Raw genomic sequence first — 144179 nt, 5'->3', positions numbered from 1 at the left:
CTTTTAAAGTATGTCAGATTATCTTAAAACACTTATTTGTATGTTATAATGTTTTTCTTACACCATGTGTAATTTTTATAGACACCTTATTCATTGTATCAATGTGTAATTATGTATCTTTTGATAAATAAATAAAATGTTTAATCTTGTATTTGTGTACTTTCTGGTGATTCAATAAAAAATTAGTCACATATCGCTCTGATAAACACAGATGGCTGAAAGAAATGTTTGATGGAACAAAGGAAACAAGTGTCTTGCTGCTAAACTTTTAAGTCACCATGGTTTAAATGAGAAAGTCTGTATGTAAAACATGAAAAACTCCATATCAGTGATATCTACAAAGGTGTACTCATTTCTTTGTAATGGCACTTTACTGTTCCAATGAAACAAAAAGAAAATCTCATTTTTAAAGTACATTTTTCGGCCACCCTGACCTATTTTCAGGGGCAAGAATGTTGATGTTAGACTGTGTTTTAAATCAGGTTGTGATCTTAAACTAACTATCACAGCACTGATTTCAGTTGTAATCTCAATTAGAATCCCAATTTGGCTTTTCTCCAGTCAGTGTTATGGTGAAATTTAACTTGTTCTTTTGTGTAATTGCACATGGCCCAGCAAAGGACCCCTTAGTAAGCTGTACAGCATAAGTTTTCAATTCACTTTTGTCAGAAAACTTCACAGTATGAGAAGTTACAGCACAGTTTCTCCAAACGTGTGGTTCTTTTTCAGCCAGCGTGCTTTTAGAGCATCTACATTAGCTCATGTAGTAAAAGTACAATCAGTAAGTGTACTTTAACATTTGAGATTCCGAGTCACTCTTGCTTAGATCATGTGAACTATATCATGAACCTTTTTTTGTATAATGCATTAAACGTGTTCAAATCAGTTTAGTTAAAATAAATTGAAAATAATCTAGAGACAAGCAACTCCTTTTTAGCTTCTGTTATGTATTTACCTCTCACACCTTAATCTAGATGTTAGTGTTCTCAGAGTTAACATGTCTCATGTTGCCATGTTGTATTTCTAATACCCAGCCTCAGTGTTCGCCCTGTTGACCCTCAAATCCAAACACCAATGATCTAGATATTCACAAAATTCATAAGGAGATTCTTAAGGTCTTAAGTTTTGTTGTTTTTATGTTTTACAAAAAAAAAAAACTTCACATTTTTTATATTTTTAAACGAAAGTGACATGCAAGGATATTTTTCTTTAGTGATGTTGCTTCAGCAATCTCAAATACTAATTATTCTGGGAATTTTTATGGTCAAACTATGTGATTTTCCAAATGTGTGTGTGTGTGGAGTAAAATGACCTTGTTCTTATGATGTTGTCACCGTGAATCATTTAGGATTAACAACACAAATTGTATCGATAGCAGAAACAGTCTTATAACTTATAATTCTCACACGTTACCGCTAGTTTTACAAACGCAGTCTTCTTCAGCTCTGTTTATGTAGCTTTTATGAAACTGATTTTCCATAGTACAAGTAGAATTTAATTTTTCTTTGCTCTCCAGTATAAATGCAATAATTTGCAGGCTTTTTACTGAAACTCTCACAATGCAACACTCAATGCTCAGAGCTTCATATATCAACAGCTCTGAAAATATCTTCTTTTTTAAAGTAATGTAGGACAGGATCTCTCACTCTCTGTGTCTCAAAAAAACCCAACTAAACTGGCAATCACCACTAAACAAATGAAAGTAGTTTATGGCTTTTTTATCAGCTGCATTTCTTTCATTTATGTATTGATCCCATTGTTTATTGGTAATGCTTTTAGGTCACTGTTTTAGCATGTCTGCCTCACACTCCATTTAAACAGTTTAACAGATAGTGGGGTCTGGTAAGGAAGTTGGGGGGAAGCAGACAACTCCACAGGAAGAGTCTTTTTGTCTTTTCTCCACTGTAAAAGATAGCAAGGCAGTGTGAAACTTTCTTTGCGGGAAAGACAAAACTGAGAGCCATGCTAGGCTCAGTGAGAGACTCTGCTCACCCTCTGCCCCAGCGATGGCAGTCCCTCACCAAGCTCGATTTCTGTTCTTTGTCTTGATTAAAGAATGTTAGCTACCGCTCATCGCTTGTCTGCAGGCTTTATTAAATGGAAAACTTCCACAACAACCTCTAAACAGTGGTTTATGGCTTTTTGTCACCTGCAACACCATGTAACACTTGGATGTTAGATTCTTTTACCAGTCAGTGTTGTTAGCCCCAACCCCCAGGCTCCAGCTGTCTGAGCTCTAACCCTGGCTGCCAAATGTCCCCCTGAGGCCTTTGTGCCTTTTACCACCAGACTAAGTTTGTAGTCCTATCTACTAATATTATTTTATTTTTTTATTATAGCACAAGGTTCAGTTAGGTTACTACTTTGACTTCCTCAATTTGAGCACATTTCTGACCCGATACTTTATCAAGCTTTTACTCGAGTGTTTTTGACACTAGCAGCTGTACTTCTACTTAAGTGAAAATTGCCTGCAATTTTGCCACCTCAGTTGCCACTTTTTTCTGGAGTTTGTACACTTTTTATATTGAAACGTTCAACGTTTTACGTGTTATCCTTGATCACAGTTCTAAACAAGTTAACTTTCTTCACTTCAAAGTAACCCAAAAAAGAAACTATATGTCCAGTTCTCTTTACTCCAAACCTGGTTTAAGGCTATGCTGTTGTTGTGATATGGCCATACAAATAATATTAAGTTTAATTAATCTTTTAAAAAAATGGCTGCTTCATGGCTACCTGTTCAGAGAATTTGCAGACTTTTATGGAAACTGTCACAATGTAACACTCTCACTGTCAAAACATGGTTGATCCATGTTTCTATGAACACTGATTAATATATCAACAGCTCTGAAAATCCTTTTTTTTTTTTAAGTAAAGCAGAACAGGATCTCTGTATCTCTAAAAATCCCAACAAAACTGGCAATCACCTCTAAACAAATGGAAGTAGTTTATGGATCTTTATCACCTGCAACACCATGTAACACCTAGATGTTAGACTCTTTTACCATCACATTTGCAAGGGTTTATGTGTTATCCTTGATCACAGTTCTAAATAAGTTAACTTTCTTGACATAAAAGTAGCCCAAAGAAGACAAATATATGTCCAGTTCTTTTTTACTCCAAACCTACTGATCGGAAAACATTATGTGATGCTGGAAGTTTTCATCCTATCCATCTGCAAAACAAGTTTACCTGTAAGCCAACACATTAGACGTAAGCAAATTTGTGAAATTCCTGAACAATGTGCTTTGTGGAGTAGCAGTAGTACTAGAACTAGTACTAGTAGTCCTAGTATTCTGCAGCAACCAGGCTTCAAGAGTGATCACTCTTCTGGCTTTCAAATGGTGAAAACATGTCACAGTCTTAACCGCAAATCAGAAATGTTGGTAAATTTAAAAAGGAATTTAAACGTCAGCTTTGACATAGACACAGACTTTATTAATGCCACACTCAGGAAATTCACATGTTACACATGATTTAGCTCACCTGCTAAATCCCCAGAGCAATAACCACATCAGCATCATTAGCCTGAGTGTTGATCCTCCAGGTGAGTGAGTGGAGTTGAGTGTGTGTGTGTGTGTGTGTGTGTGTGTGTGTGTGTGTGTGTGTGTGTGTGTGTGTGTGTGTGTGTGATCAGAGGTGAAGCTGCTTTCTGCAAAGTCTCATCAACAACCAGGAAGAGTCTAAAAGCACTAAATATGAAACAGACCATTTACCATACCCAACACTGAGCTCCTGCACAGTCAGATGGAGTGAAACATAATGTCCCAGTGGTGTTCTGTTGGATTTAGCAGGTGAGCGTTGTTGCCAGTCAAAACCTTTTTGGAAACTCTTTACAAGAATCAATGTAATTATTTGTTTTACTTGAATCAAATGTATTGGTTTATATACCTGAAATAAAACTTTTTTTTGGAAACCCGTTACATCAAATAAAACTTTCTTGGAAAAGCATTGCAAGAATCAATCGAGTTATTTGTTTTACCCCATTCAAATCTATTGGTTTCATTACATCAAATTAAATAATTTTGGAAACCCGTTACATCAAAAAGTTTTATTTCAGGTATATAAACCAATACATTTGATTCAAGTAAAACAAATAATTACATTGATTCTTGTAAAGAGTTTCCAAAAAGGTTTTGACTGGCAACAACGCTCACCTGCTAAATCCAACAGAACACCACTGGGACATTATGTTTCACTCCATCTGACTGTGCAGGAGCTCAGTGTTGGGTATGGTAAATGGTCTGTTTCATATTTAGTGCTTTTAGACTCTTCCTGGTTGTTGATGAGACTTTGCAGAAAGCAGCTTCACCTCTGATCACACACACACACACACACACACACACACACACACACACACACACACACACACACACACACACTCAACTCCACTCACTCACCTGGAGGATCAACACTCAGGCTAATGATGCTGATGTGGTTATTGCTGTGGGGATTTAGCAGGTGAGCTAAATCATGTGTAACATGTGAATTTCCTGAGTGTGGCATTAATAAAGTCTGTGTCTATGTCAAAGCTGACGTTTAAATTCCTTTTTAAATTTACCAACATTTCTGATTTGCGGTTAAGACTGTGACATGTTTTCACCATTTGAAAGCCAGAAGAGTGATCACTCTTGAAGCCTGGTTGCTGCAGAATACTAGGACTACTAGTACTAGTTCTAGTACTACTGCTACTCCACAAAGCACATTGTTCAGGAATTTCACAAATTTGCTTACGTCTAATGTGTTGGCTTACAGGTAAACTTGTTTTGCAGATGGATAGGATGAAAACTTCCAGCATCACATAATGTTTTCCGATCAGTAGGTTTGGAGTAAAAAAGAACTGGACATATATTTGTCTTCTTTGGGCTACTTTTATGTCAAGAAAGTTAACTTATTTAGAACTGTGATCAAGGATAACACATAAACCCTTGCAAATGTGATGGTAAAAGAGTCTAACATCTAGGTGTTACATGGTGTTGCAGGTGATAAAGATCCATAAACTACTTCCATTTGTTTAGAGGTGATTGCCAGTTTTGTTGGGATTTTTAGAGATACAGAGATCCTGTTCTGCTTTACTTAAAAAAAAAAAAGGATTTTCAGAGCTGTTGATATATTAATCAGTGTTCATAGAAACATGGATCAACCATGTTTTGACAGTGAGAGTGTTACATTGTGACAGTTTCCATAAAAGTCTGCAAATTCTCTGAACAGGTAGCCATGAAGCAGCCATTTTTTAAAAAGATTAATTAAACTTAATATTATTTGTATGGCCATATCACAACAACAGCATAGCCTTAAACCAGGTTTGGAGTAAAGAGAACTGGACATATAGTTTCTTTTTTGGGTTACTTTGAAGTGAAGAAAGTTAACTTGTTTAGAACTGTGATCAAGGATAACACGTAAAACGTTGAACGTTTCAATATAAAAAGTGTACAAACTCCAGAAAAAAGTGGCAACTGAGGTGGCAAAATTGCAGGCAATTTTCACTTAAGTAGAAGTACAGCTGCTAGTGTCAAAAACACTCGAGTAAAAGCTTGATAAAGTATCGGGTCAGAAATGTGCTCAAATTGAGGAAGTCAAAGTAGTAACCTAACTGAACCTTGTGCTATAATAAAAAAATAAAATAATATTAGTAGATAGGACTACAAACTTAGTCTGGTGGTAAAAGGCACAAAGGCCTCAGGGGGACATTTGGCAGCCAGGGTTAGAGCTCAGACAGCTGGAGCCTGGGGGTTGGGGCTAACAACACTGACTGGTAAAAGAATCTAACATCCAAGTGTTACATGGTGTTGCAGGTGACAAAAAGCCATAAACCACTGTTTAGAGGTTGTTGTGGAAGTTTTCCATTTAATAAAGCCTGCAGACAAGCGATGAGCGGTAGCTAACATTCTTTAATCAAGACAAAGAACAGAAATCGAGCTTGGTGAGGGACTGCCATCGCTGGGGCAGAGGGTGAGCAGAGTCTCTCACTGAGCCTAGCATGGCTCTCAGTTTTGTCTTTCCCGCAAAGAAAGTTTCACACTGCCTTGCTATCTTTTACAGTGGAGAAAAGACAAAAAGACTCTTCCTGTGGAGTTGTCTGCTTCCCCCCAACTTCCTTACCAGACCCCACTATCTGTTAAACTGTTTAAATGGAGTGTGAGGCAGACATGCTAAAACAGTGACCTAAAAGCATTACCAATAAACAATGGGATCAATACATAAATGAAAGAAATGCAGCTGATAAAAAAGCCATAAACTACTTTCATTTGTTTAGTGGTGATTGCCAGTTTAGTTGGGTTTTTTTGAGACACAGAGAGTGAGAGATCCTGTCCTACATTACTTTAAAAAAGAAGATATTTTCAGAGCTGTTGATATATGAAGCTCTGAGCATTGAGTGTTGCATTGTGAGAGTTTCAGTAAAAAGCCTGCAAATTATTGCATTTATACTGGAGAGCAAAGAAAAATTAAATTCTACTTGTACTATGGAAAATCAGTTTCATAAAAGCTACATAAACAGAGCTGAAGAAGACTGCGTTTGTAAAACTAGCGGTAACGTGTGAGAATTATAAGTTATAAGACTGTTTCTGCTATCGATACAATTTGTGTTGTTAATCCTAAATGATTCACGGTGACAACATCATAAGAACAAGGTCATTTTACTCCACACACACACACATTTGGAAAATCACATAGTTTGACCATAAAAATTCCCAGAATAATTAGTATTTGAGATTGCTGAAGCAACATCACTAAAGAAAAATATCCTTGCATGTCACTTTCGTTTAAAAATATAAAAAATGTGAAGTTTTTTTTTTTTGTAAAACATAAAAACAACAAAACTTAAGACCTTAAGAATCTCCTTATGAATTTTGTGAATATCTAGATCATTGGTGTTTGGATTTGAGGGTCAACAGGGCGAACACTGAGGCTGGGTATTAGAAATACAACATGGCAACATGAGACATGTTAACTCTGAGAACACTAACATCTAGATTAAGGTGTGAGAGGTAAATACATAACAGAAGCTAAAAAGGAGTTGCTTGTCTCTAGATTATTTTCAATTTATTTTAACTAAACTGATTTGAACACGTTTAATGCATTATACAAAAAAAGGTTCATGATATAGTTCACATGATCTAAGCAAGAGTGACTCGGAATCTCAAATGTTAAAGTACACTTACTGATTGTACTTTTACTACATGAGCTAATGTAGATGCTCTAAAAGCACGCTGGCTGAAAAAGAACCACACGTTTGGAGAAACTGTGCTGTAACTTCTCATACTGTGAAGTTTTCTGACAAAAGTGAATTGAAAACTTATGCTGTACAGCTTACTAAGGGGTCCTTTGCTGGGCCATGTGCAATTACACAAAAGAACAAGTTAAATTTCACCATAACACTGACTGGAGAAAAGCCAAATTGGGATTCTAATTGAGATTACAACTGAAATCAGTGCTGTGATAGTTAGTTTAAGATCACAACCTGATTTAAAACACAGTCTAACATCAACATTCTTGCCCCTGAAAATAGGTCAGGGTGGCCGAAAAATGTACTTTAAAAATGAGATTTTCTTTTTGTTTCATTGGAACAGTAAAGTGCCATTACAAAGAAATGAGTACACCTTTGTAGATATCACTGATATGGAGTTTTTCATGTTTTACATACAGACTTTCTCATTTAAACCATGGTGACTTAAAAGTTTAGCAGCAAGACACTTGTTTCCTTTGTTCCATCAAACATTTCTTTCAGCCATCTGTGTTTATCAGAGCGATATGTGACTAATTTTTTATTGAATCACCAGAAAGTACACAAATACAAGATTAAACATTTTATTTATTTATCAAAAGATACATAATTACACATTGATACAATGAATAAGGTGTCTATAAAAATTACACATGGTGTAAGAAAAACATTATAACATACAAATAAGTGTTTTAAGATAATCTGACATACTTTAAAAGCATAAGAATAAAAGTTTTTTTTTTTAAATCATGTTCTTTGATGATCACATTACATGTATCACATTTTTTAAAGCATAACGTAGGGTGTTCACAAAAACAGTTTTATGATTACTTTTTCCACAGTGCTTGTATGCCTCTTGCAAAACTATGTACTTATCACCATATGACATAATAACTCACGATTATGCAAGACCAGCCATGAAATGTCCGTCGCTTCAATCATTTGTCCCCGCTGCTGCCCTCAGACCCAGTCTGTGGGGTAAAATTGCTTTTTTGGTGGTTCATAAAAAATATCTCAAAAAGCGATGTTAGTGAGGGGACCAGAAACACTGGGTTGCAGAGCAGTTGGTAAGGACTTGTATATTTCTGGAGAGTCTGCAAAAGCTGTCTTGCTCGTGCTCCTGATTGGATATGTGGAGCCCGGCTCTGATATCTCACTGGTGGCAGCTAAAGGTAGGCATGCCTTGGAGGCGGAGTTGGTCTCCGGCGCAATCTTTCAAACGAGCCTCACGGCATTTCAGGCAACCTCAGGCCGGAAACAACATCCGGTCACTCGCGGTCAAAATCCACGCAGAGCTGGTGTTTCGCAGGGATCAGGTTAACACATCTGGGTCTAAAAATATAAAGAAAAACAAAAAGAGTTTTAAAACACGCAAACTAGCAAAATATCAAAGGAGCATAACATAACAATAACAAGATGATATAGCAAATCTTGCCTGTCCCCGGCGGACAGGCGCAAGTTTTTCCCAGAGGGTTGCGGGAGAGAACAAGCTCCGACGGGAATGGAACTGGGGCCAGATGAAGCAGGGCGATCTAGCGTAGAGAGCAAATACTCTCTGTCCCGTGTGGAGAGACGAATATTCTTTCCTGTGGATCGCACAAGCACTGGTGGTGAAGAATTCGGGGAACTCGTACCAATAAAGGTGTCCAAGTCAGAGATATCTAGAAAGTTTGATAAAAATGAAAAAAGAGGGTAAATGTTTTGTTTTTCTTGTACAATTAGCTGTTAAGAAGGGGAACAAGAATGAACCAAACCTACCAATTCGATCGAGAGACTCAAAAAAAGAGGAGTTGAGCAGGTTTATCTCAGAGTCTGAAAAGAAATAACATCGAGTATTTACAAACGGGGAAAAAACAGTAAAAATATAAACATTATATGAACAAGAGTGAGAAAAAATGAGATACCCGATGAGGCCATGATAGGTGATGTAGACATGTAATGTATAAACTTTTACGGGGGTTAAAAGTGGAGCTTATATATATTTTAAAGTGTATTGTACGTGGGATAGGCTCCAGCGCACTGCGCGAGCCTGAGAAAAGGATAAGTGGAGGCGAATGGATGGATGGATGGTGTATTGTACCTGTTACAAACCATTGTGATATTTATTTATTTTTTTAAATGAAAGGATTGACAGAATGGTAAAAAGGAAAATGCAAAAATGTAGTTAGAGAGCAAGATTAACACTTACCGAATGATATGCGGATAAGGAAAGAGACGCAAGTTGCTGTTGAACTCGGCCGCTCCCTATGCGAAGTCGCAAGCAGTCTGAGCGGTTCCAGTTGTTGATATGGCTGAAGGCAGGGGTCTTCTGGGGGTTCGAAGATAGTCTTAACATCAGCGGGAGATCGTAAAATCAGACCTGGAGTGGATTGGCTAACCGGGGTGCGAAGGGAGCGGTGCAAGGGTTATGTGATTGGCAGCGGGGCGCAGTGAGGCGGAGTTGGTCTAAGGGTGGAATTTTCAAACGAGGTAAGCAGCGCATTAGGGAGCAGAGCGGGGAGCGAACAAGTAGGACAAATTGTGCTCTGCAAGAAGTTGTGGATCGGAGATTAAGAGCGAGGTAGAACTTAGAGTGTGGGTTGAATTTTAGAGCTTGCTAGTAAGAGGGAAGTTTTTGAAGGAAAAAAGAATAAGGATTTTCCCTGTTATCGAATATAAGGTTTTTGGGAATAGAGGGGTAGCTAACAAGTTATTCTAGGGGTTTTGGAGAAATCGCGGAGAAATTTTTAAAAGGAGTTTTGGCTTTGTTTGGCTGAGCATGAAGGGAGCCGCGGGGCGCTGAATTTGAGAAAAAAGACTAAGGATTTTTTCAGGATTTTCCCTGTTATCGAATATAAGGTTTTGGGAATAGAGGGGGTACCCTAACAAGTTATTGTAGGGTTTTGGAGAAATCGCGGAGGGTTTTTTAAGGAGTTTTCCCTGCTTATGTATCTAAGGAGGGTTAGGGGATCGCGAATTTTTTCTGAGTATGAGTTTTATTCTAAATCTACAAATGCATATAAATCTAAATAAAGTTTTCCCCCAAGGCATGCAGCATGTGTTTGTGGCCATACTGAACGTTACAAAAGCACAAGTTTAACTAAACAATTTTAATATGGTTTAATACATTTTTAAACACATGAGCACGGAGCCCGAGAGAGCACGGTCCGGAGACACGGGCGCGCCCCCGCGCGCCCAGACACACAGCCTCGGGCGCGCGCGGGCGCGCGCACACACACTGACCCGCCACCAGATGGCGTTTTTTGAGCATAAAAAAATAAATAAATTTTTTAATTGCTTAAAGAAATAAAAGAATGCTAATTTGATATATAAGAAACTTTCTAAATAATCAATTATATTTTTATGAATATCATATTTTTATGAATATCATATTTTTATGAATATCATATTTTTATGAATATCATATTTTTATTATTTAATTACTTCCTACTTCCGGACTTCCGGAGCTAATTTAATTAGGGGATAATTTAATTAGGGGTCATAAATCAATTAAGGGGGTCATAAATCACTGCGTTTGACGAAAGGGGTATAATATCACTCTCTGGAGAGTCTGCACTGTAGATACTGGGTTTTATTAAGAGAATGCAATTGCAACAATAACAAATTGAAAAGATTTTTTCATTCCCTGTAATGTATGGCTGCTGAGTAGCCACACCAGACATGCACACAGGGTGACTAGATCACAATAAGCCGCATGTCGGACTTTTCAACTCTTGCTAGGTAAACACAATAAGAATAAAGGGAAGTTTTCACTCCCCCTTGTTATTTCAGCTGCGGTTCTGTCTGGTAACAGTCTATAGGTTTGAGTAAGGATGTATCCATAGGTCTTTTTGGAGCACTAGCTGACAATTTATGAATCTTTAGCCAAATATCACACAAATATACTGTGTCGCTTCACACCATTTTTTCTCTTATGTGAAACTGAAAAATAACTCTATTTCTCAGTATATCTGTTATCTGCTTTGTGGTATTTTCCACTATATTGCGTAGAATGATATATTTGTTCATGATAAAAGCACCAACTTTATATGTACTGAGGAAAATCCAGTGTTTAGAAAGGTGGATGTCCTGCAGAGCCTGTAAAATGTGGGACATTGGTTCAAGATGTGGGAGAGGGGGGAAAGCATAAAAATGCTGTGCAGTCCCCCTTATAGAGGGACATCTGATCCCCCAACCTGCACATCATGAAGTATGAAGTAACACCAGTAACACAACACCTTATGGAGGTAAACCAATGTGTAGACAGTGATGTGCAAAGCTGTTCATAGGAACATCCTCCATCCATGGTGGTGTAATCTTTATTCTGATGCTGAATTGATTGATTTATGAATTTACTGTAAACATTTCTTACATTTTTCTTATTGCAAGCAGACAAACCTGTCCCGGGATTGTTCCTGCTCCTCCCCTTCATTTTATAAACACTCTAAATCAAACTCATTCCATTTTATATTTTTTTTATTTTAGGATGATGTTTTCATACAATCCTCTACATCTGCATCAAACCAGGCTTGTCATATACAACCTGCTTTTAGTCGTATATATTATATCTTTGAGCAATTGCTCAGCAACAGAGTTGGACGTGCGTGCAGTCTGTGCTCAGACAGGTGACTGCTTGCACCTGTCTGTGGTAACACTGTCATGCACCATCATTAACAGTCTTGCACTATACATGCAGTGCGTATATCATATATTGTGGCTCTATAAAAATCTATTTAGATCACAAACCTGTGTTTTGTTTGTTTGTTTCTTTCTTTCTTTCTTACTACTATTGTACATCAGTAAAGTGCAGGAGCCCATTTTTCCAACTAGATAAAAGTCTTATACAACCCAAGAAAACAGCTTAACCATGAATCACACTTTGTAATATCTGTGTTTGACACTGTCATGTATTTTTAGACTCATATGTTTAATAACAAATATTTTGGCTTGTGTAGTAAGGAAAGTACAGGGGATATAATGTAGTGTCCACAAAGAATTGTGCCAATGACCTAGCATGCATAAAAACAGGACCATCACTAATCCACAATACTTTGACTCTGTTCATGTTACAGCATTGTGTATTAAAACGTGGGTAAAAACTGATGGTTACAAATGTTTATTTGTGTGTTTGTAGTTTCCTGGGGAGATAAACTGGATTGCATTTTTGTTGGGAACTGTTATTTCAACATAACGGAGTCCAGTACAGCACGTCCCCAACAACTGGAACCTCAGTAATAATAGAGCCAACACACGAAACAATAAAATGCAGAAAAATCTGAAAAAACGTCCTATTAACGTTGAATATGAGCTAAATATGATATTGTAGTCCATTCGTAAGAGTGTTTTGAAGTGCTTATTTTACTATTTGAACTCTGTGAGGCAAACATACAAATGCTATCTGTGAGGCTCATATGCAATTTCTTAAATCCAAATCAAATCAAAACAAAGCTTTTATGCAATGAAAAGGTTCATTAAAACAATGTAAATATACATTTCAAAACAATTCTATGGGGCAACTGTTGCCAAGTCATGATGATGTCATAGGCTCCATTCCCCAAATTCCACAGTTAGGTTTGATTTTGTGATCTGAACACTTCAAGACAAACTTCAGACAAAAAACTAAGAAAAACAGTCACAAAACTCAAGATGAGTGAAGAAGTCCAGCCGCCATACAAGTCGAGCTCAGTGTATAATGAACTCCGTTCGGAGGGGCAATTTTGTGATGCAATCATCAAAGTGGAGGATGTTGAATTTCCGGTCCACAGGGTCATCCTGTGTAACCGTACGCCGTACTTCAGGTGAGTTGCTTACCTGATAATGTGAAGGACAGTTGACTGGTTTATACCTGTGAAAAATGTAATTCATGTACTTAGTCTGTGAAACAGTGCCAACAAAAAGGAACGGGTTGAATCATAAAACTTTTGTGATAGAAAGACTTTGTCACGGTCAACTGACAGATACACCCAAAACATAATGCAAACATTTGCAGATTTCATCTTTACCTTCACAGAGCTCCAGATTCCACTTCAGTAAATGTGCCATTTAAAAAGCACTGTGAATCACTTGGTGATTGTGTGAAGTCTAATTGAAGTGTTTTATTAAGTTATATTAATATCTTCCCCACTGTTTGATACAGTAAGACACACCAGACTTCCTGATACTAAAAATGTTGAATTTTGTTATACAGTTATACACTGAGCAAAAGTTTTGAGTTGCCTCTCATTTTTTTATATTTTGCTTTGAAACAGATGGTTTTTTAAAAGTCCACTTGAGCAATAGTTCTCAACGTGTTTTTTTGAAGACTTGTAAAGGTTTCGTTTGGACATTTTTCACCCTTTTTAGTCCAGTGCTTGTACCCGAGGAATGGTTTTGTTTTTGTTCATTTGTTTATTTGTTTGTTAAGCCATTTAACGCTGATATATGAATCATTCAAGCATAAAAAGGACACTAAAACTCAAAGGATGAACCATTATTGTTTCTACACATAACGCATACTTAGGGTGAAGAATCAATTTTAAAGACAAATGGTAAATGGTCTGCATTTGTATAGTGCTTTACTCAGTCCCTAAGGACCCCAAAGCGCTTTACACTACATTCAGTCATTCACCTATTCACACACACATTCACACACTGGCAATGGCAAGCTACGTTGTAGCCACAGCTGCCCGGGGCACACTGACAGAGGCAAAACAAGGAGTAGCACGTATTAAAAAAAAGTAATGTTCTACAGCAAATGAACAGTATCTGAAAGTCATGTCCTTAAGAAAAAAGAAAGAATGCAGCAAATTCATGACACAAGACCATTTAATCCATCTACTTATCATGAAACCTCATCAGAAATGGTTTCATGGTTCATGTAAAACCTGTTAAAACCAATAAATAAATGTTAAGAAAAAAAAAGAAAAGAAATGGTTGTGGAAGGGAAACAGAGACTGTAATTAAGCAACATGCACTGGAACTTCCATAAGGAAAGGAAACAGACTGAGGTATGCCAAATTATGCAATAACTAGACTAAAGATCAGGGCAAACTGGCCTTATGGAGTTGATTTCAATATTTGTCACAGAGGTACAACAGTGAGTGTCTAGAGTTAACTTTAAAACACGGTGGAGGCTCTGTCGTGGTGTGGGACTGCATTGTGTTTGGCAAAAGCTTCATAAACATGGTGCCAATGTAATAAAGACATTGAAAACCCAACAATCAAGCGCACTAAACATGTACAAACTCTGTTTTGGAGTTATATACTCTATGGCAATATGGACTAGACATTACAAGACTATCACAGTAATCACATAGTAACACATGTAATTAGGAAATCATTTCCATTCCTGTCAACAGATTTTATATATTTATCTTACTTGTGCATGACATAGTTTATTATCTTGTTGCCTCCACACCGTTTAATATTCTCTACTCTGTCTCCATCTCTACCCTCAGGGCTCTTTTCATCTGCTGGAGCAACCCAGACAAACAGGTCTTCAACATACCTGGCTTGTCTCCTGAGATGATGGAACTCATCATTAACTTTGCATACACCGGCTCAGTTTCCATAACGGAGGAAAATGTAGTGGAACTTCTCATGGCAGCTGATCAACTCAATGCAATGGACATTGTGAAACTCTGCTCTGACTTCCTCTGGGAGCAACTGTGCCCAGAGAACTGCGTTGGCATTTGGCAGTTCACAAAAGTATGCTTATCACCCGAACTACGCGCCAAGGCCTACCACTACATCATCAATAACTTTAAGCAGGTTGTTCTTGAGGAGGAGTTCCTGCAGCTAACTGTGGAGGAACTTGCTGACATCCTTGATAGAGACGACCTCAATGTGCAGTTGGAGACCACTGTGTATGAAGCGCTTACAAAGTGGATTAGCCATGTACCTGCAGAACGGAAACAACACCTCACCGCTCTGTTGCCCAAGGTCTATAAACTTTCATTACTACATTTAGTTTGGACTTAAATCTTCAGCATTTAAGTCATAGATTGAGTCGTTCCATCTGGGTGTAAGGATGCTTTAATATCTCAAGATGTTGCTCTTTTCAGCTGTAGCCAAACCACATTTAAGAAATTCTCTTCAAGAGCATTAAAACCGTATCAGATCTCTACACACATACTATAGAATAAATTATATTTATTAAGTATAGTTGCTAGGGCTATGACTAAAAACTGTCCCTGCTGACGAAAAGGCTAATGGTGTCTGACTTTGGTCGCTCTCTTGCTATCAATAAGAAAATTAAACAACATTAGGAGCATTATCCTAAAGAAGCTTGAGTTTACTAAAACTGATGTAGTTGAAATTCAGTGTTTTTTCTATTCTCTAAGTCAGGGGTGCTCACACTTTTTCCGCATGTGAGCTACTTATAAAATGACCAAGTCAAAATGATCTACCCACTACAAAAATCCAAAACATATACTTATTTATAAATATATTGAGGATTCTTTATATCTACAATGTATATACATGCATAACCGCAATATCCAATATTTCACAACACAATTAACTATGTAAATCTTTTGTCATTACCTGAGTTTACTCTGATGACTTGCACTGAATTGAATCAGCCTGGGATGCATAGTCCGGACAGTAGCTGCTGACGGCCAGGTTTAAGAGAAAAAACCGAGAGCTAAAAATTGGAGTTAACTCGCTGACTAGCTTGTCAGTTTTACTACACTTCGCGCCACTGTTTGCGCATGCGCAGCGACCTAAGCGTCAGAAAAAATCTGATGTCATCTGACTGGCTTCCCTGTATCAATCAAGTGACGGGATGGATGATAGGCTGGCATCTATTTTTTTAATGCCATGCGATCTACCAATACTACCTTTGCGATCGACTGGTCGATCGCGATCGACGTATTGAGCACCCCTGCTCTAAGTCATATTCTCTTCTGTCATCTCTCTGTAGGTCCGACTGGGATTGATGACGTCAGACTACCTAAAGGACAATGTGCTGTCTAGTGAGCTGGTGGGGGCCAATTCTGAGTGCCTGTCCATGATAAGTAATGCCATCTTAGACATACATGGTCTAGGAAGCAGACCCTTCATGTCTGGCTTGTGTCACCCTCTTGTTCGTCCCCGCCTGCCTCATTCCATCCTGCTGGCCATTGGGGGGTGGAGTGGTGGTAATCCAACTAACGGCATCGAGGCCTACGATTGCAGGGCTAACCGCTGGGTCAACGTAACGAACAACCTCGAGTTTCCTCGTGCTTATCATGGAGCCGCCTTCCTCAACGGGTACGTCTACTTCATTGGTGGCTTCGACAGGGTGGAGCATTTCACCAGCGTCTGTAGGTTTGACCTGACCACTCACTCCTGTAAGGAGGTGGGGCCCATGCACTCCTGCCGCTGCTATGTGAGTGTGACTGTGTTGAATGGGTTCATCTATGCCCTGGGAGGCTTCGACGGGCATGTACAACTCAGCAGTGCAGAGCGCTATCAACCTGAAATCAACCAGTGGAGTCTTATTGCACTGATGCACGAACAGAGGAGCGACGCCAGCTGCACAACACTTAACAACCGGGTGGGTGAAGTAAAAGAGTAGCAGAGAAATAGAGTAGGGTCTCAGGCACACAGGCCTAGAGACCTGTCAGCAACCTTTGGTAACAACCAGTTGCTAGGGAAAAATGTGTACTCCTCAGCTGGTTAGGCAGTGATTGTATGAAAGACTCTACAGATTTCTACAGCAAATAGTTTGTGAGTATTTGCAGACAAGTCAGAGTACTCCATGCAAACCTCAACAGTCTGCTTACGACCAAAGGAAACACAAGGAGGCTTGTGGTGCAACACCTTCCTGGTTACAATTTCACGGTAGTGACAGCCATCAACCTCCAGCAACCACTTGCCAACCAGTCAGGGAATACACATTTTTACAGTGAAGCGAGGCGCAAGATGGGTCACAAACTGGTTTCTGTGTTCATGTTTTCAAATTCAAAAGTATAGTTTAAAAAGTTGAAAAATATACTAATATATATCTATTTTGTTTCTAACTGATCACAAGTGCATCTTTGCATTTATGTACAGTACTTTAGTTGAGTTGACTTGTCAACTAAAATATAACAGATATTACAAAAATAGTAAAACACATCATTATTTTATTATATTAAGATCCCAGATTACAATTATTTATCTGCATTCCTGAACAGAAAAATTAGCCTTATTGATTGAATGTTATGTTTGATTCATTTCTGGCTTTCTGACTGAAAGAAGTCCCACATACTCAGGTAAAAGTTGGGTGCATAAACATGTTTTTATGACAGGTAATTGTAAAACACACACATTTGTTATTACACATTTGTTTTGTTCAGTTGGACACTTGGGTACTGAGTATCGGTCTTACTTCACAAATGATGTGGAAACATTTCACTTACAGGTAACATTGTTTCCAACTGAAATCTAAGAAATGTAAAGATATTTAATGTCCCTTTTTTGTTTTCAGATTTACATTTGTGGTGGATTCAATGGCAACGAGTTTCTGCAGACAGCTGAATATTACAACCCAGAGAGCAACCAGTGGACGATGATCAGTCCCATGAACAGCCGCCGCAGCGGGATAGGTGTCATTGCATATGCGGATCATGTCTTTGCAGTAAGACCACAAAGTAGTGCTGACACTCACGTAACATACAAATCAAATCTGTAATGTTCTTTGATCAGCAAGGCTTAACACAGATTTGGCTGACACAGAATTTTGCTAACTTTGTTTTGTATTTATCAATGATCAGATTCCTATCCTGACCACAGGTTCAGAGAAGGCATTCTTACTCATTCTATGTATTAATTTAACCGATTAATGATGTTTCTGCCTCATTTTTCTTTTCATGTTCCCCATTACCAAAATGTTGTGTCTTTAATGATTTCACTCATGATTTCACATTTCACTCAGTACAACAGAAATACTTGTTCAAAACCAACATTGTCATCCTCATTGTTCCATAGAGGACATATGTTAGAGACAATTTCAAACTCATCCTGCAACACCTTTAGAAAAATGAGGGAATAAGCCAAGTGATTAGAACTCATCCTCTGGGGACGGTAGGCATTTTAGCTGTAAATTTTATCTTGCTATTTGCCTTAAAACCACTTATTTAGTTGTTTTGCAGCTGCACCCTTTGGTAAAAAGCAAAGATTTTAGTCTCACCTTCTGAGACACACTTCTTTCTTTATTTAGCTAGCTACCGTTTAGTATTTATTTTCTATTCAGACTAAGTCTCTATTCAAATAAAGGAAAAGTTATTATCAGCAGAATGCAGTGACCTTACCCTGGTGCTGACCTCAGGGTCTTTGATCAGGCTTTTAGGCCCCAAGGCCTGTCAGGGCTACTTTAATCTGTTATAGGAAGAAAGGACTGGAACTCAATGTTCCTTTTTGGACTAAAGGCAAAAGAGCTGTGAAGACATTTATACTGAAAACACAAATACTTTTTGTCGAGGGCTATTCATCTTTGTTGATAATAGCGTGGTGTGATAGACAACAGTGCTTTAATAGCTGTAGTTGAGGCTTGAGTGAAAAAAGGTCTCATACAGACTTCCACAACAGCTGGCTTCTACTTTATTTTACTTTCTCCTTTTAATTCAGAAGTCATTTTCACACACCACTGCACCCTGATCTTTTCTAGACATTCCCAACAAATGTGGGCCTGTGAGGATGCAAATACTGGGACGTTAATGGGCCTTTTTTAAACAACTTTTATGTGTAAACTCCATATAACAGCATGAGAATATGTCAGGTAGCTGTTCGCTTTATCCAGGTAAAACCCTAAACCAATCAGAGTATTTCCAGTAGTCAGATCACACCTAAGGTAAACAATCTCCTTGTATCTGCTACATATTAACTTTGGACAGTATTGCAACTTAATTCTTCAGTCATTTTCTGGAGTATCTGTGCAAAAACAGCTAAAGACATATAGCAGGTACATTTTCTTACAGGGGTACGGTGAAGCTGGTTACACTTACATTCAATCATTTGACCCACGTATTTACTTTTAGGTTGGTGGCTTCGATGGAAACAACTGTCTGCACACCGCTGAGGCTTACAACCCACATTCCAATACGTGGAACCTCGTGTCCTCTATGCTGACCCCCCGCAGCAACTTTGGCATTGAGGTAATTGACGATCGCCTCTTTGTCGTCGGGGGTTTCAACGGCTTCACCACCACTTCGAACGTTGAGTACTACGACGCTTTAACCAATGAGTGGTATGAGGCGTGCAACATGGAGATTTTCCGCAGCGCCTTGAGCTGCTGTGTGGTGTCCGGACTTTGCAACATGACTGAGTACACCTTTCCTCGTGACGTCCTGCCACTTGCAAATGTGCCAGAAGAAGCAATGGAGTCAGCAGACTCCACGTAACATCTTTAAAGTGCAGTGCTGCCATGTGTTAACATCTGAGACTCCAACATGAAGGACTGAAATAAATCTTTAGAGCATTAAACTGCTGGTGAACTGGACATTTTTTGTAGGTATCTCAAAAACTTTCAGTAGGAGAGTCTGCACTGTAGATACTGGGTTTTATTAAGAGAATGCAATTGCAACAATAACAAATTGAAAAGATTTTTTCATTCCCTGTAATGTATGGCTGCTGAGTAGCCACACCAGACATGCACACAGGGTGACTAGATCACAATAAGCCGCATGTCGGACTTTTCAACTCTTGCTAGGTAAACACAATAAGAATAAAGGGAAGTTTTCACTCCCCCTTGTTATTTCAGCTGCGGTTCTGTCTGGTAACAGTCTATAGGTTTGAGTAAGGATGTATCCATAGGTCTTTTTGGAGCACTAGCTGACAATTTATGAATCTTTAGCCAAATATCACACAAATATACTGTGTCGCTTCACACCATTTTTTCTCTTATGTGAAACTGAAAAATAACTCTATTTCTCAGTATATCTGTTATCTGCTTTGTGGTATTTTCCACTATATTGCGTAGAATGATATATTTGTTCATGATAAAAGCACCAACTTTATATGTACTGAGGAAAATCCAGTGTTTAGAAAGGTGGATGTCCTGCAGAGCCTGTAAAATGTGGGACATTGGTTCAAGATGTGGGAGAGGGGGGAAAGCATAAAAATGCTGTGCAGTCCCCCTTATAGAGGGACATCTGATCCCCCAACCTGCACAACATGAAGTATGAAGCAACACCGGTGTACCACAAGGCTGTGTGATGAGCCCTTTCCTCTACTCCCTCTTCACCCACGACTGCAGACCTGCTGGTGGTTCCAACACCATCATTAAGTTTGCAGATGACACCACGGTGATTGGCCTCATCAGTGACAACGATGAGGCCGCCTACAGGGAGGAGGTGGATCGTCTGGCTGAGTGGTGCGACACAAACAACCTGCTGCTTAACATCGAGAAGACCAAGGAGCTCATCGTGGACTACAGGAGGAATGCTGACCCACATCCACCCATCCACATTAAGGGGACGGCTGTGGAGCGTGTGAGCAGCTTCAAGTTCCTGGGAGTCCACATCTCCGAGGATCTCACCTGGACGACCAACTGCTCCAAGCTGGTCAAGAAGGCTCACCAGCGCCTCTTCTTCTTGAGGACTCTGAGGAAGAACCACCTGTCCTCAGACATCCTGGTGAACTTCTATTGTTGCACCATCGAGAGCATCCTGACCAACTGTATAACAGTCTGGTACGGGAACTGCTCTGCCTCGGACCGGAAGGCGTTACAGAGGGTCGTGAAAACTGCCCAGCGCATCGCCAGAGCACCACTTCCTGCCATAAAAGACATCTACAGGAAGCGGTGTCTGAAAAGGGCTGGGAAAATCATCAGAGACCCCAGTCACCCATCACATGGACTCTTCACCCTCCTGCCCTCTGGGAGGCGCTACAGGAGCCTCCGGACTAAGACCACCAGGTACCGGAACAGCTTCTTCCCCACAGCTGTCAGACTCCTGAACTCTGCCTCCTGACATCTGACCCACGTTAACTCATGGACTGAACACACACACACACACACACACACACACACACACACACACACACACACACACACACACACAATGGACAACTGTACCCTCAAACACACAATAATAACATGGACTGAACCACCACTCACAACCACTAGCACTTTATATAGCCTCTGTAGAAATTATCCACACCCTCACTTATCTTAACTGCACTACTGTATAGCTCTGTGTAAATAATCATTCTGTACATACGATAATTTTTAACCCTACAACTGTTTACAACTTGCATAGTTCCCATTTCTGTTTAGCTGTATATCTCAGATTTCTGTAAAGTTATTTCATATTCTGTATAGTTTTTCATATTTATATCCTGTTCATAGCCTGTACATAGCTTGTACTCACTACAGCCTGTACATACCTATAGTTAGAATATTCACAACATACTTCATACCATGTACATTATAACATACCATAATAGACCCATTTCTGTAATATACTTACATATCTATATTATTGCTAATATATATTGTAATATATCTATATCACTAAAGCACTTCTGGATGGATGCAAACTGCATTTCGTTGCCCTGTACCTGTGCATGTGCAATGACAATAAAGTTGAATTCTAATTCTATTCTAACACCAGTAACACAACACCTTATGGAGGTAAACGTGTAGACAGTGATGTGCAAAGCTGTTCATAGAAACATCTTCCATCCATGGTGGTGTAATCTTTATTCTGATGCTGGATTGTTCCTGCTCCTCCCCTTCATTTTATAAACACTCTAAATCAAACTCATTCCATTATAATTTTTTTCATTTTAGGATGATGTTTTCATACAATCCTCTACATCTGCATCAAACCAGGCTTGTCACATACAACCTGCTATTAGTCCTGTATATTATTTATTTTAGGACTCCCTGTGACCTCTGTGTTGGTCTATGATAACATTACACGTATTGATGCATATACTTGTGATGCTTAGAGGCACTGTAAACTTTAATAAATGGTGCATTAAAGTTTATACCAAAACTGCGATGCTAGCTCACACATTGCTCATTGCAATTCCTGTTTTCATAGCCATTGCTATGAAAAAGTAGAATGGGAGGGAGAGCCTTCAGTTTTCAGGCACCTCTTCTCTGGAACCAGCTTCCAGTTTGGATTCAGGAGACAGACACTATCTCTACTTTTAAGATTAGATTTAAAACTTTCCTTTTTGGTAAAGCACATAGTTAGGGCTGGACCAGGTGACCCTGAATCCTCCCTTAGTTATGCTGCAATAGGCATAGGCTGCTGGGGGACTCCCATGATGCATTAAGTTTTTCCTTTTCAGTCACCTTTTTCACACAGTATGTGTTAATTGGTAGTAGGCTTTCGAGCCTATACAGCTTGGAGTAAGACAACATGCATGAAGAGGATGATGTGGACAAAATACTCATTTGCCTAATAATTCTGAACTCCCTGTATTTGAAGATCCTAGATGACTTCCATCTTGAGTTATGGCATTCACAAGATTTTCAGAAAGCAGTGCATAATAAAAAGGCTGAGACCACAAGTGACCTCTTATCTTCCAATGTGTCATCTCCACCTCTCATCCTGCTGCTGTCATTACACTGTCTTAACACACACCCTGCCACACTCGCTGTGTTATTAACTTACATGACCTTTGAAGTAGAGACCTACCAAATCTTTGAACCATAACCCAACCTTCTATAGTACGCTTGTTTATTCTAATGAAAGCCACTAATACTGGCCACAGTGCTGTTGTTTTGGTCGTCCTTTACACAGATGTGTAGTTAATGTAATGTTTTTGTAAGGTTTTATGGTAAAACTGACATTTTCTAAGGTTTAACAAAAATGAGTAATGAGTACTGGGACGCCACGTTTTAAACACTAAATACATAAATACACACATATTCTGACTCACACACCTTATTACACTTTGGTCACAGGTAACTGGTCCAGTCATCCAGTTTATGATACATTAGCAGACAATCCAGAGGCTTAAAACTCGTTGAGAGGTTTTTTTCTAAAACCACATTATGAGATCACTTGCATAAGCTTTTTAAATTTGTTCTCAATTTTAATCTACTCTTCTAGCATGCCTTATGTGAAGCAACTCGCAAGAACAAACAGAAATTGATCTAAGTGAGGTTCACAAACTGTCCATTTCACTTTCGCTTGTTAACAGATCGAGAAAGGTCGACGTAACGTGGTTACTATAAAAATGTGCCATCCAGTCTTGGAAATTTAATGACTGGGTTAACTGAGCTTGTGCAGTACAAGGATGCTAGTGAACCAGTGTTGGCCACACCCTGTCTACTACTGATATCAAGACCTTTTCACTGCATCTTTCAGCCAGATGCTTCGTGTAACAACTGAGTAGCGTAGACTATTGAACAGCTGTATATCATTTTAAAGTGTTGAGGCTTCTCCCAGATATTGCGAGTGGTTTATCTCATAAAGATTTTACAAGGCTCCACATGGCTGCTGGAAGATAACAGAGTCTTTCCAGATGATCCCAAAATCTAGGAACAAATCTGAAAACTGTGGTGGAGGTTTAAGGGAGTTGGATAAGTTGGGGAAAAAGTCATATATTGCATGCCCTTCTTGCCTTCATAAGGCAGTTTGATAGAGATGACAACAACTGGGCAAAGAGAAAGGTCTCATCAGAAATTTCTGGGATGTCTTTTCTACATTTTTCTTTAATATACAAAGAATGGGATCTGCTAGCATATTCCCAATAGAGCTGCCAGAACATAAAAGCTCAGAAGAAACCAGCACATGAGTACAAATAAAGTGAGCAGTAAAGAATCATACTGGAATTTCCAGTAGAACCAGTCAACAAGTTCACCATCAAGAAAACTACACTCTGTCCCTTGAGAGTTCTTCGTCCTCTCCTCTCCACTTCCTGTTGGTTTGACCTCAGCTGTTTCCCATGACCACATTTCTCTGGGGCACTGTCACAGCATGCATTTTTATTATAGCATATAAATAGACTCCCTTGCTGTATGATCTAAAGAGGCCAGGCTATTTGATAGATACTTACCGAATACCAAAGCAGCTATGGCAAACAACAAATTCAAAGGCCAGAGAAGCCAAGACAGCATTAGAGGACAATTTCCCTTTCCCCCCCAGCCATTGTCTAAAGCCTGTATTGGCTGCCTTTTATACTCCAAGGGCATCCATTTTGCCAATCACATTAGACTGACACAATCCAACCAATTGAATTAAGCTGCAAAAATAACATCAGCATCATCACCAAGGCAATTCCAGCTCCTGTTACTCAGCATCGCAGCAAAGTGTTTGATTATTTTAAATGAAGGGCACTGGGCAGAGAGAAGATGCTTTCCCCTCACATAGAACAAAAGGCCAACATTCCAGGTGGCAGGTAAGGTTTCTTCACGTTTGTCTGCTGAAACGCATCCACCAATTTCAGCTCACTTTGCACATTTTTCAAATGTCATACTCTTTATGCTACTATGCTATTAGCTGGAAAAATGCAAAAACAACTGGGGGAATTTTAGTTTTTTTTAAAAAGGGTGGGGCCACTTATAGAAGCAATACATAGCAAGAGACATAATCATAATAATGAGGTATTAAAACAAACTTTTGCTATTATAAAAAGGAAAAGAAAACCTTATTTTTTATATTGTTTCTATATGGTGTGCTATTTGTAAAACACCTACCCTTAGTTATGGTAATGCGTTACTGGAAGACAAACAGTTGGACCCAGGCAGCTCCCATCTTTCAGTATTTATTGTAAACTCAAACATGCAGTCATTTGCAACTGGAAATTATCACAGATGGCAGATCCAGCCATCTAACAGAACTGATTCCCCCATTTCAAATTACACACCACGCATGCATCTTTTCATTACTGATCTCAGCTGCTTGCCAGCATTGCTTTGCATCACTGCAGCTCAATGCAGGGTACATTTGCAATACTTGGGCTTTGCAGGGCTTACCTGGCATAAATGTCTGCAGCACATCAAAAACCAAGTAGAAAAACCATACATCTATAATGTGAGCACCATAAACACCAATTTACTCGCTTTGAATGTGTTCACTGAAACTTGAACTGTGCACTGAAATGCAGGCAACATTATAGTTAGTCAAAAAACTCCCCGACCTCTTCAGAGGTGTGAAAATAAATATGTGAATGATGTGGAATATCATTTTCTCCCTGTGGTCGGGTGCTCGCCTTAAGAACAAGTCTGAAGCCGCCTTCAAAACATGTTTATCTGTAGGTTACAGTAACTATAGAAGCAGAAGAAATATAACAGATGAGGAGAAGTCAATGAGTTACCATAGTAGGACAAAATCAAAAAAGCTTTCTTGTTGCTTGTTCTCCTCTTAGTCTGCAAAAATACTTTTGAGTCTCTCCCCTTTCACTTTATTTTCTTTTAGAAAAACTTCTTGTTTTCCATCTACTTCCCCTCTCTTCATTTTCTTTCATCATCTGTGTTTTCCTCATCCTCCTCACGTCATGTTTGTGCATCCTTTTCATTTCCAGCTGTCCTCCCTACCATCATCTATGCATTTCTATCCATTTGCTCTACAGTCCCGTCTCAAAGAAACAGAATTAAATCTGCTTGGCAGCTGCCAGGATTTTGTGAACGCGTATATGTGTGCCGACGCTAAACCACTGCCCAAGGGGATATGTGAATTTAACAACGTCATCAAGTTATCACACACACCTGCATATCGAGCAAGGCCAGGCTTGCAGCTAAGTAGCCACACAACAGCAAACATCTTATTTGTACGAAACGCTGAAAGACTTTCACTGTCCTCCTGGTCCAAAGAGAAAAGTTACTATCACACTGCACCACAATACCAGCAACTTTCATTTGGTTTGGATTTTTGCCTCCAAAAGTTACATTTCATTCAAAGTTTTCATTCTCTTCTCCCAAGATGATTTCAGCATTTTATGGGATGCAAATTTACACTGATTTATTAGAGTATTTAAATACAAGCATCTTTACAACCCTCAAGGGAAAGAGGAAAATACTTAGTGTAATTTAAGCCCATAAAAGTACACAATTTCCAGTAAAGGATCACCTACACTGCACTCTTTCCCTCAAAGACAATACTTATAACAGCTTGACTGACAACAATTGATATGTGATTTAAATTAATATCATAAAGAGTTGTTTCACGCTTAAAGGTGTGTGTTGGGTTTAATTTTACACCCCTGGTTGAATCTCTGAAATGCTTTCATGAGCTCTGAGCCAACAGATTTCTAGCCTATAAAACATGACTGCAGATATGTACCCAGGATAATTTACAGCTAGTTATTACTTGTGTGGAATTTAGCAGTTCTGCAGTTTCATCTTTCTTGCTAAATACAGCAAAATGTCCTCAGCATGTTATTAAAAAAACAAAACCATCCAGTGTTTGAGGGATATTTGTGAGGAAGTTTTTATGCCATGTAACTTGAATGTGTCCTGCAATAATTGTAACTTAATAGTTACATTAAAAAGCCAATTTAGAAAAACAGTAAAAGAAGTTAAAGAAGTGAGTGCAAAACAGTTCTGCTTCACTTTCACCTCCAAGCACACAAAGTCTTAACTCCTAGCAGTTCAAACATGCACACTAGTTCAGTGCAGCGATTAGAAGGGATTTAAATGGTTAAGACTCTCCGGAGCTTTACCGTATTTCTCTCGCTTTTTTGCAACAAATAATCCTAAAGGTAAAAGTGCCCATACACCAGTCTTACCTTGAGAGAGTTGCAGAGCGACACAGACGGGCTGCTGCCTGCAGCCTGCACATCTGCTGGGGATGTAATGCAAAGCTGATAGGAGACCCCCACTGCCAGAGTACTGATTACAGCACCCTGGTTTTGGGACGGTGTAGTCTTAGCGGGCAGATGGTATCATCCATTTCAGTTACTACAGTCAGAGAAAAGCCCCGACCCCGGAGTATCTGTCAGGACCGCAGCAGACAACGAAAAATTGAACTACAGTACGCGTCTTCGTTTTATTTCTCTAGTGCCAATTAAAAGGCATGTAAAAGTGGCGCTTCGTTGGCTACCTTACAGTTACCTTCTGATGCTGTGGCAGGACCAGGCGGGGCAAATGCAAATCAAGGTGGTGCTAATTGGCTGGAAAAGCCCTCCGGCAGCACTGTCTTTGGAGGGTGGAGGAGCAGGACTTAAAGGGTGTCCTGCTCTGTCAGAAAAGGAACCCGTGTGCGTGTTATCCGCTGTGAAGGCTAGAGGCGTTTCTGTTTCTCTGCACCGTCATTTCTTTTAAATTATGATCTAAATAAACCCCGATTAAAATATCATCAAACGTTTAGGTTACACGAGACTTTTCGGGGTTTTGAGTGTAAGTTAAATCTAATTATGGCCATTGGGTTGCAGACTTGATTACTGAGTCACTTGCAGGTGGTACAGTTAGCACCATTTGCGATGTATTTATTTTCAAGAGCAAAGGTAAGCAAAATTAAAAGTAAAATATTTAAACGGATACAAAACTTTCGAACGCAGTAGCTAGTTAGCATTCCGGCTTAGACATCCTGATAATTTACATGCTAATCAACCGGGCGCCTTTTCAAATTAAGTTTAAACCAATGACTGTAGAAAACTGTTTTCTATAGTCATTGGTTTAAACCTGGACAAAAAAGGTGAAACAAAATCAACCCACAAATAGTCATTAGCCAACTCTAAAGTTGTATATACCTTGTTCACATTGTAGACTTTATTTTTTTTTTAAGAAAAATAGAATTAATAACTTAATTAAATGTACGTTTCCACCTGGTCTCCCTAACTTTCATGTTTCGTCTGCTACTTTCTGGCGAAATCGTCTTCCTTTCAAAATAAAAGACTTCCGTCTTCAAAATAAAGACTGAACTAAAACCACTTAACTTTATACGTGAGTTTTTGTTCTGCGTTGTTGTTTGTTTGTTGTATTTGTCACCTCACGTTACACTTTTTGATTGAAACTAAATCTGACGGTTTTTAAGTTACAAAATATAGCAAATCAATTCATCAAGAAACGTAAGCGAATCAGCAACAATCCCTCAAGAGGGGCTGATCCCAAAACGCATACGGCTCTTTGCATCACAATATCGAAGTACTGGTATTACTGGGCAACAACTGGGAATAATCGTGTAGTATTTAAGAAGGGACGATGCCATCTTGTGGAGGAAAATGGAAAGCCACAAATTGAAATGGTTCTTTCCAAAGTAGCACTACCTTTACTCCACTAACGTTGAGCTTTGAAAGTCATATATTTAAATGGCTATAGAAACATTATTGGTATACAGTCCTAATCTGCACTGTATGTTATGTATTTCATCTGGAAAACTGCTTTTCCAAATATGTGGAAATTATTTTGTTCTGAGTCTTTTGAACTGATGAAATTTGAATAAATAGTTAATAGTGTACCACGAGTAGTTCTCAAGAGTAGGCAGAGAGGAAATAGAAAAATGTATGTATTATCAGGTAAAATGGTGCCAAAAGACTTCTGAAATATTTTCAGCTGTCCCTTTAGAGATACAGTCACTATTTCACAGAGGTAATCAATCACTGATTCACTATATCTGGTGCCCCTTTGTAGGTTATCTACAGATACAGAGGTTAGAGGGCAGATATGATGGTAGCCCCCCTTTGGATATCTGCTGTCATGTTCAAATCTGTTAAATGTTTTCTTTTATTTAATTTTCATCCTTTGGAAGTTGATTATTGATTCTATAAAATATAACATCACCTTATTCTTTCCATTCACCTAAAACGGCAACATAAAACTGATCTGATCTGACAAGTTACAAAATAAATACATAATAAAATAATTCTGTCACCAATGTAAAAATAAATCCTTGATAATTACAAAGTGTGTCATTTGTAATGTTCTTTCAACCAGTGGTCTGAGTTACAATTTCACATAAATCAGCCCCAGTGTTGCTTCACATTTGACTGATGGGTGAATTGGTGCTGATGTGACATTCACAGTATAATTAGACTCTCTTTAGACAGCGACATTCCAGCTTTGGTGAAGGTGCTGTATTTGATACGTTAAAATAGTAGGGATCACTTGTGAAGACTAATCTGCAGTGTTAAAGTTTAATTTTAATTTTTAATTTGTTATTTTACTTTAATAGTTTAGTTGTTACTTTTATTGAAGTAAGATGTCTCTCTCAGCAGGGCAGCCTCCAGATTTTTTTTAATGGGGTGGCCATATGGGGGGTCACTAAAAATATTGGGTTGGCACACCAAAAACAGAAGAGTGCAGGGGTGCAGCAGAGGGGAGGGGGTGACGCCTGGAAATTGTGAGGAACATGCAAAGTGACACAATCCGAATGACAAAAATTGTATAATCAGGAATAAATAACAAGTTAATGTTTCAACTCATTGCAGGGTGCCTTCCTCTCTCTTGTGCTCACGTTTATTAAAATTATTACCAACATAAGACAATCTTACCGGGGCGACCCTCAAATTTTGAGGGGTGGCCAGTGGCCCCCCCTGGCCCTCCTTAGTGGTGCCCTGTCTCTCAGGACTCATACTGTAAGCTGGATGGAGGAGGCAAACTGCTCTGCGATACTATGATATATCATACTATCTGCAAAATGGTAATGGGTTACAAGAAGTCACGAAAGTATATGAAAAATGTCAACAAATATTTAAGACAAAAGACAAAACAGAACCAGCCCTTTACTTTATGACAGCTCGATAACCAATAAAAAAATTGAACGCAATACAAGCAGGCTCGTAAGCCAATCAAAACCAGAAAAGGGCGGGCGCTGGATTGTTGTGGTTGACGTTTTACTTCCTCTTTCTTTGCGGCGTGAAATCAATAAACTGCAGCAGCGAAGCTCAAGTCGGAAGAGAGGAGAATCCGCGAGAAAAGCGACTTCACGAAGGAAAACGTCTGTCGCATGTTTTATGTAGAAAGTCAAAAAAGTAAGAAGAACGAAAATAGTCGGTCGAAGAGCTCATGTGATGTGAAGTGAGATAATCGGGGGCTGCTGCTGCTCACAAGACTGCTGCATGTGATATCGATTACAGAAATAAGACACAGGGATGACCACAGCCCTGCTTCGGGCCCACATGGACGGCTAGAAATTCAGGCTTGAATGCAGAGGTTTGTAGTGTGTTTTTTCTTTTTACCTTTATTACAACCGTGTTGTTCCCGCAGTTCTCTGAGATTTAATTGCGATAGTTTCGCCTTCCCCCCCCTGACTGATGTTAAAGTTTGAGAGAAAGTCTGCAGAAAGAGTTTTTAGCCTAATTCACTGGTCAAAAGTAAGTTGAATTGTGACGCAGACCTGCAGATCAGTAAAAAAACAACAACTTTTCCTAGTAAACGCCAAAAAATATCTACCAAAGAAATGGAGGAAGTACACTTTCGTGTGAAATTCATGTGTGTGTGATATGATGTTTATGTGTAAAAAGTAAAAAAAAAAAAAAAACTGCACGAGAATTATATGTGCAAGTATGCAAATTAGCCCAATGTGTCAAATAAAGGAAAACTTTCCAGATGGCATCAGTCCTCATCGATAAACAATCCAGCGCCTGAGACTAAGTGCATCCCTTTTCTTGTAGTAGTCCTGTTTACCCTGATGGATGAAGCCTCTGAGAAACACAGATAAAGTAAGAATGAAGCACCTTAACTAATGTTTTGGGTTTTTTTTTTTTCTTGTTTTAAATTTCCACCTTGTACAGAGTCCTCTTGCCAGAAGAAGACCAAACATGGTGCACGTCTACAACTGCCATCCTTTCTCCGCTCAGCAGATTGTGCAGGTAAAGTGAAACCTGACTGACGCTGATCCCGTGTCAGCTGTGTTTTATTACCTACGCTCTCGTCTTCACTGCTTTCCCACTCTGTGGCTCAGGTGGAGAAGGAACCCGGACTGGTCTGCTGTGGAGGTGGAGCTATTTTTGTGGTGGCGACTGGAGGATGCAAGGTTGCTTTAATGTGCTTATGTTTACAGTTTGTGACCTTTTTAAAAATGTATTTATTTTAGTAATGACTTTGGTGGTAGCGAGGCAAAATAAGATAAAATAGTCAGCTTTGTGTTAAGCCTCTCCCACCAGATGTGCAAAGGTATTTGAGGGCATATCAGTCCCGTTAACTCCACTGGGACGAGTTAATTTCGCTCCAGACCACTTGAATTACATCATGCTCAAAGGTTATTATTGATGTTTTGTCTTCCTCATCTTACTTAAGCATTTAGTAACTAACCCTTTGTAGTAGCCTGACACTGTTGTGCTGAACTGAATCCAGGTGGAGGCGTACAATGTGGAGGTGGAGGGCTGCCCCCTCATCTGCCGCTTTTCCACCATGGGCGCTGTGAGGAGCATCCAGCATAGCAAGATAGGTAAAGACATTTCCTGTCTTCCTCTACCCTCTGTACTGACATTCACTTTTTTGCTGTCTGTCTCCCATATGTGAGCAAAATGGCTTCAAACATGTGCATAGTTATGGATAAATTATGCTGGGAGCAAGAAGAAATAAGCAAATTATATTCCACCAAAGGCAGTCTGCAGCTGTCATGTATATTGCTGTTTTCTAATTACACACTGGGAAATATGTTAATGCCTTATTTGCCCTCTGTTCAGGCAGAGGAGAAAGCCCGCGTTGGGGTTCGTTTGTTGGGCCACTTGCTGGGTGGAGCATCTGTGTGGGGTGGAGTGCAGATGGAGATTATTGAGATCCCTCTGTCAGAGCGGCCCATTGCCGTGTCTTGCTGCCCGGTTAGAGGAGACCTGCTGGTTGGCTCTGAGAACACTCTGGTTCTCTTTACGTTGAGACAACACAACCAGCAGAACCTGGTAAGAACTCAATTCTTAATCAAAGTTTACCTGCTTTATTGACATTATGGGGTTTATCTGCATTTAAATTTACAATTCAATAATGTCTTTAATTTGTTAAAGACTGTTTATTTAAGTTTTTGTTACTTTTTTGCGCAAACCGGTGTAGCTTCTCTCTGATAAGGGTCGATTTCAAGGTGCTTCAACCTTTGTCTGCTGCTCCACAATACCTCCCACATTAATTTCAGTGCTTCTTAAGCATCTCCGTTGGGCTTTGGTCTTCCTCTCATGCTGGACTCAGGACAGAATGGATGCTGCATTTATTCAATACACCATTTTGTGGTACTGATTTGTGATATGGTGCTTTGTGTGCCAGATGGGAGTCTTTAATGGGCCAATTCAGGCCCCCACGCCTTATGTTTAACATCCCTGCTTTAAATAATATCTCTTCAATATAATATGATGTCTTGGAAATAAAGATTTTTTTCCCGCACATACTGTTGGTAACTTGCACTCTTTTTTAGAAGATTTTAAAGTATTTTCCAAATATGATGAGTACCTTTACAAGGTTTTGTTAAGGTGGCAGCTTAACACCATTTATTTTAATAGCTGGCTGTAAAAAGATCAAATGTTGTGGTAACGTCTCTCATCGAAAATGAGCAGACTCACTGATAACCTACACACTATGTTACACTGGAATAATGTTTGTTTCTTTGGGAGGAAAATCAGGAGAATCGGAGTCTTCAGAGCAGCTGGCCAAACACTCGGCAGCGCTGCGGTCAGAGTCAAGGTAACTAAAAAAACACACATTTATTAATTTATTAAGATATTTTCAGTCAAACACTCATTTTGTATCACAACTATCTATAAATCATCATCTGATCATTGATCAGAGAAGGATGTCTTACAATGAGCCGTGTGTATTTTATTTCATATGGCAAAGAGTTTACATTAGATGTGAATTAGGACTAAAAAGCTTCTGTTCAATAGGCCTGTTTTCTACCAACAGCTCAGTCTTCAAGTTCCAGCCAGAATCTTTCCGTCCTGGATTTTGAACGCTCCGTCATCCTGCACCTTCCAAAAATCACACCTAAGCAGGTGCTTTTCTTCACTTATTTTTATCTGTGACTGTGTCAAACTGTTATATCAACCATGTTCACTGCACCTATTTATATTTAAAAATGTAAGCCTTTTCTGAGTGGATAGCTTGCATTTACATAATGAGAGAAAGAGAACAATTTCTGTCGTACTGGGAAATTTCTAACTTAAGCATTTTTCCTCGTTTGTGTTTTTTTTCCTAAATATTTTGACCGCTAGGTGGCACTGTGCGACACATATGTGGCTGTGCAAGGAGAGCTGGAAGTCTTGATATTAAAACTGGATGAAACCTCTGAACCCCAAACCCTGGAGGAACCACTGGACACAAATAACGGTAACGGCACACATGTAAATGCTCTATAATGTGTTTTAAGTCGTGGCTTTAGGGTGATTTTTTTTTCTTTTTAACTAGAAAGGGATGAGTACAGAGACCTTTATGAATATGAATTACATTACTAAAGCTGACAATTAGACATTTTTACAGAGTTCTCAAACATTCTTTTTGGTTTTATTCTACAGATTTAATACTAAGAAAACAACATAAAAAATGCATTCAAGCTCATACTTTTACATTGTCCACATGAAGCAGAGCATGAGACATTTTATCAAATGTAGGAGTGACCTGTGATATGCAATCTGTGATCTTTCTGCATGCACAGCAGAATATCTGGAAGACCAGGCTGACTTTCTGGTTGTTCCGAGACACCAGGAGTTACTTGGCGATCGAGCTAAAGACTGCGACATCCCAGTTAGCATTGAAAAAACCGGGCTGGAAGAAGGAAGGCAGTATGCACTTTCTTACGTTCTTTTCAGGTGTGTCTGCACTTCTGAGTTTGTTCCTTAAGAATACTTCTCCCAGCTGTGGTTTGACTGAACTCCCTCCGGTCCTGCAGGCACTTTTCTCCAGAGTTCTTCCAAGGATGCAGCATGGATGAGATGCAGCTTCACTTTGTTCTGAGTCAGCGAGGGCTGAAACCTAACTGTGTGGTTAAGGTGTTTTAATGCAGCGGCCCCCAACCGCCGGGCCACGGACCGTCGTTTGGTCGAGAGATGAGGCTGGGGTGTGAAATGTATGGTTTTCAGAGTTTTTATCGTTTTTTTATCGTTATTTTGTTATCGTTTTTATCGTTAACTCTGTTTTCCTGGGTCTTTCACGTGTGTTATGAATAAATCTTCTTTTTTTCCGGTACCGGTACTAGTTTTATTTTGTTGTATTTATCTGTGACACCTTAAAGGCCGGTCCGTGAAAATATTGTCGGGCATAAACCGGTCCGTGGCGCAAAAAAGGTTGGGGACCGCTGTTTTAATGTATATAGAAGAGACTGAAGTTTATATGTTATGGAATTATTTATAGGACTTGTTCCAAATCTTCATATGTCTATGATGTGTTGGTTATATTGTAGTGGTTTTCTTATGGGGAGGGTTTTGTTTTCCTTTGGTTTGCTGACCCCCAGACTTGGTCTATTCCAGATGCTCACCTGAATCAGGTAGAGTATAACAGGAAGCCATTTGCTTTTCAGAAGGGTTGGATTCTTTGCTGTATCACCATGTGTTCTCATTAATAAAGTACATTTTACTCCAGTCTCGTGCTATTTTAGTGGAAGTGACCCATGACCGTCGGCCAAAACTGACAATATGACTATTAAAAGTCTGAGTAATACTGTAATTTTCTGCTGCTCATTCCTGTGCAACATCCCATTTGGCCTCCCGTCATATTTCTTTTCAAGATTTTCTTATTTAATCACTAGTGTACATATATTTATATTTATAGATACATATATATTTAGTCATCTTTTCTCTTTTACCACGTCTCTCTAATATTTTGCTCTTTACTATTTTTCTATTTTTTATTTTATTATATTTTATTATATTTCTACTGTACCATGCTGCTGAGTGACTGCTGCTCGTCAAACACATTTCATTGCAATGTTGACCCTGTGCTAACTTGCATATGACAAATAAAACTGAAAACAGTAAAGGCAAAGGGAACACATCAAGTAAGGATTTCACACTCCCACTCACAACGGCACTTTCAAAGCATAAAGCCAAATATTTGAAAATTTCATTTTGAGGCATTTTAAAAATGAATGTGTTTGAGTTTCATTGCTCCAAAGCAATGTTTTCATATAAGCAAGACAACAACCAGTTTGCAACCATGTAAGTACAGTCCTCTATTGTAAACAGACGTGTTGGGAATCTGTCTGCGTTTATAAATTAGACAACAGTTATTTGCAGATCTTCATCAATCTGCCTGAGAGTGATTGCAGTCGGTCTGAGTTGGACTGCAACTGTTTTGAGTCAGGTTGCCTCCAAGGAGGCCGTTTATTATTTTCCTTTCCTAGTTGGAGAGATGGCTGTTGTTTTGTTTTTACTGTAGTGTGCTGGGCCATTAATGGCTCAGGGGCTGCAGCGTATCCGCGCCAACACCTAAGGCCAACGTGGAATCACCGGTCAGACTAACATAAAGAAAAAATCTGTTAAATTACACATTTGTATTCATTAAGTCACAGACAATGAAAACAAGCAGAAATCAAGATGTAATATTTTTATAATTTTATTGATGTTAAATTAAAGTCCCAGCTTAGTTATGTTGTCAGTGCAAGTCACTTCAATCTGTATAGCACCAAAGGAAACAATGGTGTTTTCAAGGTGCTTCACACTGTAAGGTAACAACTTACAGTATTAAAAAGAAAACCCCAAAAGAACAAACCCCTCTGAGCAAGCACGAGGCGACAGTGGGAAGGAAAAACTCCCTTTTAAGAGGAAGAAACCTTCGACAGAACCAGGCTCAGGGCGGGGTGGCCATCTGCCGCGACCATTCCTGGGGATTTCAAAAATGACTTGATCTGATCTAAATGTAAAACTAGCTAATTTAAAGTGTCCAGTGAGTTTTAGAAAATATCTTGCTGTTGATATCACGATGTCACTATAAAGGGGAAACTTTGTTTCCTCCCTTAAACCTCCCAAAAAATGCCCGCACCGATGAGAAGCACTTAGATATGCGACTTGGTTCTGGGAATATCTTTCTTTTGAAAGTTTTAACAATATCTTCATCAAGATCTTGGACGTTTAATTGCCAGAATGTCACAATAACCGCTGCATGCTTCCATCTTTTACAGAGGGATTTGAAAACCCTCTCGCTGAGTTTCTTGAACTTCTCTGGGGGGATTTTGTCGTATTCTGCCCTGATTTCAGTCCAGATTTTCATGGTAAGCCGTTTGGAGATAGCTTCAGCATTTTCAATGCTGAAGACTGTGTCTGATTTTTTTGCAGCCTGGGAAATCAGTCCTTCCACAAAGATTTCCACTGAAAGTCTGCATCTTTCTTTCTTTTCATATGATTCCAGTCTATCAGTAACTGTTACTGCCAACAGGTGTTCTTGGAATACTGAAGTAGTTATGAAATTAAATATTGGTTGTCCCATTAAATTCATTGAATCCTCCTCCCCACTCCTCCCCATTTTCACTGATATTTGTGACCAATTATATAATTGGTCACAAATATCAGTGAAAATGGCATTAGCAATGCAGTCAAAATAATTCTGCACTTTTTGGTCTAAATGCAAATCCATCCACTTGAATTTGTCCAAGAGTAGATCCAACAAACGTTTTTGGTGAGAATGAGGGCACTTTAAAAGTTTACCAAGCTTTGAAAGCACAGCCTGAATTAATGTCTCTAACCATCTTTCAAAGTCTAAGGTGTTTTCAGGTGGCTCACAGTCTACAGAAGATCTGTGATTCTGTATCTTTTTATATGACTCCGTTTGACTTACCGGTATGTTTGTTAACGGTAGGATGCTGGCTTCATGTTCAACACAGGATTTCTGCTGCTGGGGATCTGGAATTGGATTGTTTTCTGCTTTTGCAGCACTGTGTTGGTCAGCATTTTGACAGCGTTCTTCTGTGTTAGCTGTTTCTTGGCTGTTAGCATCTATATTCTGTGCTGTATCAAACTCCTGCTCAGCAGAATCGTCCAAAAATTTCACAGGTGACAAAAACGTTTTGCCAGTGGTGGTGTGGACAGAACAGTTTTGATGTACAGGGGAGTTCTGGGAAGACCTCAGTGGTGATACTGCTCCTGACTGTTCACACAGGTCCATTACGTCCTCTACAAAACCTGCAAGCCGCTTAGCGGTGAAGCAATCCGGATAGCCTGAGGTAAGCTCTTCCCACTGCTTGTTCGAAAAACTACTGACCAAGTTATTCAAGAGGGATACCAAAGCATGTACTGTAGAATTATCCCGATTGGTCTGAACTGTTTCATCATTTGTCATTGTGTTGTTTGAGCTTGCCATTTCACTTTTTTGTTTTTTATGTCTAAAATGTTGTTTTGTGTTAAACTCCGTGTTTGAACGTTTAAAGCGCTGCTGTCCCGCTGTGTGAATGCGTTTCAACTGAACAGCCAGGTCTATATATAAGGTCGGTTTCATTGTAACGTCACCAGTCAAAGGACTGGCCCGGCTCGTCATAACGAAAGGGGCGGGATAAATCTGTTGCTTAGCAACTGAAAAAAAGGCACACCGCGCTGAATGCTACATCCGTCCTGCGACGGTACACCGCCTCCGCACCACCGTTTAAACATGAAGTGTGGATGTTAGAAGATCCCAAATATGGTGAGCTACTGGAAAATTACTCACGTTTTTGTTCTTGAGAGTGAGCGATAATAAGCGACATTTTATTGAGAAATTACAGTAGTCTGTCTGTTTCTCTTCATAGCTCTTTTCAAAACACGGTTACCTTTGGTTTGTTTGGCTCCCAGCTTAAAACGTAGTTTCAGTGTTTTTGCCTTCTGTGATTAATTCTGGTTTGCCTGCTTTATGGAGCTCAAACCAAGGCAAAATTGAAGTATCAGTATTTAAATGTAAATAGACTCAAACTAGGAGTGGATCAAAGGGGGTCCTTTCAGGTGCCAAATCTCCACTGCTAACATTTTATGCATGTTTAGCTTAATTGTAGAAAAGGTGCTTGTAATAATGTTTGGGTGAATAGGTGAATGAGGCATGTTGTATAAAGCGCTTTTTAATGCACGAGCAAAATACAAAAACCCTATATAAAAAGCAGTCAGCTTACCATTTATGTATTTGTTCCATTGAACGCTTCTGTGAAAATCAATTTGATACTTGTTCAAATAAAAAATTTGAATCGATTAGTTGTTTTCTCAACATTTATTAATCGACTATATGCAGAAAACTGTGACACTGTGGAACCCTTATTGCCGTTGTTGCCCTGAGGCAACAGACCAATTTCAATAGCATCAAATAAGGGTTAAAATAATTTAAGGAAAAATGAATTCAAATGATTTTCTGTAACTACAAAAATGACCTAAATAAGACAGAAATACACATTCATTTTTATCGTTTTGTCAACAACAGGGCGCATGAGGTTTGTTCAATATTTGTTGTGTCTACAAGGCTCAGGCGCCCCCAAGTGTCTTATTTGTATAGTTGAAAGCATTATAAAGGAACGCAAAACTAAATTACATATAATTATAATTCTTGGCACTTTCTGGTGTGTGTGAGTTAGTGTTTCTCTTTTATGATTTGTGGGTCCAGCATCAAATTCAGAATCCTTCCCATCACACATGAGGTCTTGAATAATCATCTTATTTTAAAGACCTCGTAGTTTGATAGTTTGCTCCCTGACCGTGGTTCTGCCAGAGGGTGCTTCCTGTTAAAAGTGAGTTGTTCCTTCCCACTGTATTGAGGTTTTTTCTTTTTAATTGTAGACTTTCTACCTTACAATCTATACCACCTCGAGGAGAATGTTGTTGTGATTCAGCTCTGCATAAATACAATTAAATCGAATTAAGTGGGTTCAGCTAATTTGTGAAATAAATGTGAGTGACACGGTAAGTAATAGCCTGCATGTAACTCATTGTAAGAAGAGCAATATCGCCCCCTCCTGGTTCAACTTTTTTTTCTTTGCAGTAATCTTTCCAATAATAATACATATGCACTAACCTCATGCTTGCTGTTAACAATAGCCTAAAGACATAAAATCAAGTTTAGTTTTTTCTTTAAGTTTATGTTTTTTATATGGTTGGCATTTATTTTGTTTCTTTTTAATAATTATATTGATTCTATTGATTGTTTGCCAAGCACTGAGGTCTCTGCTTAGACTGTGCTACTGGGATCACTGATTTAAAAATGAGGCAAAAGCACCAAAGTTGTGCTCCAAAACAGTACAGTGAGCTACAACCTGTTTCTGTAGTAATTCAAACACACTTATTGTTTTTAAATACATACATGTTTAGTTTTTTTAAACCTAATTATATAATTTTTTTTGCAAAAGTGTCACCTAAACACCCAAATATACGTAATTCAAAACTTACTTTAATTATTACCCATTTGGCTGGTAACATGGACCCAGTCTGATGGATAGTTACTGAACAGATAGTCTTTTCTTTAAAGGCTGCAGTCAAAGCAAATCATTGTAAAAACAAGACAAGTCAATAAAAAACAAGTAATAACTATCATACTAAACTACAATAGAGAGAAAATCCAGTAAATATAATTATATTATGTAAAAAAATATACAAATATTTACCTCTAATTTAAAAAGACATTACAAGGGTACTAGTTTCATTTTAATCTAAACATAATCTAAATTGACACTAAATCAGTTTAAATATTACAGCTGAAGGTGATTTTAATAAATGTACTGCTGCTTGACTTTGTTTTACTACTGCAGTATAATTTATCATGTACAAAAGCTCCAAATGTTGTTTCTCTGACTTAATGTTCTGATGACGTTTGTGTTATTTTGCAGGAAATAGTCAGGACCCAGATGAACCTGTGCTGGAATTCAGTGCGGGTGAGTAATATGAGCATTTATGAAGGCTGTCCATGACCCGTAATTAAATTTAGCGTCATTAGTCTTATTTTGTCTCTCAGTGCAGGTATGTAATGTGACAAAACCGCTAATGATCTGATATGTTTGGGATGGATGGGCTGTGAATTATATAGTGAATTGTCTTATTTTGTCGCTCTGTGCAGGCTAGGGCCTATTATATGCTGTAGCCTGAAGGCAGCTGAGTTGCAGAGGATGGAGTGATCACTGGCTTTCTACTTACAGGGTGGTGGGTCTCAGAGGACAATTGCTACCCCTGTTGAAGTGAACAACGTGTGGAGTGCAACTGGCTTTGTGGCATAGCTGGCTCTGGCCTTGGACTGTGTGTTTTTACTTTGTACCTAAATGGGACACTGGACTTTTAACTATTATTCATTGTGTTTATAAATAAAATTTTAGAATTTTATTGACTGTCATCTTTTTGCCCACGGCGGAGACGGTTGGTCAGACCTAGAATCTCTTTATGTGTGTGTGTGTGTAACATCAGCAGGGTTTCGCATAAAAGAGTGTGAGCAGGTCAAAAGGTCAATTCATTTATTGTAGTTTTATGGCAGCACCTTCTAGTGGCCTTGAAGCAAACAGTCTCCTAACTAAGCCATGGCATCTCCGGTCTCTCCTACTTTTGTGTGCTGTGCTGGAGGAGCAGCATTGGATCTAGTGATACTGAGTAAGCTGATTAGGACCGGCCTGGAGAAATGTGGTTTGCATGAAGTATCAGGAGAAAAACAACCTTGTATTGTAAAATAATAATACACGAATAATAAATACTTTTCATGACATTCAGATTTCTGGACTCACGAGTTCATAGAACATTAATGTTACGAAACATTGAGATAAGTCTTAAAACTACATTGTATACTTATTATTTATTTACTTTAATCAGATTTGACTGGTATTTTTAAACATTAAGTTTTTGTTCCTTCAACTATTGTATTTAAGCTTATGACTCACTCACAGTATGTTTATATAACTGTCTAAAAAACAGTGAGGATGTGGCCGCAGTGGCTGAGAAGCAAGAAGTTTGCTTTTTCTTTTTTTTTTCTTTTTTTTAAATTGGGAAGCATAAATGAACATACCAGAAAACCCTGCACGAAGGAGCCATATTTGTTTTTTGTGTGTGCATAAGATGAAGCTTTAGTATTATTACACATATGATAATGATGTTAGCATGCAACACACAAACTCAAGTGGTGTTGCCAAGATAGTTGCTGACTGGCAAGAAACTTCTAGAAGAAATCTGGTGACAGTCCAAAGCACAAACGAACATGTTTAATACTCGTGCAAGACCCTGTGGGAAGGTGCCAGATTGCTGTATTTTGTGTGAATCAGGAAAAGTGCACGGTGATGACTAAAGCTTATAAAACATCTCTCTCCTTATGTGTGCATATATGAGAAAGAAAATTCTGCCAAAGCAACTTTAGCTTCTTGCAAGCATCAGTACACAAAGGATGCTAACACAAAGCTAGCCAAGAACCAAGAGTGATTTTAAAGTTGAACGTATGCCGACCCCAGCAGCCAAAGGGAGCTCAGGGGAGAGCTTCTTGGGGTCCAGTGATGTGTCCTGAAGAGACGACATGAGCTCTCCCTCCTGTAGGCCCACCCCAGCAGTAGGTGCTGTCTGTCTCATTCCGAGTTAACTGCTACTCCTCTACATCTAAACGAGCCAGTTGAGGAGGTTCAGGCATCTGACAAGGGTGCCTCTTGAGCGCCTCCTGGGTGAGATGTTCCAGGCATGTCCCACCAGGACAGACAGGACACACCCAGGACATGTTGGGGAGATCACAGCACTCAGCAGAGAATGCCTCAGTGTCCCCCAAATAATGGAGGAGCTGGCTCGGGAGAGTAAGGTCTGGGTCTTCTCTGCTTATGCTTCTGCCACCGAAACTAGATACCAGATAAGCTCAGAAAAATGAAAAACCTGTTTAAATAAAGGTTAAAAAAAATGTTTGTCATTAGCTAGTCTGTGTACATGTACTTCTTCTCCAGTGTTGAAAATGTTAAACTCACAACCTGCACATTTTCTGGTTGCATCATCAAATAAATCCCCCCAAAAGTGGTCTGAGTACTTTTACACTGGTTTTATGCTGCGATATTTTCAAAGTCTTTCACTGAACACATTCAGTCACACATTGTTCATAATTTATTGGAAGTTTATTGTTTAATGTCCTGTCTAAATAACTTCAGTCACCATTTGTATTCATTAATGAATAACTGACTTCTAATATTAAAAGAAATAGAAACTGTTGTGCTGTTGTTCACCTAGAAGGGCCTGCTTCTGGATGTGCAGACTTTGTGCGTCAGTGGGAAGGTCAGGGTACAGGGTTCGAACCTCCTCATGAGATGTCGTATCTGCTGGATAAAAGCAAGCTACATCACATCAGGGATTGTCCTAGAGCTGCCCTACAGTAACAATCAACTGACTAATATATGAAATACTTGCAGTAGCACAATAATAAACACAAAGCAAAAAAGTGTTTAGTGAAGATAAAAAAACCCATCAAAGTTTTAGTTTGGATAAAGGGAGACAGAGCACCAATCTAAACAAGTCTAAACCATCTACAAAGTGATTGTAGGAGGAAACAACCTTGACTTCCGTTACATAGCTTAGTACTGAGAATAAAAGAAAAGCATGATTAGAATTATTTGTGCTTCTTCTTCTTTCGGCTGCTCCCTTTAGAGGTCGCTACAGTGGATCATCCGCCTCCATCTCTCTATTTCTAGCATCCTCCTCAGTCACACCAACCCCCTGCATGTCCACCTTCACTACATCCACAAATCCAGCACCACAGTTACTCTCTTCGCACCTTATCATAGCCTTCACTCCTACCCTCTCTATGCCTCCCGTCTCCATCCTCTTCAGAGTTGCCTCACTTCCTTCTCTAATTCAATTTTCATCCAAAGTACTCCTTCTCTCTTCTCAACACACATTCTTCACATTAGCACATTTCCATCTCTATACTTGGTTACTCTCTTCCAGGACAATTTATGTGCCTTGCCATTCATTAAAAATCATTTTCTCCTTAGTGTCCAGCCTCACATACAACTCACTACAAGCCTTTTCCTGTGCCAGTGACACCTCTCTCTTTGCTGTGCACCTAGCCTTTTAGTACTCCTTCCTTCAGCTCCCTGACTATCCCACTCTTTCTTTGCCAGTCTCTTCCTTGAATACATTCCTGAATCTGTTATTATTTGTGCAATGAAAATTAAATCAAGAAAGATTTTGCTTTTACAGTCTCACTGCAGGTTGACACATTATAAGCACGCCTGTGGTTCACATAAGCATTAAAAGCTTGTATTACTCCCTGATGTTTTGCCTGTTAGCATGTGCAGCAGCTGGAGAAGGACTCCTAGCTGAAGACAGGACAGCTTCTCGATGTGCAGATTGGTCGTCTTCTACGCAGAAGCAAAGGAGAAAAACCCCAAATTAAACAGAACAACTACTTCTAATTACAAACAGACGTCTCTCTAAAACCGTGGCAGCAGTTCACCATGTCAAATGCTTTCTTGTCGTGCACAGTGACTATAACAATTAGCCCCACTGGCTGCACTGTCCTGCAGTGACATAAGTTAATTCAGCATTGCTATAAAACAATGAGGCTATTACGTTTGACCTGTACTTGCAGAATACATTCCAAAGCTTTTGTTCCCTAAAGCATTCGTCCTTCTTTGTGAGCAGTTTGTGTCAAAAGAAAAGCCCAGAAACAGGCACCAGTTCAAAGGTGCTGTAAACTTGAATACAAGCACAGATGAATAAATGTCTTGTAAAACATTGTACTGAAAACATTCTTCACTACGAATATCAAATTAAGATCATGCGTTAACAGCCCAGAGTTAGTATCGTAACTGTTGTGAATTTTAGCACTACGGTTAGCATTTACAGGATATTGTTTTTGATGATATTATACAAAGGACCCTGTTTCTGCAATGCCTTTTATTTAAACTTCATTTCCTCTTTCTGTGACCCCACGGGCACTTCCTTTGGCCTGCTGGTTTGGAAAACCCAACAGTTCATCTATATGTAAAGAAGGCACTTAAACTGGAACAGACATGGCTGCGTTGATCCTGCCGTGGTATAATAGGACAAAGTGCATTCCTCAGTGCACCTCAGGCTTACAGCCTGCTAAAGCTCACATACAATTGATTATGTGCCTTTAGGTATATATGGTTAAACATTTCCTAGTGTAAATGACTACATGCAGTATTCTACCATGTGTAAACTTATATCCCTAAAGGATTCTAACTGTCTAGTGTTTAATGGACCTGTCAAAGATATATTGAGATTATAGAAGGCCCCTTTCAGAGCTAGGGGGAACTTCCTTATATGGTTGTAACTTGAAAACACACGAACCCTTCTGCCTATAAAAACCCTGCATAAAAGAATAAACTTTGAGTTGATTTTGGGAAAGCAACCCGTGCAGTCTCTGTGTCGTTTTGTTCTCCCAGCTGCTCCCGACGTCGTAACTAACCCAGCTGAACGGCATACCTGATTGTTACTTTGAATAATTTTGAATCTGATACAAAACTCTGCTTATCGGTGCTCACGCCTCAGGAGGAAACCCGATCCACGGATGATCCGGGATGGAGATTTCTTTCAGTGTCTTTGCCTCACCACATCTGGGGGTTAACTGGGTTAAATTCAACACAGCAGCATCTCTAAATGACTGATTCTAAGCCTGGCACAAAAGATAGAAATCCCTGTTGTTCTGGCATCTTATGCCTGCACACATTACCCTGCTGTTCAGTGGTGCCTGACTGCAATACCTGTTTACCAGATTGTAGTGGGTCTCGTGTGAATCTGTGCAACCCATCTGAACCTCCAGTTGTCACCGCTCTTTCCTCAGACACCAACGTAAGGCTGACAGCACTCTGAACACTTCCTGTTGATCATCTGAAGCACAACAGGGGACTGAAGGCGGGGCAGGGATCGGGAAAATAAAGGTTTATAATTTGCACAAATCTAACCCTGCTGGCTGGGAATTTCATTGGGTGGTGGGTGGTTTGGTGCTGACACTGAGCAATTCTGTGAATGCAATTTTTTTTTATTTATAGAGTTGTCATACAGGGCAAAATGTGAAAAAATTTGCAGTGAGTTACTCAGAGTTCTAGACGAGCGCTGGCTAAAAACAGAGGAGGGCCTAGATGGCGCAAGATTTGCCAGCTTTTTCTGCAAGGTTGGGATGGGCGGAGAGGGCTGCCTCTGCAGGACGACAACTAGATTCTTTCTTTGTCATTCTTTGACAACGACACAGCGGTACCCCGCCTCTCGCCTTATGACAGCTGGGATAGGCTCCAGCACCCCCCGCGACACTGAAAAGGATAAGTGGATGGATATTACTGAGGAGTCAGCATGGGGCGCGCCTCTGTCAGTGCGCCCCAGGGCAGCTGTGGCTACAATGTAGCTTGCTATCGCCAGTGTGTGAATGTGTGTGTGAATGGGTGAATGACTGAATGTAGTGTAAAGCGCTTTGGGGTCCTATGGACTAGAAAAGCGCTATACAAATGCAGGCCATTTACCATTTTTACCATTTTTCTCTTCATTGTTTAGGTGGATCCTGAAGTTTCCTATGTCACCATCAGCAACACCAACCAAGATAAGGTGTTTTGTTTAGTGATATCTGTATGTTTGTTTGTTTGTTATTATTTTATCTATATATCAGACAGCTTTTTTCAGGTTCGTGTTGATGATGAAATGATGCAGTGACTTCTGCTCTACTGTCAATTTTAAAATAACATAGTTCAAGCTGTTGAAAAAAAAAGAATTTGCATTTAATGGAAAGACAATTTTTGAATATTGTTTATGGGTCCAACAGATTTAACCCTTGTGTGGTGTTCATATTTTTGTTACTCAGCCAGTGTTCATGGGTCTGGTGGACCCGCTAGAGTTTTGGCTTTCCAAATTAACACTATCAAACAATTTTATGTTAAATTACTCAACAGATGTTTACTTCATCCCAATTACAAGCCATATGAACAGCAAAGATGGTTAATTTTTTCCCTTTACCTTTGTTAGATCACATTTATGAATTAATGTGCTTCTCGTTTGTTTGTTTGTTTTTATAAAATGTTATTAAAAAATAAATCAGTTATAATCAAGTGGAGTGAGTGGAAAGACACAACACATTTACACGTGAAGCAATATGTTTCACAACTAAATGGGATCAGCTGCTCATCAATGGTGACATTAGGCCCAGGGTTGTAAAACAGGGGGAGGTGGTGCACACACTTATCCCACACTGTCCTGATGGCAGCTAGCTTGTCTCTCTGCCGTCGAGCTGGTCTGTCATCTCGGTTATCAAAACGGATAATCCTGGAAATTTTGTGGAAGTTTTCCAGAGACATTGATGCACGGAAAGGTTCTTGCCGGTTTCTGCATCCCACAGGGATTCTGTGGATTCCCCTTCGGACCTGAAAACTCCTGCAAGGATAAGAACCCCAAAGTAGGCCTTTGGGGTTCTTAGATGAATTTGGTCCATCTCCTTCCACCTCTCTCCAAAAACACACTTTCCTTCTAGATTACTGCAATCCAGAATAATTTTCTGGATGGAATCTGGGATGAAAAGCTCAAATGAAGACTTGATGTCCTGCACATGAGTAAATGTCAGCCGTGTTGGCCCTGGCTTATCACAGTAACAGCTCTGCAGGGTGGCTCATTTCTTGGGCAAGAAGACCATTCAATTTCACCAGTTATTGACATCCATATTTCTTCACTTGCTGTCTGGTGGGCTTGTTCTGGTCCTGAGCTGGCTGCAGATGGAGTACTCGTCTTCGTTTTGTTACTAAATGGTGCTCAACCTCATCCTCTTCTTCAAAGTCACTGTCAGACTCTGAATTTTCAGAAATGTGAAATATTCTGAAACCTCTTTGTCAACATCATCATCCGAAGCCCCTCTCTCTTCCAAAATCAATTGGATGGCCCTCGCAGCAGATAATCTTTTGCCATCTTGATCAGTTGTGATAAGGAACCACACTGGCAACGTCTTATTTATAGTATTATGCCCCTAATTTGCAGGTGGGACAGGGTATGAGAAAATAAAATTTGGATCCCTCAAGAAAGAGGGTAAAATGTGTGGGAATGTAAGAGCAGACGTGTTGATAGTTGAATTTTCAACAATGTTGCAACTTTGTGCGGGAGCAGGAGGGGAAGAAAACACTATCAGCAGCACCAGAAAGGAGGAAGACAGAGTGTGGGAACACAGGACCTACACTTTCAACACTTTTATTAGACCTGGGTCCAGTGGACCCGAACACCTTGTATGTAATGTAAATGTGTGGGGGGAGGTACAGTATGAGGTCATTGAAAATTAGTTTATGTTCTTCACAGAAAATAAGCCAAAGCCAATGAATTTCAGGTTGAAAAAATAAATTGTTTAATTTTTCTTTTCAAAAAAAAAACTGAAAACGGGTCTCACAGACCCGAACACCATACAAGGGTTAAAACCAACTGGAGATTGATTTACTTGAGAAGAGCAGACTTTTTGATAATTTATAGAAAATGGATTGTTTGGTGCAGAAGTACCTGGTGCGGGCAGCTCCAGCTTCGCCCTCCTGAGCTGTGTATTTTCATTTAACCTAGCTAACGCTGTTTCTAAAGCAAGAAATGGGTCTGTAATATCTTGTTCCTGGTTATCCATTTTTTATTATTATTGCTTAACAGGAATATATTAAAAGAACAAAAAACCACAAAAGACAGTTTGTTTGAAAAAACAAAATGAAAAAAAAAACACAAACTTTTTATAAGATGAGCTGAACTAATTCAGCGAACAGAGATACCGCGCGAAGAGCGATTGAAGCGAGCTGCCTTCGTGTGCGTGTTCGCCTTGTCCTCGTTGTCCTTGCGATCCTACCGGTCCTGCTATTCCTCCTTCTGAGATGCCCTGAGAATTTGAGGGTAAGATACAAACAGTTAGTAAAGTTAAATAGAAAAGGGATAGTTTTTATAAAATGAGAAAAAGCGAGACCCTAGAGAGACTGACCGTGATTGGGTCTCAAAGGCAGGCGCGGTGCATTTCGTGTGTCTGATGGCGGAGAAGAAGAAGCGTTTCTGGGGCTCCGATTGGCCGGAGCATCCGGAGTGAGATCGGAGAGCGAGTCTTGCCAGGCCCCGGCGGACAGGCGCAAGTTTTTCCCAGAGGGTCGCGGGAGAGAACAAGCTCCGACGGGGATGGAACTGGGGCCGGATGAAGCGGGGCGATCTAGCATAGAGAGCAGATGCTGTCTGTCGTGTGTGGAGAGACGGATGTTCTTGCCTGTGGATCGCTCAAGCACTGGTGGAGAAGAATTCGGCGAACTCGAAAAAAATAAAGCTGTCCAAGTCTGAGATATCTAGAAAGTTTGATAAAAATGAAAAAGAGGGTAAATGTTTTGTTTTTCTTGTACAATTAGCTGTTAAGAGGGAGAACAAGAATGAACCAAACCAAACCTACCAACTCGATCGAGAGAACCAAAAAGAGAGGAGTTGAGCTCGCTTATCTCAGAGTCTGAAAAGAAATAACAACGAGTATTTACAAACGGGGAAAAACAGTAAAATATAAACATTATATGAACAAGAGTGAGAAAAATGAGGTACCTGATGAGGACATGATCGCTGCTAAAGTTTAGTGTACAAACGCACTTTTTAGCTCTGAGTGTTAGAGGCGAGCTTATTTATATTTTTAAAAAGTGTATTCCAAGTGTTACAGAAGCTATTTTGCATGGCTTTTGAAGATGAAAAAGCTTTTGAGAGAATGGTAAAAAGGAAAATGCGAAAATGTAGTTAGAGGGGGAAGATTAACACTTACCGAGTGATATGCACATAGGGCACGCGAAGGCAGTTGTTGTTGATCCCTGGTTTCGTGGCTGTTGCGAGCTCGCAAGCAGTCTGAGCGGCGCCAGTTGTTGATATGTCTGAAGTCAGAGGTCTTCTGGGAGCTCGACGGCAGTCTTAACCTCAGCGGGAGATCATAAAATCAGACCTGGAGCCGATTGGCTAACCGGGGTGCGAAGGGAGCTGTGCGATTTGTTATGTGATTGGCAGGGGGCGAAGTGAGGGGGAGTTGGTCTCTGGCGGAAAATTTTCAAACGATGTAAGCAGCGCATTTAGGAGCAGAGCGGGGAACGAACAAGGAGGAAAAAATTGTGCTCTGCTCTGGAAGGGTCGGCGATTAAGAGCGAGGTAGAACTTAGACTGTGCGTTGAATTTTAGAGGTTGCTAGTAAGAGGGAAGTTTTTGAAGAAAAAAGACTAAGGAGTTTTCCCCCTGTTTTGGATTATAAGGCTTTTGGGAATAGAGGGTAGCTAACAAGTTATTCTAGGGTTTTTGGGGAAATCGCGGAGGAGTTTTTAAGGAGTTTTCCCTGCTTATGTTTCTAAGGATTAGGTTAAGGGGGCTGCGGGGATCGCGAGAGTTTTTTTCTGAGTATGAGTTTTATTCTAAATCTACAAATGCATATAAATCGAAATAAAGTTTTGCCCCAAGGCATGCAGCCTGTATTTCCGGCCATACTGAACGTTACAAAAGCACAAGTTTAACTAAACAATTTTAATATGGTTTAAGAGATTTTTAAACACATAAGCACGGAGCCCGAGAGAGCACGGTCCGGAGACCTGTGATTCAATCAAAAACCAAAATACTTCACCCGGTATCTTTGTACTAGTTTGTCTGCATAGCTTGTCTCCTGTAGCCTTCGGTGACAAAGGAGGAGAGCCTTCGACCTCCGCTGTTCCTCATGGAGAGGTTAACGTTGAATATGAGCTAAATATGATATTGTAGTCCATTCGTAAGAGTGTTTTGAAGTGCTTATTTTACTATTTGAACTCTGTGAGGCAAACATACAAATGCTATCTGTGAGGCTCATATGCAATTTCTTAAATCCAAATCAAATCAAAACAAAGCTTTTATGCAATGAAAAGGTTCATTAAAACAATGTAAATATACATTTCAAAACAATTCTATGGGGCAACTGTTGCCAAGTCATGATGATGTCATAGGCTCCATTCCCCAAATTCCACAGTTAGGTTTGATTTTGTGATCTGAACACTTCAAGACAAACTTCAGACAAAAAACTAAGAAAAACAGTCACAAAACTCAAGATGAGTGAAGAAGTCCAGCCGCCATACAAGTCGAGCTCAGTGTATAATGAACTCCGTTCGGAGGGGCAATTTTGTGATGCAATCATCAAAGTGGAGGATGTTGAATTTCCGGTCCACAGGGTCATCCTGTGTAACCGTACGCCGTACTTCAGGTGAGTTGCTTACCTGATAATGTGAAGGACAGTTGACTGGTTTATACCTGTGAAAAATGTAATTCATGTACTTAGTCTGTGAAACAGTGCCAACAAAAAGGAACGGGTTGAATCATAAAACTTTTGTGATAGAAAGACTTTGTCACGGTCAACTGACAGATACACCCAAAACATAATGCAAACATTTGCAGATTTCATCTTTACCTTCACAGAGCTCCAGATTCCACTTCAGTAAATGTGCCATTTAAAAAGCACTGTGAATCACTTGGTGATTGTGTGAAGTCTAATTGAAGTGTTTTATTAAGTTATATTAATATCTTCCCCACTGTTTGATACAGTAAGACACACCAGACTTCCTGATACTAAAAATGTTGAATTTTGTTATACAGTTATACACTGAGCAAAAGTTTTGAGTTGCCTCTCATTTTTTTATATTTTGCTTTGAAACAGATGATTTTTTAAAAGTCCACTTGAGCAATAGTTCTCAACGTGTTTTTTTGAAGACTTGTAAAGGTTTCGTTTGGACATTTTTCACCCTTTTTAGTCCAGTGCTTGTACCCGAGGAATGGTTTTGTTTTTGTTCATTTGTTTATTTGTTTGTTAAGCCATTTAACGCTGATATATGAATCATTCAAGCATAAAAAGGACACTAAAACTCAAAGGATGAACCATTATTGTTTCTACACATAACGCATACTTAGGGTGAAGAATCAATTTTAAAGACAAATGGTAAATGGTCTGCATTTGTATAGCGCTTTACTCAGTCCCTAAGGACCCCAAAGCGCTTTACACTACATTCAGTCATTCACCTATTCACACACACATTCACACACTGGCAATGGCAAGCTACGTTGTAGCCACAGCTGCCCGGGGCACACTGACAGAGGCAAAACAAGGAGTAGCACGTATTAAAAAAAAGTAATGTTCTACAGCAAATGAACAGTATCTGAAAGTCATGTCCTTAAGAAAAAAGAAAGAATGCAGCAAATTCATGACACAAGACCATTTAATCCATCTACTTATCATGAAACCTCATCAGAAATGGTTTCATGGTTCATGTAAAACCTGTTAAAACCAATAAATAAATGTTAAGAAAAAAAAAGAAAAGAAATGGTTGTGGAAGGGAAACAGAGACTGTAATTAAGCAACATGCACTGGAACTTCCATAAGGAAAGGAAACAGACTGAGGTATGCCAAATTATGCAATAACTAGACTAAAGATCAGGGCAAACTGGCCTTATGGAGTTGATTTCAATATTTGTCACAGAGGTACAACAGTGAGTGTCTAGAGTTAACTTTAAAACACGGTGGAGGCTCTGTCGTGGTGTGGGACTGCATTGTGTTTGGCAAAAGCTTCATAAACATGGTGCCAATGTAATAAAGACATTGAAAACCCAACAATCAAGCGCACTAAACATGTACAAACTCTGTTTTGGAGTTATATACTCTATGGCAATATGGACTAGACATTACAAGACTATCACAGTAATCACATAGTAACACATGTAATTAGGAAATCATTTCCATTCCTGTCAACAGATTTTATATATTTATCTTACTTGTGCATGACATAGTTTATTATCTTGTTGCCTCCACACCGTTTAATATTCTCTACTCTGTCTCCATCTCTACCCTCAGGGCTCTTTTCATCCGCTGGAGCAACCCAGACAAACAGGTCTTCAACATACCTGGCTTGTCTCCTGAGATGATGGAACTCATCATTAACTTTGCATACACCGGCTCAGTTTCCATAACGGAGGAAAATGTAGTGGAACTTCTCATGGCAGCTGATCAACTCAATGCAATGGACATTGTGAAACTCTGCTCTGACTTCCTCGGGGAGCAACTGTGCCCAGAGAACTGCGTTGGCATTTGGCAGTTCACAAAAGTATGCTTATCACCCGAACTACGCGCCAAGGCCTACCACTACATCATCAATAACTTTAAGCAGGTTGTTCTTGAGGAGGAGTTCCTGCAGCTAACTGTGGAGGAACTTGCTGACATCCTTGATAGAGACGACCTCAATGTGCAGTTGGAGACCACTGTGTATGAAGCGCTTACAAAGTGGATTAGCCATGTACCTGCAGAACGGAAACAACACCTCACCGCTCTGTTGCCCAAGGTCTATAAACTTTCATTACTACATTTAGTTTGGACTTAAATCTTCAGCATTTAAGTCATAGATTGAGTCGTTCCATCTGGGTGTAAGGATGCTTTAATATCTCAAGATGTTGCTCTTTTCAGCTGTAGCCAAACCACATTTAAGAAATTCTCTTCAAGAGCATTAAAACCGTATCAGAGCTCTACACACATACTATAGAATAAATTATATTTATTAAGTATAGTTGCTAGGGCTATGACTAAAAACTGTCCCTGCTGACGAAAAGGCTAATGGTGTCTGACTTTGGTCGCTCTCTTGCTATCAATAAGAAAATTAAACAACATTAGGAGCATTATCCTAAAGAAGCTTGAGTTTACTAAAACTGATGTAGTTGAAATTCAGTGTTTTTTCTATTCTCTAAGTCAGGGGTGCTCACACTTTTTCCGCATGTGAGCTACTTATAAAATGACCAAGTCAAAATGATCTACCCACTACAAAAATCCAAAACATATACTTATTTATAAATATATTGAGGATTCTTTATATCTACAATGTATATACATGCATAACCGCAATATCCAATATTTCACAACACAATTAACTATGTAAATCTTTTGTCATTACCTGAGTTTACTCTGATGACTTGCACTGAATTGAATCAGCCTGGGATGCATAGTCCGGACAGTAGCTGCTGACGGCCAGGTTTAAGAGAAAAAACCGAGAGCTAAAAATTGGAGTTAACTCGCTGACTAGCTTGTCAGTTTTACTACACTTCGCGCCACTGTTTGCGCATGCGCAGCGACCTAAGCGTCAGAAAAAATCTGATGTCATCTGACTGGCTTCCCTGTATCAATCAAGTGACGGGATGGATGATAGGCTGGCATCTATTTTTTTAATGCCATGCGATCTACCAATACTACCTTTGCGATCGACTGGTCGATCGCGATCGACGTATTGAGCACCCCTGCTCTAAGTCATATTCTCTTCTGTCATCTCTCTGTAGGTCCGACTGGGATTGATGACGTCAGACTACCTAAAGGACAATGTGCTGTCTAGTGAGCTGGTGGGGGCCAATTCTGAGTGCCTGTCCATGATAAGTAATGCCATCTTAGACATACATGGTCTAGGAAGCAGACCCTTCATGTCTGGCTTGTGTCACCCTCTTGTTCGTCCCCGCCTGCCTCATTCCATCCTGCTGGCCATTGGGGGGTGGAGTGGTGGTAATCCAACTAACGGCATCGAGGCCTACGATTGCAGGGCTAACCGCTGGGTCAACGTAACGAACAACCTCGAGTTTCCTCGTGCTTATCATGGAGCCGCCTTCCTCAACGGGTACGTCTACTTCATTGGTGGCTTCGACAGGGTGGAGCATTTCACCAGCGTCTGTAGGTTTGACCTGACCACTCGCTCCTGTAAGGAGGTGGGGCCCATGCACTCCTGCCGCTGCTATGTGAGTGTGACTGTGTTGAATGGGTTCATCTATGCCCTGGGAGGCTTCGACGGGCATGTACAACTCAGCAGTGCAGAGCGCTATCAACCTGAAATCAACCAGTGGAGTCTTATTGCACTGATGCACGAACAGAGGAGCGACGCCAGCTGCACAACACTTAACAACCGGGTGGGTGAAGTAAAAGAGTAGCAGAGAAATAGAGTAGGGTCTCAGGCACACAGGCCTAGAGACCTGTCAGCAACCTTTGGTAACAACCAGTTGCTAGGGAAAAATGTGTACTCCTCAGCTGGTTAGGCAGTGATTGTATGAAAGACTCTACAGATTTCTACAGCAAATAGTTTGTGAGTATTTGCAGACAAGTCAGAGTACTCCATGCAAACCTCAACAGTCTGCTTACGACCAAAGGAAACACAAGGAGGCTTGTGGTGCAACACCTTCCTGGTTACAATTTCACGGTAGTGACAGCCATCAACCTCCAGCAACCACTTGCCAACCAGTCAGGGAATACACATTTTTACAGTGAAGCGAGGCGCAAGATAGGTCACAAACTGGTTTCTGTGTTCATGTTTTCAAATTTAAAAGTATAGTTTAAAAAGTTGAAAAATATACTAATATATATCTATTTTGTTTCTAACTGATCACAAGTGCATCTTTGCATTTATGTACAGTACTTTAGTTGAGTTGACTTGTCAACTAAAATATAACAGATATTACAAAAATAGTAAAACACATCATTATTTTATTATATTAAGATCCCAGATTACAATTATTTATCTGCATTCCTGAACAGAAAAATTAGCCTTATTGATTGAATGTTATGTTTGATTCATTTCTGGCTTTCTGACTGAAAGAAGTCCCACATACTCAGGTAAAAGTTGGGTGCATAAACATGTTTTTATGACAGGTAATTGTAAAACACACACATTTGTTATTACACATTTGTTTTGTTCAGTTGGACACTTGGGTACTGAGTATCGGTCTTACTTCACAAATGATGTGGAAACATTTCACTTACAGGTAACATTGTTTCCAACTGAAATCTAAGAAATGTAAAGATATTTAATGTCCCTTTTTTGTTTTCAGATTTACATTTGTGGTGGATTCAATGGCAACGAGTTTCTGCAGACAGCTGAATATTACAACCCAGAGAGCAACCAGTGGACGATGATCAGTCCCATGAACAGCCGCCGCAGCGGGATAGGTGTCATTGCATATGCGGATCATGTCTTTGCAGTAAGACCACAAAGTAGTGCTGACACTCACGTAACATACAAATCAAATCTGTAATGTTCTTTGATCAGCAAGGCTTAACACAGATTTGGCTGACACAGAATTTTGCTAACTTTGTTTTGTATTTATCAATGATCAGATTCCTATCCTGACCACAGGTTCAGAGAAGGCATTCTTACTCATTCTATGTATTAATTTAACCGATTAATGATGTTTCTGCCTCATTTTTCTTTTCATGTTCCCCATTACCAAAATGTTGTGTCTTTAATGATTTCACTCATGATTTCACATTTCACTCAGTACAACAGAAATACTTGTTCAAAACCAACATTGTCATCCTCATCGTTCCATAGAGGACATATGTTAGAGACAATTTCAAACTCATCCTGCAACACCTTTAGAAAAATGAGGGAATAAGCCAAGTGATTAGAACTCATCCTCTGGGGACGGTAGGCATTTTAGCTGTAAATTTTATCTTGCTATTTGCCTTAAAACCACTTATTTAGTTGTTTTGCAGCTGCACCCTTTGGTAAAAAGCAAAGATTTTAGTCTCACCTTCTGAGACACACTTCTTTCTTTATTTAGCTAGCTACCGTTTAGTATTTATTTTCTATTCAGACTAAGTCTCTATTCAAATAAAGGAAAAGTTATTATCAGCAGAATGCAGTGACCTTACCCTGGTGCTGACCTCAGGGTCTTTGATCAGGCTTTTAGGCCCCAAGGCCTGTCAGGGCTACTTTAATCTGTTATAGGAAGAAAGGACTGGAACTCAATGTTCCTTTTTGGACTAAAGGCAAAAGAGCTGTGAAGACATTTATACTGAAAACACAAATACTTTTTGTCGAGGGCTATTCATCTTTGTTGATAATAGCGTGGTGTGATAGACAACAGTGCTTTAATAGCTGTAGTTGAGGCTTGAGTGAAAAAAGGTCTCATACAGACTTCCACAACAGCTGGCTTCTACTTTATTTTACTTTCTCCTTTTAATTCAGAAGTCATTTTCACACACCACTGCACCCTGATCTTTTCTAGACATTCCCAACAAATGTGGGCCTGTGAGGATGCAAATACTGGGACGTTAATGGGCCTTTTTTAAACAACTTTTATGTGTAAACTCCATATAACAGCATGAGAATATGTCAGGTAGCTGTTCGCTTTATCCAGGTAAAACCCTAAACCAATCAGAGTATTTCCAGTAGTCAGATCACACCTAAGGTAAACAATCTCCTTGTATCTGCTACATATTAACTTTGGACAGTATTGCAACTTAATTCTTCAGTCATTTTCTGGAGTATCTGTGCAAAAACAGCTAAAGACATATAGCAGGTACATTTTCTTACAGGGGTACGGTGAAGCTGGTTACACTTACATTCAATCATTTGACCCACGTATTTACTTTTAGGTTGGTGGCTTCGATGGAAACAACTGTCTGCACACCGCTGAGGCTTACAACCCACATTCCAATACGTGGAACCTCGTGTCCTCTATGCTGACCCCCCGCAGCAACTTTGGCATTGAGGTAATTGACGATCGCCTCTTTGTCGTCGGGGGTTTCAACGGCTTCACCACCACTTCGAACATTGAGTACTACGACGCTTTAACCAATGAGTGGTATGAGGCGTGCAACATGGAGATTTTCCGCAGCGCCTTGAGCTGCTGTGTGGTGTCCGGACTTTGCAACATGACTGAGTACACCTTTCCTCGTGACGTCCTGCCACTTGCAAATGTGCCAGAAGAAGCAATGGAGTCAGCAGACTCCACGTAACATCTTTAAAGTGCAGTGCTGCCATGTGTTAACATCTGAGACTCCAACATGAAGGACTGAAATAAATCTTTAGAGCATTAAACTGCTGGTGAACTGGACATTTTTTGTAGGTATCTCAAAAACTTTCAGTAGGAGAGTCTGCACTGTAGATACTGGGTTTTATTAAGAGAATGCAATTGCAACAATAACAAATTGAAAAGATTTTTTCATTCCCTGTAATGTATGGCTGCTGAGTAGCCACACCAGACATGCACACAGGGTGACTAGATCACAATAAGCCGCATGTCGGACTTTTCAACTCTTGCTAGGTAAACACAATAAGAATAAAGGGAAGTTTTCACTCCCCCTTGTTATTTCAGCTGCGGTTCTGTCTGGTAACAGTCTATAGGTTTGAGTAAGGATGTATCCATAGGTCTTTTTGGAGCACTAGCTGACAATTTATGAATCTTTAGCCAAATATCACACAAATATACTGTGTCGCTTCACACCATTTTTTCTCTTATGTGAAACTGAAAAATAACTCTATTTCTCAGTATATCTGTTATCTGCTTTGTGGTATTTTCCACTATATTGCGTAGAATGATATATTTGTTCATGATAAAAGCACCAACTTTATATGTACTGAGGAAAATCCAGTGTTTAGAAAGGTGGATGTCCTGCAGAGCCTGTAAAATGTGGGACATTGGTTCAAGATGTGGGAGAGGGGGGAAAGCATAAAAATGCTGTGCAGTCCCCCTTATAGAGGGACATCTGATCCCCCAACCTGCACAACATGAAGTATGAAGCAACACCAGTGTACCACAAGGCTGTGTGATGAGCCCTTTCCTCTACTCCCTCTTCACCCACGACTGCAGACCTGCTGATGGTTCCAACACCATCATTAAGTTTGCAGATGACACCACGGTGATTGGCCTCATCAGTGACAACGATGAGGCCGCCTACAGGGAGGAGGTGGATCGTCTGGCTGAGTGGTGCGACACAAACAACCTGCTGCTTAACATCGAGAAGACCAAGGAGCTCATCGTGGACTACAGGAGGAATGCTGACCCACATCCACCCATCCACATTAAGGGGACGGCTGTGGAGCGTGTGAGCAGCTTCAAGTTCCTGGGAGTCCACATCTCCGAGGATCTCACCTGGACGACCAACTGCTCCAAGCTGGTCAAGAAGGCTCACCAGCGCCTCTTCTTCTTGAGGACTCTGAGGAAGAACCACCTGTCCTCAGACATCCTGGTGAACTTCTATTGTTGCACCATCGAGAGCATCCTGACCAACTGTATAACAGTCTGGTACGGGAACTGCTCTGCCTCGGACCGGAAGGCGTTACAGAGGGTCGTGAAAACTGCCCAGCGCATCGCCAGAGCACCACTTCCTGCCATAAAAGACATCTACAGGAAGCGGTGTCTGAAAAGGGCTGGGAAAATCATCAGAGACCCCAGTCACCCATCACATGGACTCTTCACCCTCCTGCCCTCTGGGAGGCGCTACAGGAGCCTCCGGACTAAGACCACCAGGTACTGGAACAGCTTCTTCCCCACAGCTGTCAGACTCCTGAACTCTGCCTCCTGACATCTGACCCACGTTAACTCATGGACTGAACACACACACACACACACACACACACACACACACACACACACACACACACACACACACAATGGACAACTGTACCCTCAAACACACAATAATAACATGGACTGAACCACCACTCACAACCACTAGCACTTTATATAGCCTCTGTAGAAATTATCCACACCCTCACTTATCTTAACTGCACTACTGTATAGCTCTGTGTAAATAATCATTCTGTACATACGATAATTTTTAACCCTACAACTGTTTACAACTTGCATAGTTCCCATTTCTGTTTAGCTGTATATCTCAGATTTCTGTAAAGTTATTTCATATTCTGTATAGTTTTTCATATTTATATCCTGTTCATAGCCTGTACATAGCTTGTACTCACTACAGCCTGTACATACCTATAGTTAGAATATTCACAACATACTTCATACCATGTACATTATAACATACCATAATAGACCCATTTCTGTAATATACTTACATATCTATATTATTGCTAATATATATTGTAATATATCTATATCACTAAAGCACTTCTGGATGGATGCAAACTGCATTTCGTTGCCCTGTACCTGTGCATGTGCAATGACAATAAAGTTGAATTCTAATTCTATTCTAACACCAGTAACACAACACCTTATGGAGGTAAACGTGTAGACAGTGATGTGCAAAGCTGTTCATAGAAACATCTTCCATCCATGGTGGTGTAATCTTTATTCTGATGCTGGATTGTTCCTGCTCCTCCCCTTCATTTTATAAACACTCTAAATCAAACTCATTCCATTATAATTTTTTTCATTTTAGGATGATGTTTTCATACAATCCTCTACATCTGCATCAAACCAGGCTTGTCACATACAACCTGCTATTAGTCCTGTATATTATTTATTTTAGGACTCCCTGTGACCTCTGTGTTGGTCTATGATAACATTACACGTATTGATGCATATACTTGTGATGCTTAGAGGCACTGTAAACTTTAATAAATGGTGCATTAAAGTTTATACCAAAACTGCGATGCTAGCTCACACATTGCTCATTGCAATTCCTGTTTTCATAGCCATTGCTATGAAAAAGTAGAATGGGAGGGAGAGCCTTCAGTTTTCAGGCACCTCTTCTCTGGAACCAGCTTCCAGTTTGGATTCAGGAGACAGACACTATCTCTACTTTTAAGATTAGATTTAAAACTTTCCTTTTTGGTAAAGCACATAGTTAGGGCTGGACCAGGTGACCCTGAATCCTCCCTTAGTTATGCTGCAATAGGCATAGGCTGCTGGGGGACTCCCATGATGCATTAAGTTTTTCCTTTTCAGTCACCTTTTTCACACAGTATGTGTTAATTGGTAGTAGGCTTTCGAGCCTATACAGCTTGGAGTAAGACAACATGCATGAAGAGGATGATGTGGACAAAATACTCATTTGCCTAATAATTCTGAACTCCCTGTATTTGAAGATCCTAGATGACTTCCATCTTGAGTTATGGCATTCACAAGATTTTCAGAAAGCAGTGCATAATAAAAAGGCTGAGACCACAAGTGACCTCTTATCTTCCAATGTGTCATCTCCACCTCTCATCCTGCTGCTGTCATTACACTGTCTTAACACACACCCTGCCACACTTCCACACTCGCTGTGTTATTAACTTACATGACCTTTGAAGTAGAGACCTACCAAATCTTTGAACCATAACCCAACCTTCTATAGTACGCTTGTTTATTCTAATGAAAGCCACTAATACTGGCCACAGTGCTGTTGTTTTGGTCGTCCTTTACACAGATGTGTAGTTAATGTAATGTTTTTGTAAGGTTTTATGGTAAAACTGACATTTTCTAAGGTTTAACAAAAATGAGTAATGAGTACTGGGACGCCACGTTTTAAACACTAAATACATAAATACACACATATTCTGACTCACACACCTTATTACACTTTGGTCACAGGTAACTGGTCCAGTCATCCAGTTTATGATACATTAGCAGACAATCCAGAGGCTTAAAACTCGTTGAGAGTTTTTTTTCTAAAACCGCATTATGAGATCACTAGCATAAGCTTTTTAAATTTGTTCTCAATTTTAATCTACTCTTCTAGCATGCCTTATGTGAAGCAACTCGCAAGAACAAACAGAAATTGATCTAAGTGAGGTTCACAAACTGTCCATTTCACTTTCGCTTGTTAACAGATCGAGAAAGGTCGAAGTTACGTGGTTACTATAAAAATGTGCCATCCAGTCTTGGAAATTTAATGACTGGGTTAACTGAGCTTGTGCAGTACAAGGATGCTAGTGAACCAGTGTTGGCCACACCCTGTCTACTACTGATATCAAGACCTTTTCACTGCATCTTTCAGCCAGATGCTTCGTGTAACAACTGAGTAGCGTAGACTATTGAACAGCTGTATATCATTTTAAAGTGTTGAGGCTTCTCCCAGATATTGCGAGTGGTTTATCTCATAAAGATTTTACAAGGCTCCACATGGCTGCTGGAAGATAACAGAGTCTTTCCAGATGATCCCAAAATCTAGGAACAAATCTGAAAACTGTGGTGGAGGTTTAAGGGAGTTGGATAAGTTGGGGAAAAACGTCATATATTGCATGCCCTTCTTGCCTTCATAAGGCAGTTCGATAGAGATGACAACAACTGGGCAAAGAGAAAGGTCTCATCAGAAATTTCTGGGATGTCTTTTCTACATTTTTCTTTAATATACAAAGAATGGGATCTGCTAGCATATTCCCAATAGAGCTGCCAGAACATAAAAGCTCAGAAGAAACCAGCACATGAGTACAAATAAAGTGAGCAGTAAAGAATCATACTGGAATTTCCAGTAGAACCAGTCAACAAGTTCACCATCAAGAAAACTACACTCTGTCCCTTGAGAGTTCTTCTTCCTCTCCTCTCCACTTCCTGTTGGTTTGACCTCAGCTGTTTCCCATGACCACATTTCTCTGGGGCACTGTCACAGCATGCATTTTTATTATAGCATATAAATAGACTCCCTTGCTGTATGATCTAAAGAGGCCAGGCTATTTGATAGATACTTACCGAATACCAAAGCAGCTATGGCAAACAACAAATTCAAAGGCCAGAGAAGCCAAGACAGCATTAGAGGACAATTTCCCTTTCCCCCCCAGCCACTGTCTAAAGCCTGTATTGGCTGCCTTTTATACTCCAAGGGCATCCATTTTGCCAATCACATTAGACTGACACAATGCAACCAATTGAATTAAGCTGCAAAAATAACATCAGCATCACCACCAATGCAATTCCAGCTCCTGTTACTCAGCATCGCAGCAAAGTGTTTGATTATTTTAAATGAAGGGCACTGGGCAGAGAGAAGATGCTTTCCCCTCACATAGAACAAAAGGCCAACATTCCAGGTGGCAGGTAAGGTTTCTTCACGTTTGTCTGCTGAAATGCATCCACCAATTTCAGCTTTGCACATTTTTCAAATGTCATACTCTTTATGCTACTGTGCTATTAGCTGGAAAAATGCAAAAACAACTGGGGGAATTTTAGTTTTTTTTAAAAAGGGTGGGGCCACTTATAGAAGCAATACATAGCAAGAGACATAATCATAATAATGAGGTATTAAAACAAACTTTTGCTATTATAAAAAGGAAAAGAAAACCTTATTTTTTCTATTGTTTCTATATGGTGTGCTATTTGTAAAACACCTACCCTTAGTTATGGTAATGCGTTACTGGAAGACAAACAGTTGGACCCAGGCAGCTCCCAGCTTTCAGCATTTATTGTAAACTCAAACATGCAGTCATTTGCAACTGGAAATTATCACAGATGGCAGATCCAGCCATCTAACAGAACTGATTCCCCCATTTCAAATTACACACCACGCATGCATCTTTTCATTACTGATCTCAGCTGCTTGCCAGCATTGCTTTGCATCACTGCAGCTCAATGCAGGGTACATTTGCAATACTTGGGCTTTGCAGGGCTTACCTGGCATAAATGTCTGCAGCACATCAAAAACAAAGTAGAAAAACCATACATCTATAATGTGAGCACCATAAACACCAATTTACTCGCTTTGAATGTGTTCACTGAAACTTGAACTGTGCACTGAAATGCAGGCAACATTATAGTTAGTCAAAAAACTCCCCGACCTCTTCAGAGGTGTGAAAATAAATATGTGAATGATGTGGAATATCATTTTCTCCCTGTGGTCGGGTGCTCGCCTTAAGAACAAGTCTGAAGCCGCCTTCAAAACATGTTTATCTGTAGGTTACAGTAACTATAGAAGCAGAAGAAATATAACAGATGAGGAGAAGTCAATGAGTTACCATAGTAGGACAAAATCAAAAAAGCTTTCTTGTTGCTTGTTCTCCTCTTAGTCTGCAAAAATACTTTTGAGTCTCTCCCCTTTCACTTTATTTTCTTTTAGAAAAACTTCTTGTTTTCCATCTACTTCCCCTCTCTTCATTTTCTTTCATCATCTGTGTTTTCCTCATCCTCCTCACGTCATGTTTGTGCATCCTTTTCATTTCCAGCTGTCCTCCCTACCATCATCTATGCATTTCTATCCATTTGCTCTACAGTCCCGTCTCAAAGAAACAGAATTAAATCTGCTTGGCAGCTGCCAGGATTTTGTGAACGCGTATATGTGTGCCGACGCTAAACCACTGCCCAAGGGGATATGTGAATTTAACAACGTCATCAAGTTATCACACACACCTGCATATCGAGCAAGGCCAGGCTTGCAGCTAAGTAGCCACACAACAGCAAACATCTTATTTGTACGAAACGCTGAAAGACTTTCACTGTCCTCCTGGTCCAAAGAGAAAAGTTACTATCACACTGCACCACAATACCAGCAACTTTCATTTGGTTTGGATTTTTGCCTCCAAAAGTTACATTTCATTCAAAGTTTTCATTCTCTTCTCCCAAGATGATTTCAGCGTTTTATGGGATGCAAATTTACACTGATTTATTAGAGTATTTAAATACAAGCATCTTTACAACCCTCAAGGGAAAGAGGAAAATACTTAGTGTAATTTAAGCCCATAAAAGTACACAATTTCCAGTAAAGGATCACCTACACTGCACTCTTTCCCTCAAAGACAATACTTATAACAGCTTGACTGACAACAATTGATATGTGATTTAAATTAATATCATAAAGAGTTGTTTCACGCTTAAAGGTGTGTGTTGGGTTTAATTTTACACCCCTGGTTGAATCTCTGAAATGCTTTCATGAGCTCTGAGCCAACAGATTTCTAGCCTATAAAACATGACTGCAGATATGTACCCAGGATAATTTACAGCTAGTTATTACTTGTGTGGAATTTAGCAGTTCTGCAGTTTCATCTTTCTTGCTAAATACAGCAAAATGTCCTCAGCATGTTATTAAAAAAACAAAACCATCCAGTGTTTGAGGGATATTTGTGAGGAAGTTTTTATGCCATGTAACTTGAATGTGTCCTGCAATAATTGTAACTTAATAGTTACATTAAAAAGCCAATTTAGAAAAACAGTAAAAGAAGTTAAAGAAGTGAGTGCAAAACAGTTCTGCTTCACTTTCACCTCCAAGCACACAAAGTCTTAACTCCTAGCAGTTCAAACATGCACACTAGTTCAGTGCAGCGATTAGAAGGGATTTAAATGGTTAAGACTCTCCGGAGCTTTACCGTATTTCTCTCGCTTTTTTGCAACAAATAATCCTAAAGGTAAAAGTGCCCATACACCAGTCTTACCTTGAGAGAGTTGCAGAGCGACACAGACGGGCTGCTGCCTGCAGCCTGCACATCTGCTGGGGATGTAATGCAAAGCTGATAGGAGACCCCCACTGCCAGAGTACTGATTACAGCACCCTGGTTTTGGGACGGTGTAGTCTTAGCGGGCAGATGGTATCATCCATTTCAGTTACTACAGTCAGAGAAAAGCCCCGACCCCGGAGTATCTGTCAGGACCGCAGCAGACAACGAAAAATTGAACTACAGTACGCGTCTTCGTTTTATTTCTCTAGTGCCAATTAAAAGGCATGTAAAAGTGGCGCTTCGTTGGCTACCTTACAGTTACCTTCTGATGCTGTGGCAGGACCAGGCGGGGCAAATGCAAATCAAGGTGGTGCTAATTGGCTGGAAAAGCCCTCCGGCAGCACTGTCTTTGGAGGGTGGAGGAGCAGGACTTAAAGGGTGTCCTGCTCTGTCAGAAAAGGTACCCGTGTGCGTGTTATCCGCTGTGAAGGCTAGAGGCGTTTCTGTTTCTCTGCACCGTCATTTCTTTTAAATTATGATCTAAATAAACCCCCGATTAAAATATCATCAAACGTTTAGGTTACACGAGACTTTTCGGGGTTTTGAGTGTAAGTTAAATCTAATTATGGCCATTGGGTTGCAGACTTGATTACTGAGTCACTTGCAGGTGGTACAGTTAGCACCATTTGCGATGTATTTATTTTCAAGAGCAAAGGTAAGCAAAATTAAAAGTAAAATATTTAAACGGATACAAAACTTTCGAACGCAGTAGCTAGTTAGCATTCCGGCTTAGACATCCTGATAATTTACATGCTAATCAACCGGGCGCCTTTTCAAATTAAGTTTAAACCAATGACTGTAGAAAACTGTTTTCTATAGTCATTGGTTTAAACCTGGACATAAAAGGTGAAACAAAATCAACCCACAAATAGTCATTAGCCAACTCTAAAGTTGTATATACCTTGTTCACATTGTAGACTTTATTTTTTTTTTAAGAAAAATAGAATTAATAACTTAATTAAATGTACGTTTCCACCTGGTCTCCCTAACTTTCATGTTTCGTCTGCTACTTTCTGGCGAAATCGTCTTCCTTTCAAAATAAAAGACTTCCGTCTTCAAAATAAAGACTGAACTAAAACCTAAAACCACTTAACTTTATACGTGAGTTTTTGTTCTGCGTTGTTGTTTGTTTGTTGTATTTGTCACCTCACGTTACACTTTTTGATTGAAACTAAATCTGACGGTTTTTAAGTTACAAAATATAGCAAATCAATTCATCAAGAAACGTAAGCGAATCAGCAACAATCCCTCAAGAGGGGCTGATCCCAAAACGCATACGGCTCTTTGCATCACAATATCTAAGTACTGGTATTACTGGGCAACAACTGGGAATAATCGTGTAGTATTTAAGAAGGGACGATGCCATCTTGTGGAGGAAAATGGAAAGCCACAAATTGAAATGGTTCTTTCCAAAGTAGCACTACCTTTACTCCACTAACGTTGAGCTTTGAAAGTCATATATTTAAATGGCTATAGAAACATTATTGGTATACAGTCCTAATCTGCACTGTATGTTATGTATTTCATCTGGAAAACTGCTTTTCCAAATATGTGGAAATTATTTTGTTCTGAGTCTTTTGAACTGATGAAATTTGAATAAATAGTTAATAGTGTACCACGAGTAGTTCTCAAGAGTAGGCAGAGAGGAAATAGAAAAATGTATGTATTATCAGGTAAAATGGTGCCAAAAGACTTCTGAAATATTTTCAGCTGTCCCTTTAGAGATACAGTCACTATTTCACAGAGGTAATCAATCACTGATTCACTATATCTGGTGCCCCTTTGTAGGTTATCTACAGATACAGAGGTTAGAGGGCAGATATGATGGTAGCCCCCCTTTGGATATCTGCTGTCATGTTCAAATCTGTTAAATGTTTTCTTTTATTTAATTTTCATCCTTTGGAAGTTGATTATTGATTCTATAAAATATAACATCACCTTATTCTTTCCATTCACCTAAAACGGCAACATAAAACTGATCTGATCTGACAAGTTACAAAATAAATACATAATAAAATAATTCTGTCACCAATGTAAAAATAAATCCTTGATAATTACAAAGTGTGTCATTTGTAATGTTCTTTCAACCAGTGGTCTGAGTTACAATTTCACATAAATCAGCCCCAGTGTTGCTTCACATTTGACTGATGGGTGAATTGGTGCTGATGTGACATTCGCAGTATAATTAGACTCTCTTTAGACAGCGACATTCCAGCTTTGGTGAAGGTGCTGTATTTGATACGTTAAAATAGTAGGGATCACTTGTGAAGACTAATCTGCAGTGTTAAAGTTTAATTTTAATTTTTAATTTGTTATTTTACTTTAATCGTTTAGTTGTTACTTTTATTGAAGTAAGATGTCTCTCTCAGCAGGGCAGCCTCCAGATTTTTTTTAATGGGGTGGCCATATGGGGGGTCACTAAAAATATTGGGTTGGCACACCAAAAACAGAAGAGTGCAGGGGTGCAGCAGAGGGGAGGGGGTGACGCCTGGAAATTGTGAGGAACATGCAAAGTGACACAATCCGAATGACAAAAATTGTATAATCAGGAATAAATAACAAGTTAATGTTTCAACTCATTGCAGGGTGCCTTCCTCTCTCTTGTGCTCACGTTTATTAGAATTATTACCAACATAAGACAATCTTACCGGGGCGACCCTCAAATTTTGAGGGGTGGCCAGTGGCCCCCCCTGGCCCTCCTTAGTGGTGCCCTGTCTCTCAGGACTCATACTCTAAGCTGGATGGAGGAGGCAAACTGCTCTGCGATACTATGATATATCATACTATCTGCAAAATGGTAATGGGTTACAAGAAGTCACGAAAGTATATGAAAAATGTCATCAAATATTTAAGACAAAAGACAAAACAGAACCAGCCCTTTACTTTATGACAGCTCGATAACCAATAAAAAAATTGAACCAATACAAGCAGGCTCGTAAGCCAATCAAAACCAGAAAAGGGCGGGCGCTGGATTGTTGTGGTTGACGTTTTACTTCCTCTTTCTTTGCGGCGTGAAATCAATAAACTGCAGCAGCGAAGCTCAAGTAGGAAGAGAGGAGAATCCGCGAGAAAAGCGACTTCACGAAGGAAAACGTCTGTCGCATGTTTTATGTAGAAAGTCAAAAAAGTAAGAAGAACGAAAATAGTCGGTCGAAGAGCTCATGTGATGTGAAGTGAGACAATCGGGGGCTGCTGCTGCTCACAAGACTGCTGCATGTGATATCGATTACAGAAATAAGTCACAGGGATGACCACAGCCCTGCTTCGGGCCCACATGGACGGCTAGAAATTCAGGCTTGAATGCAGAGGTTTGTAGTGTGTTTTTTCTTTTTACCTTTATTACAACCGTGTTGTTCCCGCAGTTCTCTGAGATTTAATTGCGATAGTTTCGCCTTTCCCCCCCTGACTGATGTTAAAGTTTGAGAGAAAGTCTGCAGAAAGAGTTTTTAGCCTAATTCACTGGTCAAAAGTAAGTTGAATTGTGACGCAGACCTGCAGATCAGTAAAAAAAACAACAACTTTTCCTAGTAAACGCCAAAAAATATCTACCAAAGAAATGGAGGAAGTACACTTTCGTGTGAAATTCATGTGTGTGTGATATGATGTTTATGTGTAAAAAGTAAAAAAAAAAAAAAAACTGCACGAGAATTATATGTGCAAGTATGCAAATTAGTCCAATGTGTCAAATAAAGGAAAACTTTCCAGATGGCATCAGTCCTCATCGATAAACAATCCAGCGCCTGAGACTAAGTGCATCCCTTTTCTTGTAGTAGTCCTGTTTACCCTGATGGATGAAGCCTCTGAGAAACACAGATAAAGTAAGAATGAAGCACCTTAACTAATGTTTTGGGGTTTTTTTTTTTCTTGTTTTAAATTTCCACCTTGTACAGAGTCCTTTTGCCAGAAGACCAAACATGGTGCACGTCTACAACTGCCATCCTTTCTCCTCTCAGCAGATTGTGCAGGTAAAGTGAAACCTGACTGACGCTGATCCCATGTCAGCCGTGTTTTATTACCTATGCTCTCGTCTTCACTGCTTTCCCACTCTGTGGCTCAGGTGGAGAAGGAACCCGGACTGGTCTGCTGTGGAGGTGGAGCTATTTTTGTGGTGGCGACTGGAGGATGCAAGGTTGCTTTAATGTGCTTATGTTTACAGTTTGTGACCTTTTTAAAAATGTATTTATTTTAGTAATGACTTTGGTGGTAGCGAGGCAAAATAAGATAAAATAGTCAGCTTTGTGTTAAGCCTCTCCCACCAGATGTGCAAAGGTATTTGAGGGCATATCAGTCCCGTTAACTCCACTGGGACGAGTTAATTTCGCTCCAGACCACTTGAATTACATCATGCTCAAAGGTTATTATTGATGTTTTGTCTTCCTCATCTTACTTAAGCATTTAGTAACTAACCCTTTGTAGTAGCCTGACACTGTTGTGCTGAACTGAATCCAGGTGGAGGCGTACAATGTGGATGTGGAGGGCTGCCCCCTCATCTGCCGCTTTTCCACCATGGGCGCTGTGAGGAGCATCCAGCATAGCAAGATAGGTAAAGACATTTCCTGTCTTCCTCTACTCTCTGTACTGACATTCACTTTTTTGCTGTCTGTCTCCCATATGTGAGCAAAATGGCTTCAAGTGATGACAGTGTAAACTGGAAAGGCATCAAAAATAAAGACTCTAGACACTGAAAAATCTTGGGTTTTATCACTGCCTCCTCTGTGCTCACTCACTTCTAGGAGACTACCTGGTGACCATTGAGGAAAAGAACAATGCCACCTACCTGAGAGCCTACACCAACTGGCGTTACCAGGTACACAAGAACCATCTCGAGTCCAAATCACCCAAGAGTAAAAATAGGACAGAAACCTCCTTGTGGTTAGGGGAAAAAGTGGTTGCGAGGTGATTTTTCATTCGGCGGCAGATTGCAAGTAGTTGCAGTGACCAACTGGTTGGCCAGAGGTTGAATGCACACCACCTTTAACTAGGATTACCTCACTCTGGTGGTATGCAACCTGTCTCCAAGCAGTTGCAGTCCACCTAGAAATGACTGCGGTCAGTCTCACAAAGCGTAGCTCACAAAGGTTTGTAAATAACTAGCATCTAGATTACGAATGCAGATAGATGCTAACACATAATCAGTCAGTCAATCAGTCTGCTCTAATGGATGCAGATCATCTCCAATGTGTTTCATTGGAATGGCAAACTTGACTCGGCTCATTGTGAATTAGTTTAATTATGGTTCTATGCATAAATCTTATGTTGCTTTAATGTGATTAAACTAAGGAATATAATAAGCTTTTGTAAGAAAAAACTATCTCTCAGATTTAAACTGTGAATTTTTTGAAACTGGTAGTCAGATGTTGTTGTCAGATTGTTCTAGCTCTCTAGCTAGCTGTCTTAATTTGAACTGTACATCCTGTTATCTTCATATTGCAGTACACTATACAAAACCTTCAAATTGAGGTCACGAGCACCCTCAATCAGTCTCAATGGTCATATGTCCAAGCTTACCTATGTTAGAGACAGACTGTCAAAGCAAATGGTATAAAGGGCGTTTAAACATGTGCATAGTTATGGATAAATTATGCTGAGAGCAAGAAGAAATAAGCAAATTATATTCCACCAAAGGCAGTCTGCAGCTGTCATGTATATTGCTGTTTTCTAATTACACACTGGGAAATATGTTAATGCCTTATTTGCCCTCTGTTCAGGCAGAGGAGAAAGCCCGCGTTGGGGTTCGTTTGTTGGGCCACTTGCTGGGTGGAGCATCTGTGTGGGGTGGAGTGCAGATGGAGATTATTGAGATCCCTCTGTCAGAGCGGCCCATTGCCGTGTCTTGCTGCCCGGTTAGAGGAGACCTGCTGGTTGGCTCTGAGAACACTCTGGTTCTCTTTACGTTGAGACAACACAACCAGCAGAACCTGGTAAGAACTCAATTCTTAATCAAAGTTTACCTGCTTTATTAACGTTATGGAGTTTATCTGCATTTAAATTTACAATTCAATAATGTCTTTAATTTGTTAAAGACTGTTTATTTAAGTTTTTGTTACTTTTTTGCGCAAACCGGTGTAGCTTCTCTCTGATAAGGGTCGATTTCAAGGTGCTTCAACCTTTGTCTGCTGCTCCACAATACCTCCCACATTAATTTCAGTGCTTCTTAAGCATCTCCGTTGGGCTTTGGTCTTCCTCTCATGCTGGACTCAGGACAGAATGGATGCTGCATTTATTCAATACACCATTTTGTGGTACTGATTTGTGATATGGTGCTTTGTGTGCCAGATGGGAGTCTTTAATGGGCCAATTCAGGCCCCCACGCCTTATGTTTAACATCCCTGCTTTAAATAATATCTCTTCAATATAATATGACGTCTTGGACATAAAGATTTTTTTCCCGCACATACTGTTGGTAACTTGCACTCTTTTTTTAGAAGATTTTAAAGTATTTTCCAAATATGATGAGTACCTTTACAAGGTTTTGTTAAGGTGGCAGCTTAACACCATTTATTTTAATAGCTGGCTGTAAAAAGATCAAATGTTGTGGTAACGTCTCTCATCGAAAATGAGCAGACTCACTGATAACCTACACACTATGTTACACTGGAATAATGTTTGTTTCTTTGGGAGGAAAATCAGGAGAATCGGAGTCTTCAGAGCAGCTGGCCAAACACTCGGCAGCGCTGCGGTCAGAGTCAAGGTAACTAAAAAAACACACATTTATTAATTTTTTAAGATATTTTCAGTCAAACACTCATTTTGTATCGCAACTATCTACAAATCATCATCTGATCATTGATCAGAGAAGGATGTCTTACAATGAGCCGTGTGTATTTTATTTCATATGGCAAAGAGTTTACATTAGATGTGAATTAGGACTAAAAAGCTTCTGTTCAATAGGCCTGTTTTCTACCAACAGCTCAGTCTTCAAGTTCCAGCCAGAATCTTTCCGTCCTGGATTTTGAACGCTCCGTCATCCTGCACCTTCCAAAAATCACACCTAAGCAGGTGCTTTTCTTCACTTATTTTTATCTGTGACTGTGTCAAACTGTTATATCAACCATGTTCACTGCACCTATTTATATTTAAAAATGTAAGCCTTTTCTGAGTGGATAGCTTGCATTTACATAATGAGAGAAAGAGAACAATTTCTGTCGTACTGGGAAATTTCTAACTTAAGCAATTTTCCTTGTTTTTTTTTTTTTTCCTAAATATTTTGACCGCTAGGTGGCACTGTGCGACACATATGTGGCTGTGCAAGGAGAGCTGGAAGTCTTGATATTAAAACTGGATGAAACCTCTGAACCCCAAACCCTGGAGGAACCACTGGACACAAATAACGGTAACGGCACACATGTAAATGCTCTATAATGTGTTTTAAGTCGTGGCTTTGGGGTGATTTTTTTTTTCTATTTAACTAGAAAGGGATGAGTACAGAGACCTTTATGAATATGACTTACATTACTGAAGCTGTCAATTAGACATTTTTACAGAGTTCTCAAACATTCTTTTTGGTTTTATTCTACAGATTTAATACTAAGAAAACAACATAAAAAATGCATTCAAGCTCATACTTTGAAATTGTCCACATGCAGCAGAGCATGAGACATTTTATCAAATGTAGGAGTGACCTGTGATATGCAATCTGTGATCTTTCTGCATGCACAGCAGAATATCTGGAAGACCAGGCTGACTTTCTGGTTGTTCCGAGACACCAGGAGTTACTTGGCGATCGAGCTAAAGACTGCGACATCCCAGTTAGCATTGAAAAAACCGGGCTGGAAGAAGGAAGGCAGTATGCACTTTCTTACGTTCTTTTCAGGTGTGTCTGCACTTCTGAGTTTGTTCCTTAAGAATATTTCTCCCAGCTGAGGTTTGACTGAACTCCCTCCGGTCCTGCAGGCACTTTTCTCCAGAGTTCTTCCAAGGATGCAGCATGGATGAGATGCAGCTTCACTCCCTGCAGCTTTACCCATTGTTCACTGGTGAGTACAACATCAGTGTCGAGTTAACAGTGGAAGATGATCTGTTTTGAAATGAGGAGAAATGGAATTTTTTTTTCTGAGACTTTGTAGTATGTTCAGGAGTTTACATTCAGTCATCACAGGCATGAATCTCATGGTAATTTTGGACTTTTAATGATGTTTTGAACTCTTTGTTTTGCTCTAGTGTGAAATGATTGCACAGCACGCATCCTTAATGACTTTAAAAAAACATTGCATTTCAGTGAAGTGTCATACCATGACATTCATGCCCGTGATGAGTGCATGTAAAGCTTCATTGCTATAGAGATATCTCTGTGGTATTTCTACAGCACCTTCACATTTCGGTGCAGTTTTCTCATGTTGTAAAAAATAATCCTTTTTCTTTTTGTCCTTGTGTGCGTTTTTGCCCAATCATTGTTTTTGAGGGATTGTTACTCTCTCCCCAGGTAACCAGTCAGTGTCTCCCGATGAAGCGACATGTGTGTTCTGCTTCTTCTCCCTCCCCACCACGGGCTACCTGTACAGTCTGAAGGGTGGAGTTGAGCTCCTGTCAGCATATCAGTATCCAGAGAAGGTCCTGGAGGCGGCGCTAACAGACCACCTGTTGCACGTTATAACAAAGTATGTCTGCAGCCTTGAAGGAGCCTGCATTCTGTGTGTATTTACATTTTACACGGGTTTAAAAAAAATAGGGCTCTAAATTCAACAGTTCACCAAACATCAGATAGATTACCTTTTTCATCAAACCCATCAAGCCTTATTTCCATGATATTCCAATTATACCCAAATATAGAAAAGTTGGTGTGTATTTTTTAATCTGTGGTTCTTACTTTCTTTGTGGATTACAAGTACATTTCTCTGTGTGGCTGGTAGGAGTGCATTGCAGTGTTTTACAGTACGATGTGCAGCTCTAGCAGCCAGGATTGAAGACCCCTACATCGATACGACCATGAAGGTATGAGCCTGGCATTTACAATAAGCGAAGCTAATTTAAAAGAAAGTTCAGCCTCAGTGCTCCCCTCACTGCAGAGATCCAGTTGGTGGCGCTAATATCTGTATGGATTGTTATTACATGTCTGTAAATGAGAACACATTTAACATTTGTGTGTGTGTGTGTGTGTGTGTGTGTGTTTGTAAGGCCTGCCCACCCTGCAGCCTGGAGGTCTGTGCGCTCAGGATGCAGCTCTTCATCGGCCTGCGGTCGATGTGCGTGTACGGGCGCCATGTCATCCTGCTCTCTGCCGCCGACGCAGAGACACCGGAGGAGACCGAACGCGGCACACAGCGCAGGGGCCTGTAAGTTGTACGCACAAACACGCCGCCATGTTGATTTGTACACCTTTTGATTTTTAAAGGCTTTTTCAGGTTTGACCTCAGATACTTCCCTGCAGTTACTTGCATGTGCATGCATGTACGCACAAACATTTGAACATTTATGAGCCTGTTTACTGTATGTGTGTACGTGTGTGTTGTTGTTATTATAGCGAGTTGAAAGAACACAACATGCTGACTGGTATTTTCCTGGCGGTGGGAATTGATCCCGCAACCACGCCAGCTCTGGAGAGCCTTCTATCACGCCCCTTACTGTAAGACAAACCCAAAACCCATCCAACCCCCGTCCTTGTTGTCACTTTCAGGCCAAGCTGCAATGACGAGACCCTCAAAACACTCTCGTTCTCAAATGAAATCTTTATAAAGTCCCCTTCTGTAACCCTTGTTAATCTTATGTTACAAGACTAAATGATTCTTCTTTGCTTCTGTGTAGAGGTTAGAGGAACTCCATTAAAAACATTTTAAAAAACTAAAAGGACTCCAAGAACACAAACCTCCACCAAGGGAGGTCACTTTCTAAGCAGTATTTACTCTTTAAGGTAATAGTGTTGTATTTTGGGTACATTTGTATATCTCTGTTCTTTTTAAACGTACTTTAAGGAGTTTGCAGTGCAGCAAAAATAAGCAAAGCGTGAAGGTGTTTGTTATTTGCCCTGCTGAAACCTATTTTTTTATGTTAATATAGGACATGTGTGGGATTCAATTCATTTTTTAGTAAAATTAATTTTTGATCACAAGTTTATTTAAGAAACATAGTTTTTTAAAGCCGTGCAACCTTCAGATCAATCTATTGATTGAAGAGAGGTCAGAGGTCAAATTTTACATATTTTAAATACTTATACGGTACTTTCTTTATGTTGACAATACACACCACACTTGTAAGAATCATAGTTTCTTAGTTATAAGCTTTTTGTCAACCAATAAATCATGGTGTTGATTTTAAGGACCTTGGTGGATGTAAGGCAGAATTTGAACGTATTGTTAACATGACCCGACTCTACTAACTTTTATCAGCATCCATTCAAAACTTGTCCAGCTATCGTGTTGACAGACAGAAAGAAATGCAAATATACCAAAAGCATAACCTAAAATCACAAACAACATATTATTTAATTGATAAGAACTTAGTGATCATGCCGTTTGATATAGAAAATAAAGAAAGGCAAATATAAAATTATATAAAAATTTAAAATCGCTTTTTTTTGGATTCATAAGAAATAAAGAACTAGCAGAAAAGGTCTTAAGCAAGTAAGTTGCATGTTTTGTGAAGAAGTTCAGAAACCCTGTGACAGTATGCAGTCAGTCATTTCTGTTTAAAAAATGGTAAATGGTCTGTATTTGTATAGCGCTTTACTTGGTCCTAAGGACCCCAAAGCGCTTTACACTATACACAATCATCCACCCATTCACACACTGGTGATGGCAAACTACATTGTAGCCACAGCCGCCCTGGGGCGCACTGACAGAGGCGAGGCTGCCGGACACTGACGCCACCGGGCCCTCTGACCACCACCAGTAGGCAACGGGTGAAATGTCTCGCCCAAGGACACAACGACCGAGACTGTCGGAGCTGGGGCTCGAACCGGCAACCTTCCGATTACAAGACAAACGCCCAACTCTTGAGCCACGATCGCCCCAAAAAACCAAATGATTAAAGTGTTTGTGTGAGTTTTGCAGCTTGGTCTAAAAGAGACAGCACTTCCTGTTTTAGTTTCTAAACCTAGCCATGGTAACCTGCCTAACTGCCCTCGGTGTGTGTTTGTCTTTTTTTTCTCACAAACTAATCGTGTTAGAATTGACCTAAAAAGACAATTTTATCACTGAGGTTCCTGGATTCCTGTAACTCTTTCTCTTTGACTGACACGGATGCACACACACAAGCCCCTCACCGTGTAACAAACACCTCAACATACCCTTGGTATGAAGCTCCTGTTACCCTGTTCACTAACTGTTTGTTAAAGCTGGGCAGACACTTAACAAACAGCTGAATTATGCTGTGAAGTGTTAGCCACTGATGTAGCACAGCGCATGTAGAGAGCTAAACGATCATAGTTGTCTATCTGTAGCTTCACGTGATCTAAATGTGCCAAAAAATTAGGTATAATCTGCAGTTTACCAGATGGCAGGGGAGGAAGACAGGACAAAAACATCATTAATAACTAATAATTAAATGGAAAGTGGTGTATCAATCTAGACCTACTGCAGTGTTACTAAGCGAGGAGCCAGGGGCACTTACAGTCTCACAGGCTACCATTGTACTCGTTGGTGTCAAATGATAAACCTGTTTAAAGATGAACAGGCAATAATTGGTTCTAAAAACTGAGAGCAAATGAAGCAGATCTTATAGGCTAGATTATGTCCTCATGATCATTCTGACAGTTGTTTAGTGTGTGCCCAGTTTAATAGTTTGTTTGAATTTGTAAAATTGTGTCTGTACTGTCTTGTTGATGTCCTGTAAAGGCAATTTTTTTTTTAATAGTTAAAATATCTACAACAGATCACAACAAAGGTGGGTATAAGTACAGGATTCTTCCTGTGTATGTTGTGACTCAATGGTCAAAATCTTTGCTAATTTTTCTATATGTTGCTGTGTAATGTTTGATCTCAGGAGCAGGAGGTGGACAGTGTCTTCTACCAAAGAAAGCAGTGCAGCGGGACATGGATGGAACCTCTATGTTGTGGACACCGTCCCCCCCTTTACTCTCTACCAGGAGATGGTAACTCTCATTTGCCCAAATTGTGTGTTGCGCAACTGTTGATGATGAATATGAAAAAGTAAACAAATACAGATCTGCTGTGCAATCACTTGTGATTTGTGTGTTTTTCAGGTTGAGTACAGTCAGCGTTATGCAGAGACCAACCCACAGGCCCAGAGTCTGCGACACCTCCTCAGCGAAGCTCACCTCCTCCTGCGTGCTGCTCTACTACACGCATCAGACGAGCAACAGACGGGCCCAGGTGGCCCAGCAGATCACAGGACAGATCGACAAGTGCTGGAGGAGGCGCTGAGGGAGAACTGTGCCCAGCTGGGAGACAGTTTCAGCAGGTAACACACAACCAACATTCTGTATTGATAATAACATTTTATGGGTTTTTAAATGTGTTCAGTCAATGAGATTTTACTCTGTTGGACACCTTTACCTTCAGTTTTTGTATTTTCTGGCTATTTTATTAAAATTTGTTTCAGCAAAACTTTTAATCTCTTCTTTTCTCTAAGGGGCGGTCAGAGGGAGTGTCACCTTGCTCTGCCGTACTACAGGATGTCTGGTCTGTCACTCACAGAGGTCATGTCCAGGAATCGGCCATTTCCGGGCAGCCCTTCCTCCTATGGCCCTGGCTTCCTGTTTTACCTGAAACATTTCCTGTTAGAAGACTCAGAGCAGACCCTCAGTCAGGTACACAAGATCTAAATGAGCATGATTTAACAAGTTGAGGAGATTACTTTTTCACACAGCTGGTCAGCTTTTTTCCCTTAATAATTTAAATAATGATTTTAAACCATTTTGTAATTACTTAGAATGTCTTTGTCAAATATTAAAATTTGTTTTAAACATGACAAATATGCACAACAAACCTTAAGAAATTAGTAAGGGAACAAAAAAATACAAAATATTGAATCAAAAGACACGGGGAACCTTTTTAATCTTTCTTTCCCTGCAGGAAGCAGCTGATCAGGTCATTGACATTTTCAGCCAATCAGAGCCTGTAATGCTCATAAGCATGTGCACCAGCCCCTGCATGATAAATGTCAGTCCTGCTCGGACGCTGCAAATTTTACAAAATCTGGAGGACTCGGTGGGCGTGTCGGTTTCACTGACAATCACCATGGCTACCATGATGCTGCGTTTGGGTGACCTGCAGCAGTACACACAGCTGATGGAGAGACACGCTGAGGTCAGGATTTCACTTGTTTTCTTTGGTGTACTAACTGCTCAAGGTGCAGTGCAAGGTCAAAGTTTGCTACATGATATTGCTTCTTTTTTTTTTTAAATTGTATGTCCATATTTTTTTTTTTTATATTATATACTTTTCCACACAAAATGGACCAAAATAAAGAAAGTTGGTCCCTTTCCATTCTGTGCGTAGATGCTGCTAGTGTACGGGTTTATCGAGGAGCCGAGGCTGCTGCTCTATGGTGGATGTGCAAACCAGCATAGACGTGTTTATCCCACAGCTTTAACCCGCCAGATGGCCGACTCTCAGCCTGGACTGCTGGTGGCTGCCATGGTGGCTTTACATGAGAACAGCAAAGTTAAGCTGGAAGAGGCTGATCACATATTCAAGGTACTATTGGCACCTGGAAGTGCAGTGCCTGGAGGATAGTATATCAACCCGCTGATTTGTATTACTGCCTTTCTACACTTGGATGTAGAATTAATTTCAGTTTTGCAGAATCTGATGCTTTCTACGCTTTTAGGAGCTGCGTTGTGAAAACAGCCTGCAGGTCGACTTCTGGGAGGCGATGCTCATGGCATCATCAAATGACGCTGTCATTCAGGAGCTTCTGTTTCGGCTGGCTTCTGTCTACATCGACCGTCTAACAAATACAAAGTCAGAAAAGCACACAGCTCCAAAGCGCAAGTCACTGAAAAGTGCTGATGACCTGGTACGGCTACTTGGTGGTCTCTGTTTAGTAACCCCCCCCCCCCCAATTCTTTTAATTTGTTCAATAACCAGATTATAAAGACACGAGTTTCATGCAATCAGCTGCTCCCATGTTTGTGTCTGTTCCAGGTCAACTCGTGCTCTCATTACGGTGCTTTGTATCCATGGCTCATTCTTCTAAGTCCAACAGACATTACCAGTTCCCAACACTTGGAGGCGCTGCACAAACTGCAGGTATTTTCTAAAGTCTGCTTTGACTGCATGGATTCAATACAGTTAAGTCCATAAATTTTTAGACAGAGGCAACTTTTTTTCTAATTTTGCTTCTATGTTACAACAATGTATTTTAAATGAAACAACTCAGATGCAGCTGGAGTGCAGACTCTGTATAAAAATGTGAGGAACTAAAGTGTTTTTTAACACAATCCCTTCATTTCAGGTGCTCAAAGGTTACTGAAAATAAAATGTTAATTTCTAATACTTGGTTGAAAACCTTTTGAAAACCCTTTGCTGTCAATGACAGTCTTGAATTCATGGACTTCACCAGATGCTGGGTTTCCTCCTTTTTAATGCTCTTCCAGGCCTTCCCTGCAGCTGCTGTTTGTTTGTGGGATTTCTGTCCCAAGTTTAGTCTTCAAGAAGTAAAATGCATGATCACTTGGGTTAAGTAACTGACTTATTCAGATACACACTGTCTGCTCCAATCCAAAAAAAAAAAAATACAGCCAAAGCAACCCAGGAGTTCATTAAAGCAAAGAAGTGGAATATTCTTGAATGGAAAAGTCAGTTACTTAACCCAAGTGATCATGCATTTTACTTCTTGAAGACTAAACTTGGGACAGAAATCCCACAAACAAACAGCAGCTGCAGGGAAGGCCTGGAAGAGCATTAAAAAGGAGGAAACCCAGCATCTGGTGAAGTCCATGAATTCAAGACTGTCATTGACAGCAAAGGGTTTTCAAAAGGTTTTCAACCAAGTATTAGAAATTAACATTTTATTTTCAGTAACCTTTGAGCACCTGAAATGAAGGGATTGTGTTAAAAAACACTTTAGTTCCTCACATTTTTATACAATCTTTTTGTTCAACAAAGAGTGCACAAAAAGATTGTATAACTAACTTTTCCATTCAAGAATATTCCACTTCTTTGCTTTAATGAACTCCTGGGTTGCTTTGGCTGTATTTTTTTTTTTTTTGGATTGGAGCAGACAGTGTGTATCTGAATACCTCAGAATTCATTTGGCTGTTTCTGTCCTTTGCCACATCATCAATAAACACCAGTGTCACTGTCCCATTAACACCCATGCATGTCCAAGCCATCACACTACCTTGGATGATGAGCTGTTTCACACCTTCTCCATACATTTTTCTTTCCATCATTTTGGTAGAGGTTAATCTTGGTTTCAGTTTTCCAAACAGTGTTTTTCCTGAACTGGGCTGGCTTTTCTAGATGTTTTTTTTTTTTTTAAATCAAAGTCCAATGTAGCCTTTCTATTTTTGAGGATTATGAGTGGCTTGCACCTCGCAGTGAATCCTCTGTATTTACTTTCATGCAGTCTTCTCTTTACTGTAGACTTGGACATCGATACGCCGACCTCCTGGAGAGTGTTGTTCACTTGGTTGGCTGTTGTGAAAGGGTTTTCTCATCACCATGGAAATGATTCTGTGATCATCCACTACTGTTGTCTCCTGTGGGTGTTCAGGTCTTTTAGCGTTGCTGAGTTCAGCAGTGCTTTCTTTCTCCAAAAGTTGATTCTGTTCATCTGGATGTAGCGTTTTCAGTGGGAGGAACATTTCGTCACTCATCCAAGTGATTTCTTCAGTCTCAGCTGACTGCAGGTTTCCCCAATCTTATAAATAGTACGTTTGCATAATGACTGAAACTAGCACCACTGTAGGAACAATGGGCTGTAAGGTCAGTTCCTTCATCATAATTATGCAAATTCTCATGATCATTGATCAACAACTACTGATCAAGGCCCGCTGATCAAAGACCACCAATGGCCATGAGTACCATTCACCATCTTTCACCATCTTACAATGCTATGATTGCAGCCATTCCCCAACTCTCTGTGAATGGTACTCATGGCCATTGACAGCTCACTCGGCACTGCCGAGTAAAGGGGACGTGTCCAAATGAAGCCCATGTCAAGGCCTGTATGGTTCTTCAGAATATCACGTGACGAATGACCAATGACTCTCTGAAATGATGTGTCCGGTTATGTGATTGGAGCTGCTGAAAAGATGTGAAAATTAGTTTTTTGCATGAACTGGATCTGAGGTGATTCCGAGGATCATCACGAGAGCGCACGGAGATTGTTAGCGAATTATGGAGCAACCGAAAAGGTCGAATAATATTAGCAGTTAGGGGGCATTTTGACATGCTATAGCCCAATAATAAGTCTTAAATCAGTCTTAGAGAGGATGGTTAGTAAGAGGTGTGTGTGTGTGTGTGTGTGTGTGTGTGTGTGTGTGTGTGTGTGTGTGTGTGTGTGTGTGTGTGTGTATATTATACAGGACCTCATATCGGTATTCTCCAATTGATACATCTTTACATTTATATATCGACTGTTATGTCAGCCCCTTGCGTTATCACAGTAGGGCTGCTGTACATGGAATGACCAGCAGATGTCAGCACATCCAAATGAGCTGTTAAACGTTGCTTTGTGTGATCTGCCTTTTGGTGAACCGATTGGCCGGAAAGATTTGACACATTCACGGGGCTTCATCACACCATCACTACTATAGTACCACTTTCTCAGATGGGTTTTTTCTGTTTACGCAGCTTAAGGATGGTTTGTTTCACCTGCACAGAGAGCTCCTTTGACTGCATGTTGTCGGTTTACAGCAAAAAAACAGGTCTATCAACTCCAGGCCTTTGATCTGCTTAATTGATAATGACATAACAAAGAAAATGCCCACACCTGCCCATGAAATGGCATTTGAGTTAACTGTCCGATTACTTTAAAAAGAGGGTGGAACATGTTAACAAGCTAAAACTCCTCAACCCTTCATCCAATCTTAATGTGGATATCCTCAAATGCAATCCATTGATCTCCATTATATAACTATAATTGGAAGATATTTCAGTAAACAGGTAAAATAAGAAAAAACACTTTGTCATTGTCCAAATATAGTTGGACCTTAGTGTATAACAGACTAATGCAGCCACTGAGACATCACTGAATTGCTGCCCAACCTGTGCAGGAAACACAATTTCTTCTACTCGGTTGTGAAGAGACCCCTTTTTTTCCTGTTCACAATAAAACCCTTAAATGCTTTTACAATAAAACCCTCAGTACTCCTACAGCAGTAAATGAAACTCCTGTTGAGAAAGTGCTGATAGTTGTGGTTTATGCCTTTTTATAAAACAAAACAAATATCCCCAGTGCATTCATTATGAAGAGGGAAATCTATTTTGTTTGTTGCTGTAAATGTTTCCTTCTGCTATAAATTTGGGAGCTGTTTTTTGGAGCCATCTTCAACTGGCCATTGAAGTAACTGCGCTTTTCAGCCCCCGGGGACTTTCAGTGTGTGACAGTTTAATGCTTTTCAGCATCTTTATTACTAACACACACAGTTGCTGTTCTGAAACACACACAGCTGCAGCTTTTCAGCCACCAGCCAACTACATACCGACTACAACAAGACAGTCAGGAACTGCTTTTATGCCGGCGAGGCATGATTGCCAATGCCGCGTAGGTGTGTCCATCTCACCTGCAGAGGCACTGCAGACAACACCCCGCCACAGTGACAAATACATTTTGTTTGTGACAAACGTTTGACTTGTCTCAGCTGGCAAAGCACAGGTGTACAATTGATGGCTGCATTCCACGTAGGGTGATGCCCTATTCATGGTCATTACTGGAACTTATAGTAATACGGGGCCATCATGCATTCCATGGCTTGTGAACTTGTTGCAATAAATATGTAGGTCAGTGACATTTGAAGAGAAAACATTTTATCTGTGCTATCAGTAGTGGACTTGGTGACATATAGCAGTTTATTTATGTTTCTTTTTCTTCTCGTGGACTTTAATTTAAAATCTAGCTGCTGTTATTCTGTAATTGTATTTTTAAGTGTTCCTGTTTGTGTGTGCAGTCTCTGCTGTGTGGTCCATCTCTGTCTGTGGGCTCTGTCGTGCCTTTGTTGGAGCGCCTGTCAGACGAAACCTTATGGGGCTTCAGCCTGCACCTCCTTTGCGCTACCAGAAGGGGGCAGTATGATAGGAGCATTGAGAAGTTGCTGGACAGATGTCCTCAAGCGATCATACCCTACGCCAATCACCAGTTACAGGAGAAAAACATGGTCTGTACTGATCACGGGGCTTACATTTGAAGTCTGTAGCTACACTTTTTAGTTTATTTTTAATTTCGCACCTAATTCAACTCCCGTCTCAATCACGTCTAATCTCCGCAGGCACTTTGGTGGCAAAAGCTCCTCCCAGAGCTTTGTGATCGCACAAGAGCAGCCTCAGACAACAGCATCCTCCTGGCTGCTCTCAAAGGTAGAGGTATTTTTCCAAAGAGCTTTCACTTTCGTTTAAAACAATTAGGATTTGCTGTGCTTTCGTCAGTCATGACTCACTAATGACCTTGTATTGTTCAGACTTATAATTTTATTACGCGGCAAAGCCGTCTGGCAGGTTTGAAAATTTTTTTGACATGAAATGAATTCACATTAAATCCCTACTTTAAGTCACATCCTCAGCTATTCAGAACCCTGTAATTAATAATGGATTCCGTGCTCAGGGAACAGATTTGAATCATTTAAACTGTAGAATACAATATTAAAATGACAAGCAATGAAGTCATCTTAGTCCAGATCTTCAAACAGTTTCAACAGTTTAATCAGTTTAATGGTCTAAAACTTAAACTGGTTCTTAAAAAAATAGCTGGATGTAATTTTATTTTACCATTTGGTCTTTGTTTTTGTGTGCCAAGCGACTTCATTCAGTCATTCATCTTGGTTGAAAAAGTGGTTCTCAAGAAAGCCCAAACCCCCTGTCTGTCTGTTCTGTGTAGTCATGTTTTGAACAGACACCGTCAATCGTCCTCTTTTCAAAAGCAAAATTGACTGCCTGCATGAAATGTGTTCAGGGAACATCAGTAAATTGTAACTTCAGCAACTAAATTGCTGTCATTGGGAAAGTGTTGGATATCTGTGCTGGGGAATGAATAGCAATTCATTACAATATGATTAAACAAAGTGAACTCTGAGGGTGTAGCAGGGTTGGGTAGACTGGGCACACCCCAAGCCACTTCTGTAAGTGGATATATTATGATGGGAATTAAAGAAATATCAGGAAATTACTTACTGATACTGGCAAAGAAACTAGAAGTATGAGGAAGTAACATCTCCTGTGTGTGTGTACTTGAGTTTAATGAGACTTGTTTTTTGTCAACAGAGACGCTTGTCGTAGTTGCTATGGAGATGAGCCCCGCAGAATTCCTGGAGCTCATCCCTGATGATGGCACAGCATCATACTTCTTGCCACACCTGTTGACGTGCAGCCAGAGACAAGTGCTGGCCTGAAGTGTGCATACACACACACACTGAATACTGAGAAAACATTTCAGAAGAGTCCTCAGAGTTGTGTTTTTTGGCCAGCCACTGTGGATGACTCAACTTGCAGTATTTAAACTATTTGTTTGATATCAAGCAATCATGTATTATAAGCACTGTGCAACTAAACTCAAAGGCTTTAGAGTACTATGGTGGACATATCTCCTATTTGATGTGATTGAACAAATACAGGAACAGGCCTGCCGGGGGTGTACTATGTGAGATTAATGGCTTAGTGAGGTGTGTTTAGAGTTTAGGTTTAAAACCAGTTCCATTATCATAAATTCTGTTAATGAAAGCACGCACCATGGTTAGATCACTACCCAAGAGAACTTTATATATGCAGACCTGTTGGTTGGTACGTTAGTAACGCCACTTAACCTAAACCATGCAGTTAGGTTACTCATGCTTTCTCTCTCACATTGTCACTGGAATTTACAGGTGTTTGGTTACTGATGCAGCAAATGTTCACATACGGTATTCTTTTATGTTTGGTCACTTACCAGTTGTTTTTTTTAATTGCCGATAATCAGTTATAAATTCACAAGAAAAGAACACTTTTCTGCACTCTGCAAAAGTTGATTCTGTTCATTTTCAGTGGGAGAAACGTTTCGTCAGGCTTCTTCAACAACCACTGATCAAAGGCCATGAGTACAATTCAGATTTGGGGAATGGGTGCAATCACAGCATTTGTAAGATGTACCCTTCCTCGATTCAGAGATGGTCTTTCCCTTTTCACGTAAATGGCCTCCTTGACTCCCCGTTCAAACCAGCATCCCTTCCTCATCAGGATGTGTACATCCTCATCATGGAAAGAGTATCCACTGGCCTGTAGGTATAAAAAGACTGCACAGTCCTGGTATGAGTGGCGAAACGTTTCTCCCACTGAAAATGCTACGTCCAGATGAACAGAATCAACTTTTGGAGATTTACGTACCTGGATGATTGAGCAGGCATTAAGACACTTTCCTGCACGGTTTCTCTTTTGCTGGATTTGTTCCACCTCACTCATTTTGCTTTTTGGCATGATATTTTCTTGTATGTTATTAAAGTTTCTCAACCCTGAAGTGGAAAGCCCAGATTACTAGTGAAGCTGCACTAGGTTTTCTACATCAAGCTCTGTTAGTAACAGAGGTTATCAACAATCTCATATGTCTGAGCGACGCAAAGAAAGCCTTCCTACACTGAAGTTGCTTCATAGTATCCCCTTTAGGTCATGGAGAGCTTTTAGCAATGTCCCTCCTCAGGGCTGAAGCCTGTTTATCTGGTTTTATGGAGTCGGGGTGGGGTTGTTTGCAGAACTGTCGATATGTAGATATCGTTTTGTTTTCCCGTTCATAATCTACTATCACTGGCCACGTTGTTAGGTACACCTTGCTAGTACTGAGTTGGAGCTACTTCTCTCATCAGAGTGTACTTAGCATTGAACAGGTGTACCTAACAAAGTGGCTGTTGAGTCTATGTGTTTATGAAACACTTTAAAATACTGTTAGAACTGCAGAGGAACATTCAATTTATTTATTTTTTTTAAACTAAAGTTCTTAAGTGTGGAGATTTAGAAGTGAGTGACCTTTGAGCACTGATTTGTCCACTGATTTTTTTTTTTTTTAAACAATTGCATGGATGTCTGTTAAGTGATAATGCTGTTCAGATAAACGGTAAATACATACCTCAACACATACCGGCGTCTTCTTCCTGCTGTATTTACTGTGTATCTGGTTGTTCAGTGATGACGCGACGAATCCTACTTCCGGGTCTAAAGTAGTCTGCGTTTAATATGGCTTTTGTGTTGTTAACATGTTTAATGTTATGTATTTTCTTCTATTTAATCTCAAAAAGCTCCTAAAACAGTCAGTGATCACTGTTGACCTCCCTCGGCTTTTATTACCGCTAATCATTTATTTAAGCTCAGTTTTTAAAACCTTAGGATGTAACTACAGCCCAGCCCATGCAGCAGTATATGAATGACTAACCTCGTATTGTGGATGGATTATCTCAGTTGTTCTCCTGGCTGAAGTTTGGTCCTTTTACAGCATCTTGCCATGCGATTACATTTGTTCCTGACCACCGAGAACACTCACGTTAACTTTTATCGAGTGGAAAAAAAGTTAGCTTGTTTATATTATGCTAACATAGCTGTGTCGCTAGCGGTCACGTAGCACATCATTATATACCAGCTAGCCCAACTTCAGTAACCCTACAAACGTCACTGCTGTTTAGTTTTCTGTCTTCATTTATGCTGGAAGTGATAGCAGAGCTGTACGTTTTAATTTGTTTCCAAAACCCCGCAGTCAGGACATGTTATATTGTATTTAGATAGAAGCTAGCGAGCTAACTTCCTGCTAACTTCTAACTCCGTTAAATGTCATAAATTCCGTTTTCATGGATGCCTGGATGTTAAACTCAATTGTTACACCTGGTAGAGCAGAACGCTGATCATTTTATTAAAGATGAAAGACTTTAGACAGTTTTTCAACTCTCAGTAATGCCATAGTGATCGTTTGATATATGGACCTGCAGCGGAGTTTAGACCCAGACAGGCTAGTGACGTCAGACTGAACAATCGGATTGTCACAGAGTGTGAAAGTTTAGTTTTGGCCACAGAAAGTTTAAACCTGTTTGTCACAAACAAGTGTTACATATCATCTGAGTATGCAGCAGATATAGAGATACTGTATCCAAGCAGCTGCCAACCAGTCTACCATTGCAGCAGCTAACTTTCCATGAACAGCTGAAGCGGCCAGAAAGTGTTTGTGAAGTAGTTGGGTTCTGCAAACACTTTAGGATTCAGGTAAACAATAAGCACAGTAGAACAAATATTGGTTTTGTGAACAAAATCATTTATCATAATCAATTACATCTTCTCCATTGAACGCCTTTTAAAACTTATTTGAATATTTCATCGTGTAAATCAACAACTAAGACCCGAACTCCTTCATTGCATGCATTTTTAATTTTTCTTTGCTATTTGGGTTGATTGGGACCTAAAGAATGTAAAAACAAAGAATTACCAGATTTTTTTTTTTTTTTTTTTACACCTAATTTTTGTTTTTGAGAAAAATGAGATCCACATATGAGGACATTTGTATCAAATTTTGATAGAACAGTGGCAGTATAATGTCCTCGTAAGTGAATATCAGGCCCTTGTAGAAATTTTTTTTTTAAAAATTAAGTATTTTGGTCTAGACGTCCCAAAATGTGATGTCCACATATGTGGACACCAGGTCCTAGGAGGTTAAGGAAGAGGAAATGTTGAGCAGAGGAATGCAGTCAAGTGAGGGTTATGAGGAATCTGTCTTCACACAGCTGATTCCTCATAACCCGGGGCGATCGTTATCGGTTACAGTTCGTCTTGTGTCCGGAAGGTTGCCGGTTCGAGCCCCGGCTCGAACAGTCTCGGTCGTTGTGTCCTTGGGCAAGACACTTCACCTACTGGCCTTCACCTGATGGCCAGAGGGGCCGATGGCGCGATATGGCAGCCTCGCTTCTGCCCCAGGGCAGCTGTGGCTACAACTGTAGCTTGCCTCCACCAGTGTGTGAATGTGAGAATGAATGACTAGTGGAATTGTAAATCGCTTTGAGGGCCCCGAAAAGCAATCCATTATTATTATTATCATAACCCTGGTAAGTAAATCCCCCAAAAAGTTGATTCTGTTCATCTGGATGTAGTGTTTTCAGTGGGAGAAACATTTCGTCACTCATCCAAGTGATTTCTTCAGTCTCAGCTGACTGCAGGTTTCCCCAATCTTATAAACAGTACTTTTGCAGAATGGCTGAAACCAGCACCACTGAGGGAACACTGGGATAGGAGGTCTTCGATCCTCAACCCCTCGGTAGGCAGCTCTGAACACTGCATCCAGAACACCCTGGATTTTGTTGAGAAAGTGAGAGATGTCATTATGGAGGCAGATGAAACCGTGGTCTTGTACGATGTTACATCTCTCTTCACTTGCATCCCAGTCACAGAAGCGTTGGAGGTAGTCCTTAAGAGATTACAGGATGACCCCAACCTCAGCAACAAGACCACTCTCAGCATCGACCAAGTGTGTTTGCTTTTGGAACTGTGTCTTCATTCCACCTACTTCACATTCAAGGGTCATTTCTACAGGCAGAAACATGGGTGTGCCATGGGCTCCCCAGTTTCACCCACCGTGTCCAATTTGTACATGGAAGAAGTGGAAAAGAGGGCTTGCTATCCTACCCTGGAACACCACCAAGCCATTGGTTCAGGTATGTGGATGACACCTGTGTGAAAGTCAAATCTCAGGACGTACCACATTTCACGGATCACATTAACTCGGTGGACCAACACATCAAATTCACCAGGGAGGATATGAAAAGTGGCAGGTTAGCCTTCTTAGACTGTGAGATTTCCATCAGTAATGGGGGACATCTAAAAGCTGACGTGTACTGTAAACCTACGCATACAGATCGGACACAACGGTTCGGGAGGCAGAAGAACATCGCATCAAGAAAGTCCTGAGTAAATGTGGTTATCCCATCTGGACATTTGTCAAAGCTGGAAAGGCACCTAAAGAAAGCTCCAGCCGATCCAGGAGAGAAGGACAACCGCTGACTAAGCGAAAACCTGTAGTGATCCTGTATGTATCAGGAGTATCAGAGCAGTTGAGACACATTTTTTCTAAACACCGTGTCTTTGTAGCCTTTAAACCCCAAAACACACTGCACCAAAAATTGGTCCACCCCAAGGATCGGGTCCCCTGACACAAACAGAGTAATATAGTGTACGCTGTTAAGTGCATGGGGATTGCCAGGATTTATACATCAGGGAAACCAAACAACCTCTGGCGAAGCGGATGGCACAACACAGAAGAGCTACCTCGTCAGGCCAGGACTCTGCAGTCTATTTACACCTACAGGCCAGTGGACACTCTTTCCATGATGAGGATGTACACATCCTGGACAGGGAGGAACGCTGGTTTGAATGGGGAGTCAAGGAGGCCATTTATGTGAAAAGGGAAAGACCATCTCTGGCAATCGAGGAGGGGGCCAAAGGGTCCATCTTTTGCCATCTTACAAGGCTGTGATTGCAGCCATTCCCCAACTCTCTGTGAATTGTACTCATGGCCATTGATCAGTAGTTGTTGCTCAATGGTCATGACAATTTGCATCAAGGGAACTGACCTCACAGCCCATTGTTCATTCAGTGGTGCTAGTTTCAGTCATTATGCAAATGTACTGTTTATAAGAAAAACCTGCAGTTAACTGAGACTGAAGAACTTGGAAAAGTTACGAAACGTTTCTCCGACTGAAAATGCTACGTCCAGATGAACAGAATCAATTTTTTGGGACAAACTTGTGACACACATCAGCCTCCAGTCATCTCAGGGAAAACGATGGTGGATGGAGCAGTATGCATTCCATGACAGTGAAAAGGAAATGCACAAGACTTCTTGGAAGTTAGATAATGTGATAAACAAAGGTAACATTAGAAATACCAAGTCGTAGCTCACACCCGGCTTCTCAGAATCTTGTCCAAGACATTTGGAGTGACTGCCGCGAATCACCATTATCAGGAAACACAGGACCACCATCATAATTTCTGTTCCCTTCTCTCCTGATTGCAAGTGGCAGTAAACAAAGTGGATAGCTTGCAGTCATAGTTAAAAGTTTTCTTTTAATATCAGAACATGGTTTTTAAAAATAATCTGGTCTTTAGCAGCTTCTAAAATAATTTAAATATAACCTCAGGTGTAAAATTGCACACAACAGATTCCACTGTTTAATTGTTTATTTAACAAAAATGCAAAATAAAATAAACATTTAACATGTTTAGCTGGTTGAGTCTAATGATGATCTACTCCAGAGAGGACTAGCAAGTCTTTCCACTAATGAATCTCACTACACAAGCATGGACTTTAAATAGTTAGAAAATTAGTCGGTTAACCAAAAGCATTCGAATAGAAGCACCTGGCTGCTGCTTTCCTTTTTAATGGCAGCAGTAAGGTGTTTTTAGCGATTCACTTACACCTTCTGCATTTGGCTTAGCTTTTCTTAAATAATGACAGCGCATTAATTCATATGTTGTTCACCTGAGGTTATATCTACCCAATTGTTTAAAAAAAAAAAAAAAAAAAAAAAAAGACCAGACAATTTTTATTATATTTTTATATGTAAAACCTTAGAATTGAAAGGTGATGATGGGACAAAGCAGTGTCAATAGGAAGAAATGCTAATGGCAGAACACTTGATCACAGCATGGACCCAAAGGCCACATTAAGACAGTAGAACCTAGTGAATATGTAAAATGTTGTCTGGGATGCCACTGCACAGATTTCCCCTGGGGGGCAGGCACACGTGCTGCTTCATACTCTTGTTTTATTGTGTCACCAAGCCAGTGAGAAAGTCACTGTCTGAACAGAGCCTTATCCCTTGTACTTTCAGATGCAATGACTGGAGTGGATATAGCAAATCCAAATCACAGTTTCTGTACTGCAAAGATAATGCAGCCCAGAGCCTCTGACATGGTCTCCTTGTTGGAGAAGAACTTAAATTCTGCATGGTATGATAAACTAAGGGCTTGAGGTCAGTCAAGAATGACAGATTCCCTTCAAGTGCATTTGTAAGGCTGGAAAAAACCTGGAGATGAATGCCATACCAATATTTCTACAGCTAAGGTCCATTCTCCTTTTGAGCTGCCACAGGTCCCTGTTCAAGACCCTGCAGGGAGTAGGGAACCAGACTGTTGATGGACACTTGGGTGCCACCAAGAGGACCCTGAGCTCTGACTGTTTGACCCTGTGAAACATTATTGAAGGAATCAGGGGGAAAGCGTAAAGAAGGTGGTGTTGGTGAAAGCATCCAACACCAGGTCTTTCCATGTAAAAATAAATTTCCTGATTTAAGTTTTAAGAAATACACAAAGATACTAACTCGATTTATCCATGTGACATTTCATCGGATCCATTTGAACCTCATGAAGGATATTAAATGGTAAATTTTCAGTTTTTGATCCTGCTGATTAAAGACTGTTCAGTGTGGGGTTTTATTATTCGCCACAGTCTCAGTGAAATGAATAAACATAATTAGATATGGAATCATTGTTTCCTAGTACCTGCTACCAAAGCTCACGCTTAAGCCTAAGTCATTTCTTTATCATTTTTTAGCTGTTATTTTACACTGTTTCAAATCAAAGGTCCTGAAATGTCTTCCTTGTAAACTTACATGTTGTAACAATTAATTTTTGCAGTACTTTTAACAGGAAAGTTGAAGTGAATGAAAATTAAGCCTGAATAATAATTTTAAAGAAGGAAATAAAAATATGGATTCTGAAATAATGTGTTACAGACTTTCTCCTTGCAGTCCATATTTTAATAAGGTAAATGAATGTTTTTGTTAATAATGGTATGATAGCTTTAAGAGCAGTATTTTAATAATCAGCCTTATGATGAAAGAAATTCTTAGGATAGCATGATTAGTGACCTTTTCTCATGACAGTGTCTATAACTTGAGGACAAGTCTCCTTCAAGCTCTACAGAGACAAAGTTGCATTGATTGGGCCACATGTACTTCTAAAGCTACTTTTGAATCAGGCAGAGCTTTTTTTCATTTCATTTTTTATTTTGTTTCACACGTGGTACAGCAGTAATTCATTTCCTATACACAAACCGTCCTTTCAAAAGTCACACTGTTTTTGAACAGAACTCCCATAAATATCAGCTTCTAGATTATCCACACAACCAATCACAGCCTGAGAACACAACTGTGAGCCAACTACAGCTTTAGACTGATAGGTTGCAGCTTGAGGTAATGAAACTTCACCTGTTTAGATGTTTGGTGGTTCCCTCTCAGCTAAGCAAGAGAACACTTAATTAGCATGAAATCAGCTTTGAGTCACAAGAAGCCTGCAAAAAAGAGGTAATAAGAATAAGGACAAAATAAAGAACAAGCAAAGGTTAGATACCGTAAACGGTGTCATTTTAGGAAGGATGGCGTGTGGGAAGAAACCAGTGTCACTGGTCATTAAAGAAAACATTGAAATGAAAGTGTTTTCTTCCAAGGAGCCCTGTAAGGTCTTGATAACACAGGAAGAAGAGGAGGAATACAGCGTTCACCAGGTGTGTCTTTTTAAATACTTCACTGCAAGACATTATGTGTGATTTATAAATAGTGCTGACCCCATCAGGAAACTTTTTGAAGCTCATATGATGAGCAGAGTGGTGGTATATCATAATCAGATCCAATATCTTTTGACTAACCTCAGAACTAACATATAAATACACCTTAAAGGGTTGACGTCCTACTTCTAGACAGTACAGAGAGGTATTGCTTTAAATACTCACCAAACCTGTTTGGTTTTACTTTGTATGTAGAACTGTAGATGTATAGATATTGTTCTGCGTTTCCATTCAGACTTTACTTTCACTTGCACCTTGCTGGTACTGGGATGGAAACCCTTTTTCAATTTAGAACTGCTTTCATGGCATTTTTCAACAACATAATTGCTGCAGATTTGTCAGCTACACTCTCTTGTTCTACCACATCCCAGTTGGTGGCATTTTCTCAGTTGGTACCAAGTGCACCAAATGTGTTAGAAGATGTCTCCTACATCATACATGCATACATTTTTCCAATCTTCTGTTCCTGAATCTTTCTGGGACCATGGAAATTGTGGCCTCAGTTTCCTGGTCTTAGCTGATAAGAGTGGCACCTGGTGTGGACTTTTGCTCCTGTAGCCCATGTGCTTTCTCACCTCTAGCATCAACAAGACATCTTCATCTTCAATTTTATTTATACAGTGCAAAATCACTCTTAACAAACTGAAGACTTTCATTGAACTGCCAAATAAACAAATTGGTACTGTCTTTCTGGCCAGACACATGGCAGCACTTCTGCTATAACTTTGTTTGAATCTATCAAAATAATAATGCAAACATTAGTTATTGACTGCAAGTGAAAATTGTTTTCTTTGCGAATAACTCTCACTGAACTAACACAGACAATCACTCGACGCGTTTGCCATCATTAAATAATTTCTTTGCTTTTTAAAGAACTTATTTTAATGTTGCATTCAACAACAAAGAAATCCTCTTGAACAAAAAAAACAAAAACTTAAAGAGCCAAACAGCATTATATTTCTTTACGCCGATATAGGGATGACGTGAGACGCAAGTGGCCCTCTGGCCTAAAGGAAACATGTATAATGTAAATGGAATGAACAAATTTGAGTTTGTTAGAAAGATATGATTCCACTGCAGTGCAGTACCTTTAATACCCACTGCATGTTCTCATTGGTGTAATAAAATCTTATGGTCAACAGTATCAATCTGTTCTAGCCGGACAAGCACAGAGATGAGGCCACTGTCAGAGGCCACCATTTGTAACCATTGCTTAGGCTGTTTCTGTACTCTGAGCTCTGAAACCTGACCGAAACTCTTCAGATAAGTCATTTTTCTGTAGATGATTAGCTTTACTACTACTCTCTCAAGAATTTCTGATATAAAATTGATGAAATTCTGTTGGTACAGCTAAATAACAATCTGCTGTCAAGCAAAAAGCACCAAGTTAGACTACAAGCCACAACAAGATCTAATTGTTGGAATAACAACAATCAGTGTTGCTTCAGATACATCACTGAAACTGTTCAATCAAGCAAAAGGACAACTGAACCAGAGCCAAAGCCATAATTTCAAAACACTGTGATTAATCAGCTCTCATCATTGCAGTGAGTAGAATTGTTCTGATGTTGTAGTGGCTCCACAATGTTGAAACTACAACTCATGTATTCAAAACAACAATGGTGTTTTGCTGCCTGATGGTTAATGATGCGGACTCACATATTCTTTTGTTGCATCATTTGTGTGCTCATACATAACAAGCCAGCTCCTTGTCCTCCTCTTGTACACAGCGATACATGGCGAGTCCTCTGTTCTCCAACTCCGAGGAAGCCCCTGAGCAGCAGGTCCAAACTCAACCCAGACACCAGGCTGAAACAGATTCCCCAGACCAGGAAGAACCTCACTGCTCTGCTGTGGTCTGCAAACAAGAAGTAGAGATAGAGCTGGAGGTTAGTAATAAGGCAGAAGTTATAAACCACTTGGTAAGAAAGTAAGAAATTTGTAGTAGGAAAAAAAGACATCCCATGCTAAATAGCTGGTCAGGACCTCCAGGAATGGGTTTTTACTTTACTTTATTGCTTCTCTACAATGATCATCTTATTTGTATTCCTTTTTTTTTAGTTCACATTTCTTGTTTTTATTCACCCTTCTTGTTTTTCCTTCCTGTAGGTGATTCCTTCTATCAGAAAGTCAAAGAGTCATCCAGCAATGGTAAAGTCAGGGAATCCTTTATTCATTACTGATATGTCATGACTCTTCATAACATATCACCGACTCAGGCATTTGATTTGCAGCCTGGACTCTAGAGCAGGGATGCTGCATACAAACAGTGAGAGCAGTGCAAACAGTATATAACTATATGGTGCAGTGGTCCAGTTCCCCTACTGGAATTAGAACAAAGCACAGCAATGTTAATTCAAATCAGTTCATACCAAATCAGAACAACAGTCGCCTCAAGGAGCTTAAATTGCCTCCCTAACATTGGTTAACGTGTGTATTATATGAAATTGGTTCTTCATCCCAAACCAGGCGGACAATAAAAAATGAAAAATGAATTAGACATCATAAGATTTAAATAAAATTTCCTTCAGAAAATATTCACAATTCACACTTTCAAGTGTATTAAAAAAGAACTTTTTCTTTCTACATTACTACTACTACTACTTTATATTTTTATTGTAGGCTTGACCTTAATATTGATGAATCTGTTCATCTTTCTTCCACAGTGTCAGAAAAATGTTGACTTCAGTCTCCAGCACATTATTTATCATCAACGATTTAAGCTTTTTAATCAAAGTTCAATCAGTTTTTTCAAACTTTATTTTCTGCCAAAATGGAAACCATATTTCCCATTTCCTGCACAGTTTTGCCCCATTGTAACTTTAGGATATTCTCCTGTTCGTGAATCCAACATGTAACACTGAGGGTTTATTCTGTGTATTTCAGCCATATTCTAACAAAGCTGGTCATCTCAAATGGAAGAGACTGATTCCTCAGAAGAAAAGCCTGGTGGTTAAAGACGTGGTCTGTTTACCCAGAGGACACTCTATGTCACAGCTGGACAGGTGAGTGTTTATGTAGGAAAGAATACCATAAAATCTTATTCAAAATGCCATTTTAGGTCAGTGAATGTTTGAGTAGCTCCCACTGTTTCTAAAGTGATGATTGTGGCAATAAAAGGTGTTTACATAGCTCTGTTTGAATCTACTCTACTGTTCATAACATTTTTCAGTGAAGTAAATGTTATTTTCTGTTCTTCCAGACAAATAGTTCCAAAGAATAAAGACCAAGCAGCTCTGGAAGCCATGATGATGACTGCTCGCATCACCATTGACCGCAGCTGGTCAGCCACTCAGGTGAAGGGTCGACTGGCGATGCTCTTTCAGGGGCACTTTGTAAAACAGGCAGGACAAAAGTTTTCATTTACATATCTGCAGGTGGGTGTGAGATGTGTTCTGCCTGAGGTGTCTTAAAGTCTGTTCATTTTAGTACACAGAACATTGCTGAATGTGGTGGTTGTTTCCAGTGTGTGCAGAGCTCCAGAGTGCTGTTTGTCCCTGACACCCCTTCAGAGGGCTGGACTGGAGAGCAGGTCCTCAGGATCTCTGAACATGGTGCTTTATATATCCTGAGCCACCACGACTACTCAGAGGTAACTACTGCTGCTTCATTACTAATACCCTGATGTGATCATTATAAAAGTAGGACTTGGATCTGATACATTTTTATATTTCAAAAGCCATAAAGACAACTTTGTGTGTTAAGATTCAGTTTAAAGATAATTTGGCTTCTGTGAAAAAACAGAAACGACAGCAAGTGTTTAAAATGGCTCATGGACCCCTGGACGCCTTGTTCCTGTGAACCGGGGAACACGGGATCTTTAATTATTTCGTTTATTTCTCCAATCTGCTTTAGCTTTGCTCAGTCTGCCTCCATTTTGTCTGTAGTTTATAAAGTTCTCTTCTCCTTACAGACAGAATCTGAAGGGTCAGCAAGTGAGACACTTGTGGTAAAAAGGCAAGAAAACATTTCCTGTGAATACACATTTAGAAATGATTAGTGACAAACTAAATAGCTGCATTATCTGAATTTGTGTGTTGTTTTTTTTTTTTTTTTTTTTTTTTTTGGGGGGGGGGGGGAGCAGCACAGACAGCTGCCAAGATGGTAAAAGTGAGCTAATAATCAAGCCTAGCATCTGCAGGGATACAAAGAAGGTGAGTTTGGAGGATAAAAGATAAAAAAGTCAATCCTAAATTCAGTTTGTTGTATTATTATTATTATTATTATTATTATTATTATTATTATTATTATTATTATTATTATCTTTGTCTCCTGTTAAACTTGCATCTTTTGTGCGCAGTCCACTGTTGACCTGGACACCATCCTGAGAGCGTTCAGACAGGAGAACGTAGATCCAGGATTGAAAACTCACATCCAGGTGAGGCGGACAGATCTACTCCACGGCGCTCTGGAGGTGGTGAGGAGGCCCGACTTCTGCTTCAGGGCGACGCCTGTTATCTCCTTCAGTGGAGAAGAGCCCGACAGCCACGAGGCCCCTGTCAGGGAGTTTTTCAGGTCCTCATCATTTCCCTGAAATTATTGCTGGAGCTGATGGCTTCAGGCATAAAATAAGTTGTATGGTTTTCTATACTGAAGCTAATTTATTCAAACTCTGATCCAACATGACTGTATGAATTTCATCAAGATTTAATATTCACTTTTTTTTGTAATTGGAAAACTGGCTCACAAAAAGATCTCCACATGGTAGCATGTAGTCTATAATAGGATCATATTCTATACATTTTGGGGCTGCAGTAAACAATGTGAAAATTGTGTCAAATGCTCATCATGATTGTTCAGGATCCCAGAAGACGGTGTGGTAATAAAACTGATTGTGTTGTTTGATCAACCGTCCAAAACCCCAAATATGTGAACAGATGGTATTTACAGCAATACAAAATGGAAAGGTAGCAGCTGATTTTTCTTTTTTTCTTTGATGAATGACATAATAATGGCATCTAGGTTTCGTTTTCGTTTTGTTTTGTTTGTTTTGGTGCTCCACCATTCTGAGAGAAATGTTCAGTTCTTCTGAAAGAGGTTTCTGCCAAAACACCAAAGCATAAAGGTGTCATTTGTTAATTCATGTCTACATTTCTTCTCATGCAGGCTGATGCTGCTGGAGCTGCAGCACACCTGTGTGTTTGAGGGTCTTCCAGGAAGTCTGTTCATGACCTGCAACTTCACAGCTCTTGAGGAGAGGAAGTACTATGAAGCTGGGGTTCTCATTGGCTGGTCGCTGGCTCAGGGTGGGCCTGGACTTTGTTGCCTTCACCCTGCATTGTATCAGGTAGAGTCCTTAACTGAATGTGTGCTAGTGTAGGCACTACAAGAATTTGTCATACAGTATTGCCTATTCTTTGCGAATGTGATATTAGATTACTTTTTCTGATGCCCTGTAGCTGTGTCAGGTATTACCAGCACAATCTTTGTCTGTATGGCTTATTTTACTGTCACAGGTGATGTGTTGCCACAGTATAACATTAGAAGACTTCAACTGGCGGGACATTATTGATACCGAAGTCCAAATTCAACTGAAAGAGGTAGCACACAAGAAGAAAACTCACAACTCTAATTGTAACATATTTAAAAACTTGATATACTGCTGTACCTGTGTTATTATACATGGTTAGTTTGGATAACGATGATCTTAATATAAACCAGTTATTTTATTGATGGATCGGTCACACTGGAGTAAAAATAGGATGGTAACCTCATAGCTGCACCAACCCACTGGTTGCCCAGAAGTTGGTTGTGCAACAACTTGTGAAGGAATTTCTTTTACATATTTGTGAGGTTCTGCTTGGACACTAAAAATAACTGGGAACTGTGAGTTTCTGTGTAGTAGAGAAAGCAACGGATGACAAAAGACTTTGTAACTGCCAAATGACCCTATTCAATACAGTCTGATAGCAGACTGCATCTTACTGCCATTCAATCACCCTCCTGATGTGTGATAGTCCCTTTGAACACAGGTCACAGACCTGGTCCCTGTCTTAAGTAACCATTTCGATGAGATTGTGAGATCACTGCATATACCATGGCAATTGTAGTGGTTTCCTAATGTGACTGTAGCATAATTACAGTGCTGAATAACATCATCTTGTTTCTGCCTTCAGCTGTAGAATGATGAACTGTTTGTATGGCAGTTTTTCCCCCCTCACCTTTAAACTCTTCTCTGTATTAAACCCTCAGTCCTGTGTACATAATTGCCTTCTGTGTGCCGCACACAAATGATGTTCCTCTGCTCTCACAGCTACATAGTTGTACTGATGTAAAGCTGCTGTCTCCCAGTCTGTGCGACTGGGTGTCACGCTGTGGGATCCCTGAGATCTGTTCAGCCAACTCTGATGAAATGCCAGCCATTTATAGTCGCCTGGTAAAACACTACATCTACGACAGGTAGTGCACACACAGAAGCATACGTCATACACATGGTGTCGACAGTTTCAACTTGAGCTACATGCAAATGTTGCCCTTTCTAAATACAAAAGTTAAATTTAATCCACTTGTTGTCCTTCAGGGTGACTAAAATGATCTCCCAGTTTACTGAGGGGCTGAATAGCTGTGGTGGGCTGTGGGACATGGTTCAGTCCCACTGGGAAATTTTTGCCCCAGTTATGACGAGTGCACCGCAGCAGCCTCTGAGTCTGGAAGAGTTCAAGCAGCTTTTTACCATCAGCTTTAGCACTTCAGATGCCCAACTGAGGGCAGATGAGGAGGCCACAGCTGGACACTGGGAAACAATCCTCACTTTAGTGCGTGGTAAGGTTGGAGGGTGTGGTGGAAAGAATAAAGATGCTTCTAGTGTTTCAGGTTAGATAAAATATGTCTCTGTTTGCACAATCAGACGGCAAGGCAGAGTTTTCCTTTGAAGACCTCCTCACCTTCATCACAGGAGCTGACCGTTTGCCTCCTCTTGGCTTCCCCAGATTCATTTCTCTGTGTTTTTACTCTCAGGTTGGTGTTTAACATAAAAATCCTTAAAATCCTGCCTTTAATTGTGATTCAAATTCACAAGAATCACCACCAGCATCAACTATCCAAGGTGATAAAATATAGCTCCTTTTCCTTTGTCAAGAGATGAATCTTTGTCACATTTCCCTCACTATTCCTTTTTTTTTTTTTTTTTTTTTTTTTTTTTTTCCCCCCTCTCAGGATGCCAGCATGCAAGATTTGCGCCTGCCTCATGCCGCCTCCTCTTCTCTGGAGCTCTACCTGCCAAGGGGAGTGGCTGGGGCTGTGGACCTGCTGGCCCTGTTAAACAGAGCTGTGCACAAGGTGCTGCGAGACGGAGAGGACAACTGACGAGAAGTGATGATGAGATTATGAAGAGAATTCCCTCTCACTGGAGATTAAACGTTTCTGTGTGATGTTAACAACATGACTAAAAGGACGCAATTTGCTCTGTGTGCACTTTGGTGCTGGTGACACGATGCTGTAGATTAGACCAGTGTTTGTATTTTGTAAAGACCTCAGTCTGATGGTTTTAAACCGTGTAGTGTTTATAATAGAACCTGTGCGCATTTTTTGATAAGTAGAATCATGTATTTTAAAAGAACGGGAAGGAATGGTACTCAACACACAAGGTCTTAGATGTTTTTGGCAGGGCCAAGTCAGAGTTGATGGATCCATGTTGAGTTTATTTGTTGATGCAGATAAGGTGTGTTTTCTTTCATTAATTATTAAAATGGCACTTACGAAGAGCACATTTAACATTGAATAGCAATCTATGTTTTCACTTTCTCTTGTATTTTCTAACAGCTGTTGTTCTTGATATTCTGTATATGGGTATAAATCTGCTTTAAATTCACAAGTTGAATAAAGTTTCATTTAAAAAGAATTCTGAAAGAATAAATGATACAAAGAATGGCCATTACAAATGGTTATCTCTTTATTCAGAATAATCAGAATCAGATATATTTCTGTGTATATGAGACTTTAGTAGCAGGAGTGACAAGTTTGTAAAATTTAGTCACAGTTTAAAGTACAGTACAAATCAGCAGACATACAAAAACAAATTCTGAAAAACAGATTTGATTCTAATAACACAAAGGGGGAAAAAGTGTGTTGTTGGTCAGTAATATCTGAAAACTGATTTATTTTCTTCATTAGGGTGCAGTATTTATGCATCAACAGTAATAATTTTCCTTGTTTTCCATGTGGAAAAGCCGAGTTAACAAGAATCTGTTACGGAAATTTAATTAAAATCTATTGACACGGGGAGCAGTAAGTTAACACCTGTGGAATTCTCACCCACTGAGTGTCACCCACTTTCTCAGAGGCCTAGCTGTGTGTGCAGTACAATTAATGCTTTTCCGGATCTGTACTTTTAAATGACTCAAAAGTGATATTACTAAAACACGTAACCAATAAATAAAATATTTTTTTTGTTTCAAAGCATATAAATTATTTGATTTCCTAGTCACCATTTTGTCAGAGTGAGTAAGTATTGACATTATTAGCCAGCTGCCTGGTTTGAGATGCCTATTGTACTTTTCAAGATGATAAACCAAAAGCGCATTTGTAATTCATGGGAACTACAGCATTGTGTTTCTGCAGTTTGATTTAATTTCAGAAATGATCATGTAAGGGGATTGATATTTAAATATGATCTGCTTTCACCCAGGTTTAGGTTTCATACATTCACAGAGCAATCCAAGCCCATCTGGCTGTCGACCACTGCAGCACAGCTGATGTCTCCTTCTCACACCAACGTACTAATCATTCAGGATATGATGACGCGACTGAGGCAAACTGCCGCTCCGGATCATGTTGAAACAAATCTACTAACTCACTGTTAAATTCTTGCCTTTATATTTTTATTTTTGACTTGTGTCCACATTCAATTTTTATGCTCCAACTTTTTTAATGTTTGTCACAGAGAGAATGTGGGGTATTCCATTCAGGACCTTGGTGTTAAACTAAATGGAAAGAAAACACAGAGATTAAACATTTGAATTTTTAACACATGATTTGTGTGTGTGAAATTACTGATAAGTCAAGAATGTACGAAGCAAACTTTAAGATATAGCTATACCTGTTCAAGAAGGGCAATGATGGTTGCATTGCTAACCTGCCCGTATGTAGTCATCTTTATCTTTAGATGTGCAAGTGCTTGTGGGCCTGTTGGAACTGAAAAAAAGAATTATAAAAGTATAATTGGTAAGTGTAAAGTAATTATACATCATAAAATGCATTTGATTATTGCTATAAGGCACATTTCCCTCAATACTGAAACAATTACACTATAACATTTTTAGATTTTTAGATGAAACCAGGAGTCACAACAGCATTTGAGGCTTTATGGCTTTTCCTATAGTACTTTGTGGGCTGGTCTCTAGTCAAAATGCTTAGGCCGTTTTTTTGTCCCAGTCCAACCCTGGGTGGGGGAACTCCAGGCCTCAAGTGCTGGTGTCCTGCGGGTTTTAGAACCACCGCAGCTAATTTAAATGGCTAAATTACCTCCTCACCATGTCTTGAAATTCTGCAGTGGCCTGGTAATGAACTAATCATTTGATTCCAGTGTGTTGACCCAGGGTGAGATCTAAAACCTGCAGGACTTCAACCCTTGAGGCCTGGAGTTTCCCACCCTAGTATTAGAGTGTGAATGTTGGAAGGACAACAGAAGGTAGGAAGAGAAACTGTTGCACACATTAAGTACTTTTAATTTAAATCACATACTTTGAATGGTGGTTGACCCTTCTGTAGGGGTTGTGGTGCTTTGTGCTGCAGTTTTAGTTGTAGTTGTAGTAGTTGGCGCTGCAGTTGTGGTTGTTGGTGCTGTAGTTGTAGTGGTTTGTGCTGCAGTTATGGTTGGTGTTGTAGTTGTGTTGGTTGGTGCTGTAGTTGTAGTGGTGGTTGGTAGTGCAGTTGTGGTTGTTGCTGTAGTTGTATTCGTTGGTGCTGCAGTTGTGGTTGCCGGTGCTGCAGTTGTGGTTGGTGTTATAGTTGTAGTGGTGGTTGGTGCTGCAGTTGTAGTGGTGGTTAGTGTTGTGGTTGTTGGTGCAGTAGTTGTGGTTACTGTTGCAGTTATGGTTGCCGGTGCTGCAGCTGTAGTGGTTGTTGTTGGTGGTGCAGTTGTAGTGAATGGCGCTGCAGTTATGGTTGCTGGTGCTGCAGTTGTAGTGGTTGTTGGTGCTGCAGTGGTTGTTGGTGATGCAGGTGTGGTTGGTGCTGCAGTTGCGGTTAGCGTTGCAGTTGTAGTGGTTGTTGGTGCAGTTGTAGTGGTTGGTGCTGCAGTTATGGTTGCTGGTGCTGCAGTTGTAGTGGTTGTTGGTGCTGCAGTGGTTGTTGGTGATGCAGGTGTGGTTGGTGCTGCAGTTGCGGTTAGCGTTGCAGTTGTAGTGGTTGTTGGTGCAGTTGTAGTGGTTGGTGCTGCAGTTATGGTTGCTGGTGCTGCAGTTGTAGTGGTTGTTGGTGCTGCAGTGGTTGTTGGTGACGCAGGTGTGGTTGGTGCTGCAGTTGCAGTTAGCGTTGCAGTTGTAGTGGTTGGCGCTGCAGTTATGGTTGCTGGTGCTGCAGTTGTAGTTGTTGTGGTTGGTGCTGCAGTTGTGGTTGCTTAAAGACAGTGAGTTAAGCGCAGATTAGAATGACTTAACACGATGAAACTTTCATTCATAATTTCAGTAACAGCCACAGACTGCTGGCCCCTCTCCAAATAACTCGACAGAAAATAATCTGTCTACTAATCTTAGTAGCAACTCAAAGTCATTCCATGCAATCATTTGATATTGACAGGAGTTTCAAGTACAGTGGGGCAAAAAAGTATTTAGTCAGCCACCGATTGTGCAAGTTCCCCCACCTAAAATGATGACAGAGGTCAGTAATTTGCACCAGAGGTACACTTCAACTGTGAGAGACAGAATGTGAAAAAAAAATCCATGAATTCACATGGTAGGATTTGTAAAGAATTTATTCGTAAATCAGGGTGGAAAATAAGTATTTGGTCACCTCAAACAAGGAAAATCTCTGGCTCTCACAGACCTGTAACGTCTTCTGTAAGAAGCTTTTCTGTCCCCCACTCGTTACCTGTATGAATGGCACCTGTTTGAACTCATCATCTGTATAAAAGACACCTGTCCACAGCCTCAAACAGTCGGACTCCAAACTCCGCCATGGCCAAGACCAAAGAGCTTTCGAAGGACACCAGGAAAAGTATTGTAGACCTGCACCAGACTGGGAAGAGTGAATCTACAATAGGCAAGCAGCTTGGTGTGAAAAAATCAACTGTGGGAGCAATCATCAGAAAATGGAAGACATACAAGACCACTGATAATCTCCCTCGATCTGGGGCTCCACGCAAGATCTCATCCCGTGGGGCCAAAATGATCATGAGAACGGTGAGCAAAGATCCCAGAACCACACGGGGGGACCTGGTGAATGACCTGCAGAGAGCTGGGACCAAAGTAACAAAGGTCACCATCAGTAACACACTACAACGGCAGGGAATCAAATCCCGCAGTGCCAGACGTGTTCCGCTGCTGAAGCCAGTGCATGTCCAGGCCCGTCTGAAGTTTGCCAGAGAGCACATGGATGATACAGCAGAGGATTGGGAGAATGTCATGTGGTCAGATGAAACCAAAGTAGAACTTTTTGGTATAAACTCAACTCGTCGTGTTTGGAGGAAGAAGAATACTGAGTTGCATCCCAAGAACACCATACCTACTGTGAAGCATGGGGGTGGAAACATCATGCTATGGGGCTGTTTTTCTGCCAAGGGGACAGGACGACTGATCCGTGTTAAGGACAGAATGAATGGGGCCATGTATCGTGAGATTTTGAGCCAAAACCTCCTACCATCAGTGAGAACTTTGAAGATGAAATGAGGCTGGGTCTTCCAACATGACCATCCATCCATCTTCTTCCGCTTTGTCCGGGGCCGGGTCGCGGGGGCAGCAGCCTAAACAAAGAGGCCCAGACCTCCCTCTCCCCAGTCACCTCCTCCATCTTGTCCGGGGGAATACCAAGGCGTTCCCAGGCCAGCCGAGAGATATAATCTCTCCAGCGTGTCCTGGGTCTGCCCCGGGGCCTCCTCCCGGTGGGACATGCCTGGAACACCTCACCCAGGAGGCGCCCAGGGGGCATCCTTGTCAGATGCCCGAACCACCTCAGCTGGCTCCTTTCGATGTGGAGCAGCAGCTGCTCTACTCTGAGCCCCTCCCGGATGGCCGAACCTCTCACCCTATCTCTAAGGGAGAGGCCAGCCACCCTTCGGAGGAAGCTCATTTCTGCCGCTTGTATCCGCGATCTCGTTCTTTCGGTCACTACCCACAGCTCGTGGCCATAGGTGAGGGTAGGGACGTAGATCGACCGGTAAATTGAGAGCTTCGCTTTTACACTCAGCTCCCTCTTCACCACGACGGACCGGTGCAGCGTCCGCATTACTGCAGCTGCAGCCCCAATCCGTCTGTCGATCTCCGGCTCCCTTCTCCCATCACTCGCGAACAAGACCCCGAGATACTTGAACTCCTCCACTTGGGGCAGGAACTCATCCCCGACCCGGAGTGGGCACTCCACCCTTTTCCGGCTGAGAACCATGGCCTCAGATTTGGAGGTGCTGATCCTCATTCCCGCTGCTTCACACTCGGCTGCGAACCGTTCCAGTGCGAGCTGGAGGCCTTCACCCGATGAAGCCAACAGAACCACATCATCTGCAAAAATCAGAGATGAGATTCTGAGGCCACCAAAGCGAAAGCCCTCCGCCACTTGGCTGCGCCTAGAAATCCTCTCCATAAAAATTATGAACAGAACCGGAGACAAAGGGCAGCCCTGGCGAAGCCCATCACCCACCGGGAACGAGTCCGACTTATTGCCGGCAATGCGAACCAAGCTCTTGCAACGGTTGTATAGGGATCGAATGGCCCGTAGCAATGGGCCAGACACCCCATATTCCCGCAACACCTCCCACAGGACACCCCGAGGGACACGGTCGAATGCCTTCTCCAAGTCCACAAAACACATGTAGACTGGTTGGGCAAACTCCCATGCACCCTCTTCCAACATGACAATGATCCAAAACACACCGCCCGGGCAACAAAGGAGTGGCTCTGTAAGAAGCATTTGAAAGTCCTGGAGTGGCCTAGCCAGTCTCCAGACCTCAACCCCATAGAAAATCTGTGGCGGGAGTTGAAAGTCCGTGTTGCTCGGCGACAGCCCCAAAACATCACTGCTCTCGAGAAGATCTGCATGGAGGAATGGGCCAAAATACCAGCTACTGTGTGTGCAAACCTGGTAAAGACCTATAGTAAACGTTTGACCTCTGTTATTGCCAACAAAGGTTATGTTACAAAGTATTGAGTTGTATTTTTGTTATTGACCAAATACTTATTTTCCACCCTGATTTACGAATAAATTCTTTACAAATCCTACCATGTGGATTCATGGATTTTTTTTTCACATTCTGTCTCTCACAGTTGAGAGTGCAAATTACTGACTTCTGTCATCATTTTAGGTGGGGGAACTTGCACAATCGGTGGCTGACTAAATACTTTTTTGACCCACTGTATAAGCTTAGAAGCACTAACTTAAGGTAAGCTTTATTGAACATGTTAAGCTTTATCTTGAATATGTGCTGTGTGGTCAGCAGAGCATGAAAATATTCAACTTCACTTAGTTTCAAAGAAGCCATCTGTAGACAGAAAATTTGATTTATAAAAAACATGAACTGAAAATGGGTTTTATATGCCATATCATTACATATATCATACACCCAATCCAATGTTACAGTTTAATAAACTGTCATTAAACCTACTCATCCAAGGTGCTCTAGTCATATTGTTACAATTTAATAAACACAAATTCCCCAACTTATTTGTGTTTATTAAATTGTAACAATATGACTAGAGCACCTTGGATGCTCTAGTCATATTGTTACATGGGATCACTGAAGTCTTCATTCTCCAGGAGTTTGTGCATTCCGGTGATCCCAGGATGTATGTTCTTGGAGGTAACCAAAATTTTGCTCACAGTACTACAGTTTAAAAAAAGCTGATTATTAATATTTTGTGGAGTCTGTGCTATTATCATTTTGTTTTAGTATTGTACTACATTTGTTGTTGTTGAATCACTCTAAAGCTGTCTAATATAAAAAGTACAAACAATGCTATAACTTGCAATAAACACTTACTTTGTGCCAAAGATGTCTGAAAATATGCCAGCAGACATATCCAGCAAAGTATTCTTTTATCCATGATGAACTCTGCTACTACTCACTACTCCCAGATTGTCTCAGACTCTGACTGTTTGTTTTCTGTGTCTGCACACTTTACTTAGATGACATGATTTGCTCCTCCCTCCAATATTAAAGAGTGTCACATGACCTGAAAAACCACAAACCAAAGGTATGTGCACTGAAACTTACATCTTTATATAATGCAGGTCAAGTTAAATAGTAAAAATGCTCCACAAAGTTCAAAATGAGTAAATGTCACTAAATGTTTAATTGCATGATAGGAGTACTGGTACATATACTGAGAGCTTTTCCTCATTAAAAGTATGTTAAGTGTAGTAACAGGGGAAGCATAGATGAAATTAGTTTTACTTCAAGTTAATATTGGAAGTGCTTGAGAACTGAAGTATTCTTTTTTTAATATTCTACTATAGATTTGCTGTGAAATTCTCTTCAGCTTTGCCAATCTCCAAATCTGAGTGACTGAGTTATGACAATACTGATGCAGTATGTAAGGACTAACACTTTAAAGCTTCAAAGGAACTACAAATCATCATAATAGAACAAATAGCCAGATCCTTGATTGCACCCTGATGGTTAACTGCTCAGTATGAACTTATTTTCCTTCCTGTGGAATTAACTGAAATACATTGGGTTTTCAAAAAGATATTTATATATATTTGCTCAGTACTTGCCATTCATTTGTTTTCAACAGGTGTAGCTTGCACTTTCTTTTTATTGTTTAACAATTGTAGAAAAACAGCACACACAAACAACACAGTGGATATAAAAGCAACTTTCCGAGGTCAAGAGGGAAGTACAGTGCTTTCAGCCATGTGAGTTCACCTAAACTAAAAAACGTCAACCTATGTCATAGTATGACTTACTGGAAATCGTCACAGAAGTTGGCAAACCAGTTTTTCATAAAATGTAGCTCACCTTTTATTCTGGTCATCCTGCTTTTCACCTTAGCCACCACTAATCTCTGTAATTACTGAACACTTTACAGTTTAATTCATTCAGTCACTTTGTTTTTCCTGGCAGAGCAGTTGCCAGGTTCAAAGCATTTGTAATTATATTAAAATGCTATTACTCTTCCTATGAGATGTATGGCAATCTTACACTCTTATTTAAGTTTTCCTGTGTGCTGCTTATCACTTGGTATAATAAACTTCATATATATCGCTTGACATATTTGTTTGTTTGTAGGGGCTGCCACTTGTATGTATTTATTGACTAAATTTATGCATAGTGCCAGTCTCAAATTTATTTACTTGAATTGCATGTGAAGTATGTGCTATTGACTTGTGCTGAGTTTCTGGTACGCCAGGTGCTGATAATCAGGTGCCTGACTGTTGTCTGATTAGCAGCATCTGTAAGCATGGAACCTGCTACAGCTGTCAGTTGGTGTCTGCACCAAGCGTGCCACATTTGACAGATGGCATAGAACATCTTCAAGCTGGTGTTCTACAAAATCAAGTTGCAGCGATATTAAGGAATAAGACTCAAGTTCTATTCCAAAATTAAAGGCCAAGTTCCATATAACAGGGCATGTCAGACACAGTATGATGAAGGCAAAGCTGGCATCCCAACAGGACAACATCAGAAGACTTTCCTTACCATGTCAGCACTTTTACGGGATGATATGACCAATGGTTCTCTACCAGGCAATCTGGAAAAGATCAAGCATGTCAATCTATGGTCTCATAAAGCTGCCAGGATGTCTGCCATGACTCCAATTCACCATCATCACCACCAGAGCTGGGCATTAACGCGTTACTGTAATCCGATTACTTTTTTCAAGTAACGAGTAAAGTAAGGGATTACTATTGCAAAAACAGTAATTAGATTACCATTACTTTCCCGTAGGAACGCTGCGTTACTGCGTTACTAAAACCGTGATTTTTTTTGCGAGAATGTCTCACGACAGTGACGTAAGCAAGTGCGACGTTCATGACAACAGCTGTGTGCAGATCAACAATGGATCACATATCGAGTGCGGGAGAGAGTATGAGCGTGCAGCGAACATTTTTCTTTAAAACAAAGGGGGCCCAGCAAAAAAGTTTGGGAACCACTGTTCTAGAGGATCTTTTTGAGTTAATTTATTTTAATTGGATCTAAAAACAAGTTGATCTCCACATTGTTGCTGGAATAATGTTATCATGTAGGCTTCAAAGATCCGTGTCTATAAGCGTTCATGTGCGTCATCTGTTATTATGAGCTTCCTACCATCGTTAAACTTTGCTCTGCTATGATGCCTCATCTAAGTCTTATCACCAAAAAGTTTGAGTAACAACTCTGTATTCAAGTGATGCAAGTTCAGTTCTTTCTAATGTTAGTTAGCCTGCTTAGCAAAATGCACCAGTAAACTGTGAGAGTGAGTAACACAGGCACAGATATCTTGGCTAAAATGTTTAGTCATGTTAAGGCACCCACCTTTGATTAAAAGAGCTTTTAATAGTTTAATTGAGAAAAGTACAAAAGCAAGCAGCGATGAAAATGTATTTGTTATGAAAGTGTAATTACTAGACAAATGTAGTCTTTTAGTATGAGCATGCACTGAATAAAGCAGAAATGCACCCAGTCTGCTGCTAAATGAATGAAATAATAATAATAAAAAACATTAAACATAGGAGTTTGTGTTAGTTATTAATTTAGCTTTTGGAAAGTTAAAAAAAACTTGTTGATGTTTGACAAAAATATAATTTTAGTTTATTTTTATTTAGTCATTGTTCTGTAAATGGTTTTGCTCCTGGTCCTGTGTGCAGTCTCTGCTGTCAGCTCCATCTGTCGTGTTTTTTTTTTTGGAGCCTCTGTCCAAAGAAACCTTCCAGGGCTTCAGCCTGCACCTCCTCAGCTCCATCAGGAGGTGGCAGCATTGAGAAGGATACACACCTGGACTGGATTCATTGCTCTTGTGCTTTGTCATTACTGTTCCTACAGTCATGTGACAACTGTGGTAAAGATTAAGATTTATTTACTCATGTATCAAATTGTGGACAAAAATCACAAATTCTCATCGACTTTCCTAAAAATATGCAATTGTTGCTCCATTTTCCCAAACTGCATGACATTTTTTATTTTGCTCTATGCCAGAACAATTAAAATAATTTATACTATAAAACTAGGGAACTTTGAAACATGAATAAATATTTCAACAATAACTTCAAAGTGTGAAAAATGCTATACTTGCATTTTTCTTTATTTTTTGTGTGTTTGTTTTTTGTGTGCCAGATTTAAATTGTCATATGGATATCTGTGCCAGTGTATCTACAAATGTAAATAAGAATTATAATTATAACTAATGATGCATAATAAAAGGTTCCCCTGCACACACAATGTCTTGGACCAGCTCTAAATTTAGTTATAGTGTTTCAAAGCACAATACAAACAGTACACAATAACAAACAGGGAGAGCTTTAAAGTTCATCAAGTGAACTGGAAAGATGAATAGTAGAATAATAGTTCAGGATGAAATTTCCAGAGGCCTTTTGTCGTACAACAGGTACAAGATACAACACTCAAACACTTGGTATGCTCCCCACACTAAAATTACAGCCATCAATTTCCTTGTTTAGACGAGGAGTGAGTGAGAAGTTTATTTTCCTAGTCGACAGGCTTCTCAGAGTGAGATGTGCGTTTATAGCAGTAAAACAATGGTATTAATGACACCTCTTTCAAATGGTCTTTGATCAGATTGTCTGGTTTAATATCCTTGATGTACTGTGCAAGCTGACACTTAAATGACAAACAACCATAATAAGCCAACATAAGTTAATTTCACAAAATGATCATAAAACTTATCAGATCATCTAATGTTCTGTGTAGTCGGAATACTTTCTTACACTTGGAAACTAAGTCTACCACTCTGGTGTGTTGTGGATGTTACTTTGTGATCCCTGCAACACAGCTGATGTCTTGTATTGCCACAACATGAAACATATATGTCATGATGTGATAAAGTGAGCGGGTGCTCCGCATTTGCTAAAACAAATCCACCAACACACTCATGAATTGTTGCTTTCATACTTTTACTTTAGTCTTCTGTGCACATGAGGTTTTATGGACCAACAATTATAGTTATTGTAAATATTATTTTATGTATGCTTGTAACATGTTGTCACTTCTAGTGTGTTTTAGTATTTTGCATTTATTTATTAATATATTTTGTGATTATTAATTCTGATCTACAATTCCGACACTTTACTGGACTTTGAGCCCTGGCTTAAGCTGAGCAAATCGATCCAAATATCAATGATATCGACATTATACTAGCACAATAGGGTTGATACTTTGTTTCTCTCTTCTACGTTCAATATTGAATTGTGTTGAATCACTTTTTTGAACCTCAAACATGCACAATGAAAAATCTTTTTGTCAGCTTTTTGTGTTGACTGTCACATCAATGTTATTTATAGCGTATAACATATTAAAAGAACAGGAGCTGACCAAAAGAGCTTCAGAGACAGACACATTTACTTTCCAGGTCTTCAAAAAAGCCAGTTTCAAATTACGCGAAAAGCTGAAAGGTGTGTTTTGTTTAATTAACAGTGATTTAGTTATTGTGTTAGAAATTTGTAAATTAATAATTAATCTCATGAGTCATGATACACGGCTCTTCCCTACATAAATTTATTACATAAAAGTATTGGCATTGTCATTACTGTTCCTGTATTTACTTGGTATCAGATCGATACCAAAATAATACAATATATAATTGTATTATGTAATTGTCATAATAATATAATAATATAGCTTCATAATGATTACAGGACATCAGACGACTTGTTCTTATTGCTTAATAATGCAGAATAATCATATAGAATAAAAACTCCTGAAGTTGAAGCATGTTGCCTGCCGCACTGAAGGACTCTGCAAGAGACGTCTCTCTCCCCCTAGCAGCACCTGTCCCTCTCCTCCTCTTCAGTTCGCCTCAACATACGCTCGTCATATTCTGTGATATGACTTACTCTGAGGTTTTTGACGAGGTTAGTGGTGTTGCCACAACACCTCACTGTCTTGCCACATGTATCGCAAACCATGTCTTGGGTGTTTGTGGAGGTGAAATACCTCCACACATGACTCCACACACAGTTACACACTGGTGATGGCAAGCTACATTGTAGCCACAGCCACCCTGGGGCGCACTGACAGAGGCGAGGCTGCCGGACACTGGTGCCACCGGGCCCTCTGACCACCACCAGTAGGCAACGGGTGAAGTGTCTTGCCCAAGGACACAACGACCGAGACTGTCCAAGCCGGGGCTCGAACCGGCAACCTTCCGATTACAAGGCAAACTCCCATCTCTTGAGCCACGATCGCCCCATAAAACATAAATCTATCGTGGGTTGTGTGAAGAAGGGCATTTGGTGTCACCACATCAACTGTGGTGTGATCCCATGTGAAAAAGAAAGTAGCCGAAAGTAGCCACTTGGTGGCTCAAATAAAAGCACATGTGAGGCTTGCCCAGTCGGGCCCAGGTGGGCTGGCCACAGTGGCCCAAATGACATGTTGAAGAGGACATTTTTAGTGAATGTTGCTACTATAATCCCAGAATTGTTATACAAAAGTGCATTATACATTATATTATACAGTATATATTACACCACAAAGTGCAAAAATATTTAGAAACAAATTTCGTTTGGTATTTAGTTTTGGGGGCAGGGATAGCTCAGTAGGTAGAGTGGTGGTCCCATGAGACTTATAGTTAATATCTACCTGACATTTCAATAGCAAGAGACGCTTCCTGAGACTTCTTCTGCACACACAATGTTTTGGACTTCCTCCAAATTTTATTTATACTTTAAAGTAAAAATACACAACCTTCAGCAAACAAGGGGTGATTTCAAATTCTTTCTTGCCAATGAACTGGAAAGGTGACCTTGAGTATAACAGAATCAGTCACAATAACAGTAATACCTAACAGACAATTGATTTTCCCATTTTGAGGTTCAGTATTCGTTCACTTGGCATGCTTCACTCACTGTAATTTTACTTATTTTTAATATAGAAAGGAGGAGGAAGCAAGAAGCCAACTTTAACGTTTTCTGGTTACCAGGGTTGTCAGAGGGACCTCTGCTTCTCAAGCTGGAGAACTGAAAAAAAAAAAACGCCTCTTACAAATCTCTGACAGATCAAAGCACATTTCCAGTTCTCACATTTATGTAAAATACAACCAAAAGTCTGTAATTACAAAACTGTTTGTTATTTCTTTTCATTCAGAAATTACTGTCTTGACTTGTAAATCTGATGGCTTGTGGAAACAGCCGGTGTCTACAACTGTCTTGTTTCAAGATTTGATAAAACAGCTGAGGCATACTGCTGCTTCACATTATGTTAAAACAAAGACATCCTTGAATTGTTGTCTTCATTCAGACACTTTTGACTTCTGTCCACGTGGAGCTTTTATGGGCCAACTCTCTTTCGTTGAATGTTTGTCACAGAGAGACTGTGGGCTGTTCCATTCATGATCTGGTTCCTAAAAAACTAAACAGAGAGAAAACACAAAGACTAAACATCTAAATGTTTATCTCACTTTCTTATTATTCAAAGTAAGTTTAAAGAATCCACAAAGCAAACTTATTTTAAATGAGATATAATTTTATATAGGCATACCTTTTCAAGAACTTTGATGATGGTTGCATTGATGACCTCTCCATAGGTAGTTATCCTCATCTCTATGTGGGCTAGTGCTTGCAGGGCTTTAGATTTTAAAAACATTACAATCAGAAGTGAATAAAAGAGCATAAGATTTTAAAACTGAATTTTGTTGTTAGTCTTCCATGTGAAAAGTGTTACATGTCTTTCAAAACTACAGAAGTTTGCATTTGAGCTCTCCAATATTTTTATATGCGGCTGCTACTTCTATTTGGAGAGGCGCTGAGCCTTCTGGTGGCAGCGAGGGGCCAACTTTGGCTTGTTCCAGAGGACCACTGCTGCTTTTTTCAGATCAGGTTGGAATGGCCCTTTGCCTTCGCTAGTCAAGCAGTAGGAGTATGCGGTTTGTGGGTCAGCTACAGAGGAGGTGGTGCATTGTGTTCAGGTGACAGTGCCAGGGGAGGCTGAGAAACACAGCCTGAGATCATCATTGGTTTACTCCTCCCCTACTGGAGCAGCACATTGGGACAAGAGGTGAAAGAGGAACAGAGGGCAGAACTGTTCCCAACAGGTCAGTTTGGTTGCCGGAGTGACCACAGGGAAGTGCTACATGAACTCCTAAACTGTACAAATAAAAAAACCTTACTGGAGGGTTAATGGTACAATGCATCAATCTATGATGAAGACTCAGGCTCAGATGAGAAAAAGCATGTAGTGTCCGACAACAGAGCTTAGCTAAACACTCCTGCCAGTGGACAGTTGGACTAGCTAGCCATATCTGGCTGAGAAATGCCCCCAAGTGAGACGAGGTGTGTGAATAATGACTGCATAGTAGTGCAAACTGCTTCTAAGGAATACACAGGGGGTCGATAAATATAAGAAAAAGCAAAGTAATTGGTGTAATTTTGGATTAAACAACACCCATGACAGAATCTTTTATTCATTTTTATTTTACACAGTCAGCTGCAGCACCAGTTTCTACTATTTAAAAGATTTCTGACTCCGGGTGAATTTTAGATTTACTTGTGTTGACCCACCGAAGAATCTATTCAGATTTAAGGCATCTTTTTAAGTCTCTGTAGTTAATCATTAGCTATATGTTTTTCAAATAATTTGTAATCACCTTCTGTGGTTGTTGTTGTTGTTATAGCGGTTGGAACTGCTGTTGTTGTGGTTGGTGCTGCAGTTATTGTGATTGGTGCTGCAGTTGTTGTGGTTGGTGCTGCGGTAGTTGTGGTTGGTGCTGCAGTAGTTGTGATTGGTGCTGCAGTTGTTGTGGTTGGTGCTGCGGTAGTTGTGGTTGGTGCTGCAGTAGTTGTGATTGGTGCTGCAGTTGTTGTGGTTGGTGCTGCAGTTGTTGTGGTTGGTGCTGCGGTAGTTGTGGTTGGTGCTGCAGTAGTTGTGGTTGGTGCTGCAGTAGTTGTGATTGGTGCTGCAGTTGTTGTGGTTGGTGCTGCAGTAGTTGTGATTGGTGCTGCAGTTGTTGTGGTTGGTGCTGCAGTAGTTGTGGTTGGTGCTGCAGTTGTTGTGGTTGGTGCTGCAGTAGTTGTGGTTGGTCCTGCAGTAGTTGTGGTTGGTGCTGCGGTAGTTGTGGTTGGTGCTGCAGTTGTTGTGGTTGGTGCTGCGGTAGTTGTGGTTGGTGCTGCAGTAGTTGTGGTTGGTGCTGCAGTTGTTGTGGTTGGTGCTGCAGTAGTTGTGGTTGGTCCTGCAGTAGTTGTGGTTGGTGCTGCGGTAGTTGTGGTTGGTCCTGCAGTAGTTGTGATTGGTGCTGCAGTTGTTGTGGTTGGTGCTGCAGTAGTTGTGATTGGTGCTGCAGTTGTTGTGGTTGGTGCTGCAGTAGTTGTGGTTGGTGCTGCAGTTGTTGTGGTTGGTGCTGCAGTAGTTGTGGTTGGTCCTGCAGTAGTTGTGGTTGGTGCTGCGGTAGTTGTGGTTGGTGCTGCAGTTGTTGTGGTTGGTGCTGCGGTAGTTGTGGTTGGTGCTGCAGTAGTTGTGGTTGGTGCTGCAGTTGTTGTGGTTGGTGCTGCAGTAGTTGTGGTTGGTCCTGCAGTAGTTGTGGTTGGTGCTGTGGTAGTTGTGGTTGGTGCTGCGGTAGTTGTGGTTGGTGCTGCGGTAGTTGTGATTGGTGCTGCAGTAGTTGTGGTTGGTGCTGCAGTAGTTGGGGCTATAGAACAGGTTGGGCCGCTCGTTACGGTACCAACAGTGTTGGGTTAGTTACTTTAAAATAGTAACTTAGTTACATTACTAGTTACTTCTCTCAAAAGTAACTCAGTTACTTCAAGTTACTCGTTACTTTCAACGTAACTAGTTACTAGGGAAAGTAACTTTGGTTTTACTCAGAATTCTCTTGTTAATGTGTTTCTTCCATAACTTTGCCAGTCTTCCAGCTTGCTTACTTGCCACAAGTGCACTGTGCCACCTACCAATAGAAAGGAAAAGATAATGTGCATATTTTCACGAGAGAAATCCCATGCCTGGACCGTCATTGACTGCTGCCATGATTCTAGCCTACGTCACAGCGTCATGTGTGCCTTTTACATCTAACACAAAAACTGCAGTCGTGGTGTTTTCGATTGTACTCAGAACTCGGAAATTCTGCCTTTTGAATAGGAAGATGTAGGCAACACCAGACTGCAGATGAGCTGCATACAGGGCTGGACTGGGACGAAAAATCGTCCTGGGCATTTTGACTAGAGACCGGCCCACCATTATAGGAAAAATCATAAAGCCTTTGAATGAAAATAAACACTGTTGTGACAGTGATGTACACTGTTTTGATGGTACAGTGGGGCAAAAAAGTATTTAGTCAGCCACCGATTGTGGAAGTTCCCCCACCTAAAATGATGACAGAGGTCAGTAATTTGCACCAGAGGTACACTTCAACTGTGAGAGACAGAATGTGAAAAAAAAATCCATGAATCCACATGGTAGGATTTGTAAAGAATTTATTTGTAAATCAGGGTGGAAAATAAGTATTTGGTCAATAACAAAAATACAACTCAATACTTTGTAACATAACCTTTGTTGGCAATAACAGAGGTCAAACGTTTACTATAGGTCTTTACTAGGTTTGCACACACAGTAGCTGGTATTTTGGCCCATTCCTCCATGCAGATCTTCTCGAGAGCAGTGATGTTTTGGGGCTGTCGCCGAGCAAAACGGACTTTCAACTCCCGCCACAGATTTTCTATGGGGTTGAGGTCTGGAGACTGGCTAGGCCACTCCAGGACTTTCAAATGCTTCTTACGGAGCCACTCCTTTGTTGCCCGGGCGGTGTGTTTTGGATCATTGTCATGTTGGAAGACCCAGCCTCGTTTCATCTTCAAAGTTCTCACTGATGGAAGGAGGTTTTGGCTCAAAATCTCACGATACATGGCCCCATTCATTCTGTCCTTAACACAGATCAGTCGTCCTGTCCCCTTGGCAGAAAAACAGCCCCATAGCATGATGTTTCCACCCCCATGCTTCACAGTAGGTATGGTGTTCTTGGGATGCAACTCAGTATTCTTCTTCCTCCAAACACGACGAGTTGAGTTTATACCAAAAAGTTCTACTTTGGTTTCATCTGACCACATGACATTCTCCCAATCCTCTGCTGTATCATCCATGTGCTCTCTGGCAAACTTCAGACGGGCCTGGACATGCACTGGCTTCAGCAGCGGAACACGTCTGGCACTGCGGGATTTGATTCCCTGCCGTTGTAGTGTGTTACTGATGGTGACCTTTGTTACTTTGGTCCCAGCTCTCTGCAGGTCATTCACCAGGTCCCCCCGTGTGGTTCTGGGATCTTTGCTCACCGTTCTCATGATCATTTTGACCCCACGGGATGAGATCTTGCGTGGAGCCCCAGATCGAGGGAGATTATCAGTGGTCTTGTATGTCTTCCATTTTCTGATGATTGCTCCCACAGTTGATTTTTTCACACCAAGCTGCTTGCCTATTGTAGATTCACTCTTCCCAGTCTGGTGCAGGTCTACAATACTTTTCCTGGTGTCCTTCGAAAGCTCTTTGGTCTTGGCCATGGCGGAGTTTGGAGTCTGACTGTTTGAGGCTGTGGACAGGTGTCTTTTATACAGATGATGAGTTCAAACAGGTGCCATTCATACAGGTAACGAGTGGGGGACAGAAAAGCTTCTTACAGAAGACGTTACAGGTCTGTGAGAGCCAGAGATTTTCCTTGTTTGAGGTGACCAAATACTTATTTTCCACCCTGATTTACGAATAAATTCTTTACAAATCCTACCATGTGAATTCATGGATTTTTTTTTCACATTCGGTCTCTCACAGTTGAAGTGTACCTCTGGTGCAAATTACTGACCTCTGTCATCATTTTAAGTGGGGGAACTTGCACAATCGGTGGCTGACTAAATACTTTTTTGCCCCACTGTATATATGCATCAATCTATCAATCGTTTGTTGTAAGATTCAGATAATTATTTTTTAAAAGCTAGACATTTTAAATGAGAATAAGAAAGAAAAGTATTTCTTTGTGCCCCCCTTTCCCTGTTAATGACCTACCTGCCCCCTGGCAACACTTTGCTAGATCCGCCCCTGCACAGTTACCAGCTGTCAGCTACCTAAAAAAGGATCCTGGGGTTATTTGTCTCTCAGAAACAGTTCATAACTTCCCTTCAACTCATTCATGTCACCTAAAAGGTAAACCTGTTTCTCCATCACCTGTTCAGCTCTGATGATTCAGTAAGGACATCTCCTGGTTTCATCTTCATGTTTCCCTCTCACCAGCAGTGGCGTGTCTAGAAAATCTTTGTTGGGGGGGCCAGGTAGGGGCACAGATTTGGAGAAGGGTGGCAGATGTAATTGGCAGATAATGTTTAAAAAAAAATTCTACCAACCGTTAACCATAGTTCAATAATCCTATAAACCTAATAACCGAATGCGCTTTTAACTCTTATTAGAATGAGATTTTAACCACTACGGTGCAAAGTTTTTAGATACTGCGTTGATAAAGTACAAGAGATACAATCAGTGCTTTGTCAGTGTTTTCTCAGCATTCAAGGACAGCAATATTTGCATAGTATTTTTACTGACATATAGTGCACATATGTTTTGGGCAAAAGCATTTTTGAATATTAAAATACGAACATTTGTAACAAACAATTGACAAATTAGCCAGTTCCAATGTAAAACTTTATCTGCCTGTTAAAAAAAGAAGATAATCTTCTCACAAACTGGTGTTTGATTTTAAAACAGGAAAAAAGTGGGGAAACAACTGAAAAGACTAACATTTGAATAAAACCTGAAAGCAAGTAAATACTTTCTATGCTGACTTATGGTAAACTTTGGTAATATTGATAAAGAACAACACTGGCTGATGATGAAATACAGTCAGCTGGCATGGTGACACTGCCAGTATTAACCTGCAGGGCTGGACTGGGACAGAAAATCGGGCATTTTGACTACAGACCGGCCCACCAGGTAGTAAAGCCATAAAGCCTTTGAATGAAAACAAATGCTGTTGTGACAGTGCCCATATGGAAAAGAAATAGTAAAAACTTATATGATTTACTCATGAAAGTGGCCACTTTCTCATTACTTTCATATATTCAATTCAATTCAATTCAATTCTTTATTTATTTGTCACATGTAGTTATAACTAGTACAACACACAGTGAAATGTTTTTTCCGGCTAAAAAGTACTCCCCCCCCCGACTGTGCATCTTACTAAACTTATAATAAAAAATATCTATATAAAAGTATAAAAATGTATAATATCGTGCAAAATATTACGCTGTAATAGTTAAGAGCTATAGTGTACGTATTTACATAAATACAGATGTATATGATAAAATACAAATAAAAATAAGGATAAAACTCAAAGGAAAATTATATACTGTGTATGGAATTGTCCATCATGTTGTCCGATTTGTGTTTTGATTGAGGAGTCTCACTGTTTGTGGGTAAAAACTCCTCCTGAACCTTTCAGTTCTTGTTTTCAGGCTACAGAGGCGTTTCCCTGACCTCAGTGGCCTGAACAGTTTGTAAGCGGGATGGCTGGAGTCGTTAGTGATCCTGATGGCCCGGGATCTGCACCTTTCAGCGTAGATGTCCTGCAGTGTTGGTAAAGATGTTCCCATAGTGCGTTCAGCTGTGCGCACGACCCTCTGCAGGGCTTTCTGTTGCTGTACTGTGCAGTTCCCGTACCACACCGTGATGTTATTACACAGGATGCTCTCAATGACCCCGGTGTAGAATCTCCTCTGGATGTTCTTGGAGATCTTAAACCTCTTTAAACGCCTCAGATGATAGAGGCGCTGTCTGCCTTTGCTGATGAGGAAGTCCGTATGTGTGTTCCAAATAAGGTCCTCGTTGATATAAACACCGAGGTATTTAAAATTAGAGACTTTCTCCACAGGGTTTCCATTGATCTGAATTGGGGTGTGAGTTTTCTCGCCTGTCTGTCTCCTAAAATCAATCACCATCTCCTTTGTTTTGCTGATATTCATGGAGAGGTGGTTTGCCACACACCACTTTGCTAATCCGTCCACCTCGCTTCGGTAGGCCCTCTCGTCATTCCCGGAGATGAGTCCTACCACCACTGTGTCGTCAGCGAACTTCACAATGGAGTTAGTGGGGTATCTGGCCGTGCAGTCCGCGGTGTAGAGGGAATAAAGAAGAGGGCTAAGCACACATCCCTGGGGGGCCCCTATGTTCAGTGAAAGGGTATGAGAGTACACATCCCCTATTCTCACCGACTGTGGTCTCGCAGTCAAAAAGCTGTGAATCCACCTGCACAAGGATGTGCTGAATCCCAGATCCTGGAGCTTATCCGTAAGGATGTGGGGCACTATGGTGTTGAACGCTGAGCTGTAGTCTATAAATAGCATTCTCACATAGTTCCCACGTCCCTCATCTAGATGGCTCAGTGTGGTGTGCAGGACCTGTGCTACAGCATCTCCAGTGGATCTATTTGTCCGGTATGCAAACTGCAATGAGTCCAAGTCGGGAGGGAGGAAAGAACTAATAAAGGGTTTCATGAGCCTCTCAAAACATTTCATCACTACAGATGTTAGGGCCACTGGGCGATAATCATTTAGGCTGGCTGGGCGGGTGTTCTTAGGGATCGGAACAATCACTGATGTTTTAAAGCAGGTGGGGACTACCTGCTGGGCCAGGGAGGCATTGAAGATGTTAGTGAAATGTAACACTGGTGGTGCAATACTAGACCTGTTAGTGCTACTTCTTGCCTTCTTTGCATGTAGTGCGGGCAGTATAGTTACCGTTAACCACAGTACGCGGACAGAAGGGAAATATGGACCAGATCAGACAGGTTCTAGATTCGTAGGAGCCAAGGGTGTATGACAACAGAGGACTTGTACACAGTAGGTGTAGAAAACACAATTGCATTTATTAGCAATTATTAAAGTTGTGCACATTTAACAAAAGTAGAGCGCGCTTCTTGAAAACAAAATAAACCCCACAAATGGTCGACCTAAGGATATATTGTCTTTTGTGTCTTTTTTTTTAAAAGTCAATTTCAGTCTTTCAATGTTCAGTAGTCACTCAGTGTGTTTGTAACCAGTCGGGTTACAATCTACCAGTTCATCCGGCTCTTTGGGCTGGGCTCGCCATCCAGTACTGGAAAAGGGATCCTCGATTCTTCTCAGGTCCTCAAAACCAATCCAATCCAAATAAGCAAAGGAAAAAACCTGACCATGCGAAGCAACAAATGCTACACGGGGTTTCACAGTGCTCACGTTGGCTCACGGCCTCTGAAATACAGTATCACTCTTATTATTCTTGCCGAAAAAAGGACTTTCTCTATCCAGCTAGCTTCTTTGCCGCACGGGTAAACTGATCTTTCACCGTCTGTGTCTCTGGCGTATCTGACTGGCACACGAAGGCACACACAGGTGTCTGAGCAGCGCACAGACTGGGGGAGGGTCAGACCGGCCAATGATTGGTCGCTCAGTGGATCTGACAAACACACTCTACAGGACTAAGTCCTGCCCCCACACCACTTATACATTACATATACATATGTACATATTAATTAAACTTCTGTTTACATGCTTTTTATCAGTATTTATTATAATTAACTTTGTTTTTATCAATATTTATTTATACTTTTAATCCCGTTTTTAACACTGGGTTACACTATCCCCCCTTAGAATCATGCAAGTCCCTTTGCATGGGATAGCTAAACGGTAATGACAGGGGAACCAGCCTTCATGGGGATGACCACAGAATCTTGTTCTGTCAAGGCACTGGTAAAAGCCAGGCTTAGACCTTGAAACAGGGACTGGGCAATGGAAACGAGAGGATTTCCCAACTGACTATATTGCAGTCGTTCTGGTTGGGTTCTTGTTCTCTCTGAGCGCCTTATGGTCGCTGTGGCTTCACTCTCAGTATTTGACTGACTTGAGTTTGCTTGATTATCGTTTGAGTTGTCTTCTTCCACTGGCCCATCACAGGTAGATCCATCGGGTAAGTTGGCATCACTCTCGCTTTCATTGTCAGTGGTTGAGTGTTCCACCATGGTTTCACTCTCCTCTAGGCTTCCATATCCAAGTGGATTTCCACATTCAGGTAAGTTGTCACATCCGGTTAAATTGTCAGCTCCAATCAAGTTGTCATGTTCATGTAAGTTGTCTCCTCCAGGCAGGTTGTCATGTTCATGTAAGTTGTCTCCTCCAGGCAAATGAGTTTCAGTATGATCGTGATCATTAGGGTGTGTCTTTGGCTGGGGAATCTCATAGACTCGAGTGACCTTTATGGGCTCTTGAAGAGGTTCCTCTCTGAACCAACAGATATCCTCATCTTCCAGTTCTGAATGATCACATTCCTCATGTTGTTTAGGTGATTGCCTTGTTTTTGGTTTGCGTACATGAGTTGGTTGGACAGGTTTCTCTTCAACAGGGGCAAGAAAACCACAAGGGAGCAAGAGATCACGGTGGACTGTGCGGACTGGGCCCTCTTTTGTTAGGGGTTTTATACTGTAGACGGGCAAGTCACCTGCTTGGTTCACCACAACGTGAATATTAGTCTCCCACTTGTCGGCTAGCTTGTGCTTGCCTCTGAGACGGACTGCACGCACCAAAACTCTGTCACCTGGCTCTAGTTTTGAGGGTTTCACTCGCATATCAAATCTTGTTTTGTTTCTTTCTGCCATTTTGTTAGCATGGTCTGTTGCTAGTTTGTAGGTCTCTTGTAGAGTTGCCTTTAGTTTTGTTATGTACTGAGAATGCGACTTGAAACTTTTGTTGTTAAAGGGCAGCCCAAATGCTAGATCGACTGGCAATCTTGGCTGACGGCCAAACATTAACTCATATGGGGCAAAACCGGTTGTATCATTTTTCGTACAATTGTACGCATGAACGAGTGGTTTGACATAGTTGTGCCACTGAGTTTTGTCCTTTTCCTCAAGAGTACCTAGCATACTTAGTAACGTTCTATTGAAACGTTCTACCGGGTTTCCTCTGGGGTGATAGGGTGTTGTCCGGATTTTGCGAATGCCCATGATCTTGCAAAGCTCTTGGATAATGTGGGACTCAAAGTCGGGACCTTGATCGCTATGCAATCGTTCGGGTATCCCGTAGTGGACTATGAAGTTGTCCCAAAGGGCTTTTGCAACGGTCTGAGCTTTCTGATTGCTGGTAGGGATGGCTAATGAATATTTCGTGAAATGATCGGTTAATACAAGCACATCCTTTACATTACTTCGATCAGGCTCAATGGACAGGAAGTCCATGCAGACTAATTCGAGGGGTCTGGTGGATTTGATATTCACAAGTGGAGCTGCTTTTTCTGGAGGAGTTTTACGTCTTACACAGCGGTTGCATGTTTTGATCTTATGTTCTATATATGCTGCCATGCGAGGCCAATAGAACCTTGTTCGGGCAAGATCTAAGGTACGTTCAGTGCCTAAGTGGCCCATGTCACAGTGGAGGCTTTGGAAGACTGAGTCACGGAGCTGTTCAGGTAAGACAAGCTGGTAAGTAACATCTCCTCCATCTTGGCGAGTTCGGTACAGGATGTTATTGTGCATCTCCAATCGATTGAGCTCTCGGAGTAGAAGGTTGATGTCAGGAAGTTCAGCTCGCACAGTTGGTGGGACCTTTTCCCCAGTTTCAATTTGTGCAATAACTTCCCTCAGACAAGGGTCTGTTCTTTGTTCGTTTGTGATCTGTTCAGGGGACATATGGGGCATAACAGGAAGACCACCACAGTCATTTTCATTGACAAAGTCACCTGGAATGGCAGCTGCAGAAATGGCTAGCGAGTGAACCAAAGGGATGGTGTCATTTTGAGAGCTGCATACAAGGTGTTTCTCACAAATAGCAGACACTACTTCAGGACTTAAACTGCTGTCAGGTAGGGACAGGTGAGTCTGTGTGAACTGCTGTATGCGGTCGAGCTCTTTTTGGGACACTGCGTCGTTAAGCAACTCACCATGTGGCCGTCTAGAAAGGCCATCTGCATCTGAGTTAAGCTTGCCTGCTCTGTACTGGAGCTTAAAGCTAAACGTTGACAGGGCAGCTAGCCATCTGTAACTCATGGCATCCATCTTAGCAGTAGTTAATATGTACGTCAGAGGATTATTGTCTGTTACGACAGTAAACTGATTTCCATATAAGTAATCTGCAAACTTTTCCGTTACTGCCCACTTCAAAGCTAAGAACTCTAACTTATGGGCGGGATAACGAGATTCACTCCTAGACAACCCACGGCTTGCATAAGCTATCACCCTGGTCTGGCCATTCTGCTCTTGATAGAGCGCGGCGCCAAGCCCTGTAGTGCTGGCGTCGGTATGGAGCGTATATGGCAGTTTAGGGTTGGCAAAACCCAATACAGGCGCAGTACTGAGCTTTTCAATGATGGTTTTGAAAGCAAGATCACAAGAGGGAGTCCATCGCTCGCCGAAAGGTGTCTTGGGGTCATGGTACTGGACAGACTTAGCTTTAGGCTTTGTGCTTTTGCGCAAAGGAGGGTAGCCTGATGTTAAGTCAGTGAGGGGCTTAACGATACTCGAAAAGTTCTTAATGAACCGCCTGTAGTACCCTGAAAAGCCTAAGAATGAGCGGAGCTGTTTAAGATCACGGGGCACAGGCCAGGTACTTAAGGCTTCCACCTTTTCAGGGTCAGTCTCCACTCCCTTGCTGGACACAATATGCCCAAGATATCTGACAGAAGTTTGGAAAAATTTGCATTTTTCGGGTGAGAGTTTGAGCCCATATTCTTTCAGGCGATCAAGAACTTTCATTAAGCGAGCCTCATGTTCTTCAAGTGTCTTGAAGAATACAATGATGTCATCGAGAAACACGATCACTTCGCGCAGGTTCATGTCGCCCATACATTTCTCCATGAGCCGCTGGAATGTGCTGGGGGCGTTTGTAATGCCTTGGGGCATTCTATTAAATTCCCAAAAGCCGATGGGACATACGAACGCCGTCTTTGGTTTGTCCAGCTCCTCCATCTCAATTTGGTAGTACCCAGATTTTAAATCCAGGACAGAGAACCATTGCGACCCGATCAAGGTGGAAAACGTTTCCTCCAAATTGGGGAGAGCGTAAGCATCTTTTATAGTCTGCGCGTTAAGCTTTCTGTAGTCGATACAGAGGCGGACTTCACCATTTTTCTTCCGCACGACTACAATGGGTGAAGAGAAAGGGGAGGTAGATTCCCTGATCACGCCAGCTTCTTGCAGTTCTTTGAGGTGCTTACGGACTGCCTCCAGGTCGTTCGGATGTATGGGACGCGCTCTATGCTTGAACGGTGTTTCATCTGACAATCTGATTGTGTGTTTCACTTGATCCGTCTTTCCAAAGTCAAGATCATTCTGTGCAAACACTTCGGGCATTTGGCTTAGTTTTTCAGTTATGCGCTCCTTCCATTCAGCGCTAATAGGGGAAGAGTCAAAGTTATATGTTACATTTGACTTCTGCTCAGTTCGGGATCTTGGAGTTCTCACTGAGTGTTCGTGAGATAGAACTCTTTGATATGCACTGACTTCTCCGATGACACAATTTAGGGGGATTGTCACATCATGTTCGGATTCATTGGTGAGTATAACTGGTACAAGGTAAGGTGCTTGTTCAGGTAGGTCTATGAGACAAGGTTTCACAAGGATGTCACCAGGTAAGGCTGACATTCGTGGATACTCTAACAAGACAGACTTTTCACCGTTACCGGCTGACACAGCTACAGCACCATCTAGAACAACAGTTTGGCCTGCTGGAATCAACTGTGGCTCTTTGTTGTGCATCGTCACTAAACCAAGACTACTGTCTTTGGACTGTTTGTGTCGTGAATCAAGAACTTTTAGAACTGCCCTATAGCCATATGGCAGGTTCAGCTGCAGTTCATGGCATGTGTTAGAGTACAGCTCATAAAGTACATCTAATGTGTTTGTCCCAATTAGCACTAAGGACTGAGAAGCTGTGCGCACATCGGGGACAACTAAGGCAAGTGTCGGCACTTCAGCTTCAATGCCAAGGAAGTCCTTTGGGAAAGTGACATGCAGTTCAATGTAGCCTAAGTAAGGCACAGACTGACCGTTGGCACCCTCAACTTCTAAAAGTTCAAACAATGGCTTAATCTCATGAGAGGACAAATGCTGACGATAGTAGGACTCGGGGACTGTAGTCACCTGGGAACCAGTATCTAGCAAACAACTCACTGTGTGACCATTAACTTTCACTTGTGCAGTACTCTTCGTACCAATTAGACCTTTAGGAAAGTCGAAGGAATCTGACCTTGTGTGTGACTTTAGGCTGGCACGCTTTTTAGGTGAAGCTTTTTGTTTAACCTGGGTGGGACGGGTTAACAAAGCATCAGCCTCCATTTGTCCCGCAACGGAGGCAGAATTTAGTTTAAAGAAAGCTGGTCATTCTGCCTGTCCCATATCTGCCTTCTCACTCTTAATTCCTTTCGTTTTGCAACTACAAGGGCAGGATTGGGCTCTGACTCACAAGTGGCTACTATATGTCCATCTTCCCCACAGCGGAAGCAATACCAGGGCTTGGGCCTAGTACTGCGGCGGCTGGGTGGAGGTGAGTCTTCAGGTTTGGCATGGTCAGGTTTTTTATTTTCAGGTTTCCTTGTTCGAACTGTCTTCAGTGTTGCTTGTTTCTTTGGCTTCACAACGGCAGCTAATTGGCTTTTTAGATCGGCAACTTGTTTTTTTAGCTCTTCTAGACTATCTGACTGTGCTTGGCGAACATCTGCATTTGTTTCAGTGACCGTCTGTTCATGAGACACTGCTTTTGGTTTCGTGGCGCTAAAGTGTTTCTTCATTCGCGTGTTTTTAACTTCTTGTCGGTTTTCTGCAGTACGCAGGAGAAGCAATAGCTCTGCATAAGTGGGCGGCTCCTTATGCTTTAGCTCCAATTGCAACTCCGTTAGCAAGTTATCATCCCAGCAGCCTCTGTAAAACTGTTTAAGAAGCTGCTTATTTACTTCATGTGGTTCAAGCCCACCTCTGCGCACGGTGTGATTGACTGCCACCTGCAAACGAAGCAGATAAGCAGAGGGCTTTTCACCATGATCTTGGAGGGTGTTCATGAAGCGTACAAACAGTTCCTCACCATCTTCGACGGTGCCAAAAGCTGAATCCAGAAGTTTAAGATAGTCTGCAGGAGTGGCTTCTGGCCCAAGAGGGCGGATGACATCAGAAGCGGGAGCAAGGAGACTTTCAAGAATCTTACGAGTTTTTCCCAACTCGGACAAAGAAGCATCTTCCATCAACAAGTCAACATGAGAACGCCATGTTTCATAGTCAGCTTCGCTGTAAGGTCTGGGCATCTTGCCAGAGAAAGCTCTGAGTCTTAATGTAGAGTGAGCATGTGATGTCTTTTCAACACTCTTGACAACATGCTCGACTACTACTTTCTGAACCTCTGGTGGGTTGAGGTCAGTTGGACTCAACATTTGAGGTGTCAAGTTTGGTCTCATGGGGCGTTGGAATGTGCCCTGAATGGGTTCAGGAGGGTGAGGCAGTTCAGTTAAGACTGAAGGTGAGGCTCCAAGTTGTGTGGATCCTACCACAGGGCAAGTCTGATCAGCAGCATCATTTTCAGGGTTTCTCTCAGCTGTCTCAGCAGCTTCAATGGTGTTCCCTATTGTGGATAGGGCCTCCCGCAACACTTCTTCGAAATCCTTCCCACTTAACTTGGCTAAACCCTTCAGGTTGCTAATGTAAGCCTCAGTAACGCTGCCCCCTACGGTCTTAGTATAGACGTCAGTTAAGGCTCGAATGCGGTAACTGACATCTGGATTGTCAGTGGACTGTAAGAGGTAAGGCAGCTTAGGTGCTAATATTTCAACGGCTGCACCGGACTCGAACTCTACAATCTGGCTTTTGTGGAATGCAGAAGAGTCATCATCGACAGCGAGTACTCTACGAATAGTACCATGTTGCTCCAGAAACTCAAATACCTCTTTGTCTTTCTCTCTATCTGTAACACCGCTAACAATAATGGCATTTGGTACTTTAACGGCATACTTCTCGACAAAATCCATTTTCACAGTATGTGAGCATTTGATCAAAGGTCAAAGAGGATTCCAATGTTGTCACACAACACTCTAGGCTCCTGGCTGGCTCGCCACTTTTTTACTTATGTAACACTGGTGGTGCAATACTAGACCTGTTAGTGCTACTTCTTGCCTTCTTTGCATGTAGTGCGGGCAGTATAGTTACCGTTAACCACAGTACGCGGACAGAAGGGAAATATGGACCAGATCAGACAGGTTCTAGATTCGTAGGAGCCAAGGGTGTATGACAACAGAGGACTTGTACACAGTAGGTGTAGAAAACACAATTGCATTTATTAGCAATTATTAAAGTTGTGCACATTTAACAAAAGTAGAGCGCGCTTCTTGAAAACAAAATAAACCCCACAAATGGTCGACCTAAGGATATATTGTCTTTTGTGTCTTTTTTTTTAAAAGTCAATTTCAGTCTTTCAATGTTCAGTAGTCACTCAGTGTGTTTGTAACCAGTCGGGTTACAATCTACCAGTTCATCCGGCTCTTTGGGCTGGGCTCGCCATCCAGTACTGGAAAAGGGATCCTCGATTCTTCTCAGGTCCTCAAAACCAATCCAATCCAAATAAGCAAAGGAAAAAACCTGACCATGCGAAGCAACAAATGCTACACGGGGTTTCACAGTGCTCACGTTGGCTCACGGCCTCTGAAATACAGTATCACTCTTATTATTCTTGCCGAAAAAAGGACTTTCTCTATCCAGCTAGCTTCTTTGCCGCACGGGTAAACTGATCTTTCACCGTCTGTGTCTCTGGCGTATCTGACTGGCACACGAAGGCACACACAGGTGTCTGAGCAGCGCACAGACTGGGGGAGGGTCAGACCGGCCAATGATTGGTCGCTCAGTGGATCTGACAAACACACTCTACAGGACTAAGTCCTGCCCCCACACCACTTATACATTACATATACATATGTACATATTAATTAAACTTCTGTTTACATGCTTTTTATCAGTATTTATTATAATTAACTTTGTTTTTATCAATATTTATTTATACTTTTAATCCCGTTTTTAACACTGGGTTACAGAAAACTGTAGTTAGCTGATCTGCACATACTCTTAGCACACGTCCCGGTATGCTATCTGGTCCCGCTGCCTTCCTGCAGTTGGTTGCCCTCAGAGCTTTCCTCACATCATGCTCAGAGAGTATCAGTGGTGCTGGTTCAGCAGCGGGGGCGGGTGCAGGGCTCTGAGATTGAAACTGAGGCGCCTCAAAACGCGCAAAAAAAGCATTGAGTTCGTCAGCTAATTCCGGTTTCGTACATCTCACAGTGCTGGGTTTATAATCTGTGATTGTTCGTAGCCCGTCCCATATACGTCGGGAGTCGCCATATTGGAAATGCGACTCCACCTTGTCCTTGTAACGCCTTTTAGCCGCTTTCACAGTCTTCCTTAAACCATAAGAAGCTGCTTTATAGTTGGTTATATCGCCCGATGTGAGCCCCATATTGTAGGCCGTGGTCCGTGCTTTGAGAGCTCTCCTGACAGTAGAGTCAACCCAAGGTTTTTGATTGGGAAAGGTCCGAATTGTAGTTGAGGGGATATATTGTTTTAGTAAGTATCCAAAACATACAAGTTTCATTATATAATTTTTCCAAGGGATCTTATATCTGTTTTTACTCTTGTATGCTTTTCATACAAGTTTCACACAAGACAGATACAAACTTTATAAGATTTATATATATCTTTTCCATATGTACACAGTCTTGTTGGTATATGTATGATTTCTATACATTTTACGTCAGATAAAAACTTTGGTTGTAAGATTTAGATAATTATTTAATAAAAGCTAGATATTTTAAATGAGAATAAGAAAGAAAAGTATGTCTTTGTGCCCCACCTTTCCCTGTTAATGACCTACCTGCCCCCCTGGCAAAACTTTCCTAGATCCACCCCTGCACAGTTACCAGCTGTCAGCTACTTAGAAAAGGATGCTGGGGTTATTTGTCTCTCAGAAACAGTTCATAACTTCCCTTCAACTCATTCATGTCACCTAAAAGGTAAACCTGTTTCTCCATCACCTGTTCAGCTCTGATGATTCAGTAAGGACATCTGGTTTCATCTTCATGTTTCCCTCTCACCACATATCCAAACCGACATCAAGACCAGCAGGTTTACAGCTGTGGCTCCAGCAAACATCAGCTGATACTAGAAATTAATATTAAATAAATTCTAACAACAGCTGATCAAGCTTAAACATGGTGCTGTTGTTTAGCGCGACTGGTTTCCTCTTTCTGGTGCAAAGTGGGCGATAAACAAACAAGAGAGAAAAGCCGATCAGCTGATCATTGATCAGTTTAATGATTGAAGTAGAAACAGGAGAGAGAGGGGGAGAGAATGAGAGGAGAAGAGGCAGCTGTGCAGCGTGAACACAGAATAACTCCAGCTTTGTGTCTTTTTCATTGTAGCTGAACAAACTGTGTTCCTTTTCACCTCAATACGAAACGCGAAATATTTTCTTTGAATACGAGACGATTCCATTTTTTACGGGACGGTTGGCAACACTAATAATTAACCTTATGAACAAAATAAAGTTCAACATCAGTAACATAGCACCCACCCAACTGTATAGAAACTCCGTTATGCTAGCTAGTACGCAGTACGAAAAAGTCAGAACAACGAAAATAAACTCCACCTAAACTTGGTTTATAACTGACCCAGATAGACTGCAGGTCATAACTTATTACCTGAAGTTCAGTTCACCTGACACTTGGACCTGCGGCCGCCTCGGGTCTCTCCCCCTCCTGCCTCCCCTTTCCCTCATCCACCTGCTGGCCTCCACCACTTGCTAATGTTATTGAATCTGTGGAAGCTCCACGATAACCACCACACAAAGTAACGAATAACAATGTAAATCCCAGTAACGAGTAACGCGTTCCTGGTTTTCGCATAATAACTAGTTACCGTGATCGTTACCATAATAATAACGTAGTTACTGTACTTAATAACGCGTCAGTCCCAACACTGCTTAAAAGTCATGGTACCTAGTAAAAAGCCTTTAACAGGAAGCCACTTAGTGAAGTCGCCAAACAGTTTTTCAAACATGTAGTTCACAACAAACTCAGATTATACACTATATTCCTTCATTTCCATCTGGCTGTCACGGTTCTGGCTCATCTTGACCCAGCTTTTTCTGTTTCTGTTTTGGTGTTTTTCTAAATTATGATTTGTTTGGGGTTTGAGTTGTGCTGGTTTGATTTTGTATTAAGGGTTATTCTTGGTTTTGTTCTCTTTACGTTAAGTCACTGTCTTCTCTGTTTTATGTGTTATATTCTTTCTGTCTGTCTCTCAGTGTCGAGTTTGCATTTTTGTGATTTGTTTCTTATTTCCTGTTTTATTTTGATAGTCCTAGTCCTATGTCAGTGTATTCAGTTTTACCTGCCCCTGTCTCGTTAGTCCTAATCTCTCCCAGCTGTGTCTCCCTCCTGTTTCCCATTCCCTGATTACTCCCCTGTGTATATAAGCCCTGTGTTTGCCTTTACCCTCTGTTGTGTTGTATCCTCAACATGCTGTGTGTTTGTTATGTCCAGTCTTCCAGCACCTCTGTTCTGAGTTTTGCTTTTGTGAAAAAGTTTTGCCAGCAATAAAGCTGTGTTTTGAGTTCCAGTCCCATTTTGAAACTTCTATCGATGCACCATTGAGAGTATTCTGACTGGCTGCATTACCACCTGGTACAGCAGCTGTAATGTTCTGGACCGCAAAGCTCTTCAGAGGGTGGGGAGATCAGAACAGCGTGTCACCAGGACCGAACTACCAGCCATGCAGGATCTCTACAGACAGCACTGTGTGAGAAAGACGCAGCGGATCCTCTTTGATCCCAGCCACAGACTTTTCACACTCCTGCCATCCGGCAGGCAGTTCAGGAGCATTAAACCCTGCACTACCAGACACAGAGACAGTTTTTACCCACAAGCCATCAGGCTTTTGAATTGCTGACATTCCATACACACTATTACACACTCATTACAATTACAGGACTCACTCAACAGATGCCACTTAAGTGCTCATTGCACACGTCTTGCACAACTTGTCTTAAATTCTCTAAATATTTATTTATTTTTCTCTTTTATCATTATTATTACTGCTATTTTCTTCTTAATATATCTTCACACTTTCAGTATGCTCATGTAAAACTGAGGAGCACGAGCCAAAGAATTAAAATGTGGCTACACTGTTTATCTGTACATGACAATAAAACTTGAAACTTTAAATCAGCTGCTCTATAAATTTAACTAAATAAATCTAGGCCAACTGAACTGATATGAGGTGATTTCAGGGACACAGATATTACTCCAATTAAACAGAATAGAAAGTATTAAAATGAGCTCGACCTTAATCCATTTAACACTTAGAGAGAACATTTTTCTGCAGAATATTAATTTTTTATGTGGGCTGAGGTGTTGTCTCTGGTTCAGGAGTTGCTTGGTCTTAGGATTGTGACAGTTGTAGGTCCTTTCCTGGTGGCATCTATGTTCAGTGGCACTGACATGGGCCTCAGATCCACTTCTTGAATGGATTTTTCTTGACAATCCTCTCCAGACTGCAGCCATTGTTGATGTCAAGGTTCCATATTCTTTGATACAGCACTCTGTGAACAGGCATCTTTCCTAAAAATGACCTTCTGTGGCTTACTCTCTTTGAGGAGATGTCAGTGGCTGTCATCTCATTATACCTTCAGCCACATTAACTGACATCAGGTGACGGCAGTGCAAGTGCACAGGAAGAAAAAGCCATGTTTGATGCTTTCTATTTATATGTCCTTCAAGCAGACAATGGAAGAACCTTTGCAGCACAAATAATGGCACAATTGTAACTGTGATTATTGAATTTAGCACAGTAACACATTGTATGACCATGTTACTGAAAAGTGTAATGTGATTACAGTAAAACATTACTTGGGAACATGTTAAAGACAGTTTTGGGTTACTTACACTAAACCATAAAATCTTCTTCCATAAATTATTAGGAATAAAAGTAATTTGGTTAAATAGAAAATATATACATTGCATAGGCTTATAGCTATAAAACAAGAAGAACAACAAATCAAATCAAATCAAATCAAATCACTTTTATTGTCACATCACATGTGCAGGCACACTGGCACAGCACATGCGAGTGAAATTCTTGTGTGCGAGCCCCACAAGCAACAGAGATGTGCAAACACAACAACACAAACGAGCAAAATACAAGAATGGCCAACCTGAAACTAATAAATATATGTACAATATATAATAGTGTATGCATTTCTGGATGTGTATACTAAATATTTTCCTACGTGTGTGTGTGTGTGTGTGTGTGTGTGTGTGTGTGTATACACATTTTTACAAATTAAATAGTAAAAAAAATAAAAATAAAATAATAATAATAATAATAATAATAATAATAATAATAAAATATATAAAATATACAGAGTTGAATATGTGCAAAACAAGTGGCATTTATATACAGTGTGGAGTGCATAATGTTAAAGTTCCAGTAGTGAAGCTGAGGTGTCTATGACGTGTTCAGCAGTCTGATGGCCTGATGGAAAAAGCTGTCTCTCAGTCTGCTGGTACGGGACCGGATGCTGCAGAACCTCCTTCCTGATGGAAGTAGTCTGAACAGTTTATGGCTAGGGTGACTGGAGTCCTTGATGATCCTCCCCGCTTTCCTCAGGCAGCGCTTCCTGTAGATGTCTTGGAGGGAGGGAAGCTCACCTCCAATTATCCGTTCAGAGCACCGCACTACTCTCTGGAGAGCTTTGCAGTTGTAGGCGGTGCTGTTGCCATACCAAGTGGTGATGCATCCAGTGAGGATGCTCTCAATGGCACAGTGATAGAAGGTCCTGAGGATGCGGGGGCTCATGCCGAATCTTTTCAGTCTCCTGAGAAAGAAGAGGCGCTGCTGCGCCTTCTTCACTGTTTTGTTTGTGTGTACTGACCACGTAAGATCCTCAGCCAGATGTATTCCAAGGAACCGGAAGCTGCTCACTCTCTCCACAGCAGCGCTGTTGATGGTGATGGGGGTGTGTACTTCTCTGCACCTCCGGAAGTCCACTTTGTCTTTGCGACGTTTAGGGTGAGATGGTTGTCTTGACACCAGTGGGTCAGGGCGCTGACCTCCTCCCTGTAAGCCGTCTCATCACTGTTGGTGATAAGACCCACCACTGTAGTGTCGTCCGCAAACTTCACAATGATGTTGGAGCTGTTAGTGGCTGTGCAGTCGTAGGTGTAGAGTGAGTACAGGAGAGGGCTCAGTACACACCCCTGTGGAGCACCAGTGTTCAGTGTGATGGGGGATGAGGTGATGCTGCCCAGTCTGACCACCTGGCGTCTGTCAGACAGGAAGCTAAGGATCCAGCTGCAGAGGGAGCTGTTTTCCCAACATAAATATGTAATTGATATTTGAATAGCAAGATAGGCAAGTTTGAAAAAGGATGTTTAAACAATCATGACAGAAACTTCCTCCAAGTTCTTCTGCACACACAGTGTGTTGGACCTCATCCAAATTTTAGTTATACATGTACTTTAAAGTAATGTCTTGCTAATGAGTACAACAGAATCACTCATAATAACAGGTTTTGTCAGTGATACCTTACAGACAATTGTTTTCCCCAATTTGAGGGACAATATTCATGCAGTTGGTACACTTCACTCACTGTGATTTCCATGTTTATACAAAAAGAAGAGGGAGCAAGAAACATGCTTTTCTCGAGCTGAAGAACCAAAAACACCTTTTTACAAATCTGTGACAGATCTAATTTCCTGGTCTTAGATCCAAAACCAAACCAAAAAGCACATTTTATTTATGTATTTATTTTATTTATTTAGCAAAAAATCACAACAAAAGATGTCTCAAAGCGTTTTAAATTGTTAGGTAAGGTAAAGGTAATAACTAATAATAAAATGCAGAGAGGTGTATGAACACATATGTTACCAAACAAAAAATGTGAGTGGAAAAGGTGACTGAATGTTTAATATTTAGTATTTACTGTTATATTTCCATAGATCATCGTGATGTTGTTTATTATATTGCTCTCTTTTTCTTCTGCTTGTTTTCTCTTTTTTTCTTTCTCAACAGGTGATCCAGGTGATTGATATATATATTTTTTGTCTGCTTATTTTGTTGGTTTTTGTTTTTTGCCCCTTATCCCCGTCCCTCTTCTCCGCTGTTTTTCTTTCCCTCTTTCTTTCTCCCCTTTCTTTTCCCCAGTCAAGTCTGTCCCGTATTTAGCAAGTGAAAATAAAATACAATAAAAAATAAAAGGTGAATCAAATAGACCATTATGGCAAGGCTGGGATGATCCATTTGGTAAAGTAAATCCGTTGGGCATCTTTCTTCGCCTTTAGACAATAATTCTGATGGCAAAAGAGCCAAACGGGACACGCAACAAAAAGAAAAAAGAAACAAAAGAAAAGGTGACTGAAAAAGAAACACTCAATGCATCATGGGAATCCCCAAGTAGCCTCGGGCTATTGCAGCATAACTAAGGGTCACCTGATTGAGTCCTAACTGTATGTTTACTCAAAAAGGAAAGTTTTAAGCCTAATCTTAGAAGCAGAGAGGGTGTCTGTCTCCCGAATCCAAACTGAAGGCTCTGCCTCCCATTCTACTTTTATACTCTGCAAACCATAATTAAGCCAGCAGTCTGAGAGTATTGTAATGGAGTGATACGGTAGCTACTATAAAGACATTAAGATAAGATGGCCCTGATTATTAAAGACCTTGTATGTGAGGACCAGTATTTTAAATGCGATTCTGGATTGAGCTAATGAAGGGAAACCAGTATGGGAGAAATATGCTTTCTCTTTCTAGTCTCTGACAGTACTGTAGCTGCAGCATTTTGGATCAGCTGATGGCTTTTCAGTGGAACATCATAATAAGCCTTAGAGTGTGAAGAGGACTCTCCATTTACATGAACAAATTGGAATCTCTAGGATAGATACGATTCAAATCACTGCAGTGCAGTACCTGTAATAACTAAAGCATGTTCTAATCATTCTAATAGTATAATATAATGGTCAACAGTATCGAACGCTGCACTGAGGTCTAGCAGGATAAACACAGAGATGAGATGAGTCCACATTTTTGATATGAAAGGAATGTTGGAGACTGGCCTATAATTAGCTAAGACCACTGGGTGTAGAGATGGCTTTAGTAAAGGTTTAACTACAGCCAGCTTGAAGGCCTGTGGTACATAGCCGATTATTAGAGATAGGTTGATAACATTTACAACTGAAGCATTAATTAATGGCAGGACTTCTTTGTGCAGTTTTGTAGGAATGGGGTCTAAAAGACACGTTGATGGTTTGGAGGAAGTAATTAGTAAGTCAGAAATATCAGTTGGAGAAAAAGATTCTACATGAATATTAATGTTACTGAAAGTAGCTGAACATAATGTTACGCCTGTTTATGAGTAATTGTTGCTCTAATAGTTAAAATTTTATTTGTGAAGAAATTCATGAATAAATAGTAAGATGTTCTAGCTTCACCAAAGGCCTTATTTTCATAAAGCAGCAAACTATTTTTCCAAGGTAAATGATGATCTTCTAGATTAGTGAGACGATTGTTAGCACACACACCCTCGGCCTGTACTTCGGGGATTTTGTATTTTGAGGTGTTGATTCATTTAAACTAATATAATTATCCTGCTGTTATCAGGTATTTGTAGGTTTCCTGTAGAGTAAAGCAGTTTGTTGAATTATTAATTCATGTACTAACTGGGACTTATAAGACAGAGACCTAAAGTTTAATAATCTACATTTTGCTGTTTTACTATTTGGTGCAGATGTGGATACTGTGATGTTCTTTCTTTGTGATTCTTTTATGTTTAAGTCATTTTTTGCAGATTTTTACTTTATTTTTGTCTATTTGGGAGCTGGCATAGTTTCTAAGAGGCTATGGTTTTGGGGGAATAATGGGAGGAGAGAAGCTGCAATGAGGTGTGTAAGACTGCAACTCTGCTTTCTGGTCCCAACTCTGGATAGTCACGTTTTGAGGGTTTATTAAATTTTGCCAGATTTATACAAATGAGAGCTGCTCCATGCAAAGTGAGATGGATACCATCTCTTTTAACAAGACCCATTTTCCCCCAGAAAGTTTACCAAGCATCTATAAAGCCCACATTGTTCTTTGGACTCCACTCAGACAGCCAACAATTTAGTAAGAAAGGTCAGCTAAACGTGCTATGGAACATGCAGCTAAACATGTTATGTCTTCATATGGACTTTGATCCATGCAAGGCATTTATGGGCCAACTCTCACTTGTTGAATGTTTGTCACAGAGAGACTGTGGGCTGTTCCATGCAGGATCTGGTTGCTAAAAAACTGAAGAGAAAGAAAATACAAATAATTTTATCTTAAAAATAAGTTTAAAGAATCCAGAAACCAAACTCACTTGTAAATAAGAGATAATTCTATATAGTTATACCTTTTCAAGAAGTTTAATGATTGTTGCATTGCTGACCTCTCCATAGGAAGTTGTCCTCATCTTCATATGTGCTAGTGCTTGCAGGGCTTTAGGATTTAAAACACTACAATTAGGAGTGAATAAAAGAACATATAATTGTGGAACTTTTAATTGATATGTAACCCTTTTCACATATGAAAAGACAACAAAATCTACAAGTGAAAACTTCTATCAATTTGAGGTTTGCCTTTGTATTTGTCATGGTCCTGGGCCATGTTGGCCCAGTGTTCTTAGTTTCCTTGTATGTTTGTATTTTATTCCATGTCTCCCCTGCCTGTTACGTTGGTGTTCTACTCGTGCTCTCTCTCCTCCTGTACTTCCTGTTTCACCTCTCCCGTCAGTGTTCAGTTCACCCCGCCCTGTCTCGTTATGATTATCAGTGTCACCTGTGTTCCCCGTGTGTTCCCACTCCCCTCGTTAACCCTCTGTGTATTTCTGTCTGCGTCTCCCTCTGTTCAGCGTGACGTCGTCCCTCATGCCGTGTGTGGATCTCCCTGTGTCTCTCTGTGAATTCTTAGTTTGTGGTTTCCCAGTTTAGTTTGTATATTTGTTCTGCCAGCGAATAAAGCTGAGTTTTGAGTTCATTCCCTCGTGCCTGTGAGTCCTGCATTTTGGGTCCTACTCCTGCCTGCCGCACGGCGATTCATGACAGTATTTGAGCCCTGCACTTTAAAAACTACAACAACATGTGGCCAAATTATCTATATAATATATTGTAAATGCAATTTAGTCTCCCTTTGTCACATACTTATGGTTATTTTTCAGTTTGCAACTGAAACTGATGAATATTTCTTTTGATTTTCAAGAACAAACTTGTTGCTAGTGGCAATAGGACAACTTAAAGATAAAAATGTTTTTGTAAAAATTTCATTTTAAAAATCCTCATTCAACCAATTGCTAACACAAATGCAAAGTTTAGGTTACCTACGTAACCCCAGTTCTCAGAGTAACATGCCTGAGATGTCTCACTATGGGATGTGCCTCCATCCATTTTGTAGGATGTAGGAGATGCAAATTGCCACAGGTGTGTCTACTAAAAGTCTCATGAGTATAAATCTCAGTTACCTCAACCTCAAGGTTAGAGTTCAGAGGTCAAGTTTTCTAAAAACCTTGTCAATCCATTAACGCGAGAACAAGAAAATGTAGGATTTTGAAATTAATGTCATAGTTGCATCTGCTAGGCTGAGGCGTACTACTGGCTGCTGCTAGTAATTTTCTAATGAATATGTATATTAATATATAAATATGCTCTCTATAGTTTTTTCAAATATATTGGAATCACCTTCTGTGGCTGTTTTTGTTGGTGGTGCTGAAGTTGTGATAACTGAAGTTGATGCTGTAATGAGTGTTATTGCAGTTGTATTGGTTGGTGCTGCAGTTGTGGTGGTCGGAGGTGTCACGATCTGAGGGGACAGACCTTGTGGGGGTGTGTGTGGTGGACCCAGCTGCGAACACAAGAGAGTAGACCGGAGTAAACTTAAACTGAAAGCGAGCCTTTATTGTGGCTGATGACAGGTCTCAACACAAAGCAGAAACACCGTGACTAAACTGAACCTAAACTAAACTGGGAAACAGATACTGATAAACTAAGGAGACTCAGAAAACCATGACGATGATGTACAGACTGACCGGGAGATGGACATGGAGGGTAGGAACACAGACGACGCAACACAGACTACATGAAACACAGAGGCTGTATCCCAATTCAGGGTCTGCAGCCTTAAAGTACACAGCCTCAACGATCCTCAAGGGCCGCGTACTCAAAGACCGCTAAGGCCGGAAGTGCGAGGCTTGTGTAATGGGACGGTCTAGCCTCCGTTGCGCTGATACTGTTGTTTGTCAATAAAGTTAAAAAGCAGTTGTGGTGGTTGGAGCTGCAGTTGTGATGGTTGGAGCTGCTGTTGTGATGGACGGAGGTGTTGTTGTAATAAATGGTACTGCAGTTTTGGTGGTTGGTGCTGCGGTCACGTTATTTGGTGTTGCTGTAGCTATTGTTGGTGCTGCTGATGTGGTAGTCGCAGCTGCATTAGTTGTTGTTGGAGGTGCAGTTGTGGTGGTTGATGCTCCACTTGTGCTTTGTGCTGTTGTCATGACTGTTGATACAGTTTTGAAGATAACTATTAAGCAGTTTGACTTTCCAACCCTTACATGATTATTTATTGTATCATTCTCACTTTGCCTACAAGTTTCTCTTGTACTGTAAATATGCATTTTGTTAGTATATAACAGTGTTAAATATTTTCTCCTATAATGTTTGTAGCAAAGGTCATGTTGATTGTGGTTGGTATAGTTATTGCACTTGTGGTGGTCGGAACTGCTGTTGTATGGAACGTAAAATAATCTTTTAAAAGATAGCAGTATCTAAAAAGGAAACTAAAGCGCAGTTCAATTTGAAAGAGCTGTGTTTTTTATCTTTTGAATATTTATTCTTGCTCATTATTAATCCCACATTGTAATAAATACTTACTCTGTGCTGCATGAAAATGTCCAAGCAGTATTATCCAGCAAATCATTTTTCTTTCCATGGTGGTTGTAGTTACTTGTCACTGCTCTCAGCGCAGACTGTTTTTAGGTGTGACTGTGCATTGTACTTAGATCATGAAATGCTCCACCCTCCACTATTCAAAGGGAGAGTTAAACAATTATTATCAGAGACCAGTTTCATTTAGATTGAAACAACTAAGCATGTGCACGGGAAAATACATGTATTTGTAATGTACAACAAATAATTTTTTGTTTTTTGTTATTAATAGTAAAATGCATCACACTTTAGAAACATTGGCATCCTTTCACTTTTAACAGTTAATATCACTACACTCTCTACAAGTTTAACTTAGTTTAGCGTATCTGGTAGTGTCTGATTTGTAATGTCTTTGTGATCTTAATAAGTAAAATTCTTATTCTCATTGCAGGCTATGAATGGAAGCACTCTGTAGGAGTACATCACTTAGTGTTTATGAGTCATAGGAAAAGGGTTGTATTTGAATTTAACAAAGACACAATTAGTAACACAAAACATAGAATATAAATTGTGAATTGTAGATTAGATTTAAGAAATCCCAACAGTTTGTGTACATGCAGTCAAATTAGTTGTTTTATTTTGACCTTACTGCTGGTGGGTGGGTATAAAATGAAACTGAAAGTATGCAGCTAAAGCTAATTCCTAAACCCAGAATTTTGAAAGCACAACTGGGTTGATGTGCTAGTGCTGTCAGCCAACTAAAATGCTATTGCAGTTAGCAACTAAAGCTATTCGTGTGGCAGTCAAACAGGTTTTTCATTGTGTGCTGAAGTTTCTCCCTTCATAATAATTTTTACTCAAATAGAAAGTTTGTTACAATCAACTTTGTTAATTCTATCTGTTTTCTTTTATTTATAGCTACATTCATTCCGTGATGTGCCAAGTGTGTTCAGTTGGTGAACGGTGTAGACTGCATGCAGACCAGTTTAGCACCCAGACTCTTCAACTACAAACAATGATCAAATAAACTCAATTATACTTATCTAACTAACCTACTCTGAGTTAATGCTGATTTTGTTCTCATCTTTGGTAAGGAGAGGTCGGAGGAAGGATGACCACAACTGGATCAGAAGATGCACTTATCCCCATGTACTGTGTTGATTACAATCACAGAACAGGAAAGCAGCATCCCCTGGGCATTCAGTGAAAGTACAATGTAAATCTTTCTGAGTTAACCCCATCTAACATGGCAAAAATGAGCAGAGAGGACAATGAAAAACATGCAACCAATTTGCAGGTTCACAGGTCAGGCTGGGTCAGTCCATCTAGTGTCTCTGGAACCTTCAATGTCTTGAGTCCAAGCTTCAGAACTGCTGATTTCACAGAAGACAAAAGGGAAGAGAAAGCTTTTTTCCACATACGTGATTTAAAACAGAGTTTAAACCTTGAACTCTTCTCTTCCTTGAATCTTTCCTGTGGACCACTGGAACCCCTGGCTTTCCCCCACCTATGTTCTGCACCTGGTGTTTTTGTGTAAATAAAAGGACTTTTAACTTGTGATTCTAGTCTGTGCCTGAGTCTGATCCACTTGCCATAACAATTCAAGTAATAGACTGTATGTCATGGTTACATCATATCGTAAATATGTTAAAATAAATAAGAAGCCATACTGGCTTGGACGTCACCTGGATTAACAAGGTCCACGTCAGGTGTTGAGGAACCAAGGCACCCTGATTAGAAGTGGACTACTGGAACAAGATGGGGAAGAATTCCAGAAGACCTGGGACAATCAAACTGTCGTGAAACACATCAAGGATAGCTTTGCTAAACCCATTCCAGAGGATGTCAAGCAAAATACTATTGTTTATTGATACTGTGTGTATTCGTGTAATGAGTGTTACAAAATGAAGAAGCGAAAGATATAAATCATTATTATTTAAAACATGAAATACACCAGTAGCGTTTTAAGGTCTGTGATACACTGAACAGAAGAAGTCACGTTAAAGGTGACGACCCTGGCACAAGCAGTGATGAATAAAATGATACTGGCAACAAGTGGATTGCCAGGAGTGTTGGTAAAAGGTGAAGAGCAAAGCAAGGAAGTGATGGGAGCAGCATTTGTGATCAAGCCATGGCAAGAAGTGATTACATCCCTACCATGTGTGTTAATGATGAAGATTACTCTTCATATTTAACTCTAATGGCATCTCTTTCTGGCAGTTCTTCAGATGATAAGCATTTTAATCAAGCTATTATTGTGAGCTTGGAGAGTCACATGTGAGCAGCAAACCCACAGAATTTGAGTTTGATTATAGCTTTCCAGAAATGTCAAATCAACATAAAACTTTGGCTTTAAACCTCTGTGATGAGTATGACACATAAATTGCATTAACTGGTTATCCATGACCGGTTTCTCAAATTCTGTAACATGATTACGTGGTTGATGTATTTAATTTTGTGTTTTATTTTCAGGTTTTAGTGCAGAAAAAGTGCAAGTTCAACAGATACTGCTGGAGCAAAATTTGCAAAAAAACAGCAGTGCAAATTTAATACAGGAAGTGCAGAATTATTAGGCAAATGAGTATTTTGTCCACATCATCCTCTTCATGCATGTTGTCTTACTCCAAGCTGTATAGGCTCGAAAGCCTACTACCAATTAAGCATATTAGGTGATGTGCATCTCTGTAATGAGAAGGGGTGTGGTCTAATGACATCAACACCCTATATCAGGTGTGCATAATTTTTAGGCAACTTCCTTTCCCTTGGCAAAATGGGTCAAAAGAAGGACTTGACAGGCACAGAAAAGTCAAAAATAGTGAGATATCTTGCAGAGGGATGCAGCAGTCTCAAAATTGCAAAGCTTCTGAAGCGTGATCATCGAACAATCAAGTGTTTCATTCAAAATAGTCAACAGGGTCGCAGGAAGCGTGTGGAAAAACCAAGGTGCAAAATAACTGCCCATGAACTGAGAAAAGTCAAGCGTGCAGCTGCCAAGATGCCACTTGCCACCAGTTTGGCCATATTTCAGAGCTGCAACATCACTGGAGTGCCCAAAAGCACAAGGTGTGCAATACTCAGAGACATGGCCAAGGTAAGAAAGGCTGAAAGACGACCACCACTGAACAAGACACACAAGCTGAAACGTCAAGACTGGGCCAAGAAATATCTCAAGACTGGTTTTTCTAAGGTTTTATGGACTGATGAAATGAGAGTGAGTCTTGATGGGCCAGATGGATGGGCCCGTGGCTGGATTGGTAAAGGCAGAGAGCTCCAGTCCGACTCAGACGCCAGCAAGGTGGAGGTGGAGTACTGGTTTGGGCTGGTATCATCAAAGATGAGCTTGTTGGGCCTTTTTGGGTTGAGGATGGAGTCAAGCTCAACTCCCAGTCCTACTGCCAGTTTCTGGAAGACACCTTCTGTTAGGTTTTGTATTGTCGATTGTCATTTATGCTTAGAAATATCTACTTATATATGCTTAGAGTTTTATAATTAGTTTTAGATTGGTAGAGGTTTGATCCTTAATAGTCTGCAAACTTTGTGTGCATTCCACTCTGGAATGCACACCTACACCCTGGGAGCATGGGAAGAGGTCGTACCTTGTTTTATTGTTTTACAGTAGGATTAACGTAGCTATGTCAGTTTTAGTCTAAGCGCCTTTCTACATATAGATGAACTGTTGGATTTTCCAGACCAGCAGGTTAAGGGAAGTCGTTTATGGGGCCACACTCTGACCCCCCCCCCCCCCCCCCCCCCCCACACACACACACACACACACACACACACACACAGTATTCTTTGTTCACATGTATACCTATGTAAGATGTTATATGTTAATGACCCTATGCATATTCATGTAACCACAATAAAAGGAGTGCTATGGGGAACCTGGCTGAGAGTCTGACGGAGGTCAAGTGGTGGAACGATGGTGAACAGATCAAAACACTGACAGAATCCATGGATGGCAGGCTTTTGAGTGTCCTTGCAAAGAAAGGTGGCTATATTGGTCGCTGATTTGTTTTATTTTTGAATGTCAGAAATGTATATTTGTGAATGTGGAGATGTTATATTGGTGTCACTGGTAAAAATAAATAATTGAAATGGGTATATATTTGTTTTTTGTTAAGTTGCCTAATAATTATGCACGGTAATAGTCACCTGCACACACAGATATCCCCCTAAAATAGCTAAAACTGAAAACAAACTAAAAACTACTTCCAAAAACATTCAGCTTTGATATTAATGAGTTTTTTGGGTTCATTGAGAATATGGTTGTTGTTCAATAATAAAATTATTCCTCAAAAATACAACTTGCCTAATAATTCTGCACTCCCTGTATAAAACACGCTGCTGTGCAGAAGGAAGCCTTGCATGTCTCCAAAGGATATCTTATGATCACAACTTGATGATCTGTATACAATTCTCAGATAAAATAGGCAAAAATGAGGAAGATGTTGATTTAGGTGGATGATCTTTTCATCTATCTCATCTAGCAACAGAAGAGCTGCTGAGCAGATGGTTGTTACCTTCTGGAGAGATTTTTTTTCCAAGATGCAGAAAGTAATTGGCAATTTAGTTTACAATAAACACATTTCTGAATTTTTTATATTACATAACATACTTGTATAACAGTGACTACACAGCTTCCATTGCTCCTTAAGTATCCTCTCAGTTGTAATAACATTTTTACATAGTTCCTTGAGACTGTTGAAAGATGAAACGCATGAGTTACTAAAGTGAAAGGAAGAAGCAATTGTGTTGACGGGTATCTTTTGTAACTGGGAGGTTGAGGATCAGACGGCTTGGAGTTGCCTGCTACCACTAACGTTCTGAAGTTTCAATTGTCTTTATTTGCAAATCATTCACTATAAATAAACACAATGAACTTAGACATCGTGTCTGCATTTTGTGTCCATTCAGGAAAACAACTCAGACATGACACATTGGCAATTTATTTAGGCCAAATGAGATAATATAAAGATACCTTAAAGCATATTGTTTTCATTTTCTGTTTTGCAGAATAAGAAGGACTTTCCAAATTACAGAAGATATTGGCCTTTGCAACAAGAGCAACTATGGTGCCACCTACTGACTTTTTCCCAGCACCCTCCATTGAGTTATTCACAGAGGAGATGACTGCTTTGTGTCGCCAAGCGAGTAGTTTCCCTCTTGGCGACACGTTTGTTAACTGCATTAGGTTGCCAGCACTTTGTATCCTGAATACCCAGAGTGAACCTCTCATAAGTTATACTAAACGTGAGGTTTTGTAGCTAAGAGGAGTTACTCACACGTATAGGCATTAGTTCATTTTTATTCAAATTTATCCTATATCAAAAGAAGGATGGATTTTTCTTGACCATTCTCTCCAGACTGCAGTGATCCCTGATGCTTGTGACAGAAACTTTCTCAGAGTTTCTCTGAACACACAGTATGTTGTACATCCTCCAAATTTTAGTTATTCTTT

General features: G+C 40.5%; 5 protein-coding genes and 2 long non-coding RNA genes across 12 annotated transcripts; 5 read left to right on the top strand and 2 right to left on the bottom strand.

Moving 5' to 3' along the window:
* The first annotated feature begins 12738 nt into the window (after positions 1-12738).
* Positions 12739-19627, top strand: LOC146688994 (kelch-like protein 10). The gene is made up of 5 exons (XM_085436167.1): positions 12739-12999; positions 14638-15121; positions 16104-16718; positions 17634-17783; positions 19183-19627. The coding sequence occupies exons 1-5, from the start codon at positions 12848-12850 to the stop codon at positions 19543-19545; spliced, it is 1764 nt and encodes a 587-aa protein (XP_085292293.1). The 5' UTR covers positions 12739-12847; the 3' UTR covers positions 19546-19627.
* A 16818-nt stretch (positions 19628-36445) lies between these two features.
* On the top strand, positions 36446-40216 carry LOC146688993 (uncharacterized). Of its 2 annotated transcripts, XR_014916121.1 has the most exons (3): positions 36446-37574; positions 39730-39774; positions 39957-40216. It is a non-coding gene; the product is annotated as an uncharacterized LOC146688993 (long non-coding RNA). The 2 variants fall into 2 exon arrangements; XR_014916120.1 differs by having other exon boundaries at positions 39730-40216.
* A 7341-nt stretch (positions 40217-47557) lies between these two features.
* On the bottom strand, positions 47558-49746 carry LOC146688992 (uncharacterized). Of its 2 annotated transcripts, XR_014915942.1 has the most exons (4): positions 48588-49746; positions 48234-48287; positions 47784-48132; positions 47558-47684 (listed from the first exon to the last, which is right to left on the bottom strand). It is a non-coding gene; the product is annotated as an uncharacterized LOC146688992 (long non-coding RNA). The 2 variants fall into 2 exon arrangements; XR_014915941.1 differs by having other exon boundaries at positions 48234-49746.
* A 63-nt stretch (positions 49747-49809) lies between these two features.
* On the top strand, positions 49810-56658 carry LOC146688991 (kelch-like protein 10). The gene is made up of 5 exons (XM_085436365.1): positions 49810-50030; positions 51669-52152; positions 53135-53749; positions 54665-54814; positions 56214-56658. The coding sequence occupies exons 1-5, from the start codon at positions 49879-49881 to the stop codon at positions 56574-56576; spliced, it is 1764 nt and encodes a 587-aa protein (XP_085292491.1). The 5' UTR covers positions 49810-49878; the 3' UTR covers positions 56577-56658.
* A 10226-nt stretch (positions 56659-66884) lies between these two features.
* On the top strand, positions 66885-85083 carry hps3 (HPS3 biogenesis of lysosomal organelles complex 2 subunit 1). Of its 4 annotated transcripts, none has more exons than XM_085436108.1 (25): positions 66885-67235; positions 67818-67892; positions 67985-68056; positions 68377-68470; positions 68661-68734; positions 69636-69848; positions 70558-70618; positions 70838-70926; positions 71146-71260; positions 71587-71740; positions 71821-71903; positions 72350-72524; positions 72777-72858; positions 73042-73199; positions 73388-73489; positions 75844-75952; positions 76064-76281; positions 76453-76630; positions 76896-77129; positions 77322-77519; positions 77653-77841; positions 77970-78074; positions 81941-82147; positions 82259-82346; positions 83247-85083. In XM_085436108.1, the coding sequence occupies exons 2-25, from the start codon at positions 67842-67844 to the stop codon at positions 83372-83374; spliced, it is 3177 nt and encodes a 1058-aa protein (XP_085292234.1). In that variant the 5' UTR covers positions 66885-67235; positions 67818-67841; the 3' UTR covers positions 83375-85083. The 4 variants fall into 4 exon arrangements, with proteins under 4 accessions (XP_085292234.1, XP_085292233.1, XP_085292232.1 ...); XM_085436107.1 differs by having other exon boundaries at positions 70549-70618; positions 71590-71740; XM_085436106.1 differs by having other exon boundaries at positions 70549-70618.
* Positions 85084-91353: 6270 nt separating this feature from the next.
* On the top strand, positions 91354-99362 carry LOC146688989 (uncharacterized). Its single transcript, XM_085436898.1, has 15 exons — positions 91354-91482; positions 93273-93431; positions 93652-93693; positions 94429-94547; positions 94745-94919; positions 95009-95134; positions 95456-95499; positions 95627-95696; positions 95843-96057; positions 96649-96829; positions 96999-97082; positions 97796-97941; positions 98063-98304; positions 98390-98499; positions 98698-99362. Exons 1-15 carry the CDS (start codon positions 91354-91356, stop codon positions 98845-98847), a joined length of 1992 nt encoding a protein of 663 aa, XP_085293024.1. The 3' UTR covers positions 98848-99362.
* An 81-nt stretch (positions 99363-99443) lies between these two features.
* Positions 99444-105797, bottom strand: LOC146688988 (uncharacterized). The gene is made up of 4 exons (XM_085436899.1): positions 105668-105797; positions 101224-102099; positions 100580-100674; positions 99444-100463 (listed from the first exon to the last, which is right to left on the bottom strand). The coding sequence occupies exons 1-2, from the start codon at positions 105703-105705 to the stop codon at positions 101277-101279; spliced, it is 861 nt and encodes a 286-aa protein (XP_085293025.1). The 5' UTR covers positions 105706-105797; the 3' UTR covers positions 99444-100463; positions 100580-100674; positions 101224-101276.
* Between the last annotated feature and the right edge of the window lie 38382 nt (positions 105798-144179).

This window comes from Copadichromis virginalis, linkage group LG17, assembly GCF_057382275.1.
Source record: "Copadichromis virginalis isolate Kocher_CV1m ecotype Utaka linkage group LG17, C_Virginalis_male_GT1.1, whole genome shotgun sequence".
NCBI classification, from domain to species: domain Eukaryota; kingdom Metazoa; phylum Chordata; class Actinopteri; order Cichliformes; family Cichlidae; genus Copadichromis; species Copadichromis virginalis.
The sequence above is the reverse complement of the archived record's forward strand: the minus strand, read 5'-3'. Positions and strand labels throughout refer to the sequence as shown.

Excerpts from the sequence above, each read along its gene's own strand:
- LOC146688994 (XM_085436167.1), top strand. The coding sequence starts at position 12,848 with ATGAGTGAAGAAGTCCAGCCGCCATACAAGTCGAGCTCAGTGTATAAT. Across the intron at positions 13,000-14,637 it reads AACCGTACGCCGTACTTCAG|GGCTCTTTTCATCTGCTGGA; the intron begins GTGAGTTGCTTA and ends CTCTACCCTCAG. Across the intron at positions 15,122-16,103 it reads TCACCGCTCTGTTGCCCAAG|GTCCGACTGGGATTGATGAC; the intron begins GTCTATAAACTT and ends ATCTCTCTGTAG.
- LOC146688991 (XM_085436365.1), top strand. The coding sequence starts at position 49,879 with ATGAGTGAAGAAGTCCAGCCGCCATACAAGTCGAGCTCAGTGTATAAT. Across the intron at positions 53,750-54,664 it reads GCACAACACTTAACAACCGG|ATTTACATTTGTGGTGGATT; the intron begins GTGGGTGAAGTA and ends TTTTGTTTTCAG. Across the intron at positions 54,815-56,213 it reads ATGCGGATCATGTCTTTGCA|GTTGGTGGCTTCGATGGAAA; the intron begins GTAAGACCACAA and ends ATTTACTTTTAG.
- hps3 (XM_085436106.1), top strand. The coding sequence starts at position 67,842 with ATGGTGCACGTCTACAACTGCCATCCTTTCTCCTCTCAGCAGATTGTG. Across the intron at positions 71,904-72,349 it reads GCTTTACCCATTGTTCACTG|GTAACCAGTCAGTGTCTCCC; the intron begins GTGAGTACAACA and ends CTCTCTCCCCAG. Across the intron at positions 77,842-77,969 it reads TGAAAAGTGCTGATGACCTG|GTCAACTCGTGCTCTCATTA; the intron begins GTACGGCTACTT and ends TGTCTGTTCCAG.
- LOC146688989 (XM_085436898.1), top strand. The coding sequence starts at position 91,354 with ATGGCGTGTGGGAAGAAACCAGTGTCACTGGTCATTAAAGAAAACATT. Across the intron at positions 94,920-95,008 it reads TTTCATTTACATATCTGCAG|TGTGTGCAGAGCTCCAGAGT; the intron begins GTGGGTGTGAGA and ends GGTTGTTTCCAG. Across the intron at positions 95,697-95,842 it reads TCTGCAGGGATACAAAGAAG|TCCACTGTTGACCTGGACAC; the intron begins GTGAGTTTGGAG and ends TTTTGTGCGCAG.
- LOC146688988 (XM_085436899.1), bottom strand. The coding sequence starts at position 105,705 with ATGTCTGCTGGCATATTTTCAGACATCTTTGGCACAAA. Across the intron at positions 102,100-105,667 it reads TCAGACATCTTTGGCACAAA|CAACCACAACTGCAGCACCA; the intron begins GTAAGTGTTTAT and ends ACTGTCTTTAAG.